General features: G+C 40.1%; 5 protein-coding genes across 5 annotated transcripts; 3 read left to right on the top strand and 2 right to left on the bottom strand.

Annotated features, from left to right (window-relative positions):
* Nucleotides 1-9,819: 9,819 nt before the first annotated feature.
* Nucleotides 9,820-18,991, top strand: TRHR (thyrotropin releasing hormone receptor). Its single transcript, XM_054385284.1, has 2 exons — nucleotides 9,820-10,614; nucleotides 18,587-18,991. The coding sequence occupies exons 1-2, from the start codon at nucleotides 9,820-9,822 to the stop codon at nucleotides 18,989-18,991; spliced, it is 1,200 nt and encodes a 399-aa protein (XP_054241259.1).
* A 16,080-nt stretch (nucleotides 18,992-35,071) lies between these two features.
* Nucleotides 35,072-55,162, bottom strand: NUDCD1 (NudC domain containing 1). Its single transcript, XM_054385391.1, has 10 exons — nucleotides 55,045-55,162; nucleotides 51,276-51,430; nucleotides 48,514-48,699; nucleotides 47,423-47,612; nucleotides 47,040-47,225; nucleotides 46,291-46,498; nucleotides 41,704-41,848; nucleotides 39,638-39,763; nucleotides 38,242-38,401; nucleotides 35,072-35,364 (listed from the first exon to the last, which is right to left on the bottom strand). The coding sequence occupies exons 1-10, from the start codon at nucleotides 55,160-55,162 to the stop codon at nucleotides 35,072-35,074; spliced, it is 1,767 nt and encodes a 588-aa protein (XP_054241366.1).
* A 694-nt stretch (nucleotides 55,163-55,856) lies between these two features.
* On the top strand, nucleotides 55,857-59,009 carry ENY2 (ENY2 transcription and export complex 2 subunit). The gene is made up of 4 exons (XM_054385474.1): nucleotides 55,857-55,970; nucleotides 56,520-56,590; nucleotides 57,797-57,871; nucleotides 58,753-59,009. Exons 1-4 carry the CDS (start codon nucleotides 55,903-55,905, stop codon nucleotides 58,827-58,829), a joined length of 291 nt encoding a protein of 96 aa, XP_054241449.1. The 5' UTR covers nucleotides 55,857-55,902; the 3' UTR covers nucleotides 58,830-59,009.
* A 12,040-nt stretch (nucleotides 59,010-71,049) lies between these two features.
* EBAG9 (estrogen receptor binding site associated antigen 9) lies at nucleotides 71,050-84,455 on the top strand. Its single transcript, XM_054385458.1, has 7 exons — nucleotides 71,050-71,082; nucleotides 71,965-72,062; nucleotides 74,946-75,024; nucleotides 75,234-75,392; nucleotides 77,409-77,516; nucleotides 78,544-78,635; nucleotides 83,957-84,455. Exons 2-7 carry the CDS (start codon nucleotides 71,980-71,982, stop codon nucleotides 84,075-84,077), a joined length of 642 nt encoding a protein of 213 aa, XP_054241433.1. The 5' UTR covers nucleotides 71,050-71,082; nucleotides 71,965-71,979; the 3' UTR covers nucleotides 84,078-84,455.
* A 4,141-nt stretch (nucleotides 84,456-88,596) lies between these two features.
* SYBU (syntabulin) lies at nucleotides 88,597-125,740 on the bottom strand. Its single transcript, XM_054385348.1, has 7 exons — nucleotides 125,714-125,740; nucleotides 125,323-125,509; nucleotides 111,816-112,010; nucleotides 94,531-94,633; nucleotides 91,889-92,092; nucleotides 90,755-90,901; nucleotides 88,597-89,791 (listed from the first exon to the last, which is right to left on the bottom strand). Exons 1-7 carry the CDS (start codon nucleotides 125,738-125,740, stop codon nucleotides 88,678-88,680), a joined length of 1,977 nt encoding a protein of 658 aa, XP_054241323.1. The 3' UTR covers nucleotides 88,597-88,677.
* Nucleotides 125,741-144,179: the final 18,439 nt, after the last annotated feature.

Here is a 144,179-nt window from a genome sequence, read left to right as displayed (position 1 = left end):
AAAATCCTCTATACAGGACTTGGATTTATTGTAATTGCCTGAGGGAAATATGAGCAGTGTTTGGATGTAAAATGTGATCCATTTGGTCTGAGTGTATGTTATGCTTTGGTTTTATGCATAATTTGCACACCTCTTGCTAGTAATAAGGCATCAAGTAATGATGATTCCTGAATGACAGCCAAGATGTGCTCACACAGAAATACAGATGCAGAGAAGCACTCTGCTCACTGAATATTGTGAGTGTCCATCCTTCTTTTTTCAAATTCATTGTGTTTCCAGCCAATTTCTGAGACATATATCCACAGCCAAAAAGCTTATTTGTGTTGAAACAGTTCATAAAGTGCTTGTTGCTAGGGTAACTGAATCTTTTTCAGGTATTTTTGCAAGGATGGAGGCTTTGTTCTTCTTTGGTTCTCCAAAAGCAGCTTAAAAATGAGGACCAGCCTTCCTCATACATGAAGGCATTTAAATTAAATAATGATAAGTCTTAGTATAATCTTGATTGTGACATGCATAGAAGTACTGATCTTAATCAATCTTAAGTTCAATATATTATAACCAGCCTTGTTTTGTTTTTTTTAAAAAAAGATATATATGTGGGGTTAGGACACTAGATTTTCACTTGGTATTGCTTTTAAACTCATTCCGTGTTTTATGTCGCTTTGATCCACTTTGGTGCTGCGTTCTCTACAATGTTGTATGACCCCTCTCCTGGTCATCATTTTAACAAAATGTGTATATACCACAGGTCTTGTGGAGCTTTTGGTAAGGCTTCCTATCACCTTTATGGGCTCATTCCATCAAAAATAAAAAAAAAATTACAGTGAATTAAAGGACTGTATCTCTTTCCTTAATGGCCCTGGCAATGATGTGAAATGCAAAGGAAGAACCATCTTGGACGAGCAACCTCTAATGACTGCAGATGGACATGGCAACTAACAGGCTGAAAATCTGAACATGCAACAACTGGAAAAACCTAGCTAATTCAATTCTTTATGGGCTCATGTCTTTGTCCTTTTCTGCTTTGTGAGTGGGAAGTGACAATAAGGTTTGCAAGGGCTGTTAAAAAATGGTTAAAATATCTCTGTTTCTTGGAGTGTTAACTGAAGACAAACTTGCCCAACTAACTCTCCACCTCTGCCTTTTTGCTGCTGTTTCACCTCATGTGCTGCCTGAACAAACAGTGCCTATTGGGACCTGGATCTGCAAATTCTCACATTGGCAGTTAGTTATCTTCTCCTGCTGCTGATTCAAAGGCTTCCATAGAAAGTAGTAAATATCTGGCTGAACAGTCAGGATGTCTCTTAAAGGCACCTTCATGACTGATGTCAGACTGAATATGTTCTTGGGTGAGCCATGTCACAGGGGTGGTGCTGCTGGGCTGCACCTCTGGAACCACTGGGTACCATGCCCAGCATGCTTCTTGGTTTGTATACTGCCAGCCATCCCAGTACAGGTGCTCCACTAGTGATTTATGGGATGATGGTGCTCAACCATGTCTACAAGTGCAGGGTTAACATTGCTTTTAGACAGCAGCAGCCATTGCCTCTGTACCCATGGCCTTGCCCACTGCTTCTTGTTTTCTCCTTCCTTTTTTTATTCCACCCCCATTTTTTACACTGCTCTCAGAGGTACTAACCCTCTCAGACTCCACGTGTGAAGTAAGAAGCTGCAGTCTGAAGCATCCCTTCTGAGTGATGTCTTGTGTTCTGAACCTGTTATTGATGTTTTCTTTCTTCTTTTTTTTTTTTTCCCCAGTAAGGCCATTTATTCTCCCATGCTATTGGCCAATAATAAAAGCTGCTCTTTGTATCCCATGTGACCTCATCTTATGTACATGTGATGCAAGTACAAAGCAGCATCAGAGAGAGTCTCTGGTTCCTCGTTACAGCTCTCTTGCTATTTATTGAGAGTTGATTTTTAGCCTGTGGTGCTAATATAACTCTTTCTCTTAACAACTCATTACTGACACATGAAAACTGAGTCTGGCAGTTCATATTGAAGATAAACCCAAAAGATAATGAGATAAATGAGGAGGAGCTCCACTGTAGTCTTAAATCTGCATACGTTACAAAATTACTGCAAAGGTGATTAGGGACTGCAGTGCTGCTCATGCATTTCAAGTGACTGAGCTCTGGATCATACAGCCCTGCTTCATTTTTTGTACAACTGAAAATATTTTACTACCTTATACTTCTCTGTTGGCAGGTTAAAAGGAAGCTACACCTGAGCCACCAGCACCCCACTGTGCTATTGATCACTTTGAAATAAAAAGAGGACTATACCCAGCTGAACCCCTTCAGGGCATGATACTAGGATGAAATCAACTCAGCAGGTATTTTTTTGACCACTGTTTTCACTCTCTTAAAATTTGCAGCTAAATGAGTAATGACACTATGTGTCTGTTACAGCTTTGAACACATCACATTGAGGCAGGGGGAACGTGACAGACCTCTACCTTCCATGACATGACCTGCTGTGCTGAGAGCAGTCAGAGCAGGGGAAGCAAGTCCTGGCTGGATGCTTACTGCTGCGAACTTATCTTTGACAATGAAGCCTATAATCCTCCTTGTTGAGATGGTTATGGAAGAGCTAATTAGAGCTAATGTCAAGGGGGGAAACTACATGGAAGGGTTCTGTGTTGTACTATCCACAGTCATAGATGAGCTTTTGCAGGAAGAAGGATGAGAGGGGGGAGCAGAGGGAAAGATTTGTGTATGATGGAAAATTGTCTTTCAAAACATGCTATCCATTAACAAAAGTGTTTTTTGCAGTCTAATGAAATAATACTTAAAACTCTTAATAATTAATCCCATAAAATACATATAATACAAGCAATGCATCCAAAAATGTGGGTTTGAGTGTCTCCTAATGGAGATGTTTCCTTTGATTAAAGGCTATGAATATAGCTGTGGTGTTACAGTGAATTAAAGCTATTTTCAGATGTCAGTTACATACTCATTCACAGCACCAATTATAACAGAAATGAGTGACCCTTTAAAAGGAGCAAATGTATTATTTCTGGCATTGCTGAATTCTAAACAACGAAAGAGTAGAAGAAACCCAAATCTTCAGGAAGGAAACAACATTTGTTCAGCTTTATCTGAAAGGATTACTGCTTGAGCAGATTGATTCGGATCTTTTAGCTTATATCTAATTAATAACATAAGTGATTTGTTCCTCTGTCTGTTATCACTGTGGGTTTTCTTAATCACCTACTTCACAAGGATAAGTCCCTGTGTTGCCCTTAAGACTGCATGTCTTGCTGTATTTATCAAATCTACACTTACAAAATCAAGTGAGCAGTTATGTGAACAGAAACCAAGTATCTGGCTCATTGCAGAAATGCATCTTCTGGTTAAACTTTCTGGTGTCTTAACAAGGCACAAGTTCTGATCCAAGCCTCTCCCCTCTGTCATGCTATGTGCAACAGTTCTCTCCTGCACAGGCTTTTGGATATCTTTGGTCAAAACTTATTCTGTTGTAGGTGCATTCGTTGCTTCAACCTCCTGTTCTTTATGTACTCCTTTTAATATCTGTTAGCTTTAATGTATCTGAGACTGATAACGTTTGATAGATTCACAGAATGCTTTGGGTTGGAAGGGACCTTAAAGATCACCTATTTCCAGCCCCTCCTGCCATGGACAGGGACACCATCCACTAGATTAGGCTGCCTAAGTCTTCATCCAACCTTGCCTTGAACACCTTCATGGAGGAAGCATTCACAACCTCCTTGGGAAACTTGTTCCAGTGTCTCACCACCCTGTCTGTAAAGATTTTTCTTCCTAATATCCAGTCTGAATCTACCCTCTTCAAGCTTAAATCCATTCCCTCTAATCCTGTCACCACAAACACTCTTAAAATGTCCCTTCCTGGCTTTTTTGTAGGCCCTTTTTCAGGTACTGGAAAGCTTCTATGAAGTTGAACTAGTGAGCAGATGAAGGGATACAAGCTTCACTCCTTTCTCATACTGAAATTAAAATCAATTGGACAGATTCTGAATTGGTCTAATTTGGTACAGCCCCAAGAGAAGGCAAAAGAAGCCCTAATACTGTCATTTCTTGCTGCTTTTGCCATGGGCTCACTTTAATTCCAACAAGCACTCTTTGGCTCTGCTCTATTGCATTTCCAAATCCACTGCTTTCCCTACTTAAATATATTTAGTAAGAGAGTTGATTTTGTGTTTTGTTGTTTGTCTTAAAGAGCAAACATACTCAGAGATTAACTGAAGTGAAAGCAAAGCAGTTATTTTCAAAATTTTTATGAAGCCCAGAAGTTCTACAAGTTATGAAACCTGACTGGGTTTTGAATTATTAGAAACACTTTATCATTTTGAAATTACAAAATGCAACTGTTTGGGTTTTTTCTCCTCTCCTAATAAAAGTATTTTGCTTTGCAAAACCACATGAGTCAACCTCCTTACTGACTATCAAACTAGCATTTTGAACCCATTATGGATGTGCTAAACTGTTAGTAATAAAGGTACTCAGGTGAGATAAGTAATTTTCACAGCAAGGGGGAATTAGCATTAAACATTATCAAAATATAGTATCTTAATGATGGAATGAATTACAACAAGTCTTTTCACTAGAAATAAAGCTAAATGAATGTCCTGAATTCTGTCTGATCATTCATCAATTGATCTTCTAGAATAACAGACAAGCAACTATATTGTTTATGACAAAGCTTTATGCAGAGTCATGGTAGAATTAGTATTTATTCTCCTTGAAGCTCTCAAGAGACACAAAAAAGATGATAGAAAATTTAGTTTATATAGAAACTAAGAAGTTCTGAACTTGAAGTAAAACTATGGGATCTATGAGAAACAAAACTCTGTCGAGGGTGAGGGCTTGGCTGGCCACAATAAGAGTGGAAGACGTTCTCTACTAACCCATCTACCTTCCCAAAGGGGAAGGGAGGGAGACTTAATGAACAGGCACAGGAAACTAAAAGAGTTTTAATGAAAATACAGTAATAAATTGATATGTATACAAATATGTACAAAATCAATACTGAACCCAGCCTGCCTGATAGCAATTCCATCACTGTCACCACTGGTGCCATGGGCAGACACTGAGGAAGTCCTAAACTGGACTCACTCACAGTTGGGAACTGGATTCAGAAACACATCAGGATTGAAGGGAGAACAGAGTCCATTTCATACCAGCCTCTCTTAACACTGGTTGTTGTATGGCTTGGGATCAGATGAGCTGCTTCTACAGAATTCCTTCTGCTTCATTAAGCTCTTGTAATTTGTCTCCACATGAGCTGATAGAAATCAGTGAAGAAAAGAGCAGACCTTCCAGTCTCCTCTGTCACACGATGCCAAGTCCGAGTCAACAAACCACAGGATCCAGTGACCTTCTTGACAGGCAAGAGATAAACCAAATTTCCCATCAAGCCAAGTGATCAAATTAGTTTTTCTTGTGTTTTGTGACAGTTATTTTTTTGGAAAAATTAAATTACAAATACCATGTTACTTTCCTTGGGCTGACACCAGTCCAACATGAAGATTAAAAGCAAATAAAGATGATACAGAGAAACTCACCTTTTAATAAAGATTTTCAATTTTATGGAGGTTAAAAGTCCCTGTATTGAATAGAATTTGCCAGTTACATGTAGGAATCCCTAAGTCATCAATACATACTAAATCACTTGGGTACTTCTGAAAAACCCACTCTAGATTTTAGCAGTACTTCAGTGGAGGTGTTCTCTGTTAAGAATCAGCAAAAAAAATTGGTTAGAAAGAAGGATCACTGCCTTGGGTAATGAGATTTCTCTCACAGAAAAGGAGTTTGGTTCCATCACAGTCTTTACTTGTAAAAGGCTTTTCCAGGTGAAAATTTGTCCCACAAATCACACACTTTGCCACAGGCTCAGTACATTATCACAAAACCACAGCTATGTGGTGCAGCAGAGGCAGGAGAATAAGTTCTATTTGACAGGTTGCTATAATATTTAATTGCATCAAGTGTGAGTCCAAAACGCATCTGGAGCTTACTGTGCCAGTAGCTAGCTGTGAAATTTAAAAATCAGCCTTTGGATGGTACTGAAGTTACATCCCTGATGGTGACTTATGTTCTCCACAAACTGCAGCCTCAGTGCTCCCTCAGAGGTGAGCAAAGAGTAAAGAATTCAAGTCAGCTATGATTTTTCATGAACCCTGAGTGCCAAGAAGTAATAAAGCCTGAAATCTGACAGTTTTTCAGAAGGGGAAAGTCCAGCTAGGGAAATGTTCTGAGCAAGAGAAATAGAATGAAGAATAGTTTATAGCTAGTGGGGTAGAGTGACTCATTGTTCCGTCTCAGCGTGTGCTTGACGTTACGAGACTGTTACGGGTTTGTTGTGCCTCAAGTGAGCAGAGCTGCATTTTAATTGAGACAAACAGGGGGAACAAAATTGGACAAGAATATTGTTGGCTAGGTGGCACACAGCACAGGGTGTCTCAATATGATACCTCCCCCTCTCCCTCCTACCCAAAGCGTTGTACCAACAGAAATGTAGTGGCAAAAGTCAGTGTATTTTAGGGGTTTTCTTTGTCTACCTCTTGTTGTTGACTTGCTAACATCTGTCCTTGTTCATAGATGTAATAGCAGTCAGTGCCTGGACCAATAGGTATGTGTATAAAATGGTGTAACAGATATGCAGGAAGAGTTTCACAGTGATCTCTGGTCCATCTGCTCTCAAAATTTCTCTGGCACAGCTGCTGGGCTTGCATGTATTAATGCTGAACTGCTTTTAAATCTAGCCAGTGTATTCAGATTGTTGCATTAACACAGTATTTACTGGGAGAAAACTCTGGTCTTTTTTGGATTCCCAGATTCAGTTTCTGATCTGACTGATGATCATGTTAGAAAGATAATTTGAATGTATCATGCAATATGCATCTATGATGTCTGAGACACATCCATGACACTAACGTTGAAGTATCCTTTATTTACACAGAACATATATTTAGAGCCTTGAAATTCTTTCTGCAATTCCCACAGATTTTGCAGCAATATTGTAGGTTGGAGAAGTACTGTATTGAATGGAAAGGGAAAAGCTCCATAGAGGGTGTTAGTCACTACTAACAAAATACTCTGGATGCCTCCTGCCTGTAGATATCCTTCCCTATAGCCATACAGTGACAACTCCATACTTTCTCCTTTACCAAAACGCAACACTTGGCAAAGAGTCATAGAAAATGAACTACTGGCTGAGACAAGATGGTTTATTCTCTGTCTGATACAGACCGGTAACAGAGTAACAGATGCGGAGGAATGAGGCAAGCATCAGATAATACATTTTCTAGACTTCTCATATTCACTTCAAAGTCATGTGGGCTTTTAAATATTCTCCAGCTTCTCTGCATCCCACATCCAATGGTCCCATGGCTGACCATTGCCTCTGGCACTGCAAACACATACCCTCAGATGCACCATTTCCTCAGACCATTGACATTGCCTATATAAGGTAGCAGAACACATGAAAACATGAGGAGCAAGGCTTTATGGTGGGATAGTGTGGTAGAAAGGAATTTGAACCCAGAAAGAAATATCAGTCTATGGAGATGCCAAAAACTTTTGATGTAGCTAAAGTCACTGGTGTTTATCCAGCCTGACAGCTAACTCAATTTCCCGTTTTGAACACTGATTCAGCACCCTGTAAGGACCCTGATTACTGTCACTAAACCTGGGATAGCTTACTCCTGCACTCCCTCCTACTGTGTTTTCTTGCTGTGGGGTTGAGCATCTGGGGCTATGCCCACTGTAGCAACATAGCTTTAAATCATAGATTGCTAAGGAGAAATTTTTGCAGTCTGAAGGATAAAATGTTGTGAAGTTTGAAGGGGTCTTGAAGGAACCCTTTTAACAACACCCAGGCATTGCTCTAGCATTGGCCTTCTTCCTCCTTCAGCTGTGTCCAGATTAGTGGAATCTGCAGATTTTATGGATCAGAATCTGAATGAGATTCCATTGATATACTGTTGGTCAAGTAATCAGTAACCTGAATTTTCCACAGGACACTGCTAGGCCACTGGCAACAGATCTGATTCTTTTCACCCCTGTTTCTTCATCTGTTAAACTGGAGTAATGGTATTTGCTTTGCTTTGTTAAGTGCTTTGAGGTCTACAGATGAAACCTATCTGGTCACACCTGAAGTGTGAACATGGGAAAAATGACTGGAAAAATTAACTGAGTGGTTTCAAATCTCAGGAATTACTTGAGTCCAATTCCCAGCTCTCATTCTCTTGTCATCACCACTTGTTTCAGTCTGTGTAAACCCCTGATTTTGCAAACACTGTACCATGTGTCTATGCAAACCCTCTCTCTTAACACCAAAATTAGTTTTAAAATCCAAGTTGCCCTTCTCCATTTGTGCAAATTACTATTTTTTTTTAACCTTTCCTGAGCAAAGAGCAGAAACAATTGTCTTGAATGGGGAAAAAAAAAAAAAAGGAGGGTGGGATTTTAAGGTAGATTTAATCTTCAGCCTTTCAAAACAAAAATATAAGGAGAAACAACATGAAGAAGGACAGCAATGAGGAGTTGGCAAGGGCTCTTTCAGGGAGCCCTGCAGAAGAGTTTGCTCTTGTTTCTCTCACTTAGTGTGGTGGGTTGAAATTCCACAACCACCATCCCCAACATTATCTTCACAAATTTTAAAGGCATAGCCTAAAACTACCACACTTAGTCACTAAGTTTGCCAGCAAGTGAAACAAGAAAGCTCTGCATCTTCCTCAGGGTGCAGCCAAGTTTATGAATACTGTTGCTGCATCCCTAGAGCTTTTGATGGTGCATCTTAAAGCAGATATTTCCACCAGAATTTGATTTCTCTGTGGTTTTACCCAACCTGACTGAGCCAGAGAAGACTTCTTTACTGAGGGAACGGTGGTAGATCAGTAATGCTGTGTGTGTGTGTGTGCACACGTGTGTGACTGATCTCATTAAGAAGCAGTTTGTGCTCTGCTGGTTATATTGTTGCTCTGCTACAATCCCAAAAAGAGCTGAAAGGGCTCAGGAGTGATGACAGCAATAGAAAGAGAGGTTTTGAAGATAATTGTCTATGAAGTAAAGACAGTCAATTTTTCCTGCTGTTTTCAAAAGCAGGAAAAAAAGCTCTGAAGGGACTCTTACAGCTCCCTACAAAGCAGGAGGCAACTGTAAATTACCATCGCTTTCACAAGGACAGGGCATGGAGGAAGTCAGAATTTTAGAAATTGGTGTATTTTTGTTGCCAGTCAATCTCCCCTTTGTTTGCCAGGGTGGATCAATATGATCAATATGTGAAACAGCCATCTGAGAGCAGAGGGAAAGCAGCTTGCAGCAGAAGACCTGTGGGGCTTTACAAATCCTTTCACCTCCCGCTGCTGTCTCCACCCCCGGTAAGTTGTGGCTCCTCCTGGAAAGCAGTGATGCTGAAGTCTGCCTGGGCTGGATCTGCTCAGTCCTGTGCAGGTCTCCAACCAGCTGGAAGTGCAGCGCTCTGCTTTCTCTGCACCACCTCCTCTGCAGGGGGGGAGCTCCCATCTCCACAGGCTGTGCTTTCATGAATTCCTCAACCTGACTGTCAGGAAATAGCTTTTTCACCTGTGCAAATGAGCTGGAGTCTTAGAGGGATTAACCTGTCTCTGATAGTTGAACTTACAAAGACTGCAAGTCCAGGTGTTTTTGGGAGAGTGGAGGACGGTACAGGAATGGGACTATGACTACATGGAGAATGTGTTCTGGGGCTACAACTCACCCATGCTCTGCTCCACTCGCCCTTTTGCAGGGAACCATGGAGAACGCATGCTGAGACCAAGTGTTGGGCAGAAGTGGCAGTGGGCTGATGAAGATGGAGAATGGTACAAGGGACGAGCAGAACCAAACTGGGCTGTTGCCTTCAAGCCAGGAGATTGTTACAGCTGAATACCAAGTGGTTACCATCCTCTTGGTCCTCCTGATCTGTGGACTGGGCATCGTGGGCAACATCATGGTGGTTTTGGTGGTCCTCAGAACCAAACACATGAGAACTCCCACTAACTGCTATCTGGTGAGTCTGGCTGTGGCAGATCTCATGGTGCTTGTGGCTGCAGGACTACCAAATATCACAGAAAGCCTGTATAGATCCTGGGTATATGGCTATGTGGGGTGTCTCTGCATTACTTATCTCCAGTACCTAGGGATCAATGCTTCTTCTTTTTCCATCACTGCCTTCACCGTTGAGAGATACATAGCCATCTGCCACCCAATCAAAGCTCAATTCCTGTGTACTTTTTCAAGAGCCAAAAAGATCATTCTTTTTGTCTGGGCTTTCACTTCCATATACTGTATGCTCTGGTTTTTCTTGCTAGACCTTAATACAATAGTCTACAAAGACACTACTGCTGTGTCCTGTGGCTATAAAGTGTCCAGGAGCTATTACTCTCCTATCTACATGATGGACTTTGGCATATTTTATGTTGTGCCAGTGGTATTGGCGACTGTCCTCTATGTCCTGATTGCTAGAATACTGTTTCTGAACAGCATCCCTTCGGACCCAAAAGAAAACTCTAAGACATGGAGGAATGACGTGGCTCACCAAAGCAAGCCTGTGAATTCCAAGATGACTAACAGAAGTTTCAATAGCACTATTGCTTCTCGAAGGCAGGTAGGAACAGCAGTTTGAAATGGCTTTCTAAAATCCCAAACTCACTTGGTTTAGAGATCCCTTGGTCTAAACTTGTGGAAGGGGTTAAAATATATTCTCCCTTTTTTGCTAAGTAGTCCAACTGAAATTCTGTGATATGTATACATGTGCATATAAATATGTGTTGTTTTTTTCTTCCCTATTCATTATTATATACTGCAAGGACTAAAAAAACCCTAATATTTACTTTTCTATATAAAAATAACGCAAACAAACAATTAGGAAGTGTCAATAGAGAATAAAACATTTTTAACTGCAATTTCTTTATATTGTCCTGTCAAATATACAAAGTGACTCTTGAGTTATTTTTAAAACCTGAAGAGAAGGAACTAACTTGGGAGTTTAGGAGGCACTCTGTCATTCTGCAAATGTAGTTAAGTTGTTACTTTTCCTGCCTCTAATTCTGGATAAAAGTGGTTTGGAAGTGCTAGGTATATTTGTTATTCTTGTCCTCCATAAAATGTTTTTATGCACCGGTGGCTCAAAACAGAGACATAGGCTTGACTAGCTTCTGCTTATATTGTTAAACATGAATGCTACAATGTGCAGTTCTACAAGTAGATTATAGTTTTATGGCTACTCGCAATAAACCATACTGCCTGGTACTCACACAGCATGCAGCAGGTTGCACAGTCAGCTGCAGTGCTGAGATAAGCAGGGTGCGTTGCCCTGCAGGGGGATTGGACTAGATGATCTTTTTGAAGTCCCTGCCAACCCCTAATGTTCTGTGATTCTATGTTTCACAGCTGGGGGTGTGAGAAGGGTCTTAGGAGAAGGGTCCAGCTGGGTCAGGCAGCTCAATGTGAGATTTGGGAAGCAGCACTGCATGCTGAACGATTTGGCTTACACCGCTCAGCAGCCACTGCTCAGCACCCCAGAGAGTCACTTTGCCAAGCTGGATGCTTCTACCTCCCTGCACTGCGCAGTTCCTTCAGGAAGCAAAACCAAGCTGTGGACATTTTCAAACATGCTGAGTGCCCCCCTTTTGTGATGGGTTGAACTTTATATTCTTCTTATTTTATGTAGATTGCTACTGTTTAATGAGAGGGACTGTTGTCCCTTATTACAGAGATGGCACTGACCTCAGTGGTTAACTGAGCTATCTGCCGGAGCATCCAGTGCTCACAAGAGCACTAAAACCGTGCTTTGAAATGCACAACTGAAACCTGTGGGCTAGGTTATATTTCATTAAGTGTGCCCAGTTATAGTTAACAGTCAGATTGGAAGTGTTTTGCTTTGGTTTTCTTTGTCCATTAATTATCAGCAGAAGAAAATCAGTATCACTTCGCTATACATGTTTGATTCCGTGCTTAGCATCGTTTTAAAACCAAACTGAGCCTGAGAGAACAGAATGAAATGGTTCTGGTGTGCACGTTTCTTCAAGTTAAATAGGAAGGAAGTTGAGAAAGCAAAATTTTCCAACACCCTTCAGCTGAACCCAGGTCACAGTAGCTGGAACTTCAAAGCTTAGCAGGGGAAGGGTCAGTATGATTAGAAGATGATATCATGATTAAGAATGTCTCTTATGTCCATAGAGATCAAAGTCCCATTTACTTGATTAAGAGCCAAAGAAGAAACTTCAATGCAAATTCAATGTTAAGATTTATTTAGTAACTATATGATCATGTGGATGGATGATCACAGGTCCTGCAACAGTGAACTGAAGTTGATTTCTACTCACTCACCAGAAAATGCAGACTGAATTTGGAGCTGCCCAACTAAACACATAATTTGAATGTGTGAGGAATCCTGGACCTCAAGAAGCACTGGGAAACTGTAATTGCTGTCATAGAACTAGTGTAAAAACTGTGTGATGGCAGGAAAGTTTGAAAGGGAGCCAAAGGATGATGAGCCAATAAAAAACTTGTGGGTGGAGAAAAGCACAGAGAGGTCTTACTCACCAGTTATGGTCATGGGCAAAAGACAGACTCAATTTGGGGGAAACGTAATCATAGAATCCTAGAATGGTAGGGGTTGGAAGGACCTCTGAAGATCGTTGAGTCCAACCCCCTTGCCAAAGCAGGATCATCTAAGGCAGGTCACACAGAAACACATCCAGACAGGTCTTGGAAGTCTCTAGAGAAGTTTCCACAACCTGTCTGGGCTCTGTCACCCTTACAGTAAAGAAGTTTTTCTTCATGTTGAGGTGGAACTTCTTGTGTTATAGTTTGTATCCATTGCCCTTTGTTCTATCACAGGACACCACTAAAAAGAGACTAGTTCCTTCTTCTTGACACCCACACCTCAGTTATTTATAAACATTAATAAGATCTCCTCTCAGTCTTCTCTTTTCCAGACTAAACAGCTTGAGGTCTCTAGGACAGTGATAAATGCAACTGAGTAAGTACACCTTTTTCCCAGACCTCTCCTCTTCCTGTGCTCAGGTTTCCTACCTCTTCCCCCATAGCAGTGTGGTGGGGCAGGGAATGGGTGTTATGGTCAGTCTCAGTCAGTTTAATGCTTCTGTTGCTCATTCTTCCTCAGGAGAAAAACTCCTTGCAGCCTTCCCCTGCTGTGATGCATGTCCCTCCCACATGAGACAGTCCTCCATGAACTTCTTCCATGAACCTGGGTCCCTTCTGCATCCTGCAGTTCTCCCAGCAACAGTCCACCCTAGTCAGTTGATCACATTTTCCCATCTTCTCCAATTTAAGAATTCTTTTCCCAAGCTTTTTATAAAAAAAAAAAAAAAAGAGGAGGGGGGGCGGGGGGGGGGGAAGGTTTCATTTAGTCAATTGAAAATGCGTTATTCAAAGTAGAATCATAGAATCAACCAGGTTGGAAGAGACCTCCAAGATCATCCAGTCCAACCTATCACCCAGCCCTAAGCAATCAACTAGACCATGGCAGCAAGTGCCTCATCCAGTCTTCTCTTGAACGTCTCCAGTGATAGCGACTCCACCACCTCCCTGGGCAGCACATTCCAATGGGCAATCACCCTCTCTGTGAAGAACTTCCTCCTAACATCCAGCCTATACCTCCCCTGGCACAACTTGAGGCTGTGTCCTCTTGTTCTGCTGCTGGTTGCCTGGGAGAAGAGACCAACCCCCACCTGGCTACAACCTCCCTTCAGGTAGTTGTAGACAGCAATGAGGTCACCTCTGAGCCGCCTCTTCTCCAGGCTAAACACCCCCAGCTCCCTCAGCCTCTCCTCATAGGATTTGTGTTCCAGACCCCTCACCAGCTTTGTTGCCCTTCTCTGGACACGTTCTAGTACCTCAACATCTCTCTTGAATTGAGGAGCCCATATTCCATAATAGGCATTCCATAATAAAACCAGATTCCATAATAAAAAAAAGGTTCACTGACAAGTAACACCAACCAACATTAAATGTTTCATTACAGGGCAGACTGTAAGATGGATAAAAGCTATTTCTGCCTCTTTTTTTTTCTCTGTGAGTGCTTAGTTTTGTTAACAGTGCTTCTTTTCTTCCAGTGGCATATCTCAAAAAGTTAGTTGTTTAGTCCAATCAAATATTCTAAGGTCCTTCCATGGTTGATTTAAACAGGTATGTTATCCTTTAGAGAAAGTTCTTTCTTAGACATTGATGAAGTACTCTAGAGAAACCCTTCTGTGTTCCTGCTTTGGCAGGGTGTTTGGACTTGGGGATCACTGGGTGTCCCCTCCAACCTCTAACATTCTGTGATTCTGTTCTCTCACAGCAGAGTAAGCATAGATTCCAGCTGCAATAAAAGATAACATTTGTAGGACTTGCATTAAGTCCTCAATCATATTGCATGGTTTCACTTGGGCAGGACTTTAATCCTTTTATTTATTTAACCCTCTTCCTCATTGTACAAGTTCTTTTGGATTACAAAATCACAGTGTGGCATATACAATCTCTGTATATTCCAATGAATGCCACCAAGCACAGGAAAGAAAGATACTATTACATGCCTTTAAAACATCAGAGTGATTCTGTGCACAGTAACTCAGTAACTATGACTATTCTTTTATCTATTGGTCTAAGAAAGATTAGGATTCAAAGAAGGAAGCAACTACCAAAATGTGATTGCCATGGTAGTGAAAGTGTCTCATAAAAACATTTCCTTAGAGTGACAAGGTTTAAAAGCAGCAAGGAAGAGCAGAATACTAGTTTAGAATTAGAATATTGAGGATCTGTTTAGTAAAAAAACATTTAAAATATTTTTCAGAACATACTCATAACCCAAAAGATAGGGCTTGATGTTGCATGCAGCCAAGAACACATTCTCATCTCTTTGCTATCAAAGTACACCTGAAACTGGCATGAAAATAGATTAGCTCAAAGCATGTCCCCAAGAAAAGAGCAATTAGTGTGTGTTGCCTTCAACTGAGTAATGAATGAGGCTGCTAGGGCTGCTGCTTTCAGGGAGCTTTGGTGTATGGTTGCAGGTAATAAAAAGCAGGTTCTTAAAAAGTTTGGCCTCTTATCACTCACCTGAGATCGACTCATTATCCCCATCCCAAATGATGTTTAGTTATGTTTCATATGAAGTGATTTGAAAAAGGTTATGGCGGTTTACTTAAGCAAAGTGGGCCAAACTTTCCTCTAAGCTATTTCTGTGCAGCCCCATCCATTCCAACGAAGTTTTTGGTGTGGATAAGAAAGTAGCTTTGGCCCAAATCCCTTGTTTAGAGGATGTGTTCATCTATAAAGGCAAATTTAGGTGTGAAAAAGTCCAAGGTAGAATTGCAGCATCTTTCCATCAGAAGCCGTGATGAGTGCCTCAGCCTGCAGTGGACCTCTGGCCACACTGAAGACAGAGTGAGTGGTGCCAGAGCACCCTGTAGGAGCTGCTGTCATTTGCACATTGGTCATGCTCTGAAGTAGCTGATGGTGAGAATCCACTGCATCTGGAGTCAGCTTAGGGAGCATTTATCAAGGAATAAATAATTATTTCAACTCAGTGCCTCGCCGTCAGTCTCAGAGATACAACAACTACAGGTCAGATGGGTCAGGCAGCTGAATTTCTGCCTGGCAATAGAGGGCTTGTGAGAGCTTTTGTAGTTTTGGCAGCTTTGGGAGGACATGCACTGCAGACAATGTAAAATTACGAATACTCCTCATTGTTTTGCACTGACTTGATCCACTCAGAAATGCCACCAAAGAGGTGCCATCCATGGGCACATGCTTCTGCCTCTTCTCTTGCACTGACTGTAGACTCCATGGCAGCATATGTATACATGACCTTAGCAAACTGGAAACCAGCTCCACATAGAAATGCTTATTTTTCAGTTTGACCAGCAGTCTGATATGGACCACACACTCAATTTGGGGTCCAGCCCAAGGAGGGAGGTGAGAAGAGATTTCTTTTTTAGCTGCAGTCACACATTACTTTGTATTCAGTGTATGTCAAGGCCAGCACATAGTGGAGCCTGCGTGCTTCCAGGCATAAAGCCTACTGGCATTTTTAAACACATTTGAACCTGCAATCGACCTGTCCTGAACTGGTCTCAGTTCAGGGCACTTTGTGCTGTGATCACAATATCTTTTTATATGGTGCTAAAAGCCAGTTCTAAGATCTTGTTAAATCACAGCCCCAGTAAGCTGAACATGACAGCAGTATAAGCTAGTGGCGTTAGACAGAAGGAAAATACACATCAAGCTGCTAGTATCCATAAATTCAACTAACAATTTGCACACTACATACATACATGTCTTTGAGGCGTATAGAATGCAGCCACTTGAAGAGTAACAGCCTTTTTTTCGTTGCTGTAATGTATTAATTGTATGACTCTAAAATATCCTCTTTCTGACAGATTAATTTGCTTCTGAGTTCAATTCAGGATTCAAAATGACAGCTGTGCCGTTGTAAGTAATTCTCTGAGCAACTGTTCGTTAAAGACATGCTCAGAAGAAATGTAAATTGCCAATCATCGGCAAGTATGGTAGCAGGAGTCTCCTGCTGAGCACTGAGCTAAGGACTCTGATGCCTGTGCAGACTATTATCCACTGAATGCCGGAGATGATGCAGCACATCTACTAGCTGGGCTCAGCCCCATTGTTAGTCCAAGCTCCACAAATGGTTAACTTCTTCCTTTAAATGTGAGCTATTTTACATGCTGAATGATTATTCTCAGGGGAATGGATGTGCTCAATTTGGAGGTACAGGCTGGAGTGGAGCTGGAGGGAGGGGAGGCAGCAGGTGAGAATTCCTGAGTCTTCCTCAGCCAGAGCAGGTCAGTACTGGGTCACCTCGCTCCGTGCAGCCATGTTCACAGGACTGGTCCTTTTAAAAGCTATGAGGATGATTAGGGGACTTGAGCGTCTCCCCACGAAGAGAAATTGAGAGCCCTGGGGCTGTTTAGTCTTGAGAAGAGAAGACTGAGAGGGGATATGATCAATGTTTATAAATATCTGAGGAGTGGGTGTCAGGAGGAGGGGGCCAGACTCTTTTCAGTGGTACACAGTGATAGGACAAGGAACAATGGGTTCAAATTAGAACATAGAAGATTTCACCTCAACATGAGGAGAAACTTCTTTACAGTGAGGGTGAGTCTCCTTCTCTTGAGACTTTCAAAACCCACCTGGATGCGTTCCTATGCGGACTACCCTTAGTGATCCTGCTCTGGCAGGGGGGGTTGGACCTGATGCTCTATTGAGGTCCCTTCCAACCTCTGATATACTCTGATACTATGAAAAGTAGTTTAGAGATGAGGAAAATCCACCCTTTTAGCTAGCTGAGACATCCATATTTTCATTCTGCTCTCCCATAAGGGAGAAAGCAAAGGTAAAAAGAATTTATTGAAACTAGTCTGTCAGTAGGCATCAACAGTTTTATGTCAAGAAGAAAGGCAAACAAATACAATCAAAATAAGAGGTTATAGCTCCCTAAAATCAGTGCCAATGCTATTCTGTTCGTGCACACAGGTAACAAAGTCATCTCCTGACTTAGAGGGGGCTGTGCCACCATAATATCCCTCTGTCACACCTCACTATACATTCTACCTTGTTTATTAATACCTTTCAAACTTTCTTTAACATAGAGACTAAGGAATACCATACATACTAGAATGAAATAATTTACCACAGAAAAACTTTATTTAGTTTTTTTTTCCCTATTTTTAAAAATTATTTCTTGTTCACTTCATTTCAGTTATCCTGGCCTCTGGTTATCCACAAAGGTTTTTCTTTTCTTTGTTCAAAACAAATTTACAAACTGGGTTTAATTTCTTATAATAATCAAGTTTTATTGATAATCCCTTTTTCCTGGCTCTGTAAACCCCAGTTGTCATTCCAGAGTAAACATCAGATAATGAAGATCTAATTAAATATTGAGGATTTGAGGAATAGAAATTATTTCATTTTTTTCCCCCATTACTTTTGGCTTTTGAAAATTCTTTTAGAGTGACTATCAAAGTAGATAATAGGCTTCAGGTTCAATTACTCTACAGACTAAAATTATGGACAGACTCCAGCTGGGAGTTTCTGATCAGTGTTTGATTCAGAAAGATTTTCTAAAGGAGGAAGGACCAAAAAAAAAAAAAAAATCCAAACTCCCAATTCCTCCTAGTGTTTGTTAGATTACTCATTGCAGGTGACAAGCAAATTCAGTTACTCTACAGACTATACCACAGACTATCCTCTCCTAAAGAAGGAGATATAATGTGATTGGAAACAATTACTTTAGACCTTTCTTTTTTTTTTTCCCATTTGATTTAATACCTCCTCTCAGCTTGAGAAGTTGCAAAGTCTAAGGTCTACAACTATTAGCTTACTGGTTTGTCACCTGGAAAGAGTTATTTAACAAAAACTAGGAGGACATTGGAGCCAGGTTTTTTTTGTCCTTCTTACTGTAGCAAATTTTTCTGAATCACTGATCAGAAACTCCCAGCTGGAGTCTCACCACAGGTTTGCTTTGGCCCTTAGAGATGTAGGAATGCATATGTTCCTTTCAGGATGGGTAGTAACCTTCTGCCCCAATTCTATTTATCTCTGTATTCCTCCAGGTTACCAAGATGCTGGCCGTGGTTGTGATCCTATTTGCATTTCTGTGGATGCCCTACCGCACATTGGTCGTGGTCAATTCCTTTCTCTCCAGCCCATTTCAAGAAAACTGGTTCCTGCTATTCTGCAGAATCTGTATTTACCTAAACAGTGCCATCAATCCTGTCATTTACAATCTCATGTCCCAGAAATTCAGAGCAGCCTTCAGGAAACTCTGCAACTGCCAGCAGAAACGGGAGAAGAAACCGGCTAATTATAGCGTGGCCCTAAATTATAATGTCATCAAAGAGTCTGATCAGTGCACTGAGCTAGAAGATATCACTGTCACCAACAGCTATCTGTCCTCTACAAAATTGTCCCTTGGTGACACATGTTTGCCATCTGAGGTAAGAGTTAGTACATTGTAATATTTGGTGTAGCGTCCTCATGAACCGGAGCATGTTCGTGTGCACAGGGCTGTGCTAGCTGTCAGAGCAGTGCAGTGAAGGATCAGAGAAAGCTGGCACTGACAGGTGATGTGTGACTAAACAGGACATGTTTGGGAGGGAGAGCTGCCCAATTCTGAAACGTGGTGCTCTGAAAGTGCCTTGTACTGAGCAAGAGGCGTGTGAGGAAGGATGAGTGGAAACAGAGAGAGTAAGCCTCAGCCCCTGAGGAGCAGAGTGCAATGGTGAAGCAGCAGAGAGTGGTGCTTGGGCATGGTGCCTCACATATGTGTCTGGAAGGAAGGGGTTATTGGCCTCTGAGCTTAGTGTTTCATCCTGGACATGCTCTAGCTGCCTGCAGGGGGACAATGGGGCATTTTTTTGTGCTTCACCCCCTGGCTCCAGCTTGGGTTTAACTAGCCTGGTGTGACTGTGCAGCAGGAGCTACGAGATGTGAATCTCCCCCCACACCAGCACTCTGGTCCTTAGAGTGCCAAAAGCCACGTTCATTTTCATGCTACCTGCACCATCCCCATGTGCAGCACACCTCTCTAACTGAGCTCTCTTCTACATGCATGTTACTGTTTTCACCATGCTTTTTTTTTTTTTTTTTGCACAGTACTACTTAAATGCTGTTTGGAAACTTCTATAGAACTTAGATCTTACAATACAGATGATCCACAGAGAGGCCTATTTTTTAATTTTCTTTTACAGATTACATGAGAATGAAAAATATTTCTTTCTCAATGTGCTGCTTCTCATTTTCAGCCCTGAGACCCACTGTGTCCTGAGTACGTGGTCGTAACTTTTGGATGCTCTGTTCTCACCAACCTGCATGGAATGTAAAGGCATTTCTGCTCAAAGAATTGCAGGAGTCATCATAGATCTCTCCACATCTGTTTGCATTCAACAAGAAAAAGCAGCCTCTTAGGGAGGGAGAAGAATATACTGCTAAGTGTAACTGAGCCCAGCACTCAACATAACTTTAAGCAGGTGAGCTGACTTTACTGCAATACCCAAATCCTTCATCTCATGCATTGGCCAAAGTGTGATATCTATGTTCTCAAAAAGCAAGGCTGCCCAGGACATCTCCACAGATGCAGAGTGGGGCAGTAGATGATGCTCCCAGTGAAGGTGAGAGGTGAGGAGAGGAGCTGCCCTCCTGTGTGGCTGCACTGGGCAGTGTCAGCAGTACCAGTGGAGCCCACCTGTCATTAGCTGGAACCACTGCTGATTACAAGAATGACTCACCATTACCCACTCCTTCATCCCACAGAAGTGCAGTTCTAATTTTGGGCATCACAACATGCTTCCATGAGCAGATACCTGATGGCAAACATAAAATCTTTGTTCTTTTTCCCCATCTCTTTTAAAACCGTAAAAAGCATAAAATAGGAAGACCATTCAGTGAATTTGAAGCAGGGAATGAACAAATTAAAAGTTAGTAGGAGATGATTAAAAAAAAATTTTTTTTTCTTTTTCAACCAGCTAGTTTATAGAAGATGTACTGATTTAAATGGAAATCTCAGCTAATACTGAACCCTGTCAGAACTTGACAGCTATTGAAGAGTATTGGACAGGCTTTTACTAGTTCATTTTTTCTTGGTTCAATAGTAATCATGTCTCAAACTGCTATGGGGAGTTATAGATTCAATACAGATAATGTCTAGGGAAAAGAGGAAAATTCAATGAATAATGACACTTTTTTTCATTTGTCAGAGGTTATCCATTAGAATACTTCAGGGTACATAAAGTGCTTGTCAGAAGAGAGTCACCACAGCTTCTCACTGCTTTCACTTTGTGTTCAGCCATATTTTGCACACTTAAAGAGAGAGCTGAAAATACCTTGATAGATCTTAGGTTTAACTTTGTATTTAAACCCATGTCTGATGTATCCAAAAGCCTCTGTTCAGTGTTGTCTGGGTGACAAGGAGGAAGCAAACAGTCTGCGTCCTGCTCCATATGCGTTCTTGCCTTGAGTCCTGGTTTCACACAGGTGTGTCCTAACTTGGTAGAATGATGGCAGGGGATGGAAAGAGCCAACAGCAATAAGTTTCTAATCAAAAGTACAAACATGACAAACTTCCTCCAGAAAGCTGTTTTATCTTTCATTTCCATCAGCACTTTGCCTTTTCATTTTGGCAAGCAGAGGGAGTGAAACCAAGGGAGAATCCTGCTTCTTGTTACTTTTCAGGTAAATTATGGCAAGTGAGTTTTAAAACCAAGCTGAACACCACACCTGTGGGCACTTGCCAGGGGCCAGCTGTACACCAAAGCCCATCCCATGAAGCACAGGAACTGGCAGAACTTTGGCTGGAGCAGAGCTAGCAGCTGGACCCTTGCAGGCTGTGTTGCAGTATTTTCTAAACCCTCTGCATTGGGGATCTTAGTTAGTGGAGGGCTGAAACTTGCCAGCTTGTCTGCCTGGGTAGCACAGGTCACCAGACACATGCAGTGGGGTCTGCTTCTGTGCAGATGCTTCATCACTGTGTTATCTGAACACCCACACAGCTGGAAGGGGGCTGTCCAGATTCTGCTGCTTTTAAAATAATAAGGGAAAAATAAAATGACAGTGAGTCACATGGCAGCCAAACAGGCAAAGCTGATCAGGGTTCAAGAACCACAAGAGAAGAATACCAATGTTATTCTACATGTTAGTACCTAGCAATCATATTCCACAAATACAATACTGTAGCAGTGACGTACACTTTGAACAAACCTTTTGTTTTTAGAGCTTGATGTGTGATTACAGAGTTCTGTGGCATTTTGCTCTTCACACTTGCTTAAAGCTGCACACCACAAGGGGAGATCAAGGAGCAGTATCACAGTCTCTATTATAACATTTTCTCTGAGGCACCTGTCACCCTGTCACAGTAAAATGAAATTATCTGGGAAATCTTACGTGGACGTTTATGTTTACTTAGCCAAGAGACATATTCAAAGTAAAGGCAAGGTGCTGTTTATGACTGAGCAAATCCTTTGTGTGCAGTTAGTCAGCACTGCTCACAGCTGATCAAAGTGAATCCTGGAAGGAGGGAGTGAGAAGGTGGCTGCTGGGCACCTGGAATCTTTTCACTATTCAAATGATGTTATCAGTTAGGCACCTATCCAGACCTTTCAGAGAAGGTCCTACCTCTTAGACTTTCTAGAGAGGTGTCAGAACTAGGTCCTTTTCTTATTTAAAAATGAGCAGACCTCCAGGACAAGCAGCAGGCAAAGAGAAGACGTACCACGGAAACCTGGTTATGGTGTTGGGAGCACGATTGGCTGGGCTAAGAACTGAGCCAAGCATCTGTGTAGTAACAGCAGCACAAACTCACACTTTTATCTTGACCCTTTTCAGACTACAGACTAAACTACAGCTCTGCAGATTGAGAACATCAAAAGTAAATTCTCTCCTTTATTTGCCTTTTTGCTCAAAAAATAGCTTGCTGTTTGCTGCTTTCTCAGCATCTTTCTACATGGTTCTTTTTTCTCAGATGTTCAGGGGAGATATTTATTCCTAGTGAGATTTCATCAAGGGCTATAATCTTCATGGGGGCTATAATCTTCATGGTTGATCTTGTATGCACCATCACTTGGAACAACAAATGAATGAGTTCATGCTGATATTTATTTGTGCAAATAGAAATGATTATGCATGCAAACCTGGATGCACGAATGCAATATCTAAAATTGCAGATTTCAGTTCAGGTGTGATTTTAACTCATAATGTGCTGTGCCTATGCCTTTTTAGATATTATTTGTGAGATCCATGGTAATGTACTGATGCCTGCAGCTGGCACTATGAAACTTTGCTAGATATCTTGCTGATGTGATTTAAAACCTATTTCTGTGTTTGCCCCTCCATTTATAACAACAAACAAACTTTTTTCTTGTACCTACATATTGTAGATTAGATATGTGGGCATGTGTTTCTTTACAATTTTGTGTGATTGTGTCAGTGTGAGCTGAAATTCCCCCCACACCAAGAGACAGTTCCAAACCATCATAGTGATTTACAGTTTATTAACAATATAGCAAAATTTTTTGCTAGAAGTGAAGGTGAAGGGATGTCAACTATTCTTTATACACTTTGTGGATAACAAATTCCTTTGCAACCTTTAGTTTGAAAGAATTGTCTGATTGGCAACAATATTCAAATCTATGTCTATATCTAATGGCTTTGATGTAAGAGATTTCATTGTTATTGCATTTTTATTTGGAAATCTACCCAACTTGTAACAGAAGAGATGCTGCTGTAGCATCTGCTTTTCGGAGCTACGTTTCTTCCCATCTGACACACTGAGATGCTGGGAGCTTCAGTGTTGGTAAGTTGTGTAGCTGAGAAATGTTAGGTGTTTTTTAAAACACACTTTGGTTCAAATTAGTGCATGACCTCTCTGAGGTCAAAATTAAGGCTCTGTCAAAGTAGGTCCAATGTGTTGTGAGGGACTTTAAGATGCTCCTCTGGAAGTGAATGTCACAAGTCAAATGACTGAGCTTTCGTTAGTTTCCCTCCTACTTCAGGAGCTGCTGCTTTAGCTCCCCTACTAAACAGTAAATGTTGGGATCAGTCACCTGGCCTTTGGAAGTGCATAAATATTTCTTTGTTGCTTGTTAAAAAGGTGTTTTACAAAATGTGCAAAAGTAAGTTGTTCTCTCAACAATGCTGCATTTGCTTATTTATTTTTCCACTGTTGTATGAATTCTACTGTGTACAATTTAATTTTTTACAAACTGCAATGAAATTGCAAAATGATCTTTCACTGTTTTGTTATCTCTTCTTTAGACAGAATTGTTTCTTTGCTGTTTTGTTCTTTTCAATAAGAGATTTTGATCACAACTGCTGGGATACAGTGACACAGCAAACACCAGTGATTTGGTTCAGCCAAAGTGATTAGGACTCCAGGATTCCATAATTTAGGAGCTGAATCCTGGAAGTGTGATTCACACAAACTGTTAAAGAGCAGCTGATTTATAAAGAATTTCTTTTTCACCTACCCAAAGTAATTCCAATCTCATTCTGTCACCGCATGTGGTTTATAATTCTGTTTGTTAATACAAACATGGAATTATTTAGAGAAGTGTATTGCTGATATGTGTACTCCTAAAAATAAAGAACCATTTTTGTTCAACAGAAGCATTTTGTATTTCTTTGATGCATGCCACTGTGGAGATCAATTTGTGATGGATTTTTTGTTGCTACTCTAATAAAACATTGAGCAAGATAATTATACTGCGGCTTGATTTTTTTATCAGCCATTTGAATACATACCTTTTGCTGTGCTGTCCTTGGCAATGAACAGAAAATGTAACAACCTTTTTTGTCATTCCTAGGTGAATGAGCATCCTAAAACAGCAGAGTTTGTTTCCTGAAGGAAGAGCAGTTTGTCAGTAGTTTACCAGTTACACTGCTTAAGTGGGAGAGGACTAATGCAATTCCTTGGTCCCTGCTACAAGGATTATTTATGTATTTTGCATTGAACAGCAAAAATAAAGCAGGAAAAAAAATGTATTTTGGGAGCAAAGACAAAGAGCAGAAGGCAGTTTGTTCTTTAGTCCCAGCAAAAAACTTAGCTAATTTCCCTACTCTATGGGTACTGCCTTGCTTTTTCACTGATGTCAGCCACTTGTTCTTGGACTCAGCCTTAAGAGGGCAAATGGGAATATTTGGACTGCCCTGACTTTCCACCAGGTAGTGCAGGGGAGACTCACACACAGGAGCAGGATAGGTACAAGGCTGCATTAGCTAGAGGCTAGACTAAAGCCAAATGCATGTCTTATCTCTTGGGTAAATGCTCTATCACACGTACTAAATACAGATGCTGACTGCTGTGAATCACAGGTAGTAGGCTGCTTAGTATTTTGACTTGGTACCCAACTCAAGTTGTGAACATGGGGAAGAATAATCCCATAACTCAGTACATGGTGGGAGTTGACCTGCTGGAGAACAGCTCTGCAGATATGAGGAACTGTGCATCCTAGTGACCAAGCTGACCATAAGGTAGTAATGAGCCCTTGCAGCAAAAAAGGCCACAAACCTTCTGAAGTATCAACAGCAACTGACTTAATTCAGAGTCACCAAATCTGCCATGAAAACAAAAGAATGTATGATGAGAACTTAATTCTCTCCATTAAAACATGAGCAGCAAAGCCCATTTAGAAGGCAATTATGGAAAGATTTATGGTTTGTCCAAAGGCAAGCTGCACATTGTGTGGGCAGATGTTGTCATTCAGGAGGATAATCAGCAGATATTACAAAGGGCCAGGAAGTTATTCAGCACATATGATGCATGGTTAGAAATGAAATGGCAAACAACCCCAGCTCTTTGGTGTGGAAGACTCTTGAAAATTTGACTCTTTATGATGTAAACATGATTTTTTAAAATGCAAAGGTGGAACCTACCCTTCTATGCAAAACAACAAATAAAAGAGCAAACAACACTGTGAGCAGACACACGGGACATGCAGGAGGGGCAGGCAGCAATGTTTCTACTGCAGTGAGAAGGGGTAGTGCAATTTCTTAGAGGTCATGTCTGGAAATGAGTTGCACATCAAAGAAATTTCAAAAGCAGTAGCTGTTGCACTAAAATTGGATGTAACAAAATGCTTGAAGGAGGCTGCTGTGTCTGATGTACAGAAAACATATGGAAGCATGGAGTGAGCTCAGGTAGGTTTCCTAAATTACTAACTCCAGTATAATTTCCCCAATGCTATGACATTCTGGAGTGTCAGACTGAAGTTCAATAGGCTACTTCTTATTCTGACTCCTTAAATTAAATACTTTGGTGTTAAGGAAAATTATTCTTCAGGTGATTGTTGCAGGTAGTGTATAGCAGTGAATTAAGCAGCAGCAGCTCAGCACGGGCACCATCCTGCTGCCATCAACACTGTTCATAGAATGGTCTGGGTTGGAACCTCTGAAGGTTGTCTAGTCCGACCCCCCTCTGCAGTAAGCAGGGTGCCCTGTCGAGCTTCACCTTGAATATTTCCAGGGATGGGGCCTCAAATACCTCCCTGGGCAACCTGTTAAGCTGTTGTACAGTCTCTGGAACACTCTAAGCCCATGGCAAGTAACACTTGCAGGAAAAGGGCAAGAGTTAGCCTGGCCTGGCAGTATTCCCAATAAGAACCTTAGGTGTTGCCACCCTCTCTGCGAGGGCAAGAGAATTTATATGGTATGGACATGGACCGCATGGTGCTTGTTGGGTCTGAAGCTAGCAAGCAGATTGTGGTCTGAGTTTGAATGTAAACATAAACACAGTCATTTCTTCATGGGAAATAAATGACTTTACTATCTTTTTTGTTGTTGTTAAAAAACCACAACCTCTTCTCCAAAGGTAGCAATTAAACTTTCTGCCCAATTTCCATAATCAACTTCAACTTGTAAAACTTGTACTCTGCCCACAGTTTGGCCCTTAACACACAGATCTGAAATTGAATTTGCATATTAGAAAGCATGTCTGCTTTCTTGAATGATAGTAAATGGACTAATAAAAGATATTCCTTCACCCTAGAAAATACCATTCTGCTGTTATAAACAAGAAGAAAATAAACTTTAGTAAATATGAAATTGTGTTTTTCATAGGACAGTTTGTGCCCTCCACCAGAAGCTAGTGAAGGGACAAGAGAAATAAGCAGTGTAAAGCAAAGACAGAAGATCAAAAAATTACAGAAGGGGTAAACTCCATCTAAATAAGTTAGTAACTAATTACAGTTTTTTAAGTGCCTTTGTCAGGATTCCAATTTCGTGCTGAAGTGCTACCTAAATTCTTCCTACCACCAAATTCATCAAGCATGAGCATATGCTTGGTGACCTCTATGTGCTTAAAAAGCTCTATAGAGCAGCATTCACTAATGAATGAGAATTTGCTATCTGGATGAGAAAAATATATTAGCACTCTCATTTCAGTCCGAGTGTTTGTACCCCATAGCTCAACCTCACAAATCCAGTTGTTGCCCCTGGCACAAAAAGCCTACCATTAGCGTCCTGTTTTCTGCCAAGGAACCCACAACACAACCCAACCCTGACCGTTCACATGAGCTCTCAAGATTATGACCTCTGCCTGAAACTCCTCACTGCACGGGGGTACATAACCACCACCTACATGGAGACAGCACCCTTACAGAGAACATGTCCCCCTTCCTCCCACCCTCTCCCCACCAAGCTAGTTGCCATGAATATGCTGCAGTGTACCTGAATAAAAGAGGAGTTGTGACCCTACCAGAAATGTTACCATTTGTCAGATGCCTACGGCAAACAATAGATTCTTTGTCTTTTGCTAGAAGGTAAGACTAAATCTGGAATAGGGGTTATATTCTGCTCTTACCCCAGTAATAAACCATGGCAGAGCCTTAATCCTAAACACTAATATCATTCTGGGGACAGTAAGAGAAGACACTGGAATGAATTATCTCTTCCCACTCAATGAGAGCTGTCAGAAGTCAGATTTTTCTGATAATGGTTTTAGCAAAAAAGCTGAACTTCTGTCAGTACTTTAGACATCTAATCTCTAAGACTGTGCCAGAAGTAGCAACTCGGTATGAATGTATTAGATACACAGTGGGGAATAAAAGACTGCATAAAAAAAAATCTTGAATGGGAAATAAACTCTTTTAATTCCATTGCAGTACTCAAAAGACATTCTTTGAAGTGACGTGCCTCAGTAAACCCAAGTGAATTGATTGGATGTATAGGAGTGCTGCTACCTGCAGAGCAGCTAAATGCAAATTTCTGATGTATATCTTGTAAGGCTAACCACTAAACCCATGTTTATTAACAGCAGGTTTAATCCACATGCATTGACATCTGTAAAGGAAATGAACAAGTAACCTCTGAGGTCCACAGCAGGGCTCCAATCTCCAGTCTTCTGAGCGAAGATGGTTTTTCCTTTGACCTGCTATAAGAAGGGTTTTTTACAATTCTTCCCCTCCCTTTTGCTGTAGGCCATTTAATTATCCCTAACTGTGCTGTTCAAGCTGCATATCTCATTGAGTGGTGTTTGGGGCTGGGTGGGAGTTGGATTTCTGTTTTCCACTGGTTTCCTTAGTTCACTAAGATAAAACAAAGGAACTCTTAGAGCACCTAAAAAGTAGAACAAGCCTTCATGAGCTGCGTCCTTCTGCTCTCCAGAACATTGCTCCTCTGTGAAGCTGCTGTTTTAAGAGCCTGGCTTTGTACAGGCTTACATTTGGCAGGTCTCTGGTAAATTGTATGCCTTGCTCTCATGAAAGGTACTGCCTTCTTAATTTTGACTTCAGTTGAGGACGTTGCAGGGGCATCATCCCATGGCATGAACTCTCTGCCACTATGGTTGTAAGAATCAGTGAGCCTTTATGGGAACCTCCATGCATAAAATGTCTTTAAAAGTTTATTTCCACGAGTGTCACTTATCTTTCTGCTGGCTTGGATTCTAATTATCGCGGCCTCTGAGCAGCTCCTGGTCTCAACTGTGCTTGCTGCCACAGCGCAGGGAGAGAGAGGCTGAGGCTGTGTCTGTGGTGAAGGCACACAACACATTCATAACTAGACACTTAGGCAGATTGCTGCATCCACCCTTGATCCCGCTTGAGCTGTCAAGTTGGGCTGCAGTGGCCAGGATGCCCATGTCCCTTGGCCCCATGACACAGGGCATGGTCTGCCTCACAGGGAGTGCTACAGGTTCTCCAGGAGGAAAAGCTGAGGAAGTTCTGCCTGTGCAAGGTATGGAAGAAATCTCCTTTTCAGAGGATTTCTCTGTTATCAGATGAGGCAGTTGCATTTGCACTCCAATTCTTCTTACAGTTAAAAGTTTTCAGTCTTCTTAGTGCCTTTGGATTACATCAAACAGAAAATTTCTCCCAATTTGTACATTCACTATCAGGAAAGTTTCTAATATTTAAAGAGGCTTTGTAGTATGTTTACTTATCTTCTAAGTTTTATTTCACTTATTTTCTTGAGTTTATTTATTGTTTCTCCAGTACTGTGTCTGGAACAGGCTGAAATATGAACTACAAAGCATATAGCTAACAGACAGGTGTTCTGCATTAACAAGTACTGTGTCTTTATGAGGTCTAAGTACTTAAAGTTTGCAAAGCTCCTCTGAGAAAAGTAATAGAAGTGTTGATTATCAGTGCAGTCACCCATGCTGCTTATTTTCCCCAGGAAGCAAGTCTGCAAAAGAGAAACAAGTATTGTGGGGGAAAGGGGAACATTTTCTCTCTAATTAAATTATATATCTCTGCAAAGATCAAAGTGGTCTGTTACTCTGTTGTCTTTTACAGGATGACTAAGGGATTTAAAACCTAATTTTTGTGGCATGAAGAGACAATGGTACATGAATAATTCCTTGCCAGCATGACTAGGAGTTGTACCAATATAATCCATCTCTGCTGCAATATTCAGAATGTCATTTTTCATAGTCCTTCATTTCAGGAAATTAATTGAAAATTAATTGAAATTAATGGCATGTTTTACTCATCAGGAATGGAAGGGGAAGGCAAAAACACCTTCTGCTTCTACATCTGCTATCATCAGTTCCATCAATAAATAGCTCAAACAGCTTAAAAATTGGCTTGAGATTTTCTGAGTTTCAGAACTTTGTTGAAAGAGACAGTACTAATTACCTATGCATGGAGCAATTATTCCTACAGCTGACCCAGCTGGTAGTAGAAATGAAAGCAAGCAGTGAAAGGTTTGTGTACTATGTTGTTTGCCTTTTGGGATGAGTAGTTTCAGAAATGCCAAGGGGGAGAGCAATGGAAATGAGACTGCACTACACTACTTCTCCTTTAATAATGCCACAGGAAATCAGAAGATAAAACTTAATGAGAAATATTTTTTAATCTGAATGTTATATCAAGAACATGGCTCAGAACTTGCAAACTTAGTCTGAGAAAATGAGGGTCTAAAGGCCTTTGAGATACCATTGCCCAGCACTACATGAAGCACTTCCAGTTTCCTATTCCTTCCTTCACCTGCCGCTGTTTATTAATAGCTCAGTATGAGGACTGGTCAAGGAGCATCCTTGATTATACACAGGCTGTTTCTTTTGCATGCCCCTTCTCAACAAATAAACAGCAGATGCACTCTAAGCAAAACATCTGGATGGTTCAGAAATTGCCTTCTTTAAGTAACACATTTTAGCATCATGAAATATAAAAATAAATTGAAAATTTAGAGTTGTCATTACCATCTGCAGTGGCAGATCCTGCACTTGTCTTCAAGTGCAGTGCAGTGGTGAATTCTCCCACACAACTACATGGATGTAGCTAGGGACTGAGTGTTAGACCTGGTAGTAGATGATTTTAACTTCATGACCTAAAAGTACTACTTGGCCGCTGGAGAATAACTCCCAGTGAGTAATAATGTAAAATAAAGACTATATGAGTGAGGAAAGCTGTTCAGTACTTGCAATAGTTCTGTCAATACTGAGGAAGAGGATGTTGTAAGCTTCACGCTACACTTGGTATGCTAATTACACCCTCTAGTTACCCTGAGAAGGAATTTTATTTCAGACATGATTCTATGTGGCCTTTTCAGTGTCCACTAAAAGCTGCTGTGAGTAAAATCCCAGTCAGTCCTGTAAGTTAGTCAGTGTTTTGCTAACTAAATCTGAAATTTTCTAGACCCTTAACAGAGGCAATTCTCAGCAGCACTGAATGCCAAGCTAGAGTTTCCAGTGTTATTTCTAGAACTCAAAAGTAAAAAACTGCTGTAGCTTTCTCTACAATAGAGCCCTGCCAGATCACAGCGGGTTTCTTGAGCAGAGGAAATAAGCCTTCAGCTCTGTCTTTTTCAAATCAAAGTTCTGCTTTAATTTTACTGAATATATAATCTTTCCATATTGGAACTAGAAACTCTTCCTAACTAGATGAGTAATCAAAGCTGCAAAGTGCTTATGCTTGGGTGGCTAATCAGAGCTGCAGACTGTCTGGTTGCTTAGAGCTAGACATGCTTTCATGTTCAGCTGACTAATTAAAATTGAATGTTTTCCTGTGGAAAATGAGATACTCGGGGCTTAATTTGCAAAATATTTAAGTATTAGCAGCTTGAAGACTGTCAAGCTAGAGAGGAAGAATTAAAGAGCCCCATAAGTACCTAGGTTTTCAATTTGTGTTTGTTTTGCCCCATCAGAAGTAATCAAAGTTGGGGGACTATGTCTCTTAAACAGTGGCTGTGGTCCTCAGAGATTCCATCTGTTTCAGCCAGGAAAGAGTAAAAATAAATCCAGACGATTGAGTGCACCTGTTTCAGTCACAGTAAATAGCAGAATGATGGAGGGCTTGGTAATCTTTTATAATCAATGCCTGGTACTCATGGAGTGCTTTTCAATTCTGAGTCTTTCGCAAGACTAATTTCTCATCGTTTGGAGAGAGATTTTAAGGTTATGCTGTAGAATGAGCTTTGAAAGTAGCTTCCTTTTAGAGTCTGAGCATATATGGCTCCAGAGGGATCTCTCCCTGAATCTCCACCTTTAAGTACAAGAATTTTGATTGACACATCCAGATCCAAAAATTAAGTGAGATTTAAAGTCAGAAGTAGATATCCAAAGTGTTTGACCTCAAGACTACACAGGGAAATGTATACAGTTAACATTTAACATTTCCATATAAACTAAACTTCATACTAGCAAATGGTGCTGAAATACCCAAACTGGTGGCAAATTTCATGCAGATAGAATAGGTTCATATAGGATCTTTAGGCAGAACTGCATGTAGACCAACGTGGATGACACAGCATGGATACTGTTATGGTACTTTCAGTTCTAGAGGTGGCTGTTTGAAGTTAGCTTGGCTATCTATGCCTGGGACTTGTCTCAGTGTTAACTTAAACACAGGAATTCTCTTTCTTTGAGAATTACAGGACATGAACTGCATATTCTTACCCTAATGAAGTACTAATCCCTTATCCCCTTGCAGTTTGCTGAGGTTCAAAAAATTTCTAAGTCAGTTTGCTAGCCCAAGTAGCCCTGATGTGCACTTCCAGACACTGGCCAGGCAGCCGCTTCCTGGTGTCTCCTGGCTCAGGAGCCTGGTCTCCTCACGTTTCTTCTGAGAGGAGTGACCTGCCACTGAGAGCAGGCTATGGACAGTGACCCTGTGCTGATTTCATCCCTGCATTCCTTCCTGAGTCAGAATAAACACACAGGAACGGCATGAGGTTAGTAGTTCAAGCCACAGTGCAATTTATGTTTGTCATGGTGACCAACCGTGTGCTGAAAACAGTCCTGAAAAATTTCCTGTTGTTTCTGGATATGTTAAGGCAGCTTTGTAATTTATAATTAGCCTGTGAGTCTTAGACAGTCCAGACCCAAACCAGGCTTGCCAGACAGAGTTGAGATGTATGGGGAAGGAGACCTCCAGGAAAGACCAAATTTAAAGCAATTCAATGCATTCAAGACCTGTAGGGGAGAGCAGACAATATCCAGAACTGAAATGAAAGAAAACGGATATGAGCAGCAGGGAGGGGAAAAAACAAACCAATCAACTCACCAAAAGGCAACTGGGTCATGGCCTGAAAAGGCAGAGGTTTCATTCATTTCAGACCTAGATAATTAGCTACATTTTCAGTCATGGTAATTAAGAGTGTAATTTGTGATGTCTTCCTGTCATCACCGCTGAAAGCGAGCTTGAACAAACTCACTCTCTCACTTAGTAAATAAAGGCAAGTCATCTAAATGAACCAAGAGTGCTTGAGTGTTTTCTTGTTATTCCATTTAGCCAAGCACTAATCAAAGAGAGGTGCTCGTCTTCTGGTCCTTAATTGCATCTGAAAATCTTCTTGCAACTCAGATGTGCCAGTATATGGAAAGGGGGACAGAGATGCACCTATATAATGGTGCTGCTGCCCATACAAGCTATTCCCCTTTTTGTACTCAGTGTTACAGAGCACAACTGTGTCCCTGCCCAGATCCATTTGTTCTCAAACTTGCACCAATATGTGGGCACAAATCATGCATTTTGTGCAGGGAGATCTATCTCCCAGGCTAGACTGGGCCTCAGGATACTTAATCAAAAATTGAGGTTCTGAGATTTCCACATTACAGTCATATTCAAGGACACTTACAGCTAATCTGCATAGTCATCCTCTTAAAAACTGTCCTTTAGAATAAAGCATACTGCTCAGCAGCCTGGTGTCCTTCTCATTCTCATGGACGTTCATACTGTCTTGGCAGTTAAGTCACACTCAGGACTGGACACAGACTCTGCCTCTTCAGTTTTTAAGGATTTAGTTAATGCTATGCACAGTCCTGAAATGAATTGTCCCACAGAAACTAAGGATTTGACTTCCTGATACTGGTGTGAAAGAAAACTGGCTCTGACTGATGCCTCTACCTCAGCTGTAGTATTTCTAAGGTTTCTTTCCCCCTCCCAGCATCTTATTTTAATAAAATTTCTAGATTTTGTGGAGCTCTTCATGTCTCTATCATCTCTATCAGCCAACATAGAAAATCAGGTAAACTAACTTTTCAGTCAGTGAGAACGTACATTTTAAAATGCAGCTGAGAGTATAATCAAGCTGAAAGCATCCTTTACACTTCTTGAAAAAGATATTTATCCCCCCCAAATTTAATGACCAACAATTGCAAATGTACTTGAAAGTCACATCATATCAAAAGATCAAAGATTTCTCTCACAGAGAATAAATAGCTAGTGTGCAGCATGCTAGGCATAGCCTTTGTGTCACTGAGCACACCACAGAAAACACATCAGCTTTCTTTTTAAGATAGAAAGATGAAAAAGGGAGACGGAGAATACACCAGCTTGCTGAGATCCATCTTTTTTGATGAAGCAAGAGGGGAAAAAAAAAGTCAACTTGAGCCTTTCCAGGAGTTACAGGAAGAGGAGTCACAGGCTTTATTACTACAGATATGATACTTAGAAGTATCACATCCTAGAGGATATAAAAAATCTCTTCTGTGCTTCTTCTTAGGTTCAGATTGATCTTTTATTTCTTCTCCTCTCAGCTCTTTCTTGTACCCCCACTGCAGCTGCAAACCTCACCAAGCAAAGCTATTTGGATGAATACTGAGCTGAAAATGAGCTCTCACGGGCTGGTGTGCTGACAGTAAAGGCAGACGGAAACAACAAAAACTGTCTCAGTTTTGACTGTCTTCAATATTTTTGTTTTGCTCTGGCAGATGAAAAGGAAAAACTGAAGCATTCTCATGGCCTGTGTACTCTTGTATTGCCACATTTAGACTTGTGCATCACAGACAGAATGGTTAATTACTAACACAGTATTTACACTGTTATCTGAGGCAGAAGCAGCACTTCTGAGTTTCCCATTTCAGGTCACAACAGAGGTGCTTTTCCTGTTAGCAGTTTTCTTATTGCGAGATGAAGCACAATGTCAAAAGAAAATGACACAACCAAGAGTAGAACTACCCCTTGACTAATTCAGTATGCAATCATTGACCCTTACTTTGCTTCAGGAAATGCTATTCTATTGCTCTTAGAACATGAACAGAGTTCACTGCAAGCATGAGTAAGTTCCAGATATATCCATATGCATACACAATGAAATGATCCCATTTGAATTAATTACCTGTATAAGAAACATAATATTCCATCCATTCCATTCATTTTTCACTCATTACTACTGAATATTGAAATATTAAATAATCTTTTTGGCCAATAGCATTTGAGTTTGGGATATATTTTTTCTTTATGACACACACGTTTCTACTTTGCACATCAGATGCTTTTAACTGCAGGCTTTAATTTTCCTTATCTGGCTACTTATTTCACAGATAAACAGTGGCAGAAGTGAATGCTCCAAACTCACAACTCTGGCAAAAACAGTCTCTTGGAAAAAAACGATCCATCAATCTACCCACTCATGCAATAGCAGCCTCTGACAATTGCTCTGAGAAAGCTTAGTGCAGAAGACATTTTCCCACAGCTCTGAAAAAACTCAGTTCAGTGACAGCAAAACTGAAAAGCTTTTTCATCTGCAGACAAATTCTAATGAAAAATTTTAATTTCCCCCATAAAATATCCTTTTAAAATTTCAGCAAATTGCACTTCTCAGAGAAGGTACCTAGCTAAAACTTTAACAAGTTGTTAGCACAAACTAGAGCAGAATATACTGAATAATTAATTTCCAGAGTTCACCTTTATTAAAAACAAGGTTTTTGTTGTGAGAACAAATAATCTCTCACTTGTAGCTTGAAAGCCTAAGATAGGATCATTGGCTTCCAGGGTTGTTACTAGCTGCTTAGCAACCTGTCCCACTTGTCTTCCTTCCTTCCTGTTGTACAGCACGGTGGACAGAGGAGTCGGCTGACGATAGATGAAAATCCGTCGCAAGCACTCACAAAGAGCAGCATAGGAGTAATCTGGAGCACAAGCCATGAACTTCTTGTCTTGCTTTGATGCTTGGACATAACCTGCATAGGCCAAAAATAAGTAGAAAGCATAAGTAACATATTGGTTCCAACAGCAATGTATCTGGCTATGACAAAAATCAAGTTTAAAAAAATAATACGCTTGCACATTGTCATGGCTTACTATTTTTCCAGCTCTGTAAATGCCCAGTAAGTTGGGGAAATATAAGAACTTGGAGGGGATGCAACCAGGAAAGCTGACCCAAACTGACCAAGGAGCTCAACCCATTTTCTTCCCCTGTCCCACTGGGAGCAGAGAGAGAGAAGAGGAAGAGAGCTAACCTGTAACAGTACTGTCACATTTTAACTGCCCACTTTCATGCCTCGAGGGTGTCTTTACTGTGGTTTGTTGTTGCTGGCTGCATGGGTTTTTTTAATTTATATTATTTAATTTCTATTTTTACATCTTCTAAATTTACAGTTGCTTGCTACTGTTCTCAAAACATGTTCCCTGTTGAAATCCAGCTTGACAATTCACACCACAAAACAATTAGTAAATATATAGTGAGACAAAATATTAACATGGCTGCTGTACCGGGAAATACCAGGCCAGTCGTAAACACTTTTTTAAGTTCATTAAATTATTTCCCATATTTAAACACCAGCACTAAAAATAAAAGTGGGATTTAAGTATAGGCTTTTGAGCTAGGGAACTTGTATTTAAATGGGATTTGTCAGAAGTCTTTAAAAAACCCCAAATGCAAAAAAAGTCACTGCCCTCTGTTTTTCTGGTTTATAGATACAACCCTGCTTGGAGAAGGGGATTAATGTAGCAAGAGTCAGTGAAAGACACAGGCTTCTGTATTAAACTGTGGTAAGAATGGGCAAGATCACACAACTGCTCCTTCAACTAGCAGCAAATCATTAGATGTTAGTAGCCAAAAGGTCTATTCAAGTCCAAATTTTTTTTTTCAACAGAAAATTGTTAGGACAAATAAAACAAAAAACTTGATCCCTTCCATTTTCCTCTGGTTCCTTCCTTAGATTTCTGAAAAATATTAATTTTTCAATCATCTTTGTACACCTTGTTAAAAAACAATTCCAAAGGTTCAAACAGAGGAAGAAAGAAAAGGGCTATAACCGTTTTACTTTGGTCAATATAATGGCTACTGTAGGTTTTGGAAAACTAGCCTAGAAAATGCTAGTACAGAAGGGTGAACTTCAAGATAATACTATAAAATTCTATAAATTATTAAATCTATAAAATTATAGATTTAGATTGGATGTTAGGAAAAAGTTCTTTACAATGAGAGTGGTTGAGCACTGGAACAGGTTGCCCAGAGAGGTGGTTGAGGTCCCATCCCTGAATATATTCAAGGTGAGGCTCAACAAGGGTGGATCTGATCTAGTTCAGGATGCCTCTGCTCACTGCAGGGAGGTTGGACTAGATGACCTTTAGAGGTCCTTTCCAACCCCTGTGATTCTATGATCCTATGAATATAGTAGTACAAAATAAGGGGATAGCAGAGGAACAATATTGGGTTTTAGCCCCTTAGGTACTAAAAAGCTCAAAGATATAATAATTTCTTTCCTGTATTATCAAAACACTAGAAACATTCTTAAAACAGTACCAGACAGTTAGTACAAAAATTCGAAACTAACAATAATTTGAAAAAAATCTTAATCTTTATCATCCATTTTTTTCCCAGCATGATGAAACTTGAAATGAGTAAACAGAATACAGTGTGAAATTAATCTCTTTTGTTAGAGGATTTGTTAGGATGCTCACAGCTTAATTTGATTTTAATTTAAAGTAACAGGCTATTAAAAATAATTCATATTACAAATCCACATAAATTGCAAAAACTCAGAACAAAAACAATTATGTGCTACAGTAACCTATGTGAGCTCTACAAAGCACCTAGTATCTTCCCTTGAATTTTGGGCCCAGACTGAGTGGTGTGGTCAAACGTTTTTCTGAAGGAATGGGATCTACAGAACACTCAACATGAAGACTACAGCTGTCACAGAAGTAGTAAATTCTGGACTAGACTGAGGTTAATGAAAATCAGTTCAGCTGTTTCTTACTTGATAGGTACAACACTGGGCTACACAGAGCACATTACTTGATCTGATATGGCAGTTCTCACTCTTGCATCCACATTTTTTGAAGTACATCCTAATTCTGAGCTTTAGGATTCTGCTCCCAATAATGGCCAAAACCAAATTCTTAAACCTGACTGCAAGAATACAGCAATAACTATTCTTGACAATTTTTCACAATCACATTTTTAACTTTTCTGGCAATCTGTAATTTCAGAAGAGTTAGAGGCCTCCTGGGCTAGAGCTGGCACAGTTCCACTGTTGACTGATTCTTCCTGTCACAAAGTTTTGTGGCAGAGGGCTCCATAGCTTAAATGTACGCATGAAATATTTCTTCTAGCTTCATTTGTACCTGCTGTGGACCAGCAATATTTGATGCTCCTAGCTCATACAAGAGAAAAAACAGTTATGTATAATTCTACAGACTTCTAACCTGGAACAACAAGATAGGAAAAATCTAGAAGTCATTTATGAAAACATCTTACCACAGGCATATATACACCCAGACATGTCATATGAACTGCAGCTGCTTCAGTGTGACTGTTAAGGTAGTGATTTGTGGGTTTAAATTTTCAACTGCAGGTCATTTATCCAAGGAACTCTCCTTTGTAATGTGCTTGTATCCTACATATGGTCTGTAAAGGCTTATTTTCCTTCCAATGCACAAAGATTTTATTTCTTATGTTCTAGTAGTTCTTAAACTAAGCTATCATGCTTGCTATGAACATAATGATAGTACCTTTCAACTAATACGTGATTAAGTATCAAAAGATACTAAGAGGACTCAGGTAGAAAAGTCTCAGACAGAGGAACAGGACACATAAATAAATTTCCTACCTAAAGCATTAAAAGTTGCAACATGTTCCCACATGTTCTCTGGCTGGTCAGAGTGGGGCTGCCAGAGAAGAGCATCAACATCATGCCTCAAGCAAAAGCATGGCATTTCTCTGGGATCCACAACAACTGAAAAAAGATACTGGTTGCTTCCAAGATGAATCTGAAAACAGAACAAAGAAATACAAAATACTGAGCCAAAACGTTCTGTCACACATACTGACAAAGTCAGATGATCAGCAGCTTCATGTTTGTCAGTTGCCAAAATGTTTGAATACATTATGCTGCACCCCACTGATCCACAACTCAATACACTAATACATTTCAAGCAGATGCAAATGTTTCTTGCAATAACGTTTAGGGAAACATTATGTTCACTACACAAGCAAGTGGGACAAATGTTACCTGTCACACTCTATCCAAAAAACAGCTATTTTCTTGGTGGTGTATGGTAGCCTTTAAAATTAACCTAGTTTGCTTTGACAGCACAGATTCAAGAACAGGCATAAATATGTATCTATACATTTAGAAGTACATACACATACACACATATACCGATATATACATAAAAAGAACCAAGTCTGCAAGACACAGACTTAAGACTTCTAGAGATTTTCTGAGGAAACGGGAAATGATGAACTGATTCACACTGCCATCCTGTAACTGTGACATTTTCTGCACAAAACAGGTTCTCCCACATGTACTTTGTGTGACACAGGTAGTTGATAAGGTCCAACATCAACGGTTATTACAAGCTTAGTAGAGACATCTTGAAAAAGGCCCAAGAAGCCCACAAAACTAAAAAAAAAAAAGCCCAAGACAAGCGAATCTGTGGTGCTTTCACACATTGTTTTGTTTCCTGCTTTAGTCAATGGACCAAGTCCTTACATGCTGTTAGTCAAGGTTGCTCACAACCCAAATCAAGACTCCTGTGGAAGCATTTTCTTTACAATCCTCTATTTCCAGTGTGATTGACAAATAAATATCATAAAGTGATCTATCATCCACTTCCTTAGTAAAGAGTCTACTTTCTACCAGGCTATCTGAAAAGTTCCTGAAAAAATGCAAGCTAAGTAATCTAGAACAACTTCATGTTGCTGAAAAAGATCCCCTTCTTACTATTCTCCTGACATAATTTTGCTTTTTTCAAATGGCTCACTTGTGGAAGTATCTGTATTTTTCAAATAAGAATAAAAGGAGCCTTGTTTTTACATTAAAATGACAGTGAAGAATATATATACTAGTAGGTAATTTCTGTTGCTACTGTGATTTTATATTATGCAAGAAATGTATGTTGTTTTAAGAGTTTGAGCAGATTTTTGTTCTCATAATAGAACTCAACCTGGATATAATAAAAAAAAAGTTTAGAAATATTTCTGTAGTACTTTGCAGGACTTACTACATGAGTGACTTTCAAGGTGTTACCATCAAATCTGCTCAGGCTTGCACTATCTTCAAGAAAAGCATCACACTCTTCTAATTCTTGAGCATTACAAGGGGGGTTCTCCTTTTCAGGGTTTGGATTCTGCAATAAAAAGACAATGAACTACACTGAAAATCTGAGCTAATATATATATAAATAAAAATCCATTTTCATTTTAAAAAAAGGTCAATATTTCAGGAAGAATATTTGCATATCTTTACATACTTAAAGATCAAGCTATTACAGACTTATTCAAAATTAGTAAAAACATTTGTGTTGTGGAGGATAGCAGTGAGTACAACAAAACACATTTCAGTTTAAGGAAAGTTTGTAAGCTACTAAAACATGGACAATAAACACCCTTCTCTAAGTAGCAGAAGTATACAACCCTGAAAAACTGCTCAGGTATACTAAATTTACATCAGTGCAAGCTTCTTTCAGATTGCCACTAGAAATACTATTGAAAAATGGATTAATTAATTTTGTAAGGAGCTCTATATACACGCCTCGTTTTGCTTTGCCAGCAACTATTTAATGTTGCTATCTCTATTTTTCAATGTATGTTTTTTCCACACCCCACAAGTCAAAAAAAAAAGGAAAGAAACATCTCTTTTACTACTAACTCAAGAGCAAGACATAACACTACTGCATGCAGAAACTGTTCACATCTTCCTTGAATAATTTTCAACGCAAGTTATGTTACCTTTGCGATATATTTAGAGAACTAATTTAAAGATAATTAAAAGGGACTTTCATTTAATATAAGGCAAAAATAGACACTTCCTGATTAAGTATGAATCAATGCTGCTTCTTGCTCAAAAAAATACACCATTTTAACAACTGATATAAACTGAAAGCTGAGGCCAACTGAATGTATACAGAAAGATTAGACAGAGCACTGGTTCAATTCATCTGACAGGGAGGAATTCCTGAGTTCCAGTGCTCATTATCCATGTCAGCCTATTGTTAAAGTTTGATTTTGGTTCAGTCCACGAAGTGAAGAACAGCACTGTGTATTTTTTTAATTGCTAAGACAATTTAAGCTCAAAGAAAACAAACATGAAGAGATAAGAAATGAGAGAAATGAAGAAAATTAATATACTACAGGCCAATGCATGAGATTTAAAATAGCATCTGTTTCTTCAGAGGCTAGGCTTTGTAGTTCAACTCTCCTCTATCAAGCATTCTTAATGACCTCTGGTTTAGTGTTTCATTAGGTGGCTTTTAAAAGAAACCTTGGAGGTAAACATCTTTACCTTAAGTAATTGAGATGACCTTAAACAATCCATGCCTTTATTATACACATGCAGCTCAAGCTGCAGTGTTACAAAATACCTAACTTTTACTTAAATGAACAGTTACCTAAGGAAAGATTTTCATGTCTATTACTGCACACAAGCTGAAAAGTTGTGACAAAAAACCCCAATCTGATAATCACACTTTAAGCTCAGTATGAGTTACAAAATAAAAGAAATTTGAAATTCCTAATTGTTGTCAAAAGATGTGCTACATGAAGGAGAGGAGAGAAATTAGAGCACTAAACAGAATTTAACCATACTTTTGAGCCGTATTAAAAAAGTAATAAACCAGAACTAATATATCAAGACCAAGACAGAGTCATACTTAAGTTTTAGATAAGATACCATTTTCTAATTAAACCAAAAGCGGAAGTATCAAGAAAACAGGAGTTAAAAATTGTGTTTTATTTTGTTTTAAGTAGACCTCTTTTATAACAATGCCAGAAAGTTTGAGTCATGGTTATGTTTTCCTAATTTTTCCTTTTAAACATGACTTTTAGATGGTGAGTGTAAATGATGGCACAGAAGCCATCATATAAGCTAAATTCAGTGCCCCCCATGATGATGATATCACTGCTCAAAGTGTACTCCAGTGCCATTATTTTGTCCAGTTTCAGGTAAAAAAATGAATGTAGAGTTAGGATTCTGAACAGTGAATGAACTGCTGATCTGTGTCAAAGAAGTGCAAATTTGGATATCAAGAAAAGACAACAGGCAAATGCTCAAGAAGTTTAAACTCCTTACCATTACTTCAGAAGTAAGATGCATCAAGCTTTCAGCTATTTCAGAGCACTGGGAAGGGTCGATAATGAGTTCTCCTCTTGTGTCACCAAGTATTAGCTCTGGCCACTGGGGTCCCTCATTTTTCTTAATTAGAGAAATCTCCAAGCTAAAATGTAAACAGAAGACAAAAAGGAGTACATGAAAACACTGCATCCATTTCTCAGATTCATCAAAAAGCTCTAAATGGAAATTTGAGCACTTCTGCTCTTCAAACTGAATTAATCATGAAAATCATATAACAGAAACTATTAGCATTCAATTTATAAATGAAACTATCCTAACAGAAAATATTCCATGGGATGTGTGATTCCCAAAAGCCTCAGAACAAAGATAAATAGATCTATGTTAAGTGTGGTCAGAGTTTTCAATGTAAATGCAGTGTCCACAGAAGCAGTCTTACTAAAATATTTTAAATACCATAGGAAATGACCTGTAAAGAAATCTACATTTTACTACAGATGTTTATTTGAAATGTAAGTAGTACTTAGAAGGGCTACTTAAGTATGCACTCCCTTCATATAACACCTAGGATCAAAATGTTTGCGTTTTGTAGACCTCAGAAATACAACAGTTATACAATGTAGAAATCGAACTTATAACCATTAGGAATTCCTAACTAAATAAACAGAGACTTAATCTGATGCACCAACAAAGCAATTTCATTTAATTGCTGTGTAGGACTAACACATGGATTTAATGATAAAATGAGAGTTAGTTCTATTATAGTCAGTTTTTTAGATACACTTAGTTGATCTACAGTGACAGTATTTTACTTGACAGAACAGGAAGGCCTTCAAAGTTACTACTTACTGCATCACAGCAGTAACTATTTGGTTATATATAAATAAAATACAAATATTTGATAATATACAAGTATTAGCCACTATTTCATTCTTTTGGAGAATAACTATCTTTAAAGTTAACCTTTTAGGGAAAAGCCATGATTTTTGATAAGGGAAACCAGAGGAAAATCCTTGAATATCCAAAGCTGGAAAGGACCATGGGGTCTACCTCCCTGCTCCTTGCAGGGCTACCTAAAACTACACCTTATAACTCTCAAAAGAAATTGAAAAACAATTTAACTGGGAAGGTCTTACAGAAAATGTCATGCTAAGCTTCTTACTATAACCAAATTTCAGAAGGTACATACACCTCTATACTATAAATAGAAGTCCAAACACCACATTAATGAAAAATATTGACATCAAGCTCATACAAGCACCCGGAAGTCAGTATTATCTCCATCGTATCTTTTTTTTCACTTTGCATTTTAAACTATTAAAATGGCAACAGTAACTGCTGTCTCACGTACCACATACAAAGCAACATGCAAAGCTATTGTAAGATGCACTATCTCCAGCATAAACACTCTGCTCCCCATTTTCCACACTAGGGAATGATAGTGAAAATGTATGTATTTACAAGTTCTGCTTCAAAACTGTAATGACCTTTCTTCCCCCACACCCCCTTTCTTTTTTTTTTCAATGGGAAACTCAGTCTTATGATGTCAGAAAATTATGGTTAATATAAAAATCTATTTTTCACAAACTCTTCTCCAAATGCCTCCTTAAATGACCATGTTTTCCATAACATTATGGTTGGGAATATTACCACTGAAATACATCTGTATTCTCCCCACTTACTGAATACTGGTTCAGGTTTATAGGACAGAAGTCTTTTAACTGAAGATTCAGTTACAGGTTTGTTTTCATATCAGTAAGTTCCACAGACACAGAAGTAACTTCTTGAATTGGGAGTGTGAGACAGAAAACTGAAGTGCATACACTCTCATAAAACAGGTATTAGATATTGAGAAGTGACGGGGATCAATAAAACCATTTTGCCCTGCTCTAAGGGTAAAAAATAAAGTTCAATCTTCCTAAGACTAGCTTTATTGCAACACATTACATTTTGAATAGCCATACTGTAAAAACAGTAACAGATCTATAGCAAAAGGGGAAAAAAAAAAAACCTCCCCAAACCAAAATGGAGCAGAAAGTAAACCAGACAAAGTTACACCATTAAAATTTGACTCAAATTCCTGCAGTCAAAAACAAGATTTCCAAGAAATAGGCATGGTTAAAGGAGTAAATCCTCTTCAGAAGAAATTGTTAACTATGTCATAATCATATTTTATTGCTAAATGTTTAGCAAGAACATTTCTATGCTACTAGGTTGCTGGGAATCTCTTTTAACACAGTACAGTTTTGCTCGGAGCAAGTGTTTGGTACCTACCAATCAAAGAAAGCTCAAAAATTTAGCAGCTATGAACTCCCAAGTTTTTCATTAGTAGGTTTAGTTTATGTAAATGCAAAAACAACTGTAATGCAAGTGGCAAACAAACACTGCTACCTGGCATTAATCTCTGTAATTTTCAGAATCTATAGTGTTTCAAAGTAAAAATCTATTGGATATTGATAACTGGTATTAGAAAAGTAAGGAGCCAATCAAAAAATAGAAGCTATTTCAAAATGCCTTGGAAATGGACACAACTAATGCATTGCCTCCAACTTGGTTCCATATCCAGGAGGTATATTGTTGCCATTAATATATGAGGAACTTAAAGGCAGATTTTTTTTTTTAAAAAAAGGAATTATTAATCCTTATATCTAGTAAACAGAGTTAAGTGTTTTTGTTACACTTACATACTGGCTTTGGCTGCAACAGTTAATTTTCTTTGCAGTAGCTTGCATGGGGGTTTGTGTTAGATTTGGTTTTGATTAGAATAAAAGACAAATGTGCTTAGTGATATAAGCAAGTTTGTATTTTGCTACAAAGATGTCCTTTATCACAGAGTACTTGCAAATCTTCCCTAGTGAGAAAAATTAATTTTTATTTAAAGGAAATACCTCTATTTCCACAGAAACAATTCCTTTCTTCTGATATGTTTTCACATGATGACACCATATATGGAAATTACTCTTTAAGCAACCATTTAACCAAACCTGCTTGTTTCAAGAAATAGTGGCTCATTACTTTATCCTAGGAGAGAGCAAAAGCAGTAAATGTCCAAATGTGTACTATATACTGACAGACCCTGCTGCTTTTCTTACACTTACTGGAAGATCCATGACAAATTCCATCAGGAACCACACCTGAACAATTAAACTCATTGACTCATCAACTCAAATTCCCCCTCCACCATAGAATCACAGAATTGTTAGGATTGGAAGGGACCTCAAGGATCATCTAGTTCCAACCCTGCCCATGGCAGGGACACCTCCCACTAGATCCCACCATCAGCCTGTATCCTTTTTCTCCATACTTTAGCTAATGTTTAAATAATTCTTTTGGCTCAGCAATTAGCCTATAGTTCTGCATTTACATAAACAACAACACAAGTTGTGTTCAGTCTGCAACTAGTGTTACATGTCACAGAGCTTGTGACAGACTAAACCCCTAAGAGAGGAATACGACTTACTGAACAAACCCCTACAATGGAAGGTTACTGGTTAAGATGGGCAAAGAAAATGTGTCCGTGAAGCTCAGGGAGTAACGGGAAGAAGCTGACCATATTTCAACACAAAGGGTGGCTTTTGTTTTAGATAAACAGCTATGAGAAGTTAAGTGGACCATCTGGTGGTATAAATGTTTCTCCCTGAGTTCACTAAAAGAGTGAATATCACCCTGAGTTATTCAGACTAGCATGGGGGGCATGAAGAAGTGGCTCAGCCCAGGCACTGTATAAAAATTAGACAACTAACAAAAGAACGCTGCTTACAAAGCTGTTTAACATTTTAATACCTGTACTTCTTGGTTGGGGTTTTTTGTTGTTTCTAGGTGTGTTTTTTAATTGGTTGGTTTGTTCATTTTTCCCGTGGCCAGTTAGTAAAAAATAAAATTTTCTTTGCATTTTAAAATATTACTAAATTTATCAATGCACTATTTTTATGAAAATCATTACCTATTCACTTTTCCACTGTGATGAAGTAGAAGAAAACAGACAAAACTATTCTCAGAATGAAAAAAAACCAAGGTAGTCATACACACATGCATGGGATAATCCCTAGTAGCTGGTATCACCAATTATTGTTGTGAAATGGCAACTGACAACATTAGAACAGGGCATTAACTCTGGCTGCCAACAGCTGAAGCAAAGCATGTGAAAATAATGTGAAGAATACCTTGAGCATCAAACGTATGCCTAATGTTGCAAAGAACTCTGCTTCACAGCTCAGTATAAGAAGCTCTTAATTTCCTGGTCTGCTAAGAGGTACAGCTATCAGTACAGTTATATATAATGCCTTTTTTTGGTGAAATAAAAGAACTTATTATTCTGGAAAGGGTCTTCTATGTTGTAGAAAATAGCTAGTCATGTAGTGTATAAGTAAGTAACAGTAAGAGGAGGGGATTACTTCCACAATAGGCTAGAGAAACTATTGTGAGACAGCATTGCAAAAGTCAATGAACTATTTTCAGCACCAGAGACAGGTTCCTGTAAGGAGGGTGTAGCATTAAATGCAATCATTCCTAGAGAGGCCCGGAGTCAGTTACAATATACACTTTGAAATTAATTCCTACCAATAGGAAAAATGGAATATACAACACCTTTTGTCCTCTCTAATTATCCATGTGCAGCTTTCATGGTCCACAGATGAATAGAGTTTCCCTTCCATCACAGGAGGCTGGTCCTTCAGCGTAACACAGATGTTATCAGGGGAAAAGTGTACTTTTATGTCATCCTTAGTCATGCCTTGAGGAATCTGAATTGTTATTGTCACAACATCTTCAGTCTGCTGCCAATAATAGACAGGGTCTGCAATTGGAAACGTGCAAAAAAACGCAAACTAGATTACGAATATTCTCCTGGATTTCACAGTATGCAGCACTGGGACATACTGAACAGAGGTTTGAAGAGGAGTGAAAATTGGCTTTTACTCTGAACAATTTATATAAAATATACTCTGATTATAAAATAGAGGTAATTTGTGTCCTTGTGTGAAGGGCAATTTATATTCATGTGTATACTCAAATATGCAGATAAAGTTATATACGGGCCTGAACTATTACCCTAAGTTTACTGTAGCATTAAAAAATTCATAACTTTTTTCCTTAGGACAGCAAAATTCTTTAAGTGCCTACAACCTAAAAGAGATTCTCATGTGTTTTTACACAATGCAAGTTCCCAGGCTGAAAATAAATAAAAAAAAAAGACATCTTGTCCTTAAAAAAAAAAAAATCTGGAAGATAGATATTAAGATATTTATTGCTACAGTTCCAAAACGGATGCTAAACTGACAAGCTATTTTCTAAGCCAAGTAAGAGCAGCCTATCATAATCTGCCAGACAAATCTTACCTTTCTTTTCATTTGTTGTTTTTGCATCATCATTTTCTTCTGATTTGTCTTCTTCATCATGCATAAACTTGAATGGTTTGTAAGAAACAATCATTAGACCATCCCCACTGGGCTCTATTGCTGCATAATGGGGGACTGATTTTCCTTGTAAAACTCTCCTTTTAAAGACTTCATACCTATGATCACCTATAAAATAAAATAGTAATTTAAAAAAATCTTAGCTGTGTTATTTTGCTAAAGACAAACTATTACATGAGAATCTGATTACACTTAAAATATCAAGCAATCCAACCAGTTAAATCACAGTACCATAGTTTCAAAAGGAATTTGTCTTCTTCTTCCTAATGAGTTTCTTAAATATGCAGCCCTTAAATTAATCTAACACTTACCCTCTTTGCTTCTCTCTCCAATTGTAAGCCATTCCAAGGTAACATGAAATCCACTTCCTTTTATGTCCAATTCATCTTTTTCTACCCTAAGCAGCAGCACAGCTACTGAATGCACATCAGATTTTACAAATGAAACACTGTGTGCTATAATAAATGGACTTCCTAGTTCTTCATTAAACGCAATCTAGAAGACAAAATTGTGGTACAGAATCAATCAGTTGAAACTGGAAGTCTTGCTCTTTCTGAGAAAACCGTGAAAGGCTTCAGTGAGTGGCTAATCACCTAAAGCTTGCTTCCCCCAAACTTCTCTGCCAATATGAATCCATGAACATCACACAATTCGGGTTCCTTCTTCCTTAGCTATCAACCCACAATTCTGAAATGCTTTCAGTTATTATTGTTTGTATTACAAAATCATTAAACAAAGCACAAAGATTCACAAAACCATCTGCATTATGGCTGTTTACTACTACAATAAGCAGAGATACAAGAACTGCCAAATGGATCAGGATGCATAAACACAGTTTTTCAAGTTGGGGAAATAGACTCACACTTAAGATAAAAATGTAGGTATTTCACCAAGGCCTTCACTACTTCTCTAGACACCCCAGCATCCCAAAAATCTTTATAAATCTTGACATGCACAAACAAGAATGAGGGGAGAGGTTTTGCTTTATCTGGTACTGCCTTTACAGAGAGATTCAATTTTCCTTCTCTACAAAGTTTTATGAAGGGGAGTAAAAGACAAAAAAATTTAACAAAGAAGTACAATATTCATGTTTAGGAACAGCCAGGGTTAGAAGGTTTTGAACTTTTATGTATGCAGTTTGGAAAGGTCCATCCAGTATTTGGATAGGACTGGGTAGGCAGAGTATGTAAATATTACCATTATACCGAAAGGCTAAGAAGCACCAGTGTAAACATAAAAGAATTTCACAGAGAAGGGCTGCACATCCTGTAGCTTGAGACATTTAGGATTTGATAGCCATAGCTGAAAGTTTTAATTCTAGAAACTACATAGCAAAGCAAGAATAAGAATGATTTGGTAGATGTAAGATTTTTAAGTATGCTGTGGCAAGACTTACCTCCCACTTCTCTGATGCACTGTCTCCACGCTTGCCTGATTTAATTAAGTAGAGTCTTCCTGTACCATCAGAAAGGGCAACCCATGTGGAAGAGGGGAAATGTACTGAGGCACAAAGGCGATCATCATAAGCTGTTAAGTCGGTAGGTAGCCTGAAAACTTCTCTTGGTTTTTGTAGAGCAGTGTCCTATAAACAAATAGTCACACACTAAGGCTTATGAAGCATTTATTGACTTCAGGATTAAAGACAAATTAAGGATAACAAACCTCAGTAGAAATTCAGCAGTTTGAGCATATTTGGAAAAAAAGGGGCTAGGAAGCATTATTTCCACATACATGGAGAAGGTGGTGGAATTTCATCAAGTTGGTTTCTACTTCGTGAAAAAAAAAATGTGTTCTATTTCAGCACTCATTTTTTCCTTCTGTTTTACAGAACTAAATACAATTTGCATTAAAAAATATTTCCCACATCAGATACAAAAAAAAAACACAAAAAAAAAATCTCAACTCAGTAGTGCTGTCACTACTGGGTTTTTAAAAGAAAGCCTTGATGCTGGTTCAGTGAATGAAAGAAGTTTGATAGCTGTAGTAGAATGTCAAAGCTTTTATACAGTATTCCCTGCCAAGTTGGGGTAACAACATTCTCAATCTAGTATAAAAAAACCCAACACTTGAATACTCCTCTGCTGACTTTGAAAAACTGCTCACATTGATCACTTTTCATTTTAAATTATGTGTGATTTTGAACACCACCATGGTATTATGTACACTTTTTTGCCTTCACAGATGACATCTTTTTAAACACTTAAGTTTCAGGAATAATTCATGACTTATGGGTAAGTAACACTGCCACATTAGAATCAAAGTTGCAAGCAAACTCAGAAGCAAAACTAGAAATAATTATGTGTTAAAAAGCCTATGTGTTCTTTCACTGGGAATTTAGGATAAACACGTTACATTAGAATCAAAGTTGCAAGCAAACTCAGAAGCAAAACTAGAAATAATTATGTGTTAAAAAGCCTATGTGTTCTTTCACTGGGAATTTAGGATAAACACGTTACCATGTTCCATTCTGTTTTAAAGACTACTGACATTAATTTTAATTGTGGCTGCTGCTAATTTGTAAGCTATACTTGGCTGAAAACAGTATTTGCAATACACATTTGACTAATATATGGCCAAGCACATTTGTAATAAGACACCTTGTTGAGGTTTCTGAGTACTCATTCCTTTTTATACACATGCAAACACGTTTGCTTTGCAAAACAGCACTGTGCTGTGTATTAGAACACAAGATGTCAGTTTTTTATTTCACAGTGCAGTGGAACTGAAACTCAGGGCAACATATTAAACAAACACCATTTTCTTAAAGATTCCAGTTGACCCACCAGTCCTAGGGAAGAATATTTACTGTTTTAATTTCCTGAACATTAAATTCCTTTATCTAGTTTATTCACTAAGAAAGAAATGTACACATTTTAGTACCCTCCTAATAAATTAATGTATTGGGTTTCTGTGTTGTACTAGCAGTGGGAAGCCTCTTCACTTCTTACTATGAAGAACTGACCAACACCCACCTCACTACAACCTCCTTTCAGGTATCTGTGGAGAGGAAGAAGGTCTCCTCTCAGTTTCCTTTTCTCCAGACTAAACACCAGTTCTCCAGACCCTTCATCAGCATTGCTGTCCTCTGGACACACACCCCAGCACCTCAATGTCCTTCTTGTACTGAGGAATCCAAAACTGAACACTGTATTTGAGATGTGGCCTCACCAGTTCAGAGTACAGAGGGACAATCACTTCTTTAGTCCTGCTTGTCACGTTACTGCTGATACAGGCCAGGATACTGTTGGCTACTTTGGCCATCTGAGCACACTGATGACCTCCAGGTCTTTCTCTACTGGGCAGCCTGTTGAATCTCATACCATTGGCCTTGCACATTGATCCAGCCTGTCCAGGTCCCTTTGAAGAGCCTCCCTACCCTGAAGTACTCATTTAAATGTAATCTGCAAACTTATTGAAGGTGCACTCAATCCCCTCATCCAGATCCCTGGTAAAGACATTAAAGAGAACTGGCCCCAATACTGAGCCCCAGGGAACACCAGTTGTGACCAGCTGCCAGCTGGATTTAATGCCATTCGCCACCAGTCTTTGGGCCTGGCCATCCACACAATTTTTCATAGAATCACAGAATACCAGGACAGAAGGGACCTCAAGGATCATCTGGTCTAACATTTACTAGCAAATGCATGGTCTAGATAAGATGGCCCAGCCCCTACTCAGCTGAACTCCAGAAGTGTCCACTATCTCCCTAGGGAGATCATTCCAATGGCTGATTGTTCTCATTTTTTAGCCAGTGAAGCATCCACCCATCCAAGCAATGAGCAGCCAGTTTCTCCAGGAGGATGCTGTCAAATGCTTTAATAAAGTCCAGGTAAACAACACATACAGCCTTTTGCTCATCCACTAAGCCTGTCACCCTGTTGTAAAAGATCAGGTTTGTCAAGCAGGACCAGCTGTTCATGACCCCACGCTGACTGGGCCTGATCACCTGGTTTTCTCCACAACCCTCCCCAGCACCAAGGTCATACTGACAGGTCTGCAGTTCCCCAGATCCTCTTTCTGGCTGTTCTTATAGATGGGCATCACATTTGCTACTTTCCAGTCAAATGGGACATGACAATGGATATTTTCCATACTTCCCATTTTTAATGCCTTATCTACCCCCTGCCTTTTCAAATTCAGTAATTTTTGAATTCTTACCAGGGTCACTGATAGATTCATCACTCTTCCAAACTGATCAACATAGTAGACATTATCCTGGTACCAGGAATCAAGGTGCAGATAATTATACATGCCAAAAGCACGCATGTGGTCAAGGGTATACTGATCATCACGAAGTTTCACTTCTGCTACAGCTGGAGGAGGGAAAAACAAACAACATAAAAACATCTACTTTAAATTATTACATAATAAATAAATAAATGTTAAAGTTCAAGTAAATAAATTTAAAATAATTCTTCCATCCTTAGTCCATAGTCAGCATCTCAGGAATAATCCTTCTCATAGCAACAATTATTTCATTTTGTACTTTTTCAACTTCCTCTTTCTTGTCTGCTCAGAAACAAACTATTTCCAGTATTTCACTTCCATGCACCCTCCAAAGGACCATTCATGACTCTGTGAAGCAGTCTTCAGTTAAGATTTCTTACACTTTTCTTTAGTATCCACTTAAAACTTGCTGAAGAAGCAGTAGTTTATTCTATTCCACAGAACATCAACTAGTGCAAAGTAGTTCCTTTTACAGTGCAATCACTGCCACTGCACAAGGTATCACAATGCCATCAATTAGAGAGACATTAAATGGCTCAGAACTGACCCCACTGGAGATACTGGCTATAAAAGTGGCTATAGGAAACTATGCAAGATGATACCACCTGATTAATAAAAAAAAAACCCTGTCACACTATACAAAATGCTTGCAAAATAACAGTATAATTACCAATTAGTCTCCTAATCACTGCTGATATTTGCAAAGCAACAGTATTAATTCCACTCAGTCCAAATGATTATTCATACTCACCACACAGGAGGGATTTACTGTACCTCTGCAAAGCATAAATTACTGTTCCCCATGCCATGGCTTTTCAAAAAAAAGCTAGAGCATCAACAAAAGAGTGACAAGAAAATACACCTGTCATAATTGGAAAGACTGCTACCCGTTCCAATTTCTACTTTAACTAATTAGATTTTTCTTTTCACAGTAAATTACACTGTAAAAGAAATTAGAAGGATGTGTTGTGAAAATGGGTTTTAAAGTTGTTTGTACATCAAGCTTTATCACAGAGATATTTTTCCCACCACAACAAGAGACGATGTGAATATTCTGCAGACAATTAGCAACAAACCCAAATATAAGTCAGGATAATTATTTTCAGTGAATCCAAGAACATGTCATCTGTTTCCTGTATGGCTACATTAACTGGTCTTCTGAAATGAGAATACATATGCAGAAGCATATACAGTTTTGACAAAAAACCCGAAAATGGTCTTATAAAACTTCCTTTCTCTGCTTCTCCCTCCCTGACCCCTAAACATGCATCTGCTGTCAGAATTGTAACTAAAACACATACAAGTAGCGAAAACAGTCCCAGCTAGATGCTCCTTTCAAACCACTACCCCTTCTAAACAGTCCTTCCCCAGCCTTCCTGTAGGTCCCCTTCAGATACTGAAATGTAATTCTAAGGTCTCTCTGGAGCATTCTCTTCCCCAGGTTGAACAGTCCCGATTCTTTCAGCCTGTCTTCACGAGAGAGGAGCTCCAGCCCTCTGATTAATTGAAACTCATCCTGTGATCAAGTGAAACCTGCACACAAATGCCACCTACTATCACACACCAGGTGGTCAGATAGTTTATAGATTTTATAGCAGGATGAAGTTCATTCCTTCCTTTCTATAGACTTCCAGGTTCAAGTTTTCTTTACATCCTTGGAAAAATGAGAAGAAAATCAAGAGCTGAGTGCAAAAAACCGAACATAAAATAGAAAAAATTAAGACTTTTAATAAGGTAAACTCAGAAAAATATAAAGGGAAAAGATTAAATACTTTGCTCAAATCATCAACTTATTCAATCAAATAGTTTCAATTTTTTTTATTTGAATGCTTAGTTTGAAATTTTTGCCAATCTTTTTGTTTTGTTGTTTTCTATAGTTTGTTTGGGGTTTTCATTTGGGATTTTTTTGGTTTGTTGTTTTGATTTTGCCTTTTTTACGAGTCAGACTAATTCCCTAGCTTCAGCTTTTTGGGTCCAGTTAACAAAGAGCAGATAATGACAGCTATTTAACAGGATGATACATGGTTTCCTTCGAGTTTCTGATAAATAAATCCACACTACTCAGGAACACGCTCTGTCACACCAGAAAAGAGTAAATATACAGAATGTATGAATTATATCTCAGCTTTCAATATTACATCCCAACAACCCTAGTTAGGTAGGATATTTCAGAATAGCAGAAAGAAAACTATGACACTTTTCTAGAACTGTATTTATATCCATCTCAATACTTAAGAATTAACTAAAATACTTCCAAGATAACTAAGCAGACTTGCACTCACACCACCATTACTTAAATGCAAAAGCACCAATTACAAAGCAACTCATAAGAATCAACAGGAGTAAGACATCCCTAACCGAACTTGATCTTATTATTACTCTGCACTGAAACAAACCTTTCATTCTCCTCTGAATAAGGAATACTGTCAAGGGATTTCTACTTTAAATGAATAGAGAAGTCTTACATCTGCCATCAAACACTACAAAGGAAACTGGGGGAAAGAAAAGGTAGAGAGAAAAGGATGAGGACCCCCCCTTCATTTTGAGATGTTTTATTGAATACATCTAAACCACTTTACAATACTGGAAAATAATTATACGAACATGTTACTTAAGAGCATCTAATGTTATGTGCTTGTATGTCATACTTTGTTTTGCTATGCCACCCAGTGGAAGCAATTTAGTATTTCCTATACATTTGTCTATTAGTGGAAGAGATTACATGATTTTCTAGTATCAGCATTCAAGGATCCTTCTATCCCTGCATTAATTATTTTTCTTTTAATATTAACAAATGTGGTGTTATTGTTCATTGTCACGCATTCCAAGTACTCTCAATCTCCTATGTTCGTTTTAGTGCATGAAATCTGGGATGTCACACAGGCAGATCAAATCTGAGATAGCTTCCTAGAAAACAAAAAAAAATTCAGCAGCCATTCTACATTAATCCACCAGATTCTACTTCCACATTTTTGCACACAGTTGTGAATAAAACCACAAATTAGTCATGCTGACAGTGTTCCTAAATATTTTGTCCAGTTATTGTACTTTTGCTCATTCCCATTCTGAGGAAATAAAATTACTCTTTGCTCAGTAACTAATATTAATTTAATAACCCAGAAGCTACCAAGTTCTTCATCACGTTCCTGATACTTTTAATCTGCTGACAAACGTGCTGGAGAGCAGATGCTAACTTCAGATGTATTTCTCTAAACTGCATATACTCAGGTGCACATTACTTCGGCTGGCCTTGCCACGAGTGTGCAAGCCAAGACCAGATTTCGCACACAGATTTTCTTAATGATTTATAAACGAAGTTCAAACTCACATGGGCGGGTAGTTGTAAGGCTGTGATGTGACAACAGCCAGCGATCTTGGTCTACCAAGAAACACATGCGACAGGAGGACGGGGGACCAGTGACAACACTACAGCCAATTATAATGAGAAAACACGAGAGGAAGTGCTGAATCTCCTCCCGTCGTGCCCCAAACTGGACCGGCCTGCAGGCCTCCCGGTGACGCGGACCGGGCTTTCCCCAGCTCAGGGCACGCTTGCATCGACGGCCGCTAACCAGGCCGCGGACCACTGCAAGAGGACAGAAAAAAATGCAGACGGACCCGGCACCCTTTCCGCTGCCCAAGGGGCCGTCCGGGCCGCAGACCGAAGCGGAGCACCGGCGGACCCACTCCCGCTCCTCACCCGCATCGAGCCCCAGCTGGTAGCAGGCCAGTGGCTCCAAGGACAGCTTGTAGCCCTCGAACTTGGGGTCCAAGAGTAGGCGCTTGGCCTGCAGGGAACAGTGAGCAGCGCCCGCCATGGCGCGGCGCCGTGTAAAACTTCGGGGAGACGCGGCAACTCGACGGCCCCTTGGGCGACGCGCGGCTGCCGCTGCGGAGCACCACGGGAAGGGCCACTCTGGCGGCTGGCACCGGCACGGCATGCTGGGAGGGGTAGTCCAGGCCGAGCCGAGCAGTTCAGGCCGGGGCACTGTCGCAGCACCTTCCCGTACTACGCTTCCCGGCGGTGCCCGCGCGAGAGGGAGAGCGGGCCAGGCGGCGTGTTGTGCGTTCGAGCCGTGGCTCCGCTTCCTGCCGCCGGGGACTGGTGGCGGTGTGGTGTAGTGTGGTGGGGTGAGCTGAGCTGAGCTGAGCTGGGAGCGCGGTGGATCTGGGCCTGGTGGCATCTTTCTCAGCGGTCGCTTCCGTTCCTCGGCTGCGGCGGGTGTCGCTGGTGGGGGCGTGAATGAGGCACCAGGCCAGGCAGTGGGAAGGCCGTTTCTGGCGAGGGTGGCAGGCGCCCGCGCAAGCGGCCCGGTGACCTGCTGGTACCCCGGCGCTAAGGCAGCTCGGTGAATACCGTTCCGGGGCTGCTGTGTTCGTGATCGTTCCCTGAGTTGCTCATGTACTGGTGTTCAGATCATACACTGGGGGGATGTGTAAAAGGACGTCGCGTTGCCTGTAATTCTATGCAAGTGACTTTTTGTTGTGTTGGTGACACCAGTGCTTGTAAAAACTCTCTTTTGCCCTGTGTAGGTTTTTGAAAAACCTAATTTTCAAAATGAATAAAGATGCCCAGATGAGAGCAACCATTAACCAAAAGCTAATAGAAACTGGAGAGCGAGAAAGGTAAGTAGGTTTCCTACTCCATGCCACTGAGACGTTTTAAATATCAAATGTGAGATATATTTAGAAGTAAACACGAAGCAAATTTTATAATTCCTAAAATGCCTGCATGTGAATGTCCTATGTATTACTTAAAGCTGTATATAGAATCAAACCCCCCAGCTTACTTTTACCTTTTGAACAGTTTAGTTCTACAGTTGAAAAGAGAAGTTGGGAAAATAAAGGATGGAGTGATTGATTTGCTTATGAACTCTAAAGGTTTTTCTTCTGTTGTTTTGTGTTGACAAGCTCTTAGTTCACATGGAAAACCAAACAACACAACATTAAGTGCAATTGATAAAGAGAATGAAAACTTTTGTTTTCAAGTTTTACTTGTGATCCTATCTCATGTCTTGTTAGGGAAGGAAGTACACAGTGGAAAACATAAAAGAGCGCTTGTGCAAATTGCTAGGCTCAGGGAAGTAGTTGTTGGCTTAACTTTCCCATCAAAGCACATCTAAGGTGTTGGGAACACTTTCTGTTTCCTAATAAGTTTTAGTATTGTCTTAACAGGCTTAAAGAGTTGCTGAGAGCCAAATTGATTGAATGTGGCTGGAAGGATCAGTTGAAGGCACACTGCAAAGGTAACATAGTCAAATAAATAATGCTCTTTGTAGTCAACTGAGATTTTGGCCAAATAAAAGTCACAGATGAAGGCTTTACTACCTAGGAGTCAAGTTAAGTGAGATGGGCAACAGGAAAGTATCCCTGGTGATTGGTTTTACATGCAAGAAAGCATTTTGCCATCTTGGCAAAAAAATCTTAAAACTTCTTCTCTGGTTTAAACCTTATCAAGCTTCTAAGAAGTGTATTGGAATTGATTCCCTAAATATTCATGATGATGCAGCTTTTTGGTTTTGAGAAAGAGAACTTCCTTACCACAGGAGAATAAAAAACAAGATAAATGGAGCAAATACAATTGAAGAAAACTTTTTTGTCTGCATATAGGAAAGAACAAAGTGCATTTGTACTCTTTCTGAATACAATTCTTGAAAATAAGGTCATCTACTTAGGGAAAACAAGCAGACGAATCTTTAAATAGCCACATCTCAAGAAAATATATTTAATGTCTTGGGGACAATCAATTCTATGTACAGACAGACAGTTAAAACCAAACATTCATGTTGAGACAAAATAATTTTGGGTTTATGCTCCTCATTTGAGGTTTCTTCTCAGAACTGACTTTGCATTTTCAGCAGTCTTCAAGGCACTATAGACAATTATTTAAATACTGGTATGAAATAATCGTGCAGTCATCTCAATCATCTTTAATCACAGCTTTTTCTCATTTTTCTATGGATGTACACCTTTCTGATATGCTTTCATACTTTGCTGAAATATGTAGATTTTTTTTTTTAATCAGTTAGGAAGAGTAGTATTTTCTGTTTCTGTGGTCTCTCTTGTTGCATGCTCCAGTCTTTTATCAAATTGCATCTTTCTCACTATTATGTAAATAATGGTTTTGAAGAGCTAAGTGGACCAACTTGTGAACTACTACAATGCTCCAGTAATACACACATCTAGAAATGCTCAGATAAGATTAAACTGCAATGTTTGATTTTAAAATGTGAGCTGATCAAGATGTATCAGTAGTGACAAGTACCCATGGCATATGGTGTGAAGAGAAACTAAATCCACTGTACAATGCAGTGGTTACTGAGTTAGGTCACAAGCTACTTTATACTCTGATGACTGGTGCATGCAGGTTTTGGCTCTTAATCATTGGCACAGTTACTGTCTTCTAATGAATGAATTGAAAGACTTGAAATACTGGTCTTGTTCTTCCCCAGATGTCATTAAAGAAAAAGGATTAGAGCATGTTACTGTTGATGACTTGGTGTCAGAAATCACTCCCAAAGGCAGAGGTAAGAGAATGCAAACATGGATGTGATAGTCCAACAATAAACGGCATTACAAGCTTGCCTGTTTTGGATTAAATGAAAAATGTTAATAGTTTGATAATAACTACAAATAAATCATGTATATTTTTATTGTGTAACAGCCATTCAAAATCTGTAATGAGCTGTGTATGTAGACTACTTTTGAAGGTTATGTTAGTTAGTTGTGATTCTGTATTCATTTATGTAACTGTCTTAATGGTACCCAAAACAATTGGATATGCAGCAGAGGTGTTTTGAAATTCCAGTTCTTTTTAAGATGGAAAGTCTGAACTAACAGTACTAGTGTAGTGGGAAGTGGGGAAAGGGAAAGGACATAGCATATAGATCCAGAAAAATGGTAGTCTTAAGAAAACACTGCAGAGTTCTTAGACTTTCTAATAGGCTTTGGTGTTAGTGGGAGAAACTTCTCTAAATCTTAAATAAAAATAGGCCTTCAAAATAACTTGATGAAGAGCCTTACTCTGAGGTAATGGCTGAAATATTTTTTAGGGGTCTTAAAATTTGTGAAGAAAAAAAGGTAGGATAACCAAACTAGTTTCTGGTGATTGTCCTGTTTACTGTTGACTGATTCTTTCCCCTGAAACTTTCCAATTTTCTTGACTATGACTGGATAAAAAAAACCCAAACCATAAGTACCAATGTTCCAAATAGACTTCGATTTTACCACGTTTTAAATAGAAAAACCAAAAGATGTGCTGTATGAAAATCAAGTAGCTTCAGTTACTTTAGGTATTAATAGACCTGCAAGAACAAAGAAGGAATAGAAAGAGCTGGTGTAAAAGGTTGGTATTAGCATATTTTCAATTTTGTCTTTACTACTTCTTGCTTTCATATTTGTGTTTCAGCCTTGGTACCAGACAGTGTAAAGAAAGAACTCTTGCAAAGAATAAGAACCTTCCTTGCCCAGCATGCCAGTCTTTAACTTGGACATTTGTCTGAGATACAGTGTTTCTGTTTCGGTATTATGTCAATCATGTCAGGATTGGAATGGAGTTTACATGCTTAAGGATGGAAAACCTTCTTTTTTATTTTCTTTTTTTTTGGTATGATGAGTTGAAGCTTCTTTGCACTGCATTGATTTCTTAAACATGGTGTTATTTTAATAAAAAAAATAATTGTGGACTTGTGGTTGTAAGGCTCTTCTCTCTGCACGGTAACAGGGTGTCACCTATTACAGCTTTTAATAATCCACAACTTTACAGTTGTGCAGACTTGCTCAGGTTTTCTGAAAAGTAGTATGAATAAGAAGTACAATAACTGGAAATGCAGAGGCTGGGGGGAAAAAAAGTCTGGAAAATGGAATATGGTGTACTACAAATCGTATCCTAATTTTCCCCTAAGTAGCTGGGCAGCATAAAAAAGTTAAGACTACATGAAACTGTAGGTGGCATTCCTGTTGATACTTCAGTAGAGTGTGGTTTAAAGTCTGACTTGTGTTGTAGATACTCATTCCTAAGACGTTGAATTCTTCAAACAAAAGAAGTTATATCTGTCATCAATAATTCTCTCTTCATATTTATTTCATGAAAAAGAGTCACAGGTCTGATCATAACAACTACTGTTTCCTATCTTTGCTGCTATTTTTGGTGTTTTTCAATTATGTGGATCTTTGTGTCCTTTTAAAATTTTAAATGCAACGCAATGATTTGCCAACATCTCTTAAGATGCTACATTTTAAATTCTTGTATCTGGGACCACACCATCAGCCAGGTCTATAAAGAGCTGCAGAAATAAACTTTATGAAAGAGATGTTTAATTCATGCAGGATCAATTTGAGCTAGCAGATTATGAACTGCAGGAGATGTATAAGCAGAAACTGACTGAGCAATTGGATACTGCTGTAACTCGGCTACTGTGAAAAATTAACTGGGTCAGTGTGAATCTTTATACTCCTAATTAGAGGAATACTCTCAAGAGTGGCAGTTCTAGTGGTTTCCTCTTCCGTCCCAATCACAGATGCGAGTTCCTGCCCGAGGAGCCGCTAGGGGGCACCCGTGCCTCACGCGTGGTTCAGGCTGTGGCTGCTCCCTGGCGCTCCGTGGCCCTGCCGGCTCGCAGCAGAGAGAAACTTCCCGCGCTGTGTTCCGGAGCGAAGCGCCTCCTTCCCGCGCTGCCTGCTCACCGGGAGCTGTGGCGGTGGCTGTGCTGAGCTAGGCATCGCACTGCGCTGGGAATACGTGGCAGCAACAGGACTATCCGTGCTAGGCTGCGAGTGGCTTGGTTACTTGTCTGCTTGGAACTGGGGAACAAGTTTGAGACGAGTCTAGCAACAACTGAAGGTGAAGTCTGCACTGATCAAAAGTATAATCTGGGCAGTACTGACAGTGGGTTAAGATGTGACTGGCCATGAACACCTTTTGTCTGATGTTCTGGCTGAGGCTGCAATGTCTCAGGAGCCAGGCTCAGGGATCCGCTGCAGTATATAGACGCTCTTCTGAGGGCCTGTGCGACTGAATTTGCAATATGTTCAGCCTGAATTGCATATTCTGAGCTCTTTCCTTCTTGATTTACCCAATGCTAGTAACTTATAAGAGTACAGAATGTTTCTTCACACCATCTAGCAGAGGGTATATATAATATATGGCAAGGCTGTAAAATATCTTCCATATTCTTACTCTCTTGTTCTTAGAGGGTTTTGATGATGCTCTCATATTTTGAACATGACTTTAAAAGTCTTTGCTTGATGAATAGCATAACAGTGTGTCATGGGCACACAATAACTTGCTCTAAAGCTTCTACTTATTTCCTTCACTTTGGTGAGACGGAATAAGACTTAAGGTATTTATATACTGAACTGTGGAAGTCGTCTTGTCTGATTAGTAAATATTTGACATTTCATATAGAACATGACAGTTGAAGCCCAGCTGCTGTAAGTGCAGTGTGGTTCTCTGCAGGCAGCTTATGCTTGGCACAGAATAAAGACCGAATGCTGTAGGAATTTTCAAAAAGTTGTGCTGACCAATCTGAGGGTAAAGGCTTGACAAATAACTCTTTCACTGCTTCCAAAAATAAGCTGTAAAGTTCTGTCCAGACTGGCTTAGTATGCAAGAGCATTCAGACACCTAAAAGGAAGAGGAGCGAGTGATTGCCTTCCAGACACATAGCAGCAGCTCCCATCTCAGAGTAATGCTGCCTGTTGTCTGATGTGAAGATGTGCCCAATAGCACAAGTCCCCACAGTGAGTTCTCTTAATCACCAGTATAGACTCCATTCAGTAGCTAGGCAAAAAGCATGTTTGACAACATATGTGGATCCAAATTAAACTGGAGTAGTCTGGTTGGAGATATGTTGATAGATCTTCTAAGAATTAAATTAGATGGGGCATGATAGCAGCAATAGGAGATATTTTTTTGAGGAATAAAAAGGTCCCCTTAGTGGCCTTATTTTTGTTTTAAATGCAGATTTAACTTCATAAACGCACAGGGTGGCTTTGTTTTGGAAACTTTTCTCTGCACAATCTGGGTTCCTGCTCATTTGGTTGAGTGTTGAAAACAACTGGTAACATTCAGGGTTCAGCCAGAACCTATTGTCCCATTGAGGTTTCTTTCACACACTGAAAAGTAAGATGATCCGTGCTGTTACAAGTTCCATACCTATAACATTTACAGGCAGAGAGATGCATTAACTACTTTCTCTTCAAAATGTCAGCTTTTTCAGTGTCATGAAAGACATCCAGTCTTTAGTAAGGCAGACAGCAGCCAAAACTAGATAGTCAAGAAGTGACAATTTAGGATTAATGTGAATTAGCTGTGGGCCTATAGTTTTTAGGCAGCTGTCCTATATGTACACTCTAGTAGCCGATTCAGCTCGGTCTTATTGTATACAAGCCCTGTAAAAAGTAAAATCAGTTTGTACACTGACATTGAAATAATGGGTCAGATAACAGCTAGAGTAAGTTAGTGTAGCTCTGGATGTGCACTAATTCAAATTCTATGTGACAGTGAATTGAATAGTCCTACTGCTGTCAATGAAAGCCCAAAAAAAAAAGTTAACTTAGCCTCTTCCTTTGTCGGGCCCTGAGGGGTCTGAAATACACAATGAACTGAAACTGGCTAGATTTTAATTTGTTTCATAATTATTTGTCCATGAATACTTCTCCACATTGACATAGTACAGTCAAAAAATGTTATAAAACAGTAACAACGCCAAGAAATTCTACTGGGATGTCAAGATTCCACTCAGAACCGTAGCCTTTTGTCACCAAAGGTTTTTCAATTGTTTTTCTGTTCTTTTTCTTCCCCCGCCCTTCTTCTTCATCCTTCTTTACTGCCAGAATGCTTCAGGATGGACATTTACCACTTGGAGAACAAGTATGTCTGAAATCTTTTTAAGTCCAGTAAGAGTCCATCAGTGGTATTAAAAAATTACTGCTGCTGCTCAGCACTTCTTTCTGGAGGGTTCTTCAGGGAAACAACTCTGCGCTACCTAGCCCATCTTTTCTTTCACATAATGGAATATGTTTAATTGTCATGACTGTGGCACTTGGATATTTGGCTTTAACTTACTAAGAGATGACCAGTTTTTCACTGGAGCAATAAAAAATAGCCAATGCTTTTACCTTCTGGCTTCCTTCAAATTTTTAAATATTTGCAGTTGAAATCAGAATTGTGTTGTACTTGGCCAGTTTTTCTCAGCTACTCAGTTTCTAAAGGAAACAGCTGTAGCTGCAGAGCCAAATTTGGAATGACTGAAGCCCCAAATGAGGAAAAATAAATTCTTTTCCTCATAAATAATTTATATTTCATTACTTTTGTGTAAGAATTAGATAAATCAGCATTCTGCTTGGAATGAGAAAAGGCCTAATCTTGCTTTAGTATTTTTCAGATTTACATGGTTCTTTCCATCAGAACAGAATTATTCTTTAAAGTGTTTAGTGAAGTGACTCAGTAGTTGATCATAAAAAACACCTCTCTAAGAAATCCTCGCTGATTTCTGTTTGTTGGAGTTACATGGAAAGAGATTATCCATGCTTTCAATCATTGATCCTGAGGTAAACAAGTTGCTGGTGATAAAATCTGGGCCAGGCAGCCTGTGGGTGAATAGTGACAAGGGCGGCACAACCTGGCTGCTTTTGTTGGCTGGCTCCCAGTAACTGCCTGTGTACAAAGTCAGCACAACATTGAGTTTTTACATCTAATGCAGAGGAGAAAAGCAACACTTACTTCCCTGGAAAGCAGTGATGTCGAAAATCACAGTCATCATCTGCTTCCATGGGATCTTTGACTATGTATGAAGAGAGATAACAGTAACACTGATCTCTGCTGTGTGTACTGCATTGGTGACTACACTTGTGATGTATGAGTTGCAGTTTTGAAAGGAAGAAGGAAAGAGAACTGACAGAGAAAACAGCATTATTGAGGGATAGCACTGCTAGACAAGTTTTAACATCCTCCCAGTGCTGGTTTATTGAAAAGAAAGCTGATAGAAAATATGTACGTGGTGGGTCAGAACCTCCTCAGGGAGAAACAGGAAACAAAGGGCACTTTAAATACAGAAATGCAAGAATTGTTGATGGAAATAGAAGTCAGACAAATTCAAATTTTAAACAAGATGGTGCTGGTAAAAGTACAGTTGCTTCATCACTAGAACAAACTATGAAAAAAGGTGGTGAATCTTTAATTTGTCAAAGTTTTCCTGAGTAACATGACTTTTGGGAAGATCTGCTTTAGTTCAGAGTTGCTCAAACTTTCTGGGAACACAGTACTCACCTATGAGTGTTCCCCAGAGCTGGCAGCAGCAGCTGAGTTTCTTCCAGCCAAGGGAGGAAAACCAGAATAAATACTCCATGTTTATACTTCTGCTCACTTGGAAGGAAAAGAGGCATCCCCAAAAATGTAAGGTCCAGAACAGTTCACTGATTTTTATAAATGTCCTCTGCCTGGAAAATAACTTTTCTGTCCTGGAAAAGCTGATTGGCATGTTAAACGTTTTCTAATGCTTTTTAAAAAGCTTTTTAAAAAGTTTCCATAAAGAGAAATGCTGCTTTAGCTGAACACAAGCTGAAGTTGTGAGCTCCAGTACAGGTGTAACTGGGTGGAATGCAATGCCCTCAGAATCTGCAGTAGCAGTTAACCATTACAAAATCTTTTTTTAGTAACTTGATAGAAAAATGCTCCTATCCACCTAATCTGTCTGTCAGCTTTTTCATGTGTATTTCATTCTAAGATGTTTCTGCCCAAATCCTGGATCCGTTTGCTAATATTTGAATAATTCAGACTACGTTTCAAAATACCTGTTGACATACTCTTTGCAAGACATTTCATCAAATAGTCAAGGACTTTGTTGAATAAAGATCAGAAAATTATTTATGCCTGGTTTTTTGCCTGCTACCTGCTGCAGTGATAGAGATGACTTAAAAAGCTGCCTCACTATCATGAAATAAACAGCAAAACTTTATAAAGAATGGAAAAAAATAAGTATTTATTTTGCTTCCTCATTTCCAGTCTTTGATTGTTGTCTCCTCTAGACTATGTATATGTATGTCTCTGTCTCTCTCCCCCTGTCTGTCTATCTGAGGCAAAAGGAAGCCTGGCTCTGTAGCCTCTTGGTTAGCTCACTCATATAGCACTGACAGAGAAAACTGGAGTTCTGGTACTTACTCCCAGCATCAATTCTGTATATTAACACATCATCATTAAATAAACACCCTAGGAAGAAGGAGCTGATGCTGGTCACAAAAAGAAGCACTGAGGATCATCTCTCCAGGAAATTTCTCAGCATCAGTCACATGTTATCACCTCTAAGTTCTTTATAGCACTGAACAAACCAGAAACTCATTCAGTCTGAGGCAGGTATTCCTCTAGGCTGACTAGAGGTTCTACCCTCCAGAAGGGCTCACTGGTTGGCCAGGCTCCAATGTGAAGGTCAGTGCCTCACAGGTAGATGCTAAAGGAGACAGAACCCCATGAGCATTCTCAGGGGAACAACGAAAACTGCCCAGTCCAGTATTGAGGCAAACTTCTGCAGTCTGCTTTGAGGTCAGGAAGACCAATGCAGTCACTGCTGCTCTTTGGGCTCTTTTGGTGACTACTTCCAAAAAAAAAATGAGTGTGCAGTCTTTCACAGATTCAAATATAACTTTTTATATATTATATGCTTCCTAGAAGCCAGTTTGTTGAGATGAAGGGACTATATAGCTTGTAAGTTGACTAGGTCTCCCTGTGAGGAACGGATACACTGTACCGGGAAGCCAGCCAGTGAACATGTTTAAGCACTTTTAAAAGCATTCCAACGTACAGAGATACCCACTGCCAGCTCAGGCTCTACTCTCTCAGAAGGTACTTCACCGAATTTATTTTTCTTTTTTAGTAACTTCCAAATGTACAGCTCATCATCTAGCCAACCACACAGCAATACCTTTACAACCACACATTACGCATCCTGATAACATTGAAGACCATTGTATTTTAATCACGCTTTCCCGAAGTGACAAAGACCTGGCTCAAACCCTCCTCAGGGCTGGCGGTCGCTGTAGTGAGACCGCGTGAGGCAAGCAAGAACGAAGACAGGGCTGCGGGCGGTGGCGGGCAGCCCCGCGCGCCTGTGCTACTGTGCCGAGAGGTGTCTCCGCAGAGACACAACGTCCGCTCGGCTCGGCAGCCGTTGGCCCAACGGCATAGGGGCGAACGCTGATTGGCGACGCGAGGGGAAGGGGTGCGGCAGGAAGGGGCTGGCCCGTCTCCCGGGTGACAGGAGGCCGTGATGGCGGCGCGGGAGGCGGCGGCGCAGCGGGGCGCGCCCGGCTTTGAATGAGGGGCGGCCGGCGAGGGCGGAGGCTGCGGGAGCAGCCGCCTCAGCCCCTGGCGCCCCGTGCTTTCTGTAGAGCCCCCCAGCCTTGGGGCAGGTGAGCGAGGAGGGCTGCTTCTGTCGGTGCCGGGTGCTCACTTCCGCCTCGGCGCGGCTGGTTAGGGGTCCTGGCCTTGGCGCCTTCCCGCCGGGAGGGAGGCCCTCGCGGTTCTCCCTTACTAGTACCCGCCCCGTTCCCCTCCGTGCTTGAGACGCCTCAGCCCTAGGGCTTTGTGGCCGCCACCTCAACCAGCGGCAGGCCGGCCTGGCTGCCCCGGGACAGCGAGGCGTCTCAGCGGGGCGGGTCGGGTTACCTTGTGGGGCGGAGGCGCGGGGGGAAAACTCGCGACTTGGGAAGAACGTAAAGTGAGTGACGTGTAGGTAAGGCAGCGTTTGGGTACTGGGGGACTGACACGTTGAGGAAAAAGATGGGGAGGAGGGGGCGCGTCCCATCAGAACTGGCGGGGTTTAAGCTTTTTTTGGTGTTTCTAGAGGTTTTATGGGACCAGATTGCTTGGGTTACACAGTCTGAAATTTTTATTTGTTCATGCTGAGCGACAAATTGCGTGAATGTTAATGTGCAAGTTGCTCAGTACGCTTTGGAAGACTTAATCTCTTAACAGGTCACAGAAAACTTAAGCGCTACTATCTGGCATTTGTGCAGCTTCTAATATCACTTGAGCCTGGGCTGTTCTGTAGAACGGTAGGGCACTATTTCACGGTCATGAATTCACAATGTAAGTGCCCCAGTTGGACTTCTAATGAAAAACAGTGTATCTTCCTGCTCTATAATCCTGAATACTCTGGAATGATGAGGGTGCCTGGTAGAGACTTCTTCAAGCCATCTTGCACACCATGTGTATCTTGACTGTAAATAGTTGGTGGTACTGGTCGAGACAGCAGACGCCGCAAGATGATTTTGTGGTATTAACAGTGAGGGTGTATTAATTTGTCATCTCTCTCTTTCTGTGTAGCTACAGGTAACTTAAATCCAGGGTGACTAATAAGAACTGGAACAGAACTGGGGTCTCTTGAGCCTTGATTTTGTGTCCAGTGTTGAAAAGGGAGTTACATCAATACTAATTCGTTATGTCAGAGTTCTTGTAAATGTGAGCAAAGTAGTAGTATCATGGGGTTGCATGGCTTCAATCTTCATGTTCTATGTGCTGATTTTTAGAAGGCAGTAGCATATATAGATAAGGAGTTGTCAAAGAATGACAGTGATTAGTCTATTTTAACTAATGTTGCTTTGAAATTTAGAACTTAATTAAAGTCAGAACATAAAGCTTCAAGAGCTCACATTAACAAGATTGGAACCATGCTAATTTTCCTGGAGAGAGAGGGATAAGAAGAGGCTATTACTATAGATTTTTTTTTTTATGTCTCCAGAAGTAGCATGTTTAAAAAAAAAAAAAAAGTTGAAACTCTGTGTGTCATGTAATATAGGTTTATGTAACTTCGGAATTGCCAGTGTGCACTGCTTTTTTACTGCCTTTAGTTAAGAGGCAGCCTTCTTTGATTTTGATGTCTTGTGCAGCTCCTGATAGTCTTGAAATCTCATCCTGAGTGTGAGCACCTTTCACTCGCTCCCATAAATTGTAGGCAAGAGTAGTCTTTGCTCTGAGCTACCTCAGAGCTGCACAGTTAGTGTGCTTGCACTGAAAGTTACAGCATTACTGCTTAAACTACAGTACCTATTGCAGACATTCCCCAACCCACCTACCTACAGTGAGGAGATGCCCTCTAATCTCCCCTTTGGATTCTGCTCCTTTAATGCCATAATATGCTTTCAACATTCATTCCTGCTGTCATTTAATCTCATCTGTTTATCAAACTGCATTAAAATCGTTGGGTTTTTTCCCCCCTTCTTCCATTAATGCTCCCAATATTATGTTTCTGTATAAAGTAATTAAAAAAAAAAAAAACAACCAACCAAAACCAAACATATAATTCAACCAAGGAGAGGGGACTGGAACCTTCTCATTAGGCTACAGGATCATAGTTACCGTCTTTGAAATGCAGGAAATGTTGAGTCTTTCAGTACCTGACTGTTCCTGAATCATTATACTGCCTTGTTAAAAATACAGAATGCTTTTGTACATCTTGTACATAATTTGGAGAATGGTTTTTGTGCTTGAAAATAAACAGATTTTTTTTTTCCAAGCTCTCTCTCTCCTATTCTTCATAAGATTCCACATCCTATAAACTTACTTGGGCATCTTTAGATTGATGTGATCACTACTTTGGCAAAATCTGTACAAAATGAACTATTAAGAAATCCTACCATTGCCACTGAAACTTTGGACTAATCGTATCATATTTGCTAGGGTTTTATCAGCTGTTCTAGTGAAAACATACTGGCTGTATTTTGAACATGATATCTAAAGAAAACTACAAAGTACAGATCAATCAGCATTGTAGCGGTATGGAGGAGGGCAGGATGGATGCTCTATGAGTGTTTTGACATCTTTTTCAGTGGCAGGAGATGTGTTCAGTAGGAGAAAACAGGTCTTTGAAGCAATTTTGGTGCCAAAAAGTGACTTGACTTTAGAATCAGGTCTGTCCCTTGAAACACTGTTGAAATAGTGCTTGTGCTATTAAGTATGGAAGAGGAATTGCTTTTTCAGATGACAATGTGGCCATTGTACAGTGATGGCCAGTGAGAGTCTTGCTTATTGCACCACAGTTTACTTATTCAGACAGACTATGTGTGCCATGGACAATTTGCTGGTTGGTGTCAGTGAAAACAGGTGCCAGGAGTTTTAACAAGGCCAGTGCTGCAAGCAATGTGAAATGTTTTAGTTCAATAAACTCAACTTTCCCTCCCTTCACCGTATTTCCTTTATGGATCCATAAAATGTCTTTGGAGATAAGTTACATCATTCTTCTGACTTGACTCCTATGTGTTTAACCTTTTGCTGCTGCTGTGCTTAATCCTTTGTGTACTTATCTTCTATGTGAGCAGTTTTTTTGCTGCAGTTTTTTGTTAATAACAATAGTATGAGCTACACAAAGTCAAACTCCATCTAAATGTGGTGTCTGTTACAAAATTGTTGCATTGGCTGCTAGAATTAAATCAATTAGAATTCATGTCCTGATTTATTTGCTTATTTATATCTGCTGTGATGGAACCTGAAAGTTCAGTCAATAGTAAGTCTGATAAATGTATTTGTACTCATACAACTGCTTCAGAATAGAAAATTATTTACCTTTGAGAAAATAAATTAATAACTCTAAAAATCCGCAAACCTAACACACACCTTCCTCCCTTCAAAGGCACCAACAAAACTCAAAACCTTTAGCTAACCTTTCACTTTTCTGTATGGGTAGAGCAACAATGCAAATGCTTCCAAATGGTGTTTTAGACTTTGGGGAGAATGCTTGATTTGTCCTAATCTTGAGCCAGTAATTGGTTCAAGAGTGTTTTAAACAGCCTTTAACAGCTTGCTAAAATTGATGCATATTGCTAAAATTGCTTTGTGTCTCAAATCAGCATTATAAAAATGAGACACGCTGAAACTACTTTTGAAAGGTGGAGGGTTGCTTATATTACTGTGGCTAGGGTAATGTTGCCGAAATTTGGGTTGTGCTTCTGGCAATTTTTAGTGTACAGAGCTTAACCTCATTGGAAGACTACCATCCAAGTTCAGAAGGGGTAAACAAAACAGCTGCCACGTTTGACGTGAAATACAGCTACAACGGAAATAGGTTATGTGATTTTGTGTCTGTCATCATAACTGCAATTCTTGCATGACACGAAAGTGGAGAGGAACAAGTTATCTGATTGCTATGGGGAATGACAGTAGCTATTGAGCCCTGCCAAATAGGCATAATGGTGATACTGGAAGTGTAGTCACTCATAGGAATGACCTATGAAAAATCAATTAACTTCTGGTGGCTAACTTGTCAGCAGTGGAGTTCACAAGCTTGCAAGCCAGACTTCTTGTGGATTCTAATTTTAGTTAACTTCATATTGGGAAGACAGTGTAACATAAAATTTGATACGTAGGTAGAAGGAAGGAGACAAGTTGAGAAACTGGTGTTGCACGTACGGATCTACACATACCTGTGTGTGTACACACGTGAACACCTAACTGATACACTTGAATGTTGTTTTTATTTCAGTTCTGCATTTAGGTGGTAAACTTTCCAATCCCTTGAAATTCAGCACAAATGGTACTGAATCTGCAGAGGTTTTTGAATTACCATTACTTCCTAAACCAATGTTTTCAATCAGTACTTTGTGGTTTAATTTATGATCTCTCTGGAGTATCCAGTGTGTCAGGTAGGCTAAACAGTGGGGAAAGTGGCTTTACTCTTTCTAACATTGAGTACTTTCCTATGCATTCCCTCCTGCCCCCCAAGCTGATGCAAGAGTGAATGCTGATAGAGGAGTAGAGTGAGCTTCTAAACAAGCTTCCTTTCAGAATAGTCTTACCTTTATTCTTATTTCAGCAGATTACTTGCTCTTGATACTTCAAATCCCAGGCTGCCTCTTTTAAAAGTAACAATTTCTTTTGCCAATTCATCATTAGTTTGCACTAAATTCAACCTTTAGAATAGAGAACCGTTCATTTAGTTCTGATCTGCAGTTGTTTGTTTTTTTTTCCCCACTAACTTCCACTGTTTCTGTATCTTTCAAATTTTTGATGGATGCATTTTCTTGTTACATAAATATTGTCAAAATTGCTTATTTCAAAAGGTCAGAAAGCACTCATGCACAATATGAAATGATAGTCCTATCTTTAAAAGCTAAATGTGTTGCACAGTGTTGGTGGTGTTCTTTGTGGGAAGTTTGACTGTTTGCTATTCCTTTTAGAGGAAGAGCCCAATTAATACTCTTGTATAAGGTTTTCTACATTGCTTCCCATGAAGTGAGTTTAGGACAATACTAGTGTTGAAGTAGAGGTGAATCACAACCTATGAGGCCATTCTCCTGAACTACAGCTTAGTAATGAGGCCTGTGCTTTGATGGTTACTGATTGACTTAAGCCTTCAGTTTTATAGTAAAAGGGCCCATTTGTTTAATAGCCACTTTGTATTATTTTTCAGTAGCAGAAATTCCTGATCTGGGCGGTATGTGAAGCAATATTTCCAGTACTATATTACTGCAGTGTTTAATAGTAGTTAGATGATCTAGCAAATGAACACCAATAAAAAAATAAGCTCCATGAAGCTCACAAATCCCATTGTGTACTTTTTAATAAAATCCTCAGGGCAGTATTGGAGCAACCTACCTAATGATCCACCTTCCTGACTCTTCCTAACTTAAAGCCTGGAATATAAAAAGTGATTTAAATGCCATAGCATAATTGAAATCAAGCTGTCCTTCCATGGAATCCATGGCCTGAGGAAAATGTCACAGGTCTGCCTTCTCTTCTCACCAGGAGGTATGTCAAAGTTGCAACAAAAATGTTGTTTTAAGTGTAGATATATATAATTAAAAGCTGTTTTTGAAGCTTAGCCTCTTTTTCTTTACTCTGAAATGTTCATCTGTGGAAGAGAGAAAAGCAATTTTTGGATTACAGCAGATTATTCTAACTCGATTTGTACCTCTTTGAGGGAATGTTCTGGAATAACACGATATATAAATTCTCTAGATTATCAAATTGACACTGAAGAATAGCTACAAGATAAGTGGCTTCAGCCAAAGAGTAACTTTTCCTTGGCTGAGTTTTTTAGTACAATCGAGTCTGGCATAGGAGCGTCGCTAGGTCTAGGGGTTGATTGATGCTGCACAGAGGATGAGCAGAGTCTCTCTTTGCTGATGATTTTCCAGGGACACTGGTTCTAAAATGAATAACGTTTGTTCTCATCATACATCGCCATCAAAATGGGAACTAAATTTAAATGGCTAGTTACAGGTTTTGTTTTGAAGTCTAAATTTATAATTTGTACATGTAAGATTTGCTGAAGCTTGAGCTCCTTGCTGACAGCTATTCAGTGAGTGTTCAGTGCTTTTATTAGTGCCTAAACCACTTCAGCTGTACAGTCAATGCAGCTGATTACCTGCAATTCCCTTTTAAAAAGATCTTTAACTGACTTTACCTTTGATCTTTAAAAGCCCTATACATTAGGTACTTGTATTGTGTACATGAGTGAAATGCCCTGATAGTAGGCAGGTAGCATCTTTGCTCCAGATACCTCCTCTCTTATCTTGCATTAATACAGTTGCAAAGAATGCTACTCACTTATCAGCAAGTGAGGAAATTAAATTCCAGAACTAAGTAAAGCTGTATAATCCTCTACATTTGACTTTTTTTCTTTTTCAGGAAGGGTTTCTCACCATGGCTATAACACAGTTTCGACTCTTTAAAATCTGTACTTGCCTGGCAGCAGTGCTGTCTTTCATTAAAAAGCTAATATGCAGGTAAACAAGTCTTATTTACTTTGGTCACCTTTTTGGTTGTAATTGTGGGTTTGTGCACTCCTTTCCTTCTCCCAGCACCCATTCACCACTTTTCTCCATTCTGATTTTACTAATTTCAAAACAATGAAGACAGGTCAAAACTAAGTCATTTGCATTCTTTAACCTGGATATTACTTCAGAGTTCAAAACTCTGTAGTGTATTCACACTAGAACGCTGGAAGCATTCAGAAAAACCTCAGGAGTTAGGCTTGTATAATAGTAGAATTCAACAGTGCAGCAACAGAGTGTATTCTTGGCTTTGTGCTGTCATGTCAACTACTGTTGCTTCTTGCCGCTCTTGCACAATGTTGTTTTGCATAAATAGCAATCTAGAGAAATGTATTCTACTTTTGTGTATGATGACTACTGTTTTGCTAGTGAATTAAAGCATATGCAGAATGTGGTAGAGAAAAAACAGCTGTTTATTTCTCATTCGACTTATTCCATGAGTAAGAGGAAGCTCTCAACTGATTAGTAAATTCACTACAGATACAGTGGCACTTAAAAAAAGATACATTTTAATGCTGCATGCACCTATATATATATATATCAGTTCTGTGATTTGAACTCTAAATTTAAATTAAGAATACTTGCTTTTCAAGTTCTACAAAATAAAAACACTAAATTGATGATAGTTCCTATATTATCTATCTTCTATATATTCTGTATATCTTCTATATTATTAATCCCTTTAAGTGTTCAAGTAGCTTTTATAAGCAGATAATTATTTACTAGGTGTAACTAACAGTATGTTGCTCTGCTTTTCAACCTTCAAACAAACTAAATCTTTGAAATGAGTAACTGCTTGGGAGTAAAAAGTAGGAAAACTTTTCTTCTGTGAAGAACAAGTAGTTGAAAGAACAAAAATTTAAAATCTTTCACATAAGCAAGTCAGTGGATCAGGTTAATTCAGTCTGTTAACTACAGATATTTTTCCTGTTTAGTGTCAGCTGCAAAGCATAGCTTGCAAATTTTTTTCTGTAATGCACCCCTGCATATGGGTATACCTGATAACCAGCAAATATGATTTAATTAAATGTGCATTTTAATTCAATTGATATGAGCTAGTACTTAATCTTTTATATGCTTTACACTAGCATTCATTTAAACAAGTGCCTGCAGAGATTGTGCATCTTTCTAGTCAGTATAGAACTTATATATAATATTAGTCATCCCCTTAGTTATTTTTTTTTATGATAAACAGCCTGTCTGAATCTGCTGTGTTCCAGGAAGTAAAAGATAAAAGTATAAGGAGGTGAAACTTCACTTTCTTTAAAATTTCTAGTTATCTTCTCTAGTGGAGAAGTCTGGGTGCTGCTAATTAGTGAGAAGATCAAAATCAAGATTTCTTGAGGCATTTGACATTCAGAGCAGCGATCAGTATCTGTAGTGATGATTGTGAAGCAGCTGTTCCTGAAGCATGTTTTTCCCTGTGTAGGATACGAAGTGGAGATATGTAGCCTTCCTCAGTGCTGCTCTGTAGCATGTTCTTTTCCATGTTTTGAGACAAAAGCCATTTCCTCCCACCTTTACCTTTATCATCATCATAATTTTGGCTAGGTGAATATTTGTTATAAGCCACTTACTGGAGTCTTCCAGATCGTATATGAAATTGCAGAGGTGGTGGCTTAGACTGCTGTTACATATTGTACAGGTCTGAAGAAGGATGTTTCTTTTAGAGGTATGAACTAAATCTAGTCAGATTTGTCTCTAATGTGTTTCAGGGAATAAGGTTTTTTACCTTCCTCTACCCCTAAACTGTGTTGCTTTTCAGCTTAAAGGAACAGTTTCTAAAGGAGCTAGAATTAATTATATGAAGGTTGAAAATTTGATGTTAACATCTAAGCTTTCCTAAGGAAGAATCTGTTGGACTTAAATTAGGAAAAAATATATCTATTCACCTACCAGCCTGGAACAGAAGTAGTTTTACAAGCAATTCAGCTATTCTGAGTTGATGGTAGATGGTTCTGTAATAGTAAAACCAATGGATACGAACACCATCTTGTAGCTTCCCAATTTTACTCCCATCAGTAGTAATAAATGAAACTTTTCAAAGCTACATAAAGTCAATTTCATGACTGTCTTGCTATAGGAGCTTATACTCCTTAGGAAAAACATGAGTGCGAGCCTGAATTTCATTCCCTAGTATTGTAAAGTTTTAAAATATAGTGAATGCCAACTAAGAATATTTTAATTATTGTTATTTTTGAAAACTATCATGAAGTATCTAAGTGGTTTGTTTGTGATGTATTAGTCTTTGCTTTCAATTGAAAATAGTTTTTAATTGTTTTCATTGAAACAATTTTTTTTTAAATAGAAGAGTGTATTGAGCAGAAGCCATTGACTTGTCTGATCTTGTACTACCTCTGTTTAAACTTTGAGGGAACAAGAACTTCAGAGAGGCTTTCAAATCGAGCAGCAGACAGCTTGACATCTAAGACAAGCAGAAAGATTTTTCAGTTTACAGTAGAAACGGTTATCTTAAAAATGTAGATCCATTGTGTTTGCTTCAATAAACACTGGCAGTCTAAAATCTGTAACTGACTGTATGCAAATAATTCAGTTAATTTGTCCATTCTGTTAAAGTTGCTTCTCAATCTCCACTGCAGTTTGAAAAGTAAATTGACCTGTCGAAAGTCCCTTGAAAGCTACTTTAAATTCATGATAAAATTCCCTTTTTTAGCAGACTTTTAATGGCAGTAGTTAATACTAAGGTAGTTTAAGCACTTGATGTTTTAGCCGTGACTTTTCTCAGTAGTGCTGTTCTCAGACTTCCTTTTTGTTTTTTTTAAACTTAGTGCTCATGTTTTCAGAGCTTGGAGGAATCCTACATTTTTCTTTCAGGTCTGGAAGAGGGCGAAAGTTAAGTGGAGACCAAATAACTTTGCCAACCACAGTGGATTATTCATCTGTTCCGAAACAGGTAATTGCTTAAGTAAGTGGTAGGTGACTTAACATATAATCACTTAACAGAGTGATTATACCAGTCCTACAACAGGATTGGTATATATGTGAGAATCATATTATATATTGTATATGCTAGATTATATCAAGCATGTGTCTTAGCAAAATACAAAAGGACAAGTTTTTGTTTGTAGGTAATACTAACTTGTTCCATGTTGTTCTGTTCAGCCTGAAGTAGAAGACTGGTCTTCATGGGATGAAGACGCACCTACCAGCGTGAAGATTGAGGGTGGCAATGGTAGTGTGGCTGCTCAGCAAAACCCTTTGGAACAAATGGAACCTGATTATTTCAAAGACATGACACCAACTATAAGAAAAACTCAAAAAGTAAGTATTGCATTTCAGCTCTACTTATGGAGTGTTTTCCTTGGTTTAAAATATGGTATAAGTCAATTGGCAACTTACGGGAAGTGCTGCTAGTAAGATTAAACTGTCCTGTTGAAATGAAAATGGTGCTGACGTGTAGTCTAACATGTCCAATTAAGAATACTGACTCTTTGAGATCTTTGATGCTAATTAATGTTTACATTTTTAATGTTGATATTATTAGAAACTTAAGAATAATTTCATGGTCCGAAGGCTCTGACAAGTATAATGTGAAGAACCCTCAAGTCACTTCAATACTGAAAGTGGAAGCACTGCACTAGGATACTTGATCTCATTATTATGATATGATGACATTCCATAGCCTGTTTTTTAGTAGAATTTGATGTAGCAGCACTGTTGGTTCAGAAAAGAATGGTTACTTATTACACAAAGTTGTACTGGAAAGGCTGGAATTGGAGGGCTGTTATGTCAAAACAGTTTGCCCTTCAAATGTTCCATTTTACTATGGAGACAAGACAGAAGGGCATATCCACAAGAGCATCAACACTGTAAATATTTAAACTAATGGTAATTGCAAGTTTTGGTTCTTTGTGGAAATCTTCCAGCTGAGTACTTAGAGGGCTTTGAGACAACAAAAGCATCGAGTACTACAACAGGTTACCAGAAAGGTTGTTCAGGCTCCATCTCTGGACATTTTCAAAGCCCAAGTGAATAAGTCCTGAGTACCTTCATCAGCCTCCAAGCTGACAGTGCTTTGAGGAGGAGATTGGATTACCTCTGAGGCCCCTTCCAACTGTAAATCTCCATGTTGTCCTGTGAACTGGGTATGATACTGGGGTCAGTTTATATTCAGGATCTGCAGTATTCTGTGGACTAAATTCTTCTAAGAATTTTGATCTCCCACACCTGTGAAGCAGAGGAAGACTGGGGAGAGGTGGGTTTCTCCTTTATACCTAATGGCATTTTTGCCTGAAAGAACGAGCTTCAGGTTCAGATCCAAACTTAAGTCCGTGCTGTTTGAAAACTGTATACAGTTTGTATCTCTATGTACATATCTCTATATGTATCTCTAGGGATGAGTGCAAGCACTGTAAAGAACATTCCTGCTAACTTGGCTTTATTACCTCCCTTAAATACTAATTTGCATTTGTATTTCCGTCAAATCTGGGTTTAATATAAACCCAAAGATCTGAGGTGGAATCTACTCAGGTTACCACTGAGTATTACAATGTTTAGAAATGGAGCTTCAGTCAGATGACATAGTCTGTTGTTCTACGTAAGATGATCTAGTCCTTCCTTTCTTGCATGGGTACTAAGATTTGTACAGCCAGTGGAACTCTGAATCTATCTCTTCTGGAAGCAGCAGAGACTTAAAGTAGACTAGACCAAATGAGTAAGTTCCTATCCTGAGATCAAGCCAAGAAAGGGATACATGATCTTGGCAACTATGTTAAAATTGCTAATAAACTTTTTATACAAAGTATTAGCATATGTTTTTTAGCCAGCTCAGTAAAGGGCTTTACCAGTTGATGTGATAGTGACTTACACTGCAACTATTGAAATACAAATTGTCTGCACAAATATGCTGTTGAAGATGTTAAGAGAGCTCATTCTAAAGCAGTATAGCTGTGCAAACAGCACAGTCCTCAAGAGCAGTATCTTACAGTGACATGGAAGCAGGATTTCTCCAAGGAATATGTCACATAATTTATAGTTTATATGACTATTGGGAGATGTGGTTATTTGATCTGTAATTCTTTGTGCCATTCTCTGTCTTGGTCATAGGTTTCCATGTGATCTAAGAAAAAGCTAGTGGGGGGAGGAAAGAGTTCTTCTCTTGTGTTTAGCTTCTCTCCTGTATCAGTTTGTGTGGCTGCATAGCTTTTCAAATCTGAGCTTGTCTGAGACACAGCAGTGTTGTATACCTTCAAAACAGAATTATAGCTACATGATCACCAAGGAATCTGCGCAGTGCTTTGACTTACCACTTTTTGTTCCTTTCTTGAATATTTTCAGATAGTTATTAAAAAACGAGAGCCTTTAAATTTTGGGATTCCAGAGGGAAATGCAGGATTCTCTAGCAGATTAGCAGCTACCCAAGATATTCCTTTTATTCACCAGTCTGTAAGTATGCTTCAAGTATTGATCTTGTATTTGACAGTTAAATGACTGTTCTGTAGGAGAAGGAGTAGTATGCCTAAGGGCTACGTTGTAGGGAGCAAGTGGAATAGTTGTAAGATAATGTAAATTGTTTTAAAATTGGTTCAAAGCAATGAAGTTGTTAATCTTATTTTAACTAATTTATTCTACTGAGAAAATTAACCAGATCAGTGATAGATGTAAAAAGCTTCCACACACTTGTATCCTTTCAAGTCTTCTGAAACAAAGGACAATACCTTTTCTGGATTCTATGCAGTAAGTTCCTAACAAAAGAGTAAAAGGCTTTTTTTTATGTGATGGTTTGGGATTTCTTTTTTTTTATTTTCTTTTTCTTTTTTTTTTTTTTTGTTATCTTCGCTTTAACCTGGTCTCATTTTTAACTTTCTGCTGCTTGCTTCCTTTCTGTAGGAATTGTATTCTAACAGCTTCCTAATTTTTTTCTCTTTAATCTTTAAATTAGTGTAGTTACCTAACAACCAAGTTGTTTTGAAGGAAAAGCTGTCCCTCCTTTCTCCTTTGCCTTTTTGGACAGTGCCTTTGCTTTGATTAACACAGTGCACAGAAGATTCTAGACAGAAAGTAGTGGTCAGAGTAGTCATACCATTTAGACAGTCCATGATGAAAATTATTCAGGGAAGTACTTTTAGTGAAGTAAAAGCAACACTCAAGTGATAGTGGACACACAAACACATGGATGTACATGTTGGTTTGTCCATGTAACTTCCAGAAATCTCTTGCAGCATCTACTCATTTCATCTGTACTCCAGCCCCGCTCTCCCTGCTCTCTTGTCTTCCCTCACTAACCAATAACAGAATCGCAAAAACCCTCCAAACATTAACTGGAAACAGTCAGCATTAAGCAGGGGAAAATGTATAGCTGAGAAGTACTGTCATATCTCAAATCTCTCTGGAAATCTGAAGCATCAAGGTTAAAAATAAGTGTTTTATCTGTTTTTCCCATGTGCTTAGAGCCTCTTTTCTTTTGTTTCAGCCTGAACTGGGAGACTTGGATACTTGGCAAGAAAATACTAACGCATGGGAAGAAGAGGAAGATGCTGCCTGGCAGGCAGAAGAAGTTCTTAGGTAACTGAAAAGAATGTCAAACCATGTGAACTTTTAATATGTAAAAGAATGAAATATGGATTTGTTTGTTGTAACACCTTTCTTATAAGTGCTAAGAATTGTTAAGCAGTTATTAAGACAAATCTTTTTTATGCACCTCATCTCTATATGACCGGTACTTGGCAGAATATATTTTCTACCTAATCAGTATAGTAGATGAGATAGGGGAAATCTGAGAATCACTGGAGCATTGGAAAAAGAAACACTGCCTCTACCCACCTCCCCAGCCCCTACAATTTATTATGTACAAATAACATGTTTCAATTTAAGTAAAATACCACTGGATAGCCTTAAAAAGGATCATAACCATATGCTCTAAAGTAAAAATAGTTCAGGATAGACCATGATAGAAGATGAAGGCTAGGGAGGATCTGTGGTCTTCTGGCTAACTTTACTAAACTAGATGATAAGGCTTGAATGTAAAATCAGTGTCTTGCACAAAGTTAGTATAGATGCTTCATCCATTTGTGTTCTCTTTTTTTCCTCTTGATAACATATGGAAGGAGTATGAAGGGTGAAGTCCAGGTTAAGTTTAAACCAATCACATACAATAATTTGAATTGTCAGTGATTTATATGAACCTGCTTCATTTCAAGGTTTATCAAACTTCTACATCATTAGATAGCCTTCCTCAGATGACTCCAGCTGGTGGGACAGTATATATTCAGAAATCAAAGAATCATAGAATGGTCTGGGTTCAAAGGGACCTCCAAAGGTCATCTAGTCCAACGCCCTCTGCAGTAAGTAGGGGCATACTCAACCAGATCAGAACTTTGAAGCTTTAAAGGGAAAAAGGTATATTAAAAAAAAAACATTCTAATCAACTATTTATTGTTGTATTTGGAAAAAGATACCTTTTTTTTTTCCAACTAGTACAATGAGAGGGAAGTCACCAGCACTTTTGATGCCTTAATGATAGATAATGTAGTCAACCAATTCTCATTCTGTCAGTCTTGCTCTTCAGCAGATTAATGTGTGATAATAGGGTTGTAATGCAAATATTTTTGTTAACTCAGTCATATACCTCTGTGTATATGTTCTGGTCAGTATCACGGGTTGTGTTTTGGGTTTTGTTTGTTTGGGATTTTTTTAAATTTTTTTTTTGGGGTGGTGTTTTTGGTTGGTTGTTTTTTTTATGGGTGTGGTTTGTTGTGTTTTTTTTTTAACTTTAGTGCTGAAACTGTTTCAACTCTTTCAGTAATGTATCAGAAAAGTACAAGCTTTATGACCTGAATGATATGCCTTTAGGCTGTTTTTGTTCCAAGGACAGTATCTTTTCCTGTAAAGAATAACAATAAGCTCAGCAACTGCTCTAAAGTGCAGTTTTCTGAGGCTTAATCTGTAATGTATCAGACAAAGAAAATAAAAGACAATGTAAATGACTTTTTTTTTTTTTTAATGAGAAATGAAACAATGATATTGCTAACTGTAGAGGCTGCATTCTACTTTACTTAGTCCTTACTGTATTCTGTTACAAATGTTTTTAGGAGTATGAAAAAAGATGTTCAAACTTTCCAAAGCAGGGATTTAATTAGTTACTGAAAACAATCTGGTATGTCCACATACCAGTTCATTTTTGGCATGTAAAATTTTGTAATGGATATTTCCAGGGTGGTCCAAAGTATTTTGTCTGGTAGCTTTGTGCTCTAGAATACTTAAAGAGATCTCTTACAAGGTGATAGTAGTGGGATTTTCCCAGAAACTGTTTCCAAAGTGTCATCTTTTTGGGTTGAAGCTGTTCTAAAGATTTCAGCCTGCCATCTTTACTACTGCAAGGCTTCAGCTCCAGTAGTTAATTTTTTTAGAATTTCTCCCTGGCCTTACTTAGAAGTATCAAAATTTACTTGTTTTAAAAGGAGAGTGTGTGTCCCCAAAGAATTCAAGTAAATAGAAGGAACAGGATCATAACTGTCACTGTCTCTATTACACACCACTTGGCCAGCTATGAATGGCCACCTCAGTACAACTGATCATTGTGTAAGCTATATCCCAGCTGTGCAAAGTAATGTTTTAGTTGTGACACATCAAATGACAACGTTTTTCTTTAATTGGGGAAAGTGCTGGCTGGTTTTCAGCAAGATTGATTGGAAAGACCTTGGATTTACAGTTGTTCTTGCAGTAGACATCTGTGGTATAATTAACACCTGACATTTAATATAAAACTGAAGTACAGTACTTGACAGTCCTGGCTCTGTTTTCAACAAACTGTAGCAAAGAAGTGACCTGGAGTCCGTTTTAACAGTGCATCTTGGTCTACAAAATGTCCTGAAGATTTCAGACTTCTAAATGGGGGACAAAGTACCCCTTGCCCTCCATGGTGTTAATGCTGACTGTACTCCAGCAGTTCTTATTGAGATTAAAATGAGTGTGCAGAAAAAGGATCTCCCTTATCTGTCTGTGCCTGGGTACCAGTTGGTGCTTAGTTAGGTTCTCAGAACTTAGACTGGTGTAATTTTTGTGTTCTAATGGAGTGCTCACCAACTGTGCAGAACTGGTCACTGCTAAATAGCAGAGAGGACTGCATTCTGTGGCCTCTCGGGTGGTTTAATGCATGTGCCTAAGGGTTGAAATAAGCATGTATTACTATATACCAAGTATTTCCTGGAATCATACAGTAATACTGTATACTAAGTGTTTCCTGGAATCAAAGCATGCTGAAAGACAGTGTTGAGGACTAGGTTACTAGTGCCTGAGAAGTTCTGTGGTCTGTTTTTTTTTTTTTTTTTTTTAATCCAATCCTCAACAGGTTCTGTACTGGGATGCTCTGAAATTCCCCAGGTCATGATGAATTGGTACAGTGGATAATAAGTTGGATTTTCAGTTAATTGAAGTTAGTTAGAACTTGATTTCTTCTGCAAATTGTGGATGACTGTCCTTTTCAGACTTTATAATACCAGTGATGTATTTTTCCAGTGGGAACAGATAAGTTAAATGCTGGTGCATTTTTAGTTGTGAAGTAAAAGCCAAGTGGTGTGAAATCATTCTTACAGTTATTCAGAAGGTATACAGTAAATAAAAACCATACTGGAATAAGAATGTTTGCTAACAGTGTGTGGATTATAATTCCTGTAATTTGTGGTCTTCTAACCAATTAAATTCAGCTTTTTGGGGGCATAACTTGTGTTAGGAATGCAAAGCAAGGTTGACATCAGGAATTAATACTTTCCTAATTTGAACTTGTGTCATTCCATCTAGATTCTGTTGAATTCCTTGTTCTGGAACCTAGGAAAGTGAGCCAGATACAGCTTCAGTTCATCATAGGCTCTTCCTTTATTATGAAATGAAATATTTTTGAGTCTGAAAGGTAGTAACTTTATGTTGAAAACATACAGGAAGTGTGAAATAGAGATTGATGTTTTGAATAATGGCCAAGTAAAAGAGCAGTGGAAAGATAATCACTTTGTGCTAAGCTACTTGTTTATATTTTTTGGTGATCCGTTCCTCTGAGGTGAAATCCAATAGCATGACTTGGCCAGTAGAGGGCATGGAAACTACTTCTCTGCGCAGAAGAGTTCTCTGCAGGTTTTTTGTTTGTTTGGTGATTGTTGGTTTTGTGGGGATTTTGGGAGGGGGTTGTTTGTTTTGGTTGGTGTTTTTTCTCTTTCCCTATAGGAGAGGAAAGAAACATGGTCTGATATGGCTTTCCTCATTTTAAATTGCAATAGCAGCATTGTTTAATATCTTATGTGGCTAGTTGGAACTCTGCTCTCTTAACACGTGGCTGGAGTACGTACAGCTTCCTGCTGCATCAGTTCAGAGGTGTGGGGAATGTAAGAAAATCTGCTACTGTAAACAGGCAAATGTTATTACTCTGTATATGCTAGACTGACAGCACTGTCAACTATCTGGCTTTCTGGTGGAATAGCGGGTCACAGTTTCAGAAAAAACCCCTATGAGATCTCATTAGCTTGGGAGGTAGATGTTGATGTGAATGACTACATTCATTCTTCTGTGACAGACAGCAGAGCAGCTTAATACAGTATAGGAAAACTTCCAGCCATTAACATTCAATCAAAGGAAACCATGAAGGTGTTTAAGTGCAGTCCCTATGTTGTCCAGTAAAAAGATAACGTGTAATCTTTGTAGTTCACATATTTCTAAGTTTTGTGTACCCAGGTTGTCCATAGTTGGAATCTACTAGAGAAGTGTGTTTTACACATTTAAGTAGGTGTGCACAGGTTATTTAGATGCATTGAGAGCTAATGCCATACTGCCTTGCCTATTAGCATTCTTGGTTCTCTTTTACTAAGTAACTCTTTATTCTTACTGAATAGTTGTTAAACTTCTTTTCAAGTTAATTAAGCTTCATTTTTATTTTTAAAGTCCTCTTGAAAGCAACTTAGATTTTTTTTTTTCATATCTAATAAACTGACTCCAAAGCAGGAAGTGACCTTAAGCCATTCTGCTACTACTGACACAACACAACAATGTGCCACCTGGAGTGTGAATCCAGGACTATGGATCCAGTTGCTACCTGTGTGCTGCTCAGTGAAGTGTTGTAGCTGAAGCTAGGCAATAAAATCAGTGGATTTTTGTTGTGTGTTTTTTTTTTTTTTCCCCTTTGCTCTAGGAAGTTATGTATCTGTTGAAATTGGAAGCCTATTTCTGTAGACAGCTAGTAGATGAACTAGCAGATAGTGATGTCTGGGGTTTTATAGCAAAGATAAGAAATAATGCTAGAAGGATACACAACTGAACACTTCTACATTATTTCCTTAAAGATTACTGTTTATATTTGTACTGAAGATAGAGTACAATACAGATGCTGAACATGTGAAAGAGGGTATTAGAAGTTATCATCTTGTCTGACCATGAGGAAGATGTTTGTAGTATTTGCTTTACAAGGGGATAACTGCTGATGCCCCTGCTGAGGGAAAGGGAGGGACATAAGTCAGTGTTCTAGACAAGCAGAACTGTTTGGGCTATATTTGAAAAGACAGCTAATGCTGCTACTAAAAAGCATTAGGTAGATTTGTTCTTTTTTGTAAATAGCTCTAGGCCTCAATTGTCCTACACTCTCACTGATTCACTTACTCTGAGTCTGAGAACTGAGTGGCTTTTAGATTGTAAAATAACTGAATACTACTGTGTAAGACTAGATGAATCGAAAAAGACTTCAGCATAATAAAAGAATAACTGTTATGAGCTTAATTTATTTCAGTAGAATAAAGCTCTGTTTCTATTAGTTATATTAAACTGGTTTTTTGATAGGAATTTAAAGTATGACTATGGTGGAAATTGGATTCCTGTTACTTAGCAATTCATGTTTTCTTTAATTACAGACAACAGAAGATAGCAGAACGGGAAAAAAGAGCAGCAGAACAGCAACGAAAGAAAATGGAGAAAGAGGCCCAAAGGCTAATGAAAAAGGAACAAAACAAAATTGGTGTAAAACTGTCTTAACAGAAATGAGACATCAATGGCAGTGACAGTGAAAATGAGAATTTCATCTCGACAGCATACATATTGGTATTGATTTCAGTATTTCTAGGACTTCAACACACTGCTTGGTTTCAGTGCATTCTTCAGGTCATCTCAGAAGCCAGGATTCCCCCCAGATACCTTGAACTACTAGTAGGTGGTTCTTAAAAGAGGAAAAAATCCACAGAAAATCATGCCTTGATGGAATGGTGTTTCCTGCAATAGTTTTATTCCAGCACCCTTCTTTGCAGCAGAAGTGATTGAGCAAGGATGTTGATTGAAAAACACTCTAATGAACAGCTCAAGCCTAGAGAAAAGAATGTAAATGCTCAGTGGTGGGAAACCTACTGTATTGTCTGTGCTTACCTGAAACATGTAATTAAACAGTTTTAAAGAACCCTTTGCTTCCTGCCTGATAAAGAATGTCTGCTTTTGTCTTTTTCTAAAACTATTTATAAATACTTGAGTTTTCCATTTTTTGACACACTTACTGTATGTATTTACACTGGAATTCCTCTTAAGTGTGCATGGTAAATATGCAGTGGAAGACAACAGCACTTTAATGAAGAAGGAAAGTTTAGTGTCTGCTGGAAGAGAAGAGGGGAGTCTGTGCTTCTGATGTGTAGCTCAGAGCTTCAGTGAATGCCTTTTCCATCATCCATAGTGTGCATGCTATTATGCCTGAAATCATTGGATTTTTCTTACCTTGTGACACATCAGTGAAAACAGCAAGTTCTGTGCCTGAGACTTGTTCCCTCTGTGTACAGGGAGCAGTGTTTTACAACTTCAGGGGGAAGGGGTGGGAGGCCATCTGACTAGGTCATGCCTGCTGATTAAAAATAGAATTTTTAATGAAGTTGTGGCACAAGCTTTGCTTTAAAAAGTAACTGAGGAAACAAGATATAGGAAGAATTGCCATTAATGGTCTTAGTCATAGAGAAAATTTTGAAGTGTTTAGTATGCTTCTATTGCTCCTTAAAATCTTGCAAAAGTCAACTGGCTAGACAGCAGTTTTTAGGTATGAAAGAAGTCCTTGAGAAATGTCACCCTCTAAAAGGCATTTTAAAATTTATCACTTTTGTGCATATTTTCTGCACAATTGTTCTGGCTGGAGCAGAATGGATGACTACAGTCTTTGCACACTGAGCAGTGGTATAAACAAGCAACTCCCCTATTGCACACCTGTCTGATGGTGGAGAGGAGATAAGGAGAAATCTGTGACTAAGCTTTACTAACAATCTGTGTCACTGATGAAGTGAGGAGTACAAGTTTTAATTCTTTCACTGTAGTTGACACAGGGCTGGGAAACCTGGTATCGCCTATTTAAGGTAAAACCTCCTGGAAGTTACATCTCATCTTTCAAAACAAATAGCTTAGTGCTTACCATTGTTATTTCTCTGTCAATGTAAAATAGATGCAAATAAATACTATTTATTTAAAAAAATAACAAAACATGGGCTACTTAATCAGACATTAGAAGCAAAGCCCCTGACTGTGTCATGAAAGCACATTTATTTTTTGAGCCTTGAGTAATTTTAAAACCTCTTAGGTGCTCCACCTTGCATGTCAGCCTTCTTGCATTGCTTGTCCCTCTCCTGCTGTGTACTGCTTTGCTGTTTTTCCCTCCATCTTGCTGCCTGTATCTTAGCACAGCTGCTCTAGGAATTGCTCCCATTTCCTCTGTCATGTATTGACATAATCTTAGAATTGTTTCAGATCATCAAGTCCAACCATTCTCTATCTCTGCCAAGTTAGCACTAAACCACGTCCTTTGCATCACATCTTTGTGTCTACATTTTCAAGACCTTCAGGGATGGTGATTCAACCACCTCCCTGGGGAGCCTATCCCAGTGTTTAGAAGCCCTTTCAACGTGAAAATTTCTTCTAATATCCAGTCTAAACCTCCTCTGATGCAACTTGAGGCCATTTCCTCTTGTCCTATCACTTGTTGCTTGGGAGAAGAGACTGATCCCCACCTGGCTCTGCCCTCCTTTTGGGTAGGTGTGAGTGAGGTTTCCCTTCAGACTCCTTTTCTCCAGATTAAGGAGTGCCAGTTCTCTCAGCCTCTCCTAAGACCTGTTCTCCAGACCCACTAGATTCATTGTCTTGCTCTGGACCCGCTCCAGGGCCTCAGTGTCTTTCTTGTAGTGAGGGTCACAAAACTGAATGCAGTACTCAAGGTGTGCCCTCACCAGTACTGCGTACATGAGGACAATCACTTCCCTGGTCAAGCTGATCATACTATTCCTGATATAGGCCAGGATTATGGGGTCTTCATTCTGCTCCCCATCCCTATCTTCCACCAGGGGCTTCCCACAGGGTCACAGCTGCCTTCAACTACCCACGTGCTCCAGCATGGTGTCCTCCATGGGCTGCAGGTGGGTATCTGCTCCACTTTTAACCTCCATGGGCTGCAGAAAGGTAGCCTGCCTTACCATGGTCTTCACCACAGGCTGCAAGAGAATCTGCTGTGGTGCTTGGAGCACCTCTTCCTCCTCCTTCTCTGACATTGGTGTCTGCAGAGTTGTTTCACATTCCACTCCTCTCTCTCCAAGTTCCCCAGCAGTTTTTCCTCACTTGTTAAATATGTTATTATGGAAGCACTACCACTGTCACTGATTGGCTTGGCCTTGGCTAAAGAAGGGCCCTACCTGGAATCAAGGGACTTCCTCTGCTAGTAAAACCCTGCCACACGGTCAAACACAGTGGCAGGAACCCAAGAAGCAAGGAGAGAATGGAAGAGGAAGTTACTGCCAAAGAAAGCAGGATGCTCTCGTGGCCATCCTTGTGAACTCCTGGAGAATATATTACATCAAATTGTCTGGTAGATACATCTTTCTTTACACTTAATGTTGAATCTTTGTGGCAAACACAGTAACTCAGAACCCTCTTTAAGTATCAGTGTGTATCACCGTCTTGAGTGTGCTCCTCCTTTGTGGCTTACTACTCCTTCCCAAAAGCTGCAGAGCAATGCATGGCACTGTCAGGCTTCACTAGACCTATTCTGCTCTTGGTTGTACAGGGAAATACTACACTTGCTTAGCTGAAGGGAAAAAAACAGGAGGTCAATGAGGTTTAAATGGCTGAGGTGTTGCTGAAAGCTTGTATGGAGCCAGACAAACTTCACTATTTCATTTGCTGTGTAGTCTTGCCCTCTGATTTGTACACAGAACTCAAGTTTTAGACATGAAGAATTCGTGGTTTGATGGGCTCAGTTGCATCTCACTGTGCACCCTAAGACTGCATGACCAGGTCAAACAAGGCCCTCTGGACCTCTTAAATGCCAGGAAGACTGATAGTTTTTTGGGAACACAGAAATAAGAAGTTAAAAGTTTTCCAAAGATTGCATTGGGTTGAATATGAGGTCACTGGCTTTTGTTAATGCAGAGTGAGTGCAGCAGAGTGGGTGGCATGTGTGTCTGCAGACCAACTGGAGCCTTTTTCTGCAGCTGAGTGCTTATGCTTGCAGATCTGCTTAGGCTTTCTGACTATATTCTCCAGGTCCTGATGGTTTCTTTTGCCCTCATATGGTGCCTCCTCCCACCCAACCTGTCCCCGAGAACTCAGCTGAGCCAGGGCATTTTTTATAGCTTAGCTGCAATAAAACACTCACACATTTGACATTTCTAACATGCTTTACTGAACTTGTGATTATAAAGGTAATTTACAAGAAAGCAATTAAATAAACAATAAGTTAAAATACAATACATTTATACATAGTATTTCAAAGGGCTCAAAAGACTATTGGGTTCCAATACATTAAGACTTTAAAACAACATTGAGATTCAAAGTGTATCCTATACTGATCTTTGCAACAAGTTTCAAGACTCCCAACAAGGTACATTTTTGGTTACAGTCCCCCCTGTATGTGTAAAACCAGTGAAATGCTCAAGCAATTGTACGACTGAGAAGAGCACTACACGAGACAGGCACAAACGATGTGCTGGAAGCCGCCTGGGGAAGATGAGTTTCACCTCTAACTCGAATTGACACCTTGGACACAAATGGAAAGCGCTAGCATGCTTTCTGGAGCACGTGTGTGATACGCTTGGTGGGAACAAGACTCCATGTCACTTGATGCTGTAGTTTCAAAAACGTTCTAATTTCGTGCTGCCTAAAGAAATCCCCCACCTCTCCTCAGGGCCATTTGCTCCTGTATGCATCTTGTGCTACCCTTGAGCCAGTGCAAAGCACTTGCACATTCCCCCAGTGAACCAGCTAGGGAAAGAGAGTGCCCTTAAACTTGGCAAAAACCCAAGAGTGCTAGCTGTAATTCACTGCTCATGTCCTTTGTGCAGATGTGTTGGCACCAGAAAGACACCAGTGCAGGGCAGGGCCTAAGTGCCTGGGAGGGTGACTTCTGTAGGCAGCAGTACTGTTAAAACCATCTTGTGGAACTACAGGGTTCAGCTTTTTTTTACTTCCAAACAAGGAACATGTTTTCGAACCGATTTATAGTGCAAATCAAATAGTCAAAAGAAAAATGATGGACTCTGCCAGAATATACAATAACTTTTTACCATCTATCTCAACCCTCTTTCTTTCTGCCTCAGCCAGTTAGTTCCCAGGGACAAAGTGGACTTTAGGCTTTGATATTGAAGGGTGTACGGCGTAAGGAGTGCAGGGCCACAAGGCAGCAACCACGAAGCAAGGCTCCGATATTGTAAATGGGATCTGTTCCTCCTCTCTGAGTACTGAAAGCCCACACAATAGTTGGTACAACAGGGGCTGCGACAGCCAGGACATCTCTGAGCAGACTGCTGCTCCAGTATCTCCTCTTTATTCCTATCTGAGAGGAAGTACTGACATAGCCAAAGGTTTCATCATCATGAGGCTCTGTAAAATCAAGTTCTTTCATGAAACGGTTCTTACTAACTCCATGCTCTACCTTCCTGCAAGGAGACTCCATAGGAGACAAAAGGATGGCAGAGTTTGGATCACTTGGAGTTAAGTCCACTATGACACCAGAATCACTGAAGCTTCCAAAAGAAAATTCACCCAATTCCTTCAGTGAAGAAGGTGGACTTAGAGGACCGGTATCTTGAGCTCTGAAGATGTTTTGAATGAGCTGCTCCACATCTAGGCTATATGGCACCACGTCCGTCTGGACAGCCTGTTCCACTGTCATGTTGCTGTTTTTCTCTTCCACCCAGGAAGATGTTATTTTTTCATCCAAAACATTTTCAAGCATCTCTTTATACACAGAAGAACTGGAGGGAGCTGGATCACTCAACTCAGAAGTTGTATTGGTCAAACTCTCTCCAAATGGATCAGTCCCATTAGTTGTGTCCTCAGAAAGAAGCAGCCCACTATCTGCCACCTCTTCCAAAGCCTGGTCCTCTGTGATAAGGCTGTCTGGCATCATGGCACACAACACTGACGGCTTCCCATCTGAGTCACATCTGTACTCCAGGCACTGCTCATCCCTCGCAGAGCTGTTCTGAGCCATCTCCATGCTCTGCAGCAAAGATTCCAGTTTCTTGTTTTGAATATTTATGTCTGTGAAGTATTTCTGAATTTTTTTGTCTTTCTCAGCCAAGCTGTTTTTCATGGTTTCAATAACCTGTTTGAGTTGTTTAATTTCACTTCTTGCTTCCTTTAAGGCCAGCTCTGCCTCCACACGATTACACTCTTCTTCAATCCAGTCTTCCCTCATCCGTCCCAGCTGAGCTTTGAGCTCTTCTATTTCTGTTTCCCTGTAGCAAAATAAAAATGTTGTAACACTTTTGCTGACTGGTCAGTTACAGAGCTGAAGTAAGGCTCCACCACACAGGGATGGCTATGCTGCAGAGATATGCAAAGAAAGAAGCAAATTCTTCCATGCACCATGCCCTGCCACTTATGAGAAAGCTGGCAGAGATGTAAGCCAGCTGCCAAGGCATGCTGGCTGATTCCTAACTGCAGCCACTGACTTTGCCACACAGCCAGCAGCCTTACAGGCTATGCTGTGATCTCAGACATTTTGAGGCACAGGTGGTGACCCCTAGGTCAGGTCCAACCAATACAGGGGTTAACATCTCACCTCCTGCCTTGACCTGGATGAAATGAGAAGTGTCTTCCTATGCCTCCCAACAGCTCATCTCTGCCTTGGGTTCTATTTAAAGACCTCTTTGTGCCTGCTTTGGTTATGTGTGCTGGAGACCCAGCTCTCAGACTGCATTTTTAGCAAAAGAGACAACATCTGTTGCTGTGCAATGCATATTGTCCTTTCTTTGCACAGCAACCATGAAAAGGGCTATTGTGAAAACATCAGTATCTAAGTGACAAAACCACAGGTGGGCACACTGATTTGTGGAAGAGTTCTTCTATCAGCAGAGGAGAAGGGCAACACTTGTAGTCATATTTCACTAACTGAGGTAGGACAGGAGACCAAGGTAAAACACACTGGCAGGTAGAAACTGTTTTATGTATAAAAGGTCTCAATGCTAAATGAGACTGGTAAAAAATTATCCTTTAAAAAGATTCTACTGGGAAAGCCATATTCATAACTACTGAGTGGTACATATTCACTGAGCATGCTATGAAACCTGAAATACCTGGACACAATTTCTTAATGAACAATCTATGAGGTCAAGAAATAAGTAAAAATGTTGAGGGTTCCCACCCCTAAGTGTTCCTGAACTGATCTTTCTAGCTCTGATTCCTGAAGTGATGTATACCTTTCTTTAAGTTTGCTCTCAGATTCCTTCAGCTTTGTTTTCAAATGCCGTACTGTAACCTCTTTCTGCTGCAGGGGAGTCAAGTACTGCTCTGGATTTTGTGGCTTAATGCTGTGATTATCACAAGAATTGTATCTCCCCGATCGCCTGAAAAGAAAAAAGATGAAAACCACAAACCGCCACATAACATCACTGCTGTACTTCAGACCTGGCAAAAAGAAAAACATCCCATTGAATGATACAAAACTGAGCCTACATTTGACTCATTTGGGGCTCCTCAGTGTCCACTTAAGTGATTCTCTCCATCAGATCAAAGTACTTGAGGAAATGGGTGATTTGTGGCTATCTCTAGTGTAAATTTGCTATTTACTATTTACTGTGCTTGGTTTTAGTGCCACTACATCAAATGAGACACTTAACTTTGGAATACCTAGATATCTCCTAACCTGAAATGGGTGGCATGCCCAAAAACAGGTAGCTGGACCACTGGCAAGGACACCCAGCTGTAGACACAGCCAGGTGAGGTAGCATAGGGACTGTGTTCAGCTTCACACATGACTTACGAAGCTGAAACCTACATCTATCCTATCTAGCTTTAGGTGTGTATCTGACATGCTTGGCTGTTGAGCTGCCTGAGACAGAGCGGGTGGTGGGGGCAGGAAATGGCAGCAGTGTGCCAGCGGTAATTTCTTCTCTGCAACATGTGGTTTGTGCTCTGACAGGTATGTCTTTTCTTTCCTGTACAGGGACTGCACAGAGAGGTGCCTAAGGCTGAGCACAGTGGTCTTCCACCTCAGTGTATAATGTTTTCTATACTACACCACCCAACACTCTCCAAAGTGAAAGGACAAAACAGTCCTTACACAAAACAGTAAATCCTCATGAGAAATGGTGGCATGAAACCACATGAAGGAGCCTGCATTGGAGTGAAAAACCAACTACAAGGGGGTTTGACTAAAAGTAACTTTGAATTTTATAGCACCCCATTGACTGTCAAGCCACCAAAACAAGGAGTCAAACCTATGCTGAGGAGCAAGATGACCTTCTTGGCAACCCAGACAGCTGATCTCACATCACAGTGCAGGGAAGGTAAGTCAGAGTGCTGAACACCAGGATGCTGAAATAAAAACTTGCCTCATCACTGGGCTGCTGTCACTTCCTTTGTATGAGCCTGAGTTGCTGCTGCTGGCTGAAGAAGCCCTGTAACTCTGATGGATGTTAGCAGGACTCAGCTGGTTTTTGCACAGTGTTGACAAAGGATCCTTTTCACGGTTAGCAGGTGGGCTGGCTCCAGACTTGTAGGATAAGGATCCATTATTCCGACCATAAGGGCCACGACTGGAGGGAAACCAAAATGGTTAAAGCATGTTGCATTATCCTCCTTGGGCAGCTAATTATGTGTCTTATTTTACAGACAAAGTTGTCTAAACATGGATAATTGTGAGTGGTCAGGAAGAAAGTCCTGAAGTCATCAGCCATCGCATGCGTCTTCACTGACTGTGGGGCTTTTAGTTTGAATTACATGACTCAGGGTATCCTGTGCCATTTTCACATTTCTTTGCAGGTAGCATGGTTCCCAGTGATCATCCATGTTCCCTGAACCTCCAACTCCATTAAGTAATGAGGAAATTGTAGCCTGGACTTGTGCCAGAGTAAGTACGCTTCAGCATGCCTTGGCCAGGTCTGTACAGGGAGAGAGGGCCAACCCTGGAGGTTTGCTGTAAGACTGCTTTCATGCTCCTCAGCAGGCAGCCTGAGGGATTGCAGCATGCAGTGAAAACAGATTTTGTTTTGCCACTGTTCTTTTCTGCCTTTGGCATGCTGGACGCTTCAGCTGTCATTGTCAGCTATTCATTCACTTAGATATAGTCTGAACCCCACTGACATCAGGCTGAAGTAGTATTAAAATAGACAAAGAAAAGCATGGCATTTTCTTTCTTCCTTCTCATTTCCCTCCTACATATCTATCTTTCTTTTCCCACTCTTTGTAAAATAATCTGACTGTCACCTGTGTATCTTTGAAGGCAATTGGTATCTGCGCTGCATGAGAGCTGCCAAAGGGCCAGGGTGCCCTGAGGACAGCTTCTCAGGGTGTGTTCTTTGCTTGCCCACTTGGTTTGCCTTTCTTGCACTACCATGCTGCTAGCCTTCACCCTCCCATGCAAGAACACTAAACTGTAATGAAAAGGCAGGTTTCAGAAAAATACAGAAAAAAAAAAAAAGAAAATCCAGCCAGCAAAAGACAAGGCTTGAACACAAAAATTTAAATACCACAGAATTAGGAAGCAAAATATCTTCTTAAAATTGTCTGACTTGGTTTCCTCCCTCCCCTGAAAATGGAACAGTTTATAAGGAACAGATGGTTGAGTGGCTGCTGCAAACCTTCATCACACTGCTGCGGTTTGGGTGATTTTATAATTATTTTACGACGAAGCGCAGGACTGTGGTTTGTGACAACATTGAAGTATTTCATATTTAGTTAAGCCAAACAGTTAAAAAATAACATATTGCAAAGAAGACATCTCGTTCCACTTTGTACAGTAGAGAATCAACTCTGGTGTGAGGGAGAACTTGCATGGACTGTGTATAACAGCAATGCATTTGAAGAAGCCTTCTTACAGAAGACTTCTGCCCAATTGAGCAGGTCAGTATGCTCTAATTTAAAGGGATATTTAAATGCACAATATGAAATGATACATAATATCACTGAAAGTAATGCAATTTTAGGGCTTCATATTATACTTAGTACTGTTTTTCCCACAGCCAGTAACTTCACTTGGTATATTTTATCTAGAGAGAGCTTAAGTAATGTTTATTTTTCTAAGAGTCTCACGATAGAGATAGGAAGCTGTTCATGAAACATCGTTCTGCCAACTTCTCTACACACTGGGGCGTACTGCGACCTTGGAGTCTGTGTGACTCAAGCATACGGGTATCCTGCTGCTAGTCCCAGCCTGCCTGCCAGTTCTTCACAGAGGGCAGGAAACCAGTCCTGAGAACTGGAACTCTTTCCACCTACTTCAAAAAAATGCAGCCAGCAGGGACTGTGTGGGCAGAGCACAACGTGCACTGCTGCCTCTCAACGCCCCCATATTCACAAGCTGTCTGGATTTGCACTTCATATGAGAAGGAGAAATCTTACAGAAATCTTTCATGGGAAGTTCATTTAGATAGATGACTATGATAGGTTCTGGGTTGGGTGTTTTTTTTTGCTTGTTTGTTTGTTTTGGGGTGTTTTTTTTTTAATTTGCATACAGTTTTAGTAATACAAAGGTTGGGTGAGGGTGTTTATGTAAAAAGCATCAAAGCCAATATTATCTACTTCTTCCTACAAAAAATAAGGTCATGATCTGGAAAAGAACACGCTGAGTTGATGGTTTATTACTGAAGGAAAACAAAATGGTAAGACTAAAAGGTTAAAGTTAACTGTTTAGCAATGCTGCTGTTAACTAACATGCACCCCGTTTAATACACCTCTCCTCTACTCCAGCCAATGACTTTTCTGCCCTACTGTCTCCAATACTTGTTAGGATTAAACAACAAACCAATACCATTTGGCTGATCTGGCATGCTGACAACTTTTGTGCTCCAAATACAGCATTTTTCTCATACCATAGCTCTCATCAGTGTAAGTGCTGCCTAAGAGCACAGTGTTACCCAGTTCATTTTAAAACTCACAACACTGCCATTGCATGTATTAATTGCAAGACCTTCCACAGCAGCCTGTCTTTGCACTAGCAACACTTGTAATATTCAGGAAAAACTGCTTCGCTTACTTGCGAGAAAAAGACGATCTTTTGCTTCCAGCAGCTGACATATGGACTTCAGGCGCTGAAATACTGCCCGTGCTGCTCGAGGAGCTGAAATCGGCTTCACTCCCTGGAAAAGAAAAGGGAAGAGTGAAAACATGATGGAATTTATAACTCAAAGACTGTTTTCAAAATAACAATGAATCACGAGCATCCTTCCTTTGTCCATCTCGTGTAAATGTCAGAAGTTGCATGACTTTTCAAGGATCCCTGAGGACAAGCACTGGATTCCTTCCAGATTTGCAACATTTCTTCAGAACTGGCACTTCGGCAGCAGCAGGGAAAAAAAAAAACATTCAGACACAAAACCCTCATGCTACAGAAGCCATTTTAAGACTCAGCTAGGAACATTTGTTGTGACAACCTGTTTGCTTTCTCACTGCCATCGACACTTGAATGAGGCTGCTCACGTGGCTCCTTCAGGAGCACAGTGATTAGAAGCACACACTTGTAACTGGAGATCTCTCTTGCATTAAACCATAGGAAAATACTTCCCGCTGGGAGGAAAGCAGCTTCTGGTTTGGTTTCTGAGATGATGTACACATACATGTATCTATGCATTGATGTGTGAAGGCTAAGAGGGAATACGCATATATATATATATATGTACACACATAGGCAGGTTTTCATGTGGCACAGAAGCACAGTAAGGCAGTTCTAATAGCCTTAAGTAATCCAATAATCACGTGTGACTCTCGGTGCTTCTCCGGTGCCAAGCCATCTATCTGACTACGGACTTTCTATGGATCACAGCTTTTTTTTTTTTTCCCAGGCTCCGGAGTAAGCAAGGAAAACTACTCACGTTTTCCTAAGGTCAGTACTTTGCTGAGGTAGATGTACTAACAAAGTCTTATCATCTGGAATCTCTCCACCCAAGTTAGGATTTTTTTTTAGTCTGTCACTCAAATGGCAAATGTCCAAGGCCACATCCAGGTCTCATGCTGCAGCACCACAATAACGGGTGGTAACTGCATCTGAGGGGACATAAATAACTTTCCAACATCCTTTAAGCAGCCAGTCAGGAGAAACATCTCTCACTTCAGAATTACCGGGTGCTGTCCCATGCACAGAAACCTGCAGCCAGTGGCTGCAGACTAGCCACAAATCCATTTCTGCTATTGAGGGGAAGATGCAGCTGCAGGTACCATCATACTCATCACAGCAGATAAACCTTCAAGTGCACTCTCTCTCTTAAATAGCTTGCAGAGCTGCTGGTTATGGGCACGTTTTGAACTCCTGAATACTCAGGTCTGGGAAAAGGCCTTAATGTCCTCACTGCCTTGAAGAGGATGAGACATCCAGCAATCTTCATTAACATTTGGCAACTCGTACCAACTGGTCTTAGGATCAGATGTGTTCAGATTTAACCCAATACTTTCCCAACCTCACTAGGTGTGAGATCAGCCCCTGTTTCTCTGTGCCTCTGATTTAGCCCAGTCCAGAATATTCCTCAGGCCAATTTCAAAGTGCTCAAATGCAAAGCTTAGCTCTTCAAAAGAATATCCTAGGAACCCAGTTTTATCATCTCTAACCAACTCCATGCCCAGTACAACATTCCTGATGATCAGACCCAAGTCATCACAGCTGTAACCTGATCAGAACTGTGTGTGAGTTTGAGAGAGGAGAGCAGCAAAGCTGCTTTCTTTCACAATGTATTCATATCATGTCTACAGATGCAGATGTCAGTGACCCTCTCCTTGGGGAAGCAAAATGATCGTGGGATACAACGTCCAAAGCTGCAACAGTGTTTTCCTGATAAACAAAACATTCCCATCTACAAAACTAAAGCACATTCCAAATACTGTCTTGGTACCCCACTACACCCCAATCTACTTTTCCAAACCAGACCCGAACAGGTAAACATGTCACACACATACCATACCTCTGCCGTCTGGGCCCCCAAAGCATTCCTGCCCTTGCAAGATGCCAACAGCTTTCCAAAGCCAAGTCCTGGCTGTGACAGAGAACAGGAGCCCTAGCCAAGGCTTATCTCTGCTTAAGTAGACCACATCATAATCAGATCTTGGTATCGAAAGCATTTCAAGGAAGCAAGGCTTAATAATCACCTCTCCCTGACCCGCCTGGCTTGCGGTGCAGCGCTGGGAAGGGCTGCCGAGCCCTGCTGTAAAGAGTCAGCAGAGCCTGAGAAGGCAACCACCTCGAAGCATGAGTTTTCTGAAAGACTGAACTGTGCCAGAGACCAGGAGCTGTGGCTGCAAAGCATGAATTAACTTCTCTGTCCCCAATTCTGATAATAGCTGCACATAAGCTTAACACTGAGCACAGGAGACTACTTATGCTTAAAATTAGGCATGCAGCTATTTATAGGAGCTTCAAGAACATTTTATAAATTAAAGGGGTCACTGCTAGTATTGTTTCCAAGTGTGTTAGTGATGTTAAAGCCAACTCTGCATGTAGCAGAGCTTGACAGCAATATTACTAGGAGACTTTACAAAATATTTTTTCCCATTTGGTAGACATCTCTAAGTATCACAGTATCACAGTACATTAGAGGTTGGAAGGGACCTCAAGAGATCATCAGGTCCAACCCCCCTGCCAGAGCAGGATCACTTAGGGTAGTCTGCTCAGGAATGCATCCAGGTAGGTTTTGAAAGTCTCCAGAGAAGGAGACCACAACCCCTCTGGGCAGCCTGTTCCAGTGCTCTGTCACCCTCACTGTAAAGAAGTTTCTCCTCATGTTGAGGCAAAATCCTGTCTGTTCAAGCTTGAACCCATTGTTTCTTGTCTTATTACTGTGGAAAAGAGCCTGGTCCCCTCCACTTGACAAGTAAAACAACGTCTCTCCATATAATATCATCTCTCCATATAATATCGACTGCAACATATTCTCCTGACTAAGTGTGAATTGTATTACAAATGTCTTAACAAAGAGTTGAAACTCCTTGCCCAGCAGCAATGTGGGAGGTGAACACAGCCTCTCATCTCTCCTAACGCCATTCTATAGGCTGACAGCTCCCTAAGGACACCTGTTGACTATTTTTGTCACTGTGACAATGTGATTGCAAAAGTTCATACAGGTAAACCCCAGAACAGACTGTGCTGATCCAATGCTAACCTTGAAAGAGGTGGAAGCTTCTCAAAAACATATTTTGTCCTAAGTGCCCATAACACTTGTTTGGCTCTAATGTGAGACTCTCCAGTTAAGGGGACTATCTTACCCACCCTTTCCTGCAAAAGATGTGTTGGGCTGCTGGATTCAGCAGTATCTCATTTGAAATTCATTCATACATATTCTTCCATGCTCTAACCACTCAGTGCCACAGCACCAACAGCCTTATGGCAGATGAGCCAACTTGGATATATGCTCTGATGGAAATGTTTGTGCTGTATGAATGGCATTTGACAATAGGAGCCTGTCGTTCTGGCCTCCCCTTGCCTCACAGCAGGCTCTGAGCACACCCATGCCGCAGGAGGGGAGCTGTGTGCTTGTCTGTGCAGTGGGAAGAACAACACAAGGATGGCCAACAAAGTACTGTAACATTTTCCTGCATTGGTCCTTCCCTGGAACAGCTCTCTGAGAAGCAGGAGTGGAATTGTGCAATGTCTAACACTGCCCCTCCACTTTCGTGTCCAGTAGGCTATGTCACCAAGCTAAGAGTGTGATGCAGACAGCATCCTGCTTTGGGCTGCCTTTTGAACTCCTTCCTGCCCTGACAGAACCACACCAGTCACCTGGCTCCATCTGACATGGAGGGGAGAAGAAGGCAGCCTGCAACCCTGCCACTGCGTGTTACACCCTGTAAGGAGGAATGCAGGTAGCATGGGCAGGCACAACCCAGGCAGAGGCAGAGGGCCATCAAGGTGTGGCAGAAGCCATGTGCTCCTCTGGGCCGTGGGCTGGGGACAGAGCTCAGGGGGCTAACACTGTCCTGCCACAGCATGGGAAACAACTGGGGAACTTACTCCAGGGCAGATTTCACATCCTACAAGTGATGAAATTACAAATTTCAGGGTGGGACTGAGGAAAGATAAAAAAAGCTCCCTGGGCAAGGGCAGGTATACAACCAGCTTGCTCTGGTGCACATTTATTCCACTCATGCAGTGCAGCCATTGTGCCTACATTTTGGGCACAGGAAGACTCCATCTTTAACTCTGCTCTTTGCACTGCCTCGGTCACAGTGCAAGGATAATGACACAGTGCAGTGACCACATCACACATTGCATTCACAGCTTTTACAGGTACGTTTGGCGTACCAGGACAGTATGCAAGCACAGAAACACCACCTCATGTGTGTATACAGAGACAGGATATGCATCTCTTACACAGAGTCACACAATAACCTCACATGCATGCCTGGAGCATGGCATCCCAGTCTGCTATTTCCAGCCATCACAGATGGTTGGCTACCTTGTTTGGTCTTCTGGCCTTGATCTTAAAATTTTGCCTGCACTTCATCATTTAATCTTTTTCCCTCTATAAGAATAAAGCTCAAACTTTCTTGTGTGCATTTTGTTATCCATTTGCTATCAAAATAGTAAGGTTAAAATACAGAAAAAAAAAAAAAAGGGAAATAGTTCAAGTAATATCTGTGACAGGACCACTGACAGCTGAGAAGCAGAACTGGATTTCCAAAACTCAGGGTGTGTATGGGCTTAGTAAAATTTAGTCTTGTTGGTTAAGTCTTTCCTATTTGCAAGTTCACCACTGTTTCATAGCTGCTAAGGTATGTATACCACAGAGCTTACCTATCTGAGGATTTCATAAACATGACCTCTTTATATATATCTCTATATATCTCAATGCTAGGTTTTGTATATAATCACCTAGTGATATAGGGCTGTAAATATAACAGTGCTGACAGAGACAGCTTGTCCTGAAAATGTAAAGCACTTCAATTTGCTGAGTATCCTTGTCTTCAAAGACATCCTGTTATACAGCAAGGAGATCAAAATATGCACATATGTTCACCACTCTAGTGCAGCGACTAAGTGGAGTCAGTGGCTCTCTATCTCTGTAGATAACTTTGTTTAGAGCTCTTCTCCTATCTGTGTAATAAACTTCAACAAAGCCATTAGAAGCAGCTGGCAAAGTAAAGAGAATTAAGCTGTAATGCCCGCTATTGAAAGGACCAGTGTTCTGAAGAGATTTGTTTTCATTTATCTTTAAACCTTTAACTTACAGCTACATCTGTAGTTCCTGTCTTTCATAAAGCTGTTATGCTCTGCCTATGTCTCATATTCTTCACTACCGTGAGGTCTAGGGTCCATGGAGGAAGCTGAGGAGGACCAGTAGGTTGCAGTGGGTCAGGAACTCTTATGAGAAGTGTGGATTTGAATTTCTTTGGTCTAAGGAGAGCACTGAACTCTGATCTTTTCCCCAAGCTGTAACTGTTCAGCTGGAACACAAAACTGGGTAGTAACTCTTGCATTGGCCATACTTCAAAGGAATGAAATGTAAAGATTGCTTCCACTCACAGAGATGGTATGGCTCCAGAAAGAAGGTTCAGAGTGAATCTGAGGCACACACATAGGCACACTCACAAGTAAGTGGCTAAGTCTGGGACATGGACACTCTTCTCTGGCATGTCCTACAGACTGGTGAAGGTGTGTCCCTGCCTGGCATGCTCTCTGCTGTGAGTCTTGGATTTCAGTACCTAACCATCCCCTCTTATTTTACAAGCAGTTTAGTCATCAAGCTCATATTTGAGTTGTACTCCCAGGATGATGGTGAGAATCTGGGCACTGCAATGCCTGGCACTGCCAATCCTGAGGGTATCAACAGGCATTGCCTCCCCTACTCACTGTGCTGGCCAGTGAAGCCATCACTTCTCACTCTTGGGTTGACACCCACCCAACTGCTTGCCCATCCTCACTCATCAGACAGATCTGTTAATAACATCTCAGCTGACTGCACACTGTGCAGTAACAGCTGGTACCTTGGGCAGCTGGCAAAGATGCAGTCAGAGAGGATGTGAAGGAAAACTTTCAGTGTGACTCTCCACAAATCGTTCAAACCTGCTGGGTGAAGAAAATTCCAGTTCAATACCAAACTTTGGGAAAAAAACCCTGCACTGCAGATCCTGCTTCTCTGTGTTTGGAACTAAACTCGATTTTATAAATGATCAATTCAGACTGATGGTTATGTGATCTGAACTAATTATTTACCTCCATTTTTATTCATCTTGTTTGCTTACTCTTCTTACTTTGGAAGAATAGTCATTACCAAATAATCAACATTTATCCCATTAAGCAGTTTTCTGATCTCATCTAAATATCATAGTTTTGGTAAATATCTGAACTACATTAATGCAAATTATAAGCACTGCGGATCTCAAAATGAATACAAAATGTGACTTGTGTATGCTGTGAAACCACAATTAATCAAGCTCTTCTCTAATTACAGACACTGGCTGAGAGCCATCATGTATATTCTGCATATCACTCTGATCTGGGTTTGTGTTTTTCTTAATTGGTTTTAATTAATGTATTTGTAGAGCAGCCACAAGCGGATGTTGGAACAAAGAGCACTGTAAGTTGCTTTTGTCTTTTTTTTCTGCTTTATGTATTTTAAGGAAATTCTTCATATAAAAATCCACCTAATTATTGTTTGTGCTTCTACATGCAGTTTGAGCTAACAACACCTTTAAAATGGCTCCCATAAATTTTCTTTTCTCAGCCTGATGTGACCTTTGTCATGGGGAACATATGTTCAGAAAGGAACCGTCTGGGGAACTTATCCTCCTGTTCAAGCAAAGAAGCTCTTTGGATCAGAGATGGGAGGATGCTGCTCAGTAGAAAACAACCTCAATAGAAGCACTGAGACTGGAGGTTAGAAAAGTACAGATAGATGTATTATCTGATGATCAACTTGCATTTGACTGTTTTATACAATGTATGTGCAAATCCAGCTATGGAAAAGTATCTTTTATAAGCATGTAGTATCACCTCAGGAGATTGGGTTTTTTGTGTGTGTGTATGGCAATGCTATTTGGTCTGTTTGGAAAGGAAATGGATAGGCTGGTCAAAAGTATTTTTAGGAGCTGGAAAATATCATCTTTGGCAGGGATGACTCAGCAGTACACAGAAAGGGAGTGAACTCCATCACAAACCAGGAAAACGTCCCAGCCCTCTCATCACGTCGGTGACAGAAGTTTAACAAAGCACTTTCAGAGGCCCCTTTGTCACATCTAGATCTGGTTCCTGTGCCCAAGGAGAGAGGCTGGCTGCAGCACTACACAGGCACGTGCTCCCAGTACGTAAGCAATGCATGAAATCACATGCTAAACCTGATTCAGCTGAAAGCTTTTGCTCAGTCACTCTTTATATAAGGCATATGGCTTCCATTATAATGTGCATAAAACATTTTACATCAATTTGACATGTTTCCAACAGGCAAGAAAAAACCCCCAACCAAAACACTGAAAGGAAAAACATATCAGGGAGGTAGCTAACTAAACAACCCTGCAGTCCCGGGATGAAAAGCAAAATTTGTCATAAGCTAATCAAGTGTTTACTGGAAGGTGCACATTGAATACAAAAATCTAATTCAGTTCAAGTGTCATCTATTGAAAAGATCAGTGAAACTCTATCTAGTATATTGATTGATTTTTTTAACTGTATTTTTTACAGTAATAAAGCCAAGGCAGGTCTGAGGACAATCCATTTCACGTTATGACTGCTGTGATTTGCTGCTTTGTTTCCTCAGTGGCACTCTTATCATTAAGGAGCACAAGTGACAGACAAGAAACCTGTGCTTTTTCAGTTTATTAATCTTTGCAGGTCTGTGGTCAGACTGTATTCTGCCAGCTCTAGCAAACAGACATGGCCTGCCCAGATTTCATAATCCTACAGTTTCCTATTACAGAGTTCTAGGAGGGAGGGACAGAGACCTCTAATGAGGTGCCTCAGCACTTGAAGCAGGACAAGGCTCATAAAACTAATAAAATATGAAACAACCCCTGCAGACTTTTCATTTCCTTTAAGTATAATTTATGTAATGGTATATAAAAAGTATGCTGTTATAAAGTAGGTTCCCTGTTTTATTATGTCACATTAAAGGCCATGTATTTCAAGCTCCTTGGGGAAGCAATGTACACCTTGCAGTGGCTGGAGGCTGGAGTTATAAAAGGATGACACGTACGACACGTCTGCTACATCGCTTGGGAAATAGCTTGCATCAGTCTCAACCAGTAAAGCTTCTCAGCTGTGTACAACTCTTGTTTCTGGGCATGCCAAGAAACAGGTCAGCTATAAAAGCACTGAGCAGCTTGGTGCCTGGCTCCTGCCTAAAGATCAGGGTGGGTGGCTGTTTCACCCTACACCAAATATATCAGGTTCCATACAAAAGCTTCCCAAGGAAAGCTCTCTTCTGCTGTTTGATTTACTGGGGAAAGAAAGGATCCACCTGGGATTTGCAGGGCTTGATTAAGCTTTGAACTGGGAGGAGGCTACACAACATCTCCCTGTCACACCACTAGGAACATGCACTGCATCCATCCTCTCAGCTTATCATGCCCCTCTCTAGCTCCTCCATAAATTCACCCAATTTCAGATATCTGCCTGTCTTCATTATCCCCTGCTACATGGAATCATCCAAACAGGACTGAATTTCCCACAGCTCCCACCTCCATCAGGACAGCTTCTCAGCCCTGCATCCAGAGTTTTGGCCAAAGCCGGTCAACCTCTACCTAGCTGCTACCTCTTCCAGCTGCTGGGTTTTATTTTATGTTTTCCAATTTTGCTTTATTTATTGGAACAAGTATTTGACACATATTTTCCCCCTTCTCCTAGGCTCTTGCTGATCTCAGAGTAGTATCTTCCAAGTTGAGAACTAAAACAGAGTGAAGGCATCTAAAACACAGCTTCACCAGGATTTGGATATCTAGGTAGATAAAAGCAAGTAAACTGCTACTGCTTGAATAGGCTTAGTATTCCAAATGGCACCACTATCTGCAAAGACCTCAGATGTCTAGGCAGTAACCACAGTGAAATCAAGTAAGTGGGATTTGCATAACTAAAATAATGGCATTCCCTTAGTTTTCCATGCCTATATATAAATATATAGAAGCATAAGGAAAATATTGACATATCCACTCAATACTGTTGCAGAAGCATTTAAAGTAATTACTTGGAGGGCAACAAAAACTTTTAGGTAGTAATCTAGTCACCAAAACCCACAAAGTTCAAAGAACTATTCACGATTTAAAGTAAAACATGGCCAGAAAATAGAAAATTAGAATTCTCTACTTTCTGTTTGAAATGATGCTTTAACTTTGAAAACTGATAAATTTGTTTCTTCTTTTAAAAAGGGGGTAAAACCATAAAAAAAAACCCTCCCCAAATATTTTAAATATTTTAGATTGAACATTGCCTTTGTTCCCTTTGAAACAAAGGTTTTTCTTTACTGTTTTGATTTGGCAGCAAACCTCCAAAACAATTATTTGCATAGCTTCACTTTGAACATGGTAAGATGTCAGACAAAACAGAAACAGCCCCTGCAAAGGAAAATAGAAGAGGAAGCAATCTATCAATTCTCGAGTAAACATTGCTCAGAAAGCAGTTTAAATCCCAGGATTCTCATTAAAAAGGCATTAATAACCTGGAGGAATTCCAAAAAAGGTCATCAGTAATGATAACAGGATTACAGGTCACTGTTTCTGAAGGGAGATTAAGGGAATGGAATTTGTGTATTCCAGGATGAAAATGAATACTGGCAACACTGTTTATCATGGGGAGGAGGAATAGAGCTGGAATACTGCAAAGAAAACCATGTACCAGCAAGACAGGATTCTGGCTGTGATGTGTGTGATTTCATGAAAAATTACTTGAAATGGAAACTGATGGTTGGTGGGAGCTGTGCACGGTAAAATGCAGCTGAAGTAGGTTCAGAATACTTTAGCTGGGGAATCAGGAAGGTATTTTAAACAGTGGCATAAATAATACAGATTGTAATTTAAAAGCAGAGCACACACACACACACACAAAATATCCTAAGGGAACATTCATAACGGCCTCTTTTGTATGCACAGTGTTCCTGTGGAGGTGAAGCAGGCTGAAAACCACAGAAAACAGCCAGAAGGTGCATAAAATTTGTTGTGGTAAATACAGAAACTGCAATGCCTGTTCTAGCTTGACCCCATACACATTTTAAAACAAATACTTAAAAGTGTGCAGTGTGTACAGGATTGATTTGTCTTTTTTGGGGGGCTCATATTCCACTATGGATTAGCAGAACACAGCAAGAGATTTTTTTTTTATCTAAGTATCACTGCTATGGGCATCTTCCATACCTGCCTCAGCTCTGACTTCTAAACTGCAGTGATCTTCTTACACCAGGCACTGAGCTATCTTTTCCAGATGCAGAAGCACATCCCCACAATCCCCAAGAGACCTGCATCTCTATCAAAAGGCATTTGGAACTAGAAGATGAACTGGCTGGCACAGGTCTCACCCTGTTCAGCAGCCCAGGCACTCCCTGCAGAAGTGCCATGTCCACATCCTCTACTCAGCCCAATTTGCAGTTTGAGCTGCGGCTCTTCTGGACAAGTGCTAAGTTTGAGGCTGCAGGCATCCCCAGGCAAGAATCTCCCTTTAATGGTGGCTGTCCCATTTTCTGTACATCTGGAGCAGTACTGGGACAATTAACTGACCACAGAGAGAGAAAAGAGTGATTGTGAACCTGCTGGGAAGTCAACTTCAAATCTCCAATAACACAGTTACTAAATTAAATGAAGTGGAATAGCTTCCCTGGGAGCAGACTCCTTGATCCCTTCAGCCTGCCCAGCAGCCTTGTATTAGAGAACTCTTCTCCTTTGTCCTCAAGTCCATCCTCCAAAAGAGGAATAAACAGATCCAAATACAAGTTGCTTTCCCCTTTACTAAACTATGTAAGGGGGATCTCCTTTATTAGGGGGGTCTCCTTTTATTAGATTTTTCTTTGTGAGGAAGGAGACAAGTACCTAACTAATTGCAGAAGATTTGTGCCCTGAGTTGCAGGTGGCCTGTGCCATCAGCACACAGCTGGGCAGGATATTATCTAGGACAGGTAGGATTCAGGCTTTCACCTTTCACTTGCCAATCCCTCCTTTGCAGCTTGCTGGCTTGTGTTTCATATACTCCCATTTCTGCTGTGCCATCTGGGTATTTACTGCAGCCTGAGAGTCTTCTGAACAGAAAGAAACACGTCTTGAGAGGCCACAGCCTGACCACTAATCACCTACATCTCTACTAAACAACAGCTAAAATACTTTTTTAGAAGGAGGTGAATTATAGAATTTATGACACAGAATTAAAAGATTGCTTTTCCACCCCACTTTAATTTAACAAGAACTTGTAGATTTGGGTTCAGTAACATCACATACTTTCAAGATGAAACACTCTTTGTAGTTACTACTTTGCTTCTTGTTATTCGAAAGAAATACTTGGCTATTTAAACACATTCTCCACATCAATTCAAGCAAATTTGTTTCAATTAAAAATCTAACTGCATGAAAATCAAAGTTGAAAGAGTAATGCTATGCTATTAATTTTTACATAACTTTCTAAGCATCTCATGCTCAAAATACTAGTATTCTGAGTATATTCCAGTATTATTTTTGGAAGTCACAGAGCACTTTTTTTTTCACTTCAGTGTGATTTAATTAGTTCATGTCCTAAAAATACTTCATTCCTGCAAATTCATGGTGAAAATGAGATACAGAATCTCCCTGTGCAGTGCTAGGCACCTTGGGCAGGAGGCTTCAGAAATAGGACAGAAAGTGCCTAAACTTATTAGGGATCAACAGAAGAGGTAAAGGTATCTAGTCAGATCTATGTGGAGATTCATGCATGATCTTCAAACACAGACTTCCACAACTGAATATCTAAGACTGACTATCCTTCCTGTAAAAATAAATAAATAAACAAACAAACAAACAAATAAAGAGACAGAGACTTTATTTGGCTTCAATAAGGGCTAACAACAGAATTGTCAGAGAACTGATGAGGAACACGGGAGAGAGGAGTGAGATTTGTCTGACTCAACATGGATGTCTCTAACACAGACACCTATGTCTGAGACAACTTTTAGTCCATGGAGCCTTAGTCAGTGTAACCAGGGAGTCCAAGGTTCTCTTTTATCCTAACATAAATGCTGGTATATTTGTTTAGAAAGCCTGCACACTAGATTCATTGATTTTGTTATGTCTCCTGTAAAACAAAACAGGACATTAGTGCACTTGTGTGGGCAGAGGCAATTACAACTACATTAGAGATAGGGAATTGAGGTTAGATAAATGACAGAGCATCTCTGCTTTATCCAGCTGGCTCAAGATCATGAATTCACATCTTCCTCCTCTCCAGAACAGCTCCTGCAACCCCCAGCTGCTCCACCTCCTATAAGCAATGGGACCAATCACTAGACCAGAAAGTCAGTCCCCACTGACAGCCCATAGCTCCTGAAGATTGTCTAAGGACACCTGTAGACTGAGATTTCACCCGTTCTATATCACTAAACTTGTGGGATTTATGCCAAACAGTATAGATCCAACTAGATCTACAGGCTGTGCTGGGTACACTGGCCCAAAAGGGTGCTCTTGGAGGGCAAGATGTCTACATTTGTCTCCCCACAAAGCACCCCCTGGTCCTCTGGTACCCATTGCGACTGAGTCCTTAGTAATTCCCTGTGCTGGTAGGCCAAATAAGCAAATCTGCACAGCACCATAGCAACAGACATGAAATTAAAGCAGATCCCATCAGTAAAATATGCAGGAGGGCTCAGTGCATACAGAATTATTATCTGGAAACACTGTTCCTTAAAAAAAAATCAGAAATAGCTAGTTTGTGTGGGCCCAAAATTTAATGGTAAAGAAAAAAAAAAAAAAAACAACAGTAAATGAGAGAAAGGAATAGGGTCACTGCCACAACTGTATTTGTTAAGACTCTGTGTTTGTTATCTCTGTTGTTGTCCAAAATAAAATTATGAAGCACACATAGAAAAAGGGGACAAGAATGAGGTTAAAGCTGTACAGGAAATAACTGTTGCATACCATGGGATCTGAACATCAGGATGGTTATGTTGGCTGCTATCAGGTGTGGGACAGAAGTTAAGCATTTGAACCATGTACTTATGTCTAAGGAAGATGGTGCACATTCAGCTGCCTCCTCTCCTTTTATTGCTGAGGTGATGTTTTAAAAGCACAGATGGAAAGCCTTCCAGAAGTACACATAATTGATCACTGTGTTGATCATTTCTCTCTGACAAATATTGAGCTACTTAAAAATCCTAATACTCAAGTTAAAGCCATCCTCATCAGGTTTAAACTACTCAGGAAACTTGAGCTTCTGCTTTTCCTCTTTTCACTTGCAAGCTCTTCTGCACCCCTTAGAGAATTTATGCTTTATGTTTATCAGTAAACATTGGTACACAAAGAAAATGCTTATTATAAATTCAAATACTTTAAGGAGGTACAAAAGACACAAACTGTATGGAGAATTTAAGAGTAATAGGCAATAAGCCTCCATTTTCACTGCACAAATAAGGTTATGATTGATTGCAGCACGGTGCACTCCGATTAAAGCCTTTGCTTGTAACCAAGTTAAATGTTCTTTGATATACCCTTGGTCTTAATTACTTCTCCTCCAGGAAAGGTGCAGTCTTGGAATGTAGGTTATAAAGTACTGCAGAAGGAGAGACACATTACATTGAGGCTGCCAGTCTTCTTAGCACTTTCACCTTTGTGTGGTCCTGCTTTTCAAATGAAGCACACCAATCTATTTTAGGGATCAGTCTTTACAAGGTTTGGGGGCAGACCCTGAGTGTGGCTCACCTAGGTCTCCTTTGTTGCCGTGGTCCTTAACGTCTTAATGTTTTATCTTAAATTTTATTAATTTCGTGTGAAACCTGAGCAATTCCATGGGCCCTAAAACACAGCTCTAGTAGGAATCTCAGCTCATTTTTGTAAACTGCCCCAAGCATGCCCTAATGACACCTGAAACGAGAAAGTAAAGACTGGAACTTTTATCAGACATGCTGGACACAGTTCAACATGTGTCCTTCTTGAGTTATGATGCTCACAGACATTTAAAAGAAAGTACAGCTTTTTATTACTTGAAACATGCAACACTTTTAGACAGTTATTGGCATGACTCTTGCTCAAGATTCCTTTTTCTTATCCACATTTTTGCTAAGTTTATCAGTACTTTGCAGCTTGCAGATGCAGACTTTGAATCCTTGCATTAAATATTCATATGGAAGTCAAAAAACAAGATGAGAAAGACTGTCAGAGAATGGAAAGTAACTCTTGCTGCTCTTAAGATGCAAACATGAGCTGTAGGAATTCAGGATGGATCTTTGCAGGAGGAGTACACCAAGAATTGTGAATATGTAGAAGTGCTTATGCTCCAGTTTACTCAATTACTAAAACTAGGATTCAGCACAGCATCTTGATATAGAACTAGGATTAGTGTTAATTAAGCTTTTTGTGCCTTTTTGGAAGGCCATTTGTTACAACATATTTTCTATTCATTTAATATTGCACGAATGAATCATGCCCAGAAGAGGCAACATTTTCTAAAATCCTGAAATTAAAAAGCTCATAATACTTCTGGACTGGATGCTTTATAACTTCCTTAATGTGCCTGTCCCCTCCATCCTTTCCTGGGAATACAGGCACTGATTTTAAGCCAAATTCACCTATGACACTGCTGTGGTTTGGATTTAATGCACATTAAAAACCACTATCATTTATCCCAAATGAATAACATCTTCATGATTATAAATCTTTCAGAGGTTCAGCAAGATGCAGTGATAAAGCATTCCAGGATTAAGTATGACTTGCTATGCAAACAACATAGATTATACATGATACCCAAATCTACTTTCTTAATACTTCAAGAGCTAGAGATGACTTAGATCCACATAACAATGCCTTAGGTTGTTTGAGAATAAAAAGCATAGTTCATATTTTGAAGTACAGAAAAGAAAGATGAAGTGATCTTGCTAGAGTGGGAACAGCCTAAAGAAAAAAAAAGTCCCAGGGTTCATTCTCGGTGCAGTCCCACTCTGACATTTCCTGAATGATCTAAATATTTGTGTGAGTGTTACTTCTGAGATTCAGCATGTTCCAAGAAAGCCCTGGAACTAGATACCTTTTCAGCAAAATGACAGGCATTTTGAAGGGGTACACTGATTGATGTTCTTGCCTAAAAAAACGTAGTGCAGGACAGAGTCTGTAAAAGATAGTAGTAGGCTGGATTTTTGTCTCTCCTGTCTGGCTCCTGATATGCAGTCATTATCACAAGACATTTCAGATAAATAAAAAGCAGAGACTATCTCCATAAATCAACAATGACACAAGTCTTTTTGTGTTGTAGTTTGAGGTATCCAGCTGTATGCAGAACTAGGTTATGTACAAGAAGAATACATTGCTGTCAACTCTTCTCCCACATCCCACTTCCCTTCTACTGCTTCCCTGTTACTCCCTGCCTGTTTGGCTACATGATGATGACTCCTCTTTACACAAGGGCTATATCTTCCCGACTGAGTCACCAGAAATTCATGCACAAGTAGGTCATGGGGAAGAGACTGGATCCACCTGAAGCCAAGAGAGAGCAATGGGAGAGAATTACATTAACTCCTGTGGCCAATACTGAGGAAAAGGAATCCCAGCTGTCTCTTGGCATGCTCTCTGTTTCAGGGAATGTCCCCAACCCATGTCAGCTCTCATACTGAGTATGATGTGGCTTTTGAAAATTTTCCACTAAAAAGTGTGAGATATTTGCCAGGAGGAACTTAGAAGTACTTTATAAACCAGACTTGTTTCCTGTTGTGAGAATTTTGATGGACCTCAAGAGCAATATGCTTGAGGTTTAGAAAGAAGTTTCCAGCCTTAAAGAGCTCAATCAGTGAGAGGTACTGACAGCTACAGAATGGTCCACTTGCAAGGTATCTAAATACCTAAACTAAGTCCATCAAAGACTTGAAATAATATCATCAGCTGAAATGAAGTTGACTTCTGACTCAGTGCAAAAAGGCAGGTGACATTATAGTGTAATAGTTGAGAACAATGAAGCAATTTATTGAAACAAGTGTATAACTCTTTTCCATGTGTATAGAACTCTGCAGCAGAAAAAAAAAAAACTTTCAAAATTCATCATCCACAAGCTACTTCCATATTCATATCCAAAATGGTCCTGGTAGCCATGCCTGCAGATTTGACTGGGATGTACCAAATTTCCTGCACTCTGCCTGCATTAGATGCCTTGCTTTTAGTGGAACAGAAAACAAGCCTTGAAAAAAATGCTCTCTATCATCCATTATGCAGAGCAATGAGAGACAGGAAAGACTCAAGTAACACGGTGCTATGAAATGAGAGGAAGAACTTGCAGGATAGCAGTAAGTCAGATTTAATCAGCTCTCTCAATGACTAAGCAAGACAGTGAAGCTTTTTTGCAGCAGATTCTCTGTTCTTTCTGGATTAAACACAGCACTGGTAAATCTGAGCTGGCTCTTCATGAAAGTATCTAAATTGCTTCCAGAGGTAAAATGACTCTGGAAACAGTATAGCCAGGAGGTACCAGAGTGTATAAACCACGGCAGTTCTGCAGCTGGCTCTGTACAGGGTCAAGAGCCTCTGTCTCCATGATTAAATAACAGCACAGTTAAGAGCTGCCTTTATAAGAATCACAAAATATTTTATATCTACCTCTTAAAATCACAGCAGCCAATGGGAGATATCTAGTCTTGACGTGTGACAAGCAAACCCTGATCTAGTTGGTGATCTGAGGGGGCTCGTTAGCCTGAGGCAATTGGAGATGTGCTCTTGAATCAGTCAATGTGGTATGGATCTTCCCACAGATAGGTTGCCCATTGCCTTCATTTGTCAGCTTGTGTCCCCAAAGCTATCATAGCCCAGATGGGTAAACTTTAGGCAAGATCCAACAATAAATCTAACATCAGAAAACTAATTCTTTGCTTTGACAGTAAGAATAATTTATCTTTGGCCAGTGAAATACGTGTGCAATTACCATGAAACAAGATAAAATCCATTTCGGCTGTTTTTTGACATCACCATTGAGCCTCATAAAAGAAAGTGAAGACATCAACTTATATTTCCATGAAAAAGTGAATACTGATAGTGTTTTCAAATCTTGCAGCTGGATCCACAGAAGGAACTCAACTATTTTTTTTTACATTTATTATCAGCATTAGTGATATCGCAGGCAGCACAACACAGTGTATGTAGACACCTGTAGATGTGCTAGTTAATTAGAAAGTGTAATGACAGAAATTGAAGGAACCATACCCTACTCACCAGGCTTTACAAGGCTTGACTTTGTTTCCTTCTTATAGCGAGCCAGCTGAGGATTCCCTTCACTCATTGTCCCTGGACTGAATTTCTTCCTGGAGAAGTCTCCATCGCTAGCAGTGGAAAAGCTGATTGGGCTGTTTCCAGCATCAGGAGTCTTAACTGGAGATACTGACTGGCTACTAGGACAGCCAGTGTCATCTAAAGACAAGAAAGGAAAACATCACCATTTCTAACTAACAGGTACATGAACATTAGCAGAATTAAAATAAACAAACAAAAGGCAAACAACAACAACAACAAAAAACCCAAAACAAGCAAACAAAAAAGTTTTAACCACAACCACTTGCAGTCAGCTCTGAAACCTGTTGAGAAGCTGTTTGTTAATACCTCCCATTTTGTGAAGATGTCTCAAATACCTCATGGCAGACTAAAAGGGCAAATACAAAATAAGGAGCTATATCATGAAAACTCATTTCTAAGATAAATTCATTTGAGTTGGCTAGGTTAGGGAATTTTATGTCAAGAAGAAACACATGAAAGACACAAGAATGGCTTGTGTAGTGCACATGCAATGAAAAGCAAGTATGAGCCACGTGCTCTCTTTTATTCCTCTCTGAACAACAAGAGAATGACCTACAGCCTATGTGCACAAAGTCAGAATGTTCATTTCTGGAAGCCATAAAGGTTTATCAAAATTCTCTTTTTAAAGTAACCTTGATCACAGAGTTCTTCCATTCTTGACAAGCGGCTGTGAGGTACCTGGTTCTGAAGAGGGTGCGTGATACACAGACTGATTTTGTTTAAAGCTGAATTCCTCTGAGGGCACACCAGCACTTTATGGCATCATCAGTCACCTCAGGAACAGACCCACTTTCTTCATCTCCAGGAATACAAACACTCCATCTCTTAATAATTAAACGCAAAGCAAGGAGTCTGAGTTCAGGTGAAACTTGGATATCAAACACCCCCTTCATCTAAACACATTTTCATAATCCCGGGTAATCACAGTTCTGCAAAAAGTAATGGTGGTTTTGGATATACAAACCAAAGTCAAACAGGCTGCTCTGACACTGGGAAGCCTTGAATATTTATTCTCCTGGAGAAATGCAATTGTTTGTTCTTTCCCAGGTTAAAATGAAAGCTGCCATCTTAATTACGCAATTGCACTCTGCTCCCAGTGTATTATCTTTACCTAACATGAAACTCAAAGATGTATCTGCAACCGAGCCAAATAATTTGCATGATCTTATTGCACCCACCACTTCCACACTGTTCATGATTTAGGTCAATACTGATCTTACAATGAGCTCTGTATGGACAAATGGTTTAAAAAATCAGTATATGACTGTGCTTTTACGAGGCAAATGGGGCAGCCCTATCTAATTCCCTCCCTGCCCACCTCCCCCCTGCAGGAACGTGCAGTTTTTGCTATTGTACAGTAGAACAAGCTTATCCCTTCATGTGAACTAATTTTTCTTCATGCCTGGCTGGTTACCCAACCCTCACCTATTTGTTCCAGTGTTCTGCTTCTCATTTCTACATGTCCTGACTGCAATGAGGAGCAAGTTACCTATAAGTGTTGACTGTCCATGCTATGTGTATTAGCCTGTAACAGCACTCAGCAGCCTCAGGTGTAGCTGCCCAGGTCTCTGCAGACTGCCAGCCATGATACCAAGCCACAGGGGCAGCCCAGTCTACTGCCAGAATTACCTCCCAAGGCATAAAAGGCAGGAATGGTGCAAAGCAGCTAATACATCTTAATTATATTTCATTCCTTCAAATCGCCTCTGTTAGTCACCTCCTTTTGCCATCTTGCTGATGCCTTCTGCAACTCTGTCCCTAGAAGAATAACAGGAAAGAGAAGACTTCTAACAAGATATTCAGCCTGTCTCCACATTCAGCCTGACTAATGCAAGACTGCTGCCCACATCATTTTAGTGTAGTTCTTATCCTTTCTGTTGTCACCAACATCATAATAAACTCTGTTAACACAGTGAAGAGACAAAGTGGCAACCTCCTTCCAGGTTAGTGCCCATTTTCTCTTCTCAAGGATATGGTCTCTTCTGCATGCTTAATCCTGCTTTCAGGGCAGTGGGTTGACACATCTGAGTGAGATTCTGAATTGCATTTAAGCAGCTCTTTTAGCTGTGTCCAAAGTGTCTTCTCTTTAGAAGCACACATTTATAAACAAATATATTCAGAAAAAAAAAATGTGAAGGTTCATGCAGTTTCTTTTTAATTGTGACCTTTCCACTTAGATGTGTCTCTATATGGCATTATTTTAAAAACTGTGATTAAAAAAAAAAGGGGGGGGGGCAATAAACTATTTACTTTATCTCTTCACCAGCAAGATCATTGCAATACCTGCACAGGTTCTACAGACCACACAGATGTCTTTTATTTGGGAAATATTATGTACCTATATCTCCCAAAGCTATAGAGATGCTTCTTGGAAGAACCCCAGGAGCTGGTAAAACCTTTAACTGATAAACAAACTAGATTACAGTGACAAGAATTAGGGCATCAAAAAACCCTACGCAAAACCAAAACCCAAATATGCAAACCTAAGTGCAATAAAGAAATTAGATAGCTAAAGAAAGCATGAAAAAAACCACTGTATGATTAGATGATGTCATATCTACATACCCTCGTTTTACCCTGAAGGACTTCAGCTTTCATTGCAACAGGGAATTTATTAAAGGAATAAATGAGCCTGGCACAGAGAACAATAGCTCTTCTCTACTCATACCCCTTGTGCCCTTTAGACACACCAATAACCAGGTGAGCATCCACACTGCAGCTGAAGTAAATGAATGATTTTATTGTACTCCTCTCCTTTGATCATTATTTTTTACCTAATGTGTAACTTCTACTCCTTCTATCTTGTATTTGGCAGAAATGTGAACAAAATTATAAAGTTTCTAAAGCTAGGGCAAGCTGCAGAGAAACATTTTTTCTGTATCAGCTTTTTGCAGTGCCTTCTGAAGATGTTTACTATCACAGAAGGGAACAGCTGCACACAAGATACCAGTGCTTGCCACCAAAGGCTCTTCTGTACAGCTGGGGGATGCATCTCCCACCTGACCTGTAGCTCACCTTTCTGGCACAAGGAAAAGTCCTGGTGAACACTGATGTGTCATCCAGCAAGCCAGACTGCATGCACTTGCTTTTGATCTTCCCTGTTACCAAAGCTTTAACAGGATATTTAATTGTATTTAATATTGTAAGTGAACTCCCCACAGAAGTGCAGCAGACTTCCCCACTGACCCTGACCACACATCAAGCTGATGGCCTTTCTGTCCTGCAGACAGCCTGACCACCCACCCTGCTCACTGCTGCAGCGAACACCTCTGCTCCTCATCCACAAGAAGAAGGATGCAACCTCAGCAGTGTGGCTTCAGCGTTTCCTACAGACCTATAGGGTTCTCCAAAACCCCAATGACAACTCTGACAGAAGACCTCCACCCACCCAGAAATGGGCCAAGGTAAGGAATCTATCATGGGATAATAGGAACAGACGAGCTCACAATGTTATTCCCTTCACAATGTGACTCATTTTCTGCCTAAGACATGAGATGAATTAGTTTCCAGCAAGGTTAGTTAAGGATTCAGTCCTATAACTCAGCAAGAGCTTTGCCCCAGTGAGGATTTCGGGTCCAGACTTCTCAGGAGTACAGATAGACCTGATTCACCTTCTTAGGCACATGAGAAAAACCAGAAAATTCTAAGTGAAAGCCCATACTTCTGGTCCTGCCTGTTATTCATTCGCATGAGAGGGAAAACTACATAAATTTCTAACACACGACTTTCATTGCTTTCTTAGCAATACTCATGGTGTGTTTGTCACAGCAGCCTTCTTAGAGCATTCTGGGAGTAGACTTTCCCTTTGAACATCAGCTGGATTTCATCACTGAAACTCTATATCCAACCCCTTTCCCGGATCAGACATGCCTGCCAAGTTTCAAAGCCAAGCATGGGATAGTGTCTCCTCAAACAAACAATCAGGGAAGTTGCTCAGAGCACTCTGACATTTGCATGCTCTGACTAACTTTCAAATAGTAAAGCTGAAGTATAAACAACAGCGTTAAAGATAACAATACTCTTAACAACCGACAAAAACATTATCCTCATAGACTTTAAGGCTATGCGTTGTGACATGATGATTATCTCTGATTTTCAGGGCACTGAAGTTTCACTGGAAAATGCCTTAGAACCTTGTTCAGAGGAGTACTGCCTTTTCCTAAAGGCTTTAGGAAACACTGAATGTTCAACCTCCTTACATAATGTATCCAAATAATTAATGATGCTCTGGCTCAAGAACCACTGACTCAGTTCTACTTTCACTGCTAGCTGTCAGATCTAGTTATTCACTTTTCTGAATTCACAGTCTGAACTGTCCACTCTCCACCTGATTCCACTGTTCCACTTTCATCTTCTCTTATGTTAAGGCTGTACATGCTCTGCACTTTCACTAAGAAATGTTGATTCCAGAATTAACATGAGCCTCTAATGTACTTTAAATGTGCAGTGCACAAGGCAAAAATCAGTTTCCTGACTCTTATGGGACAGCTCCCTTTCCATTCATCCCAGGAACTGTTAGTCTGTGTACCCATGGCTCTGCTGGGATGGTGCACTGTGAGCTGATAATTGACAATGCAGATATCAGCATTTTTCAGGATATTCTCCCACTCTGCTTGTCTGCTCCACATTTTTTGACCCACTCCATGTTGCTTTGGTCTTCTTTTCAAGACATCTTGTAGCGCAAGGGTGTTTTATGCACTAAAGAAAGTTGCTGACATGCCAAAGGGAATATGTCACCTAGCTTCCACCTGTAAGGCTCTTTCTGTATTAAATGGAAAGAAGGACACTTCTCTGGAGGGTGAGTCTGAATGACAGCCTAATGCAAGCTCAGTCGTCCCCCTACTCTGAGTCTCTCTCTGGGGGATCTCACCTCTCTCCACTGACTAGCACAATGACCAGTTTGACTCGGGCAGCTGAACCAGTGAGGTGTAAGGTCTCACCACCCAACCAGACATCACTGCTACCAGGAGATTCATATCTGGAACATTTTGGAGAAACTGGGCAACAAAGTAAAAGCAGTAGGATGAAACATAGCAGTGCAAAATGAGTAATGCATTCAGAAAGACAGGGATGGAGCATATTCATATCCACACCATCAGGCCCTCAATAGATAGGAGTCTGAATCCTACCTCATCACAACACTGAACAGCCCTCTGGGAACACCTTCACCTGCCCAGCAACAAGTCACAGAAGCAGCATGAATATTGTCCTCAGCTCCTACTTGTACTAAAAGATTCCATTTTTACTGCAGCCATTCCAACAAGTGATTTGATGTACTGTAGGAGGTTAGCCATTTGTTACTAACAATTTGGAACCTGAAAACCTTCAAAAATCACACAGGCTGTTGAAAAAAAAAATTTAATAAATTCACTAAAAGTAGAGTCTTAAAAATGCTACTAGTTTTCATCCTTCTGATCAATTCTAATCTCATTTTACATCTATTTTTAAGATCTGTCTGGGTCGGTATTTAAGAAAATGAATCAGAATGTCATGTGCTTGTGAGGCAATTGTTTTACTAGAAGTCAAGCACATTAAAGCAGAGCAGAAGAGCAACCAAAACTATAGTTGTGTCAGGAAAAGAGAGGAGGCCTACTTACATGAAATCCTGCTAAGCAAATTAGTTCCACTTTTAATCTCTTTGTCTCTACAGACAGAACTTGAATTAACTGTGCTCCATTTTGCCTGTGAACTAAGGCAGTAGCAGCTCCATCACTCCCCGAGGTCACCTAGAGAGGCTGTGCTTGTCCTTGAAGGTTTTCTAGACTCAGATAGACAAAGCCATGGCTGGTGTGATGTAGTGCTGGTAACAGTCCTGCCTCAAAGAAGAGGTTGAATTAAATGATCTCCATTGCATTCAATTCGGCAGGAGGTGCTCCATGCTCACTCACAGCATGGCATGAATGGTGGCAGGATCAGATTGTGTAAAACAAGGGAGAGGAAGGTGAAAGAAGATGGACTGACCCACTCCTTGAGCTTGGACATCTTTTATCTTGCAGTTATTTCCCATAAACATATCCTTACAGGATTGTACAATAGCAACATTACGTCGAAGCAGGAAATTTTAACTGACTTTGGCAGCAAATGATGCCTCTACTAATCTTCCTTCTATTTGAACATGTCACTAATAAGCAGCACTAATGTGAGTTCTGGGAAACAATCTGAAAGAAAGGACTATATAATTGTGGCTTACTAGCTTTGTCATTACATTTATAGTACCACTAATGGTGTCAGTGCTACAGAGCAAAAGCATTAAGGCTTACTAGTAAAAAAGTCGATAAAAATAGTACTGTTACTAGGCAAGTGCTGTAGTCAGGAGTAGCACAGCTCCTAGAGTTTTCCTATCACAGATTACATTTGGAAAAGGAGGTTGAGATGATAAAGGACTGAAAATCTATTTGAAAACTTTAAAGAAAAGTTTTAACTAAAGGTGAGGACCAGAAAAAGTCTAAAAATGAGACAAAGAAGAGCCTTGGCTGTTTGGCAGGTTTTTGAAAGCACTTTAGTAGATCCCAATAACCTTTTCTGCAGACAACAGCTGGAAGCAAAACCACCACTGCTACCTCTGGTGGGAGAGCCTTCACTGCATCCCATGTAAGAAATATTTTCCATTAAATATTAACATAATGTGAGATATAGATGGATGTATAGATGGGTTTCTGTGTGTGTGTTTTTATGTGTTTAGTTCTATTACACAGCAAAAAAAGAAATTATAAATATTCTATCTGATTCTGAAGGTACCACTTATGGAAATAAAAACTTTCATAGACCACATAGAAATCTGTACCTGTTCCTCCAATTATACAACGTATTATACCCCTTTGTTCTCATATAGCTCTGCCTCCATGGCTGACAGCATATGACTGGGACCCTCACAGTTTCAACATCACCTCATAAGGCTTCACAATTTACCTTCTAATGGAAGGAAAACAGATATATTCTATCCATTGTTGTTTTATGCTCTTCCTTCCCTCCTTCCTTCCTTCCTTCCTTCCTTCCTTCCTTCCCTCCTTCCCTCCTTCCTTCCTTCCTTCCCTTCCTTCCTTCCCTTCCTTCCTTCCCTTCCTTCCTTCCTTCCCTTCCTTCCTTCCCTTCCTTCCTTCCTTTCCTTCCTTCCCTTCCTTCCTTCCTTCCCTACCTTCCTTCCTTCCCTTCCTTCCTTCGCTCCCTCCCTCCCTCCCTCCCTCCCTTCCTTCCCTCCCTCCTTCCCTCCCTCCCTTCGTTCCCTCCCTCCCTCCCTCCTTCCCTCCCTCCCTCCCTTCCTTCCTTCTTTCCTTCCTTCCTTCCTTCCTTCCTTCCTTCCTTCCTTCCTTCCTTCCTTCCTTCCTTCCTTCCTTCCTTCCTTCCTTCCTTCCTTCCCTCCCTCCCTCCCTCCCTCCCTTCCTTCCTTTTTTATTTTCTCTGAGGCCAGACTTAGCATCACCACAGAACCCACTCGTATTTGGAGATATATCAAAACACTGGTCCAAAATTTCAAGAACTTATATTAAACCTATAAATGTATGTAGATTTAAAACATATCATGTAGAACTTCTTTTAAAACATCAAGATTCTATCTTAATAAAAAAGAAAAAACAAAACCCAAAGACTTCAGATTGAAGTTGTGACAGTCATCAACATACATGATAACATTCAACTCAAAAGAAAATTGCATGAAAAGCTTAGAATTCAGTCTGTAGTACACATCGAACTGCCACAAACAGGGTAGAAGAAAGGGTGAAGTACTGACTGTTCTCAGGACACCATCCAAAATGTGCCAGAGAGAAGAGGAATTCTTCCACCGACCTCAGGAGGCTCTGGGTCAGGCTCTAAAGGTTCATAGTGCTGACAGATGTACAAAAAAGGTGACAACAAACATTCTAAAGTTCAAATATTTTGGCTTCCAGATGTTGTTGTGAGGCATAGGAACAAAAAGCTTGTTACTTAGTAAGAGGGAATGATTAGCCAAGCTGAAGGGGGTGCAGGCAAAGGCCAAAAACCGAGGAACGGGCAGGCTTTGCTTTGCAGTACCTAGGCACTTGTCTCATTTCCATGTTTGGAACAGATCTGTGCACTGCAGGAACAGAACTGGTGGCTAACAATATGAAGCAATAATAAATTATTGCACGTAAGCTGGCCCAGCAGGAAATTCTCCAGGGAAGCAGCAGTGAGAAAAGGAAGCATGTCCCCAGTGTCATCCTTCTGCAAAGGCCACACATGCATTTTTGAAAGCAGATTTTGTTTCAGTGTTTTTGTAAGTTAGTATCATTGTCATTACTGAACTGCCTTACAGAGTGCTGCAAACAAAATGTGCTGAAGAAGACTTCCACTTCAGAAGTTTGAAAAAATGACTAAAAGATTGTGGAAATGCACAGAAGAAAGGACTACAGGACAGGTTGCCCAGGGAGATGTCTGGGGCCCCATCTCTGGAGATACACAAAGTGAGGCTCCACAGGGCTCTGGGCTACCTGATGTGGTTGAGGATGTCCCTGCTTACTGCAGAGGGGGTTGGATTAGATGACCTATGGGGGTCTCTTCCAACTCAGACCATTCTCTGATTCCATATCACCTAATTTAGTATCTCTTTGGTTCAGTAACTCAGAGTGAAAAAAAAGCCAATGGCAAATAATATAATAAGGAACTATTTAAACAAAGTACTTTTTCCTGCAACAAGCAACAAGAACAGGAGAGTTCACTGTTTTCATAATAATACATACAGATATACACACATCTATATGCACACACACAAATTACAGAGGCAGTTATTTTCTGTAGTTTATACTAACCCTCTGGCCTCAGCCTGCTGGTTTCTTCAAACACCACAAATGTGTTTTCCTCTATCTTTTTCTGTTCAGAGTATATATTTAAATGCACATACTCTAATGGTGCAGCCTCCAAGGCTAGTTGGTTTACAATACAACCTAGTTCAATGCACTACCAAAAAAATTACTGCCAGAGTGTGAGAATCTACAGCTTTTCATCCAGTGACACCCATGCAACGCTTTTCTTCTTGCTTTAGGCTAGCAATACAGGTCCTGCATTCATATTGACTATCCTAAGCCTGCTCAAGGCATACATGTTTTTTTAACACATGCACTGCAAATTCAGCCCCAGCATCCATCAACAGCTGGGCCAGTTGGCAGATAATCTGCAGGTTCAAGGAGACAATGCACAAGAGCAAGCGAGCAGGGAAAGACAACGCTGAGATTCCTGTTGCAGCACCTACACCTTGGGGCTTAGAGTGAAGCCACAGTACTAGAGTACATTTACTGTGCCATGCATGTACAGAAACAAGATCTTGAAAACCCCAAACTTTACACCAGAGAAGAACAAGTTTTGAAATAGTCACTGAACACAGATCTTGAAATTTGAAAGGGAAAGCAAATAAGAACCTTCAATTTGTATTTCTGAGAGCTTAGATGGAGTAAATTACAATCATTCCTGTATAGAGGTGCCATGGGTTTTCAATGGCCCATAGTACTATGCAGAGTATGTAAAGAGGTGATTTGCAGATAAGCTCTAGAAAAGAGCTATGGACATAAACAAGGTTCCTCTGGCTCATGAAGTCTTTTGCTGAAATGATTATTAAATGCACAAGTGCTTCCTGCAAAGCTGCATCTCAGCAAAGCACTGCTACATGGCTTGCAGAAATTCAAGTGGCTGGCTCCTGAAAAAACAAAGGTATTACAAAGGGTGTCGTTATAAACTTAGCATGTAACAACTCTTCTTCATAAGGACAAATTTAAACACTGACTTATTGAGAGACAGAAAATAGGGAAAAAAGTATATCCCAAACTAACTTTCTTTTAAAATGAAAAGCTAAACAGGATGAGCTTAGCATATCCAGGCTCTCTTTGATCCAGTATGCAATGGGTTTGGTGTCAGAAGGACCTGTACAGAAAAACCCAGGCTTAGCACATCCAGGCTCTCTTTGATCCAGTATGCAACTGGCTCAGTATCAGAAGGAGGTGTACAGAAAACCCCAGGCTTACACCCCACCCTAAGTATCTTATTTCTTACAAGGCAAACACTGTAACTGGAATTGCCAAAGGCAGCCTTGCTCCTTCTCAGAGCAGCTACGCTACCATGAGCTCGTGAGCAGATAAATTGCTCACAATGTTTAAAATTGTGCTCTCTGCCTAACTGACAAGGTAAGCACACACAGCCTCCTCAAAGTCAAGTGCAACTTAGGAGAGAAATATGCATGACACAGGCAAATGCTTGGTAGCAGCTGAGTCAGATGAGGTTGCTGGGAGAGTGTTTTTTCATCATACAAGTTCGATGGCCAACATCCAAGCCAAAGGAGGGCAGTGGCTAAGAAAGAGAAATGCTCCCCTATCAAATGACAAACAAGACCCCAGAGGTGCTAATGTTTTGAGGAAGGATTGTACACCATGAATGCTGATACAGAAGCCCAACTCACCTACACAGCATCCAGAGGGCATCCACGTTCACTTGGCAGAAACAAAGAATACTAAAAACACCTTTCACTGGGAATATCACTGATAAGATTAACAGTCTCACCATGTTTCATCCAGACTTACAAAGCAAAACTGACACAAAATCAATTGCAAATAATTGCCCAACAGGATCAACTGAGTCTCTGATTCAAACAAGATAAAAAGGGAAACAATAAAGCACATTTATAACTTATTTCAGCCAGAACTAACAACTTAAAAAAAAAAAAAACCCTAAGCATTAAAACCAGGTGTTTTGTCTGTTGCCAGGAGGAATTTTTTGCTGTTGCTACCATGCTTGCAGCACTGTCTTGGTTCCCAAAGGCTCCCCCTACCTAAACCAACATCAATGATACCTGGAAAACATTGCCATTTGGAGAGAAAGGTCTCCAAACCTTCACAACCCAAGCACCCAGGGAAAATGAGCAACCTCAAAAGCTCTAGGGAATCAAGGAGGAAATACATATTTAAATGGACAAAGGGGAAAAAAAATACAATTTCTGCTAAGGGTAAAAGAAATCTGCTGATCATAACCACTCAGTATCAATGATAAAGGGAGAAAGGCAGAAAGTAACTTTTCAAGAGAAGTTTAAAGAGGAAAGTTATTGTTCCAGGGGTCTGTTCACACTATCTGCTGGTTACCAAGGACCTTCTGGAGTGTAATACTTCCAAGCAGTAACAGAAAAAACTGAATGCTTGTGAGCTTTTTCATGCTGCCATCACACCGTCGTTCATCATATCACATTCATCTGCTCACCTATTCCAAATGTATTACTTGCTAATTTAAGCACCCTTGCTGCACATGCCACTTCTCAGCCAAGACAGAAAGCTCCTAGCCAGGTACCACAAAAGGCAGGTCAGAGGCTGCATGCAGCCCCTCTACTCACCTCTCTGTGCAGCTCTTCACCATGCTTTCCCCCAGCTCAGAAAAAAAACAGGAACCAGCAGCTGCCTGCTACCATTGGGAGATTTAAGTCTAAATTATACATATGATCATAAAGAAGGATGATAGGTGGAAGAGACATCAGAGAATGAGGAAACCAAGTCAGCAGCTGTTGTCATATCTGCACCACAGTGAAAAATCCATTGAACCTATCAACACCAAAACCACGTAGTGGGACGGAGGACAGTGCCTTGATGTAAGGCTTGAAGACACCCAGCAGTCAAACTCAGTAGTGCATACCTGTATGGGTGCTGCAGGCAGCTTGAGAAGCACAGAGCCCTCAGGATAGGGAAAAATCAAACTAAATCAACACAACATCCATGGAAGACTAGATGAATAAAGGAAATAAAAATATGAGCAGTTGTGCTTAAAAGACAAGAGACCCGCTTTGCACTCTTAAATACCTCTGTGAAAGGTGCCTTAAAACTGTCAAACTGTGAGATCAGACACACCCAAAGTAAATGCAAAGCTCTGCTGGAACTCAAGACAGCCTATATAGTGCAGTGGGATAGCAAGGGTATTGCTTTGAAAGCTCTGTGTTGAGTAGATCTGAAGAACATGATACAAACCCAAAAGATATAAAAAAAGAATATCAGTAACCAGGATGAAAGGCTTATCAACACACAGGGAAAAAAAATCAGGATAAAAGCAGCCATATAGGAGAGATCATAAAAATAATATATTTCTCGAAAGCTTCAAAGGATTTTAGTTCTCTCTAACAGGCAAACTCAAGCAGATAAGGTGGAGGGATTCAAAAGGCATGGGAAAAAGGCTTCAGCACTCCTACAGTAATAATGTTGTTTGTTTAATGCTCTTCATTGTTCATTAAACAATAAATAGATCATTCCACTCATCCTGAATTGCAAAATCTGTCCAAGCTATGAAGGGAATGGTAGACTCAGACATGGATATTGTGTTTTTCGTCAAGGAAAGCTGACTGCTCTTGTACACTGCCTTTGGTTAAAGGAATTAAAAAAAAAATCTTATCTACTGTAGTGAAGACAGATAAATATGAGTGTTTCTGGCTGTTCTCAGGAAAACCCTTGGTAGCTGAAATACTTTACAAAGAAATGAAAAGGCAGCTTAGGAACTTGTTCTGAAATACTTGCTGTATTTCAGATGATTAGTTAGAATATGTTATGCTTTTCAAAATGCTATTAAAATCAAGGTGCTCATGATATGATCCTCAGTGCTGTTATCCACATACATAATGTCACACACAGTGAACAGTTTCACTGAATTAAAGATTACTCAGCACTGGTAGGTACCTGAGTCATTCACTGCTAGTTTAAATTGAGGTAAACTCTACACAAGACTAATATTTAACATGAAAAAATATGGTTTCAAGTTGTTCCTGATGTAAGTGGGTATACATATTTTGAAGAGCAAATGCCACTTTTGTGGTCTACAGTTGGAGAATAGTAATTACCTTCTGGTGTATCACCCAGCCATTGCCCTCTCTCTAGAGAAGACATCAGGCACAGTTCATGCTTGGTGACATGCTTGTCAATGAAGCCTGAATCCTCCTATAGACAAAAACTCAATTCAACATGGCAGTGAAAACCTCACCTACATATTTCACTTTGATTCATGAACAAGAATCATTGCCACAAAACCCAAAAGGAATTGCAGTTTTTGATGTCTGACATTCTTAACAGCAGCTCCCCTGTTTTACAGGCTCTGTGGCTTACAGGCTTTTTCGGAATGCCTCAGATCCAGGCTGCAGGTTCTAAGGCAAATCTTTCTCTTTAAAGCAACTATTTTGCTGCAGTGAATCCGCCAACTTTTTTAGCAGCGATGGATGGCAGAACTCACAATGGAAACATCTGGTGTTGCTTATGGACACGCATTAAAAGAAGGGAAACTGGATTTCCCTCCGAAAATCAATGGTTGTCCTTCATCTGCAAAGCAGGACGCTCGTCAGAGCTCGCTAAGAGCCCGACACACGGATGCTGTATCTCAGGGTAACTGCAGAGCCTCGGTAGTCGGCGCGGTGGGACCCACCGTGACTCCCAGGCTGAGGACTTAGAAGCACGGGGTCTGTCTGCGGTACCTGAACAGAAGCTGTTGCTGCTGATGGTCCTGCCGGAACACCCGGAGGAACTGGGCGGGTTGAATTCCCTGCTCTCCTCTTCCGAAAAGGGAGACTCGGAAGCAGGAGATACCTTTGGCTGCGGTCGGAGGACGAGGCGGGGGATGCGGCTCCGGGACACCTCCCTCTCCAGCTGCGTCTTCTGCTCCTGCTCGGGAAGGGACACCCCGGCGTCAGGGACCCCTCGGACGCTCCCTCCTCCTTCCAACATCCCGGCAGAGGCAGGCAAACCCGCCCCCCCGACTCCCCCCCCCCCCCCCCCCCCCCCGCCCCTGCGGTCCCTGCCCGCCCCTGCCTCTTCTCTGTCCCCGCAGTCCCGACTCGCCACCCCCTTCCCTCGCCGGCTCCTCACCTTACTGCTCTCCCGCAGAGGCCCCATCGCTCCTCAGTCACCGCGCAGCCGGGGACAGGCACCTGGCATGGGCGAGAGGGATGCGCTAAGTTGGGTTCGCTGCTGCGGCTGCTTTTGCCGCTGCGGCGCTGGGGGTGGCGGAGCCCAGCCCGGCCCGGCCCCGCCGTCGCAGCTCCCCGCCCCGACACGTGGTGCCGCCGCCGCGTCCGGGGGCGCCGCCGCCGATGGTGCCGCCGCCCCCCCCGAGGGCGCGGAGCAGGTGCAGGGGCGCAGCCCCCTGCCCCATTCGGTACCCTCGGGCGGCAGACGTATCTCCTCGACACCTCTGGCCAATGGCCGGCCCGGGGAGGTCGCTCCCTGCCCGCTCCCTGCCCTGCCCGCTCCCTGCCCTGCCCGCTCCCTGCCCTGCCCGTGCTGGCTACCGCTGGTCGCAAATGGCTGAAAGGAGCATAAACATATTAAAACCTGGACAGGGTAGCGCAGGCTGTGTGGTACAAATTTCACGGTGATGCACCAACCAAATACATAACAGCGGGCAGCTGTTACCAGTGGAAATATGATGGATCTATAGCTGTATAAATAGCAAAATGCGTCAGATGCTCTCTGCTCCTTTTTATGCACTGACAGCTTCTAATGGAACATGTAAAAACTTCCTTGTTTCTCAGACAATACATTGCACAGAATATTTAATTATTGCATAATCTCCCTTACCTTTTATTGTGGTAATTGTTGTTGATCCTTCTATTGATTAATGCCTGTGTTAACCTTATTCATCTGCTCCCCACTGTGGGTCTACTTAAAAGACATGCATTTATTAGCAGGGCTGCAATCTGGGTTGTGTTCATATCCACACAGTGGGTGAAAAGGATGATGAAATTCTCAGTATGGAGCTTGTTTGAGGTTCAGCATAAATGTTTGCCTGTAATATTTAATAAGCTTGAAGAAACTCTACTTTCAGCAATAGTATTTTTGGGCAAAGATGCCTTTTCCATGTATGCATCCTGCAAAGGGCCCCAGTTCCTGTTGGGAACTTACGTTTGCTATTGGAGCATGAATATTAAATATGTCTCAAAAATAATTAAGAGCAAATGTGTCTTTTATGTGCAGTGCAGAGAACATACCGCCAGCAATAGGAAAGGTGATGAAGTCATCTAGTCCTCGAAGAGGAAGGAGGGCACTGATGTGTACTGACACACTGATTGTTGCATATACAAAGAGTTATAATTACTAATTTATTAACTTGCTGCCAGGATTAGATCCATTACTTATATAGAGCTCCAAGCTATGCTCTGCCAAAAAGATGATACCATCCTCCCCTGGCAATGTCAAGACATCTATAATTCAGAGGAATGAGGTAGTTACTGCTGAGAGAAATGCTTAAAAATTCTGTATTAAAAATTCTGTGTGCTTCTACATTCCAAGTGCTGGAGTATACCTTCCTGAGGCACAAAAGGGCAGGAAGAATCCTAGACCTTTCTCTACTGCTTCGAGACTATTTCCATGGAAAAAGGAAAATGGCAAAGCATATATTTTAATCACACAAATTTACTCTTCCCTTCAGCAGAGACTAGGGCACCTGAGACCATGGGCTTCTCCTGCAAGCTACACATGGCACATATGCGGTGGAAATTTCCCATGTACATTTCAAAGCTGTTGTACCGGTGGACAGAGTAAGAAGAAGCTGTGCAGCAGCACTGCCATTGCCATAGTAACTCAGCTCGAGTTGATAATGATGATTCAATTGTTAGGGCCTGCTTTATCTTTTCCCATTTTAAGCTCAAATTTTTTCCTTGCTAAGAAACAAGATACGAAAATGAAGTCTTCAGGCTGCGTCAGGATGTATATTGGGATGTGATTCCCTTTGATCTCTCCTCTTTGCATACAGATTTATAGACTTATCATAAATCATAAAGCAATCATTAACTTTCAGGCAAATTTTTTTCCTCTTACAGTCCCTGTATATCTAATACATATTGAGAAATTAAGTCACTTCTCAACTTGTTAAAATATTTTTACTCTGCACTAGTTAATCATCAAGTAGTGGGAGGAGCATATACTTGACATGATCTTGTGTTATCACTTCTTACTCTCCTCTTGATGTCTTTCACAAACTATGGTATTGCTGTATTACCTATAAAACCGATTTTTGTAACCACTGTGTAACTCTGACTATACTTGCATTTGCTGTGGATAGGAAAAATGTTATACATTCATGAGGGCCTCAGAAAACCCACAGAACACAGTATCTTCTTAGGCTTTTTCTTGCTCTGCTCCCTCCTGAAAAATAACAGCCACAGGAAGCCACAGAGGGCTGCAGATTCAGCAGAAGCGCCTGGACTCCAGGAGCTGCCAGGGAAAGCTGGGCACTGAGCCAGGCCTCTTGGTTAGAGCTTATGCTTTCCTGAAAGGGGAGCAAGGTACATGAAGCAGTTTTTATTCCAGGCTTTGCTACTGGGATCTTCACTCAGATGGAATATCCTGAAAAATTTGCAAGGCAGAGAGGGTGGAGTGAATTATAGCAGATCGTAGAGTATCTTCTGCTGTCATCTCTGCTTCTGTTCTGTTGCTGCCTCTCAGCCTTCTCAATAGGAGGGGGAATGGGGTTCTGATTCAGCAGAGTTTTGCTACCCAGTAGTTAGCTGTGTCCTTTATCACAAACACAAGGAACTCAGTGCATTGCTGCTTCTACATCTGAACTGCTAAAAAAAAAAAAAAAAACTTCACCTGGTTTCTGCGAAGCTGTCTGTGATATTTATTTGTTCCATATGATGATACATTGTTTCTAGACATCTGCAAATACTGTTTTTCAGTTTGCTTTCTTGTAGTGTAATATTTTTGCTTGTGAGCTGTCAGAATAACAGCAGTAGAGAAGTCCAGTAAAGGTCTTGGCATCCTAATTAAGGATACAAATACCTTTGTTCAGAACTGGGTACTTCAGAAGAACAAATGAGAGGAGTACAATACCCAGGGGAGAATCACTTAAAGCTCTGCAGTGCCTTTGCACCCTGTAGCAGAAGTGGTTTATTTATATGTCTTTGAATCTATGCTGCCAGCAGAGACCAAGTCTCAACTGGGACCTTCTCTGTGGTACAGCCTTGTATACTGCCTTTCTGATCACAGGCATTTTCCATCTCTTCTGTGCAGTAGTTCTGCTTCAGCAAGAAGGCTTCCACTGCTAACTCATTTTACTTTTGACCAGTCCTTCACTGGCATTTTGTGACCTCTTACTCATTAGAATTAGGTGTTTTTCTTGCAAAGTTATTCTGACTTGGAGAGCTTTGGCTCCTAAATCTGTCAAAATTCACTTTCAGGTGGCTGAATTTTTCTGTTAGCTTTGACATTGGGCTTTACTGGTCAATGAAAGGCAGACTATTACCTTATAATGCTTCAGGACCATAGGTCAGGTTTTGTTTTCCAATCACATATTCCTCTGAGGGCAAAGGAAAAGCTGAATGGGGCAGAGGGCAGTGCTGGATCCTGTAATACTGATGCTGCATGATTTCATTAATGGAGGCATACAGCTGATAATTATTCTGTCCATGACCTAGAGAGCATCTGTACTTTGCCAGCTTAGGCCTTTGATGCTTTGACATTTTTTCCCCACCCAAAACATGAGAATGATGTTGAAATTGGGTTTTCAGAGTTTGGAAATGGGTAAAAATGTTGAGCAGATTGTGAAGGCTTGTGAAGATGAAGGAAACACTCCGAATTGTCAATATTAAAAAGACTTGTATTGGGAATGTCCTTTAAACACCTACTTTGTAGCTAAGTGATGAATATGTAGGTGAGCAATCACAGTGAAAAGCACTGCCTAATACACAAGACTGTTAATTTGCAGTCATGAGTATCAGTACATTAATAGGAACAGGACACATAGAAATGGTGGAGAAATTGCATCTCGGAGAATTGAAAGACTACAAATAAATCTACTTAAAAAAATTCTGACTCAAAATGCTTTTGCATAAAGATTATAGCTAAAAATATTTAAAGATTAATGCAAACCACAATCAGAAAAAATACAACAAAGGAGAATACAAAAAAAGGATGATGCAAATAAATATTCATTGAATATTACACGTATATATGTATTTAATACTTCAGAATTCTACTTGTATGCTTCTTATTTTTGATGGGTGGTAGAAAATGGACATTTTTTCTGCTTTAGAAACCAGAGGTGAAATAGAATTAAAATCCAACTGTGAAGTCCTACACCTGAATCAGGATAATACCCAGTATCAATGCAGGCTAGGGGATGAAGAGATTGAGAGAGGCCCTGCAGAGAAGATTGGAAACACTATTGGATGAAAAACTGGATCTGAGTCAGCCATGTGTGTTCACAGCCCAAAAAGCCAGCTGTATCTTGATGTGTATCAAAAGAATCTTGTCCAGCAGGCCAAAGAAGGTGATTCTGTCCCTCTACTCCACTCTGGTGAGACCTCACCTGGAGTACAGTGTCCAGCTCTGGAGTCCTCAGCACAGGAAAGACATACACTTGTTAGAGCAGGACCAGAGGAGGGCCAAAAAATGATCAGAGGACTGGAACACCTCCCCTGTGAAAAAAGGCTAAGAGCTGGGGTCGTTCAGCTTGGAGCAGAGAAGGCTCTGGGGAGACTGTATTGTGGCCTTTCAATATATAAAAGAGGCTTTTAAGAAAGCTGAATAGAGACTTTTTCCTAAGGCCTTATTACTAAGTGACAGGGCAAGGAGAAACAGTTTTGAACTGAGAAAGGCTAGATTTAGATTTGACATAAGGAAGATTTTTTTATGAAGAGGGTGGTGAGACACTGGAACAGATTGCCTAAAGAAATTGTGGGTACTTCATCATTAGAAGTGTTCAAGGTCAGGTTGGATGGGGCTTTGAGCAACCTAACCTAGTAAAAGATATCCCTGTCTATGGCAGGGACATTGGATATTCTTTAAATGTCCTTTGCAGCCACTCTGTGATTCCATAATCTCCATTCTAATTGGTCTTAGTTCAAATGATTTCCAGTTCTCCATGCAGAATAAACACCCTGTAGTTTGCTTATCAGATGTGTTGACCCTGTTCTTCTCATCAATGAGTTATATAACACAATGGCTGATCTCACTCAAACATTGCACAAGTGCTACAAAGATCACCAGCTCTAGCCAACCATTTTCATAACAATAGCTTACACTGGACATCTCCAGAGAACATCTTTAAGAAATACTGGAAGAATAGAAAGATGAGAATACTATGAATATCATTCTAATACATGGAAAAGAGCTTCATGTTGGTCTTGGGTAAATAAACAAATAACTAATTTAGGACTCCAGAAACAGAAATCAGAGGCAAAAAATATAACTGCTAGGTATCAGAATGTCTTTCTGTGCTCAGAGGGAATATCTTGTACGTTCAGACTGTGGAGTAACATTATAAAAAACTGTAGCCAAATTAAAAACATCTGGAACAAATAATAAAGCTCTGCCAATAAGATGGGAAACTGTTTTGGAAGGCAATTATGAGAGAAATACTTTGGACTCGTAGTAGTGAATGTCTCAATATGAGTTCTTAGACCATGGCTGTGCTTAAAAGAACTAATGCCGAAGAAGTGGATTACTTAGCTGAAATAGGGGAGTGATTTTGCCTGTGTACACAGTGTAAGATGTCTGCTGGAACAGTGCATTCAGTTCTAGTGGAGAAGAGTTCAAGGGAGATGTTATTTGCTGCAAGACATTCATTTAATCTGGCTTCCGATAAGAACTGTGGGATCTGTTTGTACTAGACAGACCTCTGTCAGTACTACTCAGTGAGATGCAAGCCAGAGAGCAACTGCATACCCACAGATCTTTGTGTAACAGCCATTATATGTAGACAGGGCTTGAGATGGCTTGACTGACTTCAGGCATCTGAAGTTACTGCATGAAATGATGAGATACATAAAGGCAGAGTCATGAAAATCAGACACAACCATGCCTGTGCCTACACTGGAGACAGAGGTGAGAGGAAAATCTGTGGCCAGTGACCGTCTGGATTTAAACTTCCCTCCCCGGGGGTCCCAGAGTTCTGCCAAAACTTGTGACTCAGCTCTGCATCCAAACAGTTTGGGAAATGTTTGAAATTTGGGTTAAAGAGAAGTTTGGATCTGCTTTTGAAAGATAATATAAACATCTTAAAAAAAAAAAAGTTATTCCTAGAAACAATTGCTAAACTGCCTTACCATAACAGGCACTCCCATCACAGGCTATTATTTTGTAAGTGTAGGCTCTAAGTGGCACAGAAAGATCCTGTGTCTTTTAGACTGGAGCGATGTCTGAGCTCATGTAGAACAAAATCTGGTATTGCTATATAGGTTCAATATTTCTAACTCATAAAACAGTTGCATGTAGCAGGACACATATTTTTGTCATCTCAGAGAAGATTATTGCTTGATGCAGTGTCAAAATTTAGGAGCAGTCACAGAATCACAGAATCGTTCAGGTTGAGAAAGACCCTCAGGATCACCAAGTCTAACCGATACCCTACTCTACAAGGTTCACCCCTAAACCATATCCTCAAGCTCCACACCCAAATGACCTTTAAACACATCCAGGATTGGTGACCCAAGCACCTCCCTGGGCAGCACATTCCAGTGCCTGACCACTCCTTCCCTGAAAAATTTTTTCCTAATGTCCAGTCTAAACCTACCCAGTTGCAGCTTGAGGCCATTCCCTCTTGTTCTATCACTAATTACCTGTGAGAAGAGACCTTATTATGAGACCTGAAATTCAACCAATCTGTGCTGACTAACTGTAGCTTACTGTACCACATGGCTTTTTTTAGATAGTGCAAACTCTATACAGAGTTGCAGTAGAGCTTGGGATGCAGCTGTGGTGAGGTCCAGAAAAAGATGATGGTGTGCAGCTAATTCTGCTAGATGAGCCCACGTATAATCAATAACACCAGCTGGGTTTAGGCTTAGTATGATATTGCTGAAACATGAATACCCAAGGATTGTTCTGAGATGGAAATGCACACAGTGACTCCTACCTAATTTTCAAAGCTTGCTTTTTTTTTTTTTAAACTTCAGAGCAAGTGTTCTCCACTATTATCCTGGCTCAGTGGATAACAGCCAACCATCACTTAATGTGGAGGATACAGGTATGGTAAATCTGGCAGAGACATTTTAAATATTAAGTTAGAATGAATGAGGAAGTAAGTAGCAGTTGTTAATTATCTCTCAATCCTGCATCCCCTGGGGTTATCAAGAAACTAATGTAAGTATCTTGCCTTGTTTTCCTAATGTTTCTTTATATAGTAACACACATACTTGTAGGACAGAGCAGATAGAGAAAGCATTTGATTTGGAACCTAGACCAAAGCATCACTTGGAGAGGCATAGTTGATGTTCTGAGTTCTATCTGGAGAAAAGTGCCTCTTGATGAATAAAGCACTTGTGAAAGGAGTTTTATCACCCCTGAACGGGTGTCTGAATATTGTCTTCTCATTTATCTTGCATGCCTAGTCAGGTCTCTACATTCTGAGGAGTAAAAGATTTATTTCTGAGTTACTTTTATTCTGTTCTTACCCTCTGGTTAGAGAGCAGTTTGATTTCAAATGCTCTTCAGTGTGGGACAGACAAAGGACACAGTGATACCTGCGTATCAGAAAATTTCCCAGGAACTGAAGCACACACGGAGATCTTGAGGTGAGCTTGAAATTGGTTGATGACATTTCATATGGTTAAGAGGATAAACTCTCACTGACCTGGAATCAAAGTAATGCCTTGCCAATTTTTACATCCTTCTGGCAAAATGTAATGACTTGAACTAGGACAAATTTAATCAATTTATGGAAACACTTGCACAGGAGCAAAAGGCAAAATGAGAAACTGTTATGGTGGACAAGAGATGAGGTCTAGAATATCCTCACACTCTGTACTGTGCTGCAGCCAAGTGAGATGTGATATAGGAGGTGATGATCAGTGCTAAGTCCCTGGGGGGCAGGCACAAGATAATAGGGAAAGGATATCTAGGGTGCAGATGTGATCCAAGGCACTGCTTGACAAAATAATATGATTTCCCATGCTCACTATATGAAGCATGAATCCATCTGAACTGCCACTGAAATAAGAAAAGCAGGATAAACAGCGTACAATTGCCAGTGTCAGTAGCTGTTCAGCTTAAGGGAAGAGCAGAAATTGTGTTAACAGAGCATTGTAATTTGAACACAGGTTAACCAAATTGAATTTTAACCATATTTCACAAGTGGCGGTAATGAAGGATGTTCAAAACCAGAGGCATTTTGCCACATATCCTTTCAAATGACAAAAATATGAACAATATTTCCATCCCCAACCTTAAAAAGATTCTTGCAAAATCTTTTAGCCTAATTATGTTATTAAGTACTGTGTTAGTCCGGGGATTGCTTTAATAATAATAATATGTGGGATATGCATGGGTTTGTTCGGTACTGAGATCCTGTGCAGAACAAGTATAAATTTGTATGTACCTATTCATGTATAAATTAGTTCGTGAAAGCATGGATAGGACCAAGAGGAACTACAGAAACATGCTTTGTATTTAGTCAGCTGATGATATAGCATTCATATAGTGTTTATATTTTGATCTTAGCTGTCCAAGCCCAGCCTTGCTGCTATCAACTTCACAGTATCAATATGTATAAGCCAGGGATCATATCATAGTGACTCTCATCCTTCTGCCCTTTTTCCTTTCTGCTTTTATTGATGTTCTTGGCTAGACACTTATCCAGCAATGCCCTCCCCACAGGCATCCTCTGGGAAGGTATAGAGCCTGAACTATGAACAAGGGCAAGGCTTTTAGGTCTGTTTTTTTCAGTATGTATTGCAATGTGGTCTTGAACAGGGCCTTGAAATGCCAACTCTGTATAAGCAACAGATCATAATATTAATAGGAGTAAATGATAAAGGCTAATGCCTTCAACATCAAAGAGATTGTCAGGATGCCAGCTGGGCTGTAAATTCTTCAAGTAATCAAACAGATTGTGTAATCCTTGACAGCTTTTAAATCACTAGCATAAGGATTTTGGAGAAGCGTGCTTGTGGTTTGTTTGTGTGGCTCCTGACAGGTACATTTCTGCTTGGTAACATCCCCCATGTGAACAAGTTATCTTGCTACCATCCTCTTACTCCCTTTCAATAACACAGTTGTGCTATCTGGGGCAATTAAAAGGCAACTGCCACTTTTTTATCTATGCATCTACTTTCAGACAATGGTGGTATCATATTTTCCACAACTGTCAGTAAATAACACTGACACTGCTTTGATACAAAGGCTTGCAAAGTTTCTGAGAACACTGAATATGCAAAGGGCAGAAGTAGAGCACTCCACTTTCAGGAAAAGATGTGTGCTTCTAGGGCTGCCTGAGATACTTTGTGTTGATTAGAAACGTCAAGGAGAAGAAAAAGAGATTTTTATAGTCTTCTTTTTTTCTTGCATCTGATTTATAATTTTATTTACACTGTGCATGTGCAATTTTATTTACACTGTGCTTTTGCAATTTTATTTTATTTTATATTTCTCTGAAAGCAGACAAGATAAACAAGAAAATATTTTAATGGTCAACTATGCTATTGATTTATAGTGTGGTTATTTAGCTGAAAGAAATGGGTCCAGCCTGAGCCATGAATTTACATGATGGGTAACAGTCAAAGACTGTATCACCCTCCCTTAACGTTTTTGGTCAGTCTCAGCTGCGTTTCGCGGATGTTGCCCTTCTCTCTGCACGGGGCCCTTCGGCTGCAGTCCGGCAGGATGGCAAAAATCCTGCTGAGATATGTGTTGGCTCCTGCCGTGTTGTTCCAAACCCGCTGGAGGCGCCCAGCCAGCAATCCCCAGCTGCACGTCTGACACCCAGTCTCTTGATGCAGTTTAACTGCTAATCGCACCAAACGCCTCCTAGAATTTGAGTGCAGGGGAAGCAGGGACACAGCAGGGAAGAGTTTTCTTGCATTTACTCTGAGCAAGCCATTATTAAAATACTCAGTGGGAACTGAGAACTGCTCCTCTTTCTATTTCAATAGCAAACAGCAACAACAAAAGGGATCTTATGGAAGTGTAGAGGACAAGGAGGAATCTGCTCAGAACTGATTCCACACCCCATTCCTCGCAGGAGCTGCCCTGGCCACAATGTCACCTGGCACAGCTGAATTTGCTGCAGCATAAAGCAGGTGCTGGGCAAATTGCAATTCACCAAAGAGTATAGGATCGGGTCCAAATATGTCTGAAACGTAATTCAATCTCATAATCCTTTTGTATCAATGATTAGCAGCATAGCTGAAAATTTACATCTTGCCCTACAGTTCCCACCTGAAGTAAAGGCTAAGCTTTGAAAAATCATCTGCTGAGGAATTCGTCTACATACTAGGAGTAATTTAAATTAATATAATTATTTGCACCCAGTGGTGATATGGATTTCAGAAGATTCAAAATCTTCATTAGTAAAAACATCTGTTATTAAAAATTATCTATTCTATACATTTATTTTCCTGCTTTTCATGTATATTAGTGTAGATGTCAAATCATCAGTGGGCCTTTCAACAGATATGAGGGGTAACCAATGCAGATTCTACCTTTTAGTTTAAAAAATGTTCTTTTTTTTCCTGTGCAAATGTTCATTTTCCTGGATGTATTTAATGTATATGTTTTGTAAGTCAATATGAGAGACAATCATTACTGTTTATTGTTGGCTTGAATTGCATTTATAGCAGTCAAGAGCACCCACTCAACTAATTTGAAACATCGGTCTTGAGTCTGTGGAATACAAATTCAACCTGCATCAACATGTGATCCCACAAATGCATTATCCTGATGGAAGGACTGCCTTTTTGCTCATCAGCACTTGTGTACTGGCAACTCTGCACAATCTGATCTCAATCCGGTATTAAAATTACATTACTGCTGGAAAATAGCTTACAAGTAAAATGGGTATAAACAATACTCAGATAACACCCAGTGTTTTTTTTTTTTTTGGTGGTATCAGTAGAGTTAAAAGAAACATTCTTCTAGCCAAGAGTAAAGAGAGAACTTGTGACAAAATGAAATATAGCCTGCTGAAACCTACTGTAAGCAAATACCACAAGCTGTGCCAAACAATGATATTAGTTTCAGTGTAAAAGTAACACCAAATAGAAAGAAAAGACTTGGGACTTGCATGTTCCTGACTGAAGTTTAAGGGACTTTTGTCTTTTCTTTTTCTTTTTTTTTTCCATTTTTTTTTTCCTTTCCAGAAGGAAGAATGGATCTGAGTATCAGATCTTCTTCCTAATCCTATTTAGGAATATTTAGAAACCCTGTTGTTATTTCAGAATTAAATTGTCATTACAGTTTAAACACTGGTTGGCTTCTCTGATCCTATATGCATGCTGACTCTTTGTGCTTTTCGTTTAGGAAAGCTATGGTATAATGCGCCTGCTATTTGCAACAAAGCAGCAAAAATGGGATTAATGTTTAGATCTTGCCTAGCATTTATAACTCAATAAATGGATTTCTGTGGACACTGCTGAAGTGGTGAGGTTATACATAAAACACCAGGTGAAAGGTGCATTTGTCAAAACCACCACAATTTTCTATGCCTGTTTAAAAAAAACCAACAGGCTGTCAAGTGGTCTGGGATCACACACTCCTGGCTCTGGGCCCTTGATGCAATTTCTCATCAGATGCTCCAGTGCTTTTTCAAACACTCTGTGCCTGTAACCTGACCTCAGCTTGCAGAGGAACTCCCTTCTCTACCACAACAGATGAAACTGGACATGGTTGGAGAATACAGACCTTGATAATGGGGGCAATGTGGGCTGTGGCTTTATCTTTATAGTTTGCAGAGCACACTGCCAACTATTTTGATTTCAGAGCCAAGTTCAGGTTCTTTACGGAACCCTTTGTTTATGCCAACTGGGAATCTTCCCAAATACTCAGATTTAGCAGTGCTTCAGTAGGAGTACAAGTATCTTAAGTGTTTTATATTTTTCAAAAGTCTGGGCATCAGTTTATTTGTAGCCTGGAATGCATTGCACCTCATTAAACATGGTTTTCATAGTCTTATCATCAATCAAAAATATCCATGTCACTAACCTTACTCATTCTATTCCCATCACAAGTTCCTGAACTTGAGTCATTTTTAGCAGCACCTACAAATCATTCAGTACATTTCCAGGGTTCCCTTATCCATCTTCTCCCAGGTACCGTGAAATTTCTCACTGTTGTGGCACAGGGTAAGTCGTATCTCTCTCTCTCTCTCTCTTTCTCTCTCTCTCTCTCTCTCTCTCTGAAAAACATAAGGTGAAGTTCCAGCATTGAAAGTAAGTTAAGAATTAACAGTTTTGACAAAAACTGCAGTGCAAACTTCAAGCTTGTAGTCCTTATTAATTATGCTTTATTATTTTTCTCTCTAATCCTATTTTCAAGTTGCAAGAGAGAACTGAAAAGAGCTTTCTTCGCTCTGTTTTCTTTTTTGCTTCATTTACTCTCTATAGTTAGTCTAAACTACAGTTTATTCCATGACCTCAGCTAACTTTTAAAATCACACTAACTTTGATGGGTGCTTTGGCACGAAACACAAAATGATCTAAGTATTTTTAATGACTTCACTGAAATACACATTAGAAAAGTGCTTTTTTTTTCTGCCAGCTCCCTGTGACTTACAAGACAGGGTACTGAAATTGTTAATGATGTACATTTTTTGAAGAGGGCAGAGATTCTTTTTATTTTCCCGGTTAAAGCTGGTGCCATCTCCCATAATTTGTACAGGTTTATAGTTAAAAGGCACAACAAACTGTAGGAACTCATTGAGAAGCATATTTCATGTAGCAGCTTTTTTTTTTATTTAGGAGTATTAAAATATGAGCCAACAGTAAGAACAAAAAAAAAAAAAAAAAGCAGAAACTATTGCATGAAAATCATCTTTACTAGTTCAATTTCTTGGATGATTATACTAGTAACTCCTAATTCCTTATTCTGGTTACATGTGCTTGTCCAGATTAGTGCCATGACAGACTTCTCATTAGGTTTTGTGATGCGTTTGAATTTTTTCTATCATGTGAACAGTATCATGCAGTTTTTGGTAGAAGTCTGTCTTTTATCTACTTCAATGTGTAAGAAACATTAGTTTGGAATTCTGAAGTTCGTTTTAGTCTACGATAAGAACTTTTAGGGATTCTAGAAGCAAGTATTTAATTGTTTTGGTGCTTTGTAAGGTGGAAACAGTCGCTGACAATGCCCACTTTCAGTGAGAGACAACTAACAACATCAGCTGAGGTGATTTCTTGCTTCTCCAAGTCTCATGTTCTGTAGACACAGAAAAAACAATTGCATCTCTTACTAGATTCATATTGCAATGTGTTACAAGTGCTTTTCACACTCCCTGCCTTCTTTTTTTTTTTTTTTTCCAGTTTCTAGGTGGTGTGATGCCTTTTCTAATTTTCCTCAGTGATCACTGATTTCTGCTTTTATTGAAGCCCTTGTAAGCTTCCTCCAGCTCCTTGTCAGGAGCTACTATTCAACTCCCAATGGGCCTAGAAAAAAAATATGACCGATATGAAATCATACTTGGAATTTTTCCCATTCAGAATATGCTTTTAGATTAAAGAGTCTGACCTCACTTGATGTTTAAAATACTGCCAATATTAAATAAATCTGAATTCACTTGGTTCTGTGGAAGAAAGACATTAAATTGTACCTTATTCTGTGATCAAGAAGTTTTCATAGGAGTTGATTTAATGCTTTTAATAACAAGATTTTTTTGTTTTGGTTTTTTTATCATCCTGCAGGTTTTGGATCTTGGCAAATGCTACTGTCTCTGTAATAATTATAAGTGCATTTAAAATGTTCTAATTGGTAGAGAGGACATCTTATCCTGTTGCTTCTAATAGGGCTGTTGAAGAAGCATGAGGGAAGCTCTGATTCTGCAGGCAGTATGTGCATTCCCCAGGGCTGTGTAAAGGCACAGATGTGCACTTATCTCTGAAAGCTCAGACTTCCTGTGGCTGCATGTGACAGAGCAGGTTCCTCCCTCACGTCACTGTGTGTGCCTTGGTTTTCTCATTTGTTGAATATACCAAATAGTAAATATTGTTCTTTGTAAATGGTAACTGAAATCATTCTAGCAGTAAGAGTTTCAACCATATCTGTGTTGTTTATGGAGGGTACATATCTAATTTAGTAGTCTCTTGCAATGGATTCCATAATGTCCCTAATGGAATTATTCTACTGCTCTTACTTATCTTTACAAGGTGTTTGGTATGAGCTTTCTATTGTAAAGTGTTAAATTCATTACTTCTTGTCCTGTCCACCACAGGCATTAAAACCAGGTGTCCTTTTTGTCCTTGTAGTGACTCTTTATGCACTTGCTAAATTCTTATGTGTGCCTAAGGTTGTGTTTTGTGCAAACCATTGTTTGAAGGTCTTGATTTGTCATCTCCATTACACTGACAGCAGCTCTAAGTGGTATCCAAAGCTGAATGCTATTCCAGCTGAGCCCCTGAAAGCTGAAGAAGTACTTCACACTTAGCATCTATAGAAACCATTATGTGTTTTCTTCCTGTTCACAGGACAATGGACTTAGCTTGTGTTTCACAGCAGTCCTGATCCTTTACTGCAGAACTGCCACCCAACAAGTTCTTTCTCATTCTGTACCTCCATTATTTTTCATTTTTCTTTTTTAGAAAGTCATCCTATTCTATTAAGATGATACAATTTTTGTTAGGCGATTTTTAATTCTAAGCATTTTAATTCTAAGCATTCTTCAGAGGACTGACAGTCCCATTCAGCTTGGAGTTGTCTGCACATTAATAATATATTCCTTATTTCATCATGCATGCTGTTAATGGAACTGCTTGCCAGACCCAGGGCAGATCCCTGAGGACCCTATGGAAATATATGCTGTCATTTTTTACAGTGAACCATTGATAACTGCACTCCTGGTAAGATTTTGTAACTATTTTCACACTCAATCAAAGATATTTTATCTGTATCATGTGTCCCTGGTTTGCTTTGAGAGTGCAGTGTCCTTACAGTGTCAGAAGAAGTACTAAAATTAAAATATATATGACATCAGTTGCTTCTGTCTTTCAGGCCTGCCACCCTGTCACAAAGGAATTTTTATTGGCTTGACATAATTTATGGGCTCTTAGTCATCTCTTGTTCATCTGGATGCTTCCAGATAGTTTGTACAAAAATCACCATTGTGATGAGGACTGGAGGGGAATTGGAAAGAGATCAGCACTGTGGCTGGCTCCCACTTGAATGTCAGTGGATATTGCCAGAACAAAGATCTATGTCTCTAGGCTCTTCACCCCAGTTGCTGTTCAGGCTGCAGCAGGGATCATTTCTACCCATGATTAGAAACAGGCCTATATCTGTGCCAGTCAGCCCTTGTACCAGGGACAAGCTCCTGGCATGTTCTACCAACTCCTTGGGATGTAGCTTCAGTCTTCTTAGCCTTTTGCATCCATTTTCAAAGCCAAGATCTTTCACAGTTGTCACCAGTGGCACCTGTTGATTGGACTATGCCATTTGAAAGGGATAGAATGGGCAGCCAGAAGTTTAAGTTAGGGAGGGAAGAACTTAAAGAGACGGGATAACCGGAAAACAGCAACTTTAATGGGCTTTGGTTTGCATTTTGAGGACAAAAGTACCCAGGGAGCTGTTTGGCAGCCTGTGTTCTCCAGCGCCCTCTCCTGGCTGGCTCAAGAGTGGCATTAGAGCCTTGAAAAGCATCAAGCTCTTTCAGGGAGGGAAGGTGACAGACCACAGCTACATCTTGAACAGGATGTCAAAATGGGAATGAAATTGATGAGAGAAATGAAATTATTTCCAGAAACCCTGAGTCTACCTAGAGGATCAGAGAGAGATTAAATTTGTCAATTATTGTTCACGTCCATTTGCTAAGGCTGTGTGGGAAATAAAATCAGACAATTGCATTTTCACATGCTCAGAAACAGACCAAGAGTAGCCACCTGTGGTACGTTGTTGCAGAGGAGAAAGCAATCTCCTAGGTACAGACAAATTCACCTCCTTGTGTCTGTCCTAGGAGTGGAGCCATAGCTGCTGCCACTAGCCACAGTCTTTCCCAGGGAACCAAGCAGAGGCCTTTTAGCGGTAGTTCTGGAAGGAGTGTAGCAGTAAACCAAACCCCTTGCGCTGCCAAAGTCAGTCTCACGCCTAACATGAATAATTTCTACAAAGAATGCACAATGGAGAAAGAACACTTTGTAATCAGGCAACTGCTGATTTCAGTTGCTCATATGCTCCTAAAACACCATAGTTGAATCAGTCTTTCGTTTCATGTATGAGATTGCTAAGGTATCATGAAAGCAAGACTTTTAAGATGAGGTTAAGAAAATGGGCCGTGATGCTTTTAGAACTGTCTTTTTAAGTTTTCTTCATAAAGTTCGAGCAGAGGAAGTGAAAGAATGTAAATAAATCACTATTGGGTGTAAGAAAGCAAAATAATGATTGTTCTAAACACTTTCATTGGAGAGATAGAAATGTTTAAGAACAAACAAAACAGGGCTGAGTGGTCAGGCACTCTCACAGTCCGTCTTCTCCCAGTCTGCCTGCTTTTTCTCTCTCCTGGCTGAAGATAACACACTGACCTTGACAAGCTAAGTCTAACAGCCTCTCTACTTCTTGGCTCTCTCTGCCTTCTGTCAGGAAGGTCTGGGGGGAGTCCTTCTGGCTGGGGGGGAAGGCCCCTTGGAGAAGAAGCACAGCCCCTTGAGGGGAGGGGGAAGCCAGGGGGCTTGGTTGTGCTTTTCTGTTGATTGTACATATTTGTAAATGTAGTGAATAGTGTATATTTGTACACATTCATTGCATTTCATCACAGATTGTAGTTTTGCCTGTAAAATACAGCTTCATTTGCTTCCAGACTGAGCTAGCCTGGTTAATGTTGGTGTGGGAGGGGGATTTCAGCTCTCACGCTGTTACATGTGCACAAATTCTATATTGTAAAAATCTTTCACAAAAATTAATCATAAAACATAAACCCATACAGGCTGGAAAATAAAGATTATTGAATCCGAGCATTAGCCTTACACAATCAAATCCATCACTAAGCATGTCCTTAGCATCACATCTGTGCATCTTTTAAGAACATCTAGGAATGATGAATTGACAGCTTCCCCAGGTGGCCTGTTCCAGTGCTTTACAACACTTTTGGTGAAGAATTGTTTCCTAACATCCAATCTAAACCTCCGGTGCAAATTCCTTTTATCCTATAATGTATTGCTTGGGAGAAGAGACCAACACCCATCTTGCTCTTATTTGTCCCATAGCAGGGACTTTAATTAGATCCTGGGGATGGGAACGGCTGCAACAGGATGAACAACATTCTAATGCTGTGGAGATATTTCTGAGGAAGTACCCTTGAAGCTTGGAAAATGACCAGAGACAGTCCAACCTTGCTTGATTTCAGGAAGAATGCAATGGCAACCAGGATAACGAATTCCACAACATTGGCCAAGTGGAGAGCTCCATCATTGATCTTTCCAGTGGGTAGGAGGTTCCTATGGTTGTTCCTCTAGCTTCTCCTGGCTTCTAGGTACTGACATCTCCAAGTTGTCTAACACTGAAAATTAATGTAGCTGGCTCTTTTGGAAACAGATTTTTTTCCAGTTAATCTTTTCTTTTCTCTTTTTCCTTTTCTTTTTTCTTTTCTTTTCTTTTCTTTTCTTTTCTTTTCTTTTCTTTTCTTTTCTTTTCTTTTCTTTTCTTTTCTTTTCTTTTCTTTTCTTTTCTTTTCTTTTCTTTTCTTTTCTTTTCTTTTCTTTTCTTTTCTTTTCTTTTCTTTTCTTTTCTTTTCTTTTCTTTCCTTTTCTTTTCTTTCCTTTTCTTTTCTTTCCTTTCCTTTTCTTTTCTTTCCTTTTCTTTTCTTTCCTTTTCCTTTCTTTTCCTTTCTTTTCCTTTCTTTCCTTTTCTTTCCTTTTCTTTTCCTTTTCTTTTCTTTTCTTTTCTTTTCTTTTCTTTTCTTTTCTTTTCTTTTCTTTTCTTTTCTTTTCTTTTCTTTTCTTTTCTTTTCTTTTCTTTTCTTTTCTTTTCTTTTCTTTTCTTTTCTTTTCTTTTCTTTTCTTTTCTTTCAGTTCATAACTCCTGATATATAGAATTTGCTTTGGGCAAAAGCTTTATGTGCTATGGGAGAAGAGGGGCAGAGCAGAGGGCCTTAAAATGATCTGTCTGAGAAGATTTATTTATTTTTTTTAATGAGCAATGTTTAAGTTGTTATTGCAGTTTTAGCATTTTATTTTGTAGTATTATAGTAATTTCACTTTGAAACAGAGGTAGTAACTTTGGCCACACGTGCTGGACACTAAATGCTGAAACTGAAGTAAAAATATCTGTACTCTTCAATCCCTACATTTTTCAGTGGTTTGTGTAACTTGTCAGATCTTAATGTCAGTAGAAAGCCCTAGATAAGCACATTTGTTATTATTTACATATATATGTAAATCTCTCTCTCTATGCACATGCAAAGGCAAAGATAATTCAAGCAGGT

Source organism: Indicator indicator, chromosome 12 (assembly GCF_027791375.1).
Source record: "Indicator indicator isolate 239-I01 chromosome 12, UM_Iind_1.1, whole genome shotgun sequence".
Taxonomy (NCBI): domain Eukaryota; kingdom Metazoa; phylum Chordata; class Aves; order Piciformes; family Indicatoridae; genus Indicator; species Indicator indicator.
Note: the sequence above shows the minus strand (reverse complement) of the source record. Positions and strands in the feature narration are given on the sequence as shown.

What these genes read in the sequence shown, in the direction of transcription:
- TRHR (XM_054385284.1), top strand. Translation starts at nt 9,820, where the DNA reads ATGGAGAATGGTACAAGGGACGAGCAGAACCAAACTGGGCTGTTGCCT. An exon ending in CTATTGCTTCTCGAAGGCAG is followed by an intron (nt 10,615 to 18,586) that starts GTAGGAACAGCA and finishes GTATTCCTCCAG; the next exon opens with GTTACCAAGATGCTGGCCGT.
- NUDCD1 (XM_054385391.1), bottom strand. Translation starts at nt 55,162, where the DNA reads ATGGCGGGCGCTGCTCACTGTTCCCTGCAGGCCAAGCGCCTACTCTTG. An exon ending in TGAATCTATCAGTGACCCTG is followed by an intron (nt 48,700 to 51,275) that starts GTAAGAATTCAA and finishes ATTTGTTTATAG; the next exon opens with GACACTGCTCTACAAAAACC. An exon ending in GAGAAGCAAAGAGGGTAAGT is followed by an intron (nt 47,226 to 47,422) that starts GTTAGATTAATT and finishes TTTATTTTATAG; the next exon opens with GTGATCATAGGTATGAAGTC.
- ENY2 (XM_054385474.1), top strand. Translation starts at nt 55,903, where the DNA reads ATGAATAAAGATGCCCAGATGAGAGCAACCATTAACCAAAAGCTAATA. An exon ending in GAAACTGGAGAGCGAGAAAG is followed by an intron (nt 55,971 to 56,519) that starts GTAAGTAGGTTT and finishes TTGTCTTAACAG; the next exon opens with GCTTAAAGAGTTGCTGAGAG. An exon ending in GTTGAAGGCACACTGCAAAG is followed by an intron (nt 56,591 to 57,796) that starts GTAACATAGTCA and finishes GTTCTTCCCCAG; the next exon opens with ATGTCATTAAAGAAAAAGGA.
- EBAG9 (XM_054385458.1), top strand. Translation starts at nt 71,980, where the DNA reads ATGGCTATAACACAGTTTCGACTCTTTAAAATCTGTACTTGCCTGGCA. An exon ending in ATTCATCTGTTCCGAAACAG is followed by an intron (nt 75,025 to 75,233) that starts GTAATTGCTTAA and finishes TGTTCTGTTCAG; the next exon opens with CCTGAAGTAGAAGACTGGTC. An exon ending in TTCCTTTTATTCACCAGTCT is followed by an intron (nt 77,517 to 78,543) that starts GTAAGTATGCTT and finishes CTTTTGTTTCAG; the next exon opens with CCTGAACTGGGAGACTTGGA.
- SYBU (XM_054385348.1), bottom strand. Translation starts at nt 125,740, where the DNA reads ATGGGGCCTCTGCGGGAGAGCAGTAAG. An exon ending in CAGCAACAGCTTCTGTTCAG is followed by an intron (nt 112,011 to 125,322) that starts GTACCGCAGACA and finishes TCTTGTCTTTAG; the next exon opens with ATGACACTGGCTGTCCTAGT. An exon ending in GAGAGCAAACTTAAAGAAAG is followed by an intron (nt 89,792 to 90,754) that starts GTATACATCACT and finishes ATTTTGCTACAG; the next exon opens with GGAAACAGAAATAGAAGAGC.